Below are 136,368 nucleotides of genomic sequence, written 5' to 3'. Positions count from 1 at the left end.
GACACACAACCACTCTTGCCTGCAAAGAATTTAGTCACAAATTACACAAACAAACATGTCTGTGGATTGTGTGTAAAATGAAAACAACTACATAAAGACATTTTATATAGGTACTGGAAGTCCATGCAGGATCCCAAACAATATGATTTTCATTAAGCTCGTCCTTAGACTTTAATGTGGACAGATACTGTAGATTCTGAGCACTAAAGCACTATTGATACCAAAGTTTGGGCAAATTCCTAAATGATTTATGAAGTCATCGCAATACAGGGGCGAGGCCAACATAGACCAAGAATTTAAGGGGCCAAAACCAAATCAAGACCAAAACCCAGATCATCTTGTGACCAAGAAAACACCAAGACTTTAAACAGCCGAGACTTGAGGCTTGAGAGCTACAACACCACTTGAGGGTATTTGAGGAGAAAAGCTGGGGACCAGTGATTTAAAGTACTTGATTTCATCCACGGGAACCATCAAGCGTATGAACAACAGCACTAAATAGTATAACCAGTTGTAAATGCTTATTGATGAAAAATGCAAATGCAGTTTGTGGTGCCACAGCTTGAATTGTTTTGCGCTGCGACGTGTGGTGCCGCTCTTGGCCAGATCGCGATAAAAGCTCTTCCTGTTGAAGTGAAACAGCAGCATAATCTGATGAGGCAGCTGTTTAAATTCCAGATGAGCCTGACTGCAGCCTCAAGTGTGCCACTGCTTTTTAGGGACCGAGAATGAAAGGCCAAAGCTGGTTCTTCTTCATTTTTTGCACTTTTAAGCCCAAATTTGACCTACTAAACATTCAAATGTTGGATCAAATTACGCACGCTCATCATGACTCGCGAAAAACTTCAGGAAATGTAACCACTGCCAGGACAGGTGGGGAAACAGGTTGTTTCAAAATGCCTTTTATTTTGAAAACTGAAAGATTGACTGTGGGCCAAGACGTTACCAGAAAGTTCACAATACTAGCAACCATAACAATCAACAGAAACGAGAGATGGCTGGCTTGACCGCAGTAATATTTGTTATCACTTTTTTTTTTTTTTACTTTATTGAACAGAAGAATGCGTACCAGGAGTGGCTAGTCAGATGAAAGGTTGATGACATCATGTGATGTCATAACTTTGTACCAGGAGTGGCAAGTCAGATTGAAGGTTGATGACATCATGTGATGTCATAACTTTGTACCAGGAGTGCCAAGTCAGATTATGGGATGACCCAAAAACACACAAGAAAAATGGAAAATCTGATGTCCATCCCACTGGTTCCGGAACTGGACACAGAAGAAGGGAAGATCCTTCATGAAGTCGTGCAGCTTTGTGATGTAAGTGGTTGTTAAATACATATTATAAGTCGTAAGTATTTCCAGAAGAACCATGTAAATTTTGGATTGAAAAGACATGAGAGGGAGACATTGAAGACCACAATGACAAGGTACTCTTAAAAAGTAAATTTAGGTTTAATGATTGTCTTTGGTTGTGTTTTACAGTATATTATGAATGCTCCTACACTAAGCCGGGTAGAACTGGCAACAGAATTAATGGGAATAGCAACCAGGTTCATGGACACTGTAATCCACATGGAACGACAAATCGATTCACTTGGACCAAAGTCCACCGAACTAATAGAACAGCTGGAAAATGCAAAACCAAATGTACAGTCTGAACAGCATCCTGACCAAAGTGAACGGTCTGAACATGATGCTGAACCAAGTGAACAGTCTGAACATCCTGAGGAAATTCTACAGTCTGAACACTGTCCTGAACCAAGTGAACGGTCTGAACATGATGCTGAACCAAGTGAACGGTCTGAACATCCTGAAGAAATTGTACAGCCTGAACATCATCCTGAACCAAGTGTACGTTCTGAAGGTATGTGATTGTTGACATCATGAGTTTCCAGAAAGATTTCTTCTCACACATTGGCAGACACTGACAAGCGACTTTCTCTTCACAGATAACAAGGACCCTTCTCCTATGGAGGTAAATGAAGAAGCCACTGAGATTGTGGTGAGATGAAAATAGAACTTATAGTATCCGTAAATTTGTTCCTTCAGTACTGAACACACGTAGTCATAATTACGGCAGAAGCAGTCATTACTAATATGAAGTCCAACCTTAGTGCAAACTTTTAGTTTTTCATGTAAACCATTTCCTTACTCAGGGCATGTTCATGTTTACATGTGACATCGTTAAACATTGTATTTGGGCTGATGTTTCATAGATGATCAGACCAAACCTGACATTACATTTCTCATTATTTTGTGAAGCTTCAGGTAGATGTAATACTGGAACACATCAAAAACGGCAAAGAGTCAATCTCGTCTCCCACGTCAGAGTATACAGTGGAGTGTATCTTGGGTGCTGGCTCCTTTGGAACTGTGGTCCAGTGTATGAAAAAGCCCTCTTATGATACGGTGGAGTTGAAAATCATCAAAGACAGTTATCACATCGAAGAGGTAAAAGCAGAGGTGACACATCAAAACACTCATTCCCACATTCATGTTTACACAGTAGTTGATTTCATATGATCTTGTGTGATTCGAGGTGGCGGTGCTGAAGTACTTGAAAGCTTTGGACTCAGAACAATTCAACATTGTGAGCTACAACGATTCCTTCATGTATAAAGGATTGTTGTGCATTGAGTTCAAGAAGATGGATATCAGTCTAAGAGAATACATCAAAGCTCAGGGGCCTCTTCAACCCAAAGAGATTAGACCAATTCTCCAACAGGTTTCACCTTTTTATGTTCTTTTGGCTTTTTAATTTTTCTATCTTGTTTTTCATATCTTGATTTCATGTTTTGATTTACTAAAAATTCCCAGCTGCAACTTTCATTATAAAACAGCTGTCATTTTAAAGTTAGTGTTAATCCTTTACTGTGGATTTCATATTTTTTTTCCCTTCGTGTTTAGGGGTTTTAGACTCATGTATTTTCAGTTCTTTGAATTGATAGTAGAAATATAGAACTTTTTGAAATGCATTTCATTTTTCCTATTGTTGTGTCTTCTGTTGCAGATCGTTGTAGCTCTGAGTGTACTGAATGACTACGGGATTATTCACACGGACTTAAAGCCACATAATATAATGCTGGTCGACCGTTTTCAACAGCCACTTAAAGTGCAATTAATCGACTTTGGTGAGGTGATGTACCATCCTGTAAATTGGACGGGAGCAACTTGCCAAACTTTGGCGTACAGGTATGAAAACCAGATCTGTTCTGTATATCTAGAACACATCTGGATCTGCACTGTGAGCTGACTTCTCAGTTTTTTTTTATCAAACCACCTCATAATCACCTTCCTGTTTCTGTGTCTTTTTCAGATCTCCAGAAGTTGTGCTAGGATATATTTTTAGCAATGCTATTGACGTGTGGTCGTTAGGGTGCATTGCGGGAGAATTGCTGACAGGAACTCTAATGATGGACATCTGGTCTGAAGAGGAACTGGTCAGTAATACAATTCAGACAGAACACAAATAGTCATTCCAAATCCTTTGACAGGGAATTGCAATAATTGATTTGTGATACAGGTTGTAGTCAGTGGTTTAAGCATTTAGTTGTTGCATAGATGTGTATTACACTTTTCACTCAAATTAGTACATCTACAAATAATACATATTGCCTGGAGTAGTACTGGTGTGTCTTTTGAAAGCATGCTCTGACACTGTGTTGACTCCACAGATGGAATGGGCCGTGTCCGTCCTTGGACAGCCACCAGACAACGTGTTGAACGCCGGAATGTATACTGAAAAATACTTCAATAAGACAAGCCCAAGCGATTCGACCCAGGGTTGGGTTTTAAAGGTACTATTTACTAGTAGTCTCTTTTTCGACTGTTTATCAGTGGGAGTTGTCTATTTTCTGTTGCCTTCTGCATCGGTAGTAAATTAATTCATTCCTCTCTTCAGTCATCAGATCGCCCTCCACGCCCAAAGATGGGACTGCATGATGTTTTAAAGGTAGCTGAAATTTCTTGGAAAACATTTGTGTTTCTGAACAAGTTCAGTTCTTTTGCTGAATTATGTTTGCTGTGCTTTTCTGTTCCTTCAAGGTCGCTGCTAGAATCCCACAAGAAGATTGTCAAGCTGTTTGGTGTGACTGGCTATTCTTAATTGATTTGGTCGGAAAGATGCTCTGCACGGATGCTTCGAAGAGGATCACACCAGATGACATCCTCTTCCATCCTTTTATAACAATGAGCCATCTCGATAATCAAAGCTAGTAAGTGTGTGTACAAGTATTCAATGTCATTGTGCAAAAAATGTATGAAGTTGTTTTGAGCTGAATGTTTCTCTTCCAGTGTGAAATCTTCTATCGAATGCATGAGGGTGTGCCACTACTGGCGCTTTGATGGAGAGGAAATTGCTGAGGACTGCGAAAGCAGCTTGTTGATGATGGAAGATCCTCTAAACAGTGAGGAGGAGACCTCAGTACAAGAGGTCTTCATCAGAGGAGAGAGCAGTTCACCCATACAAAGATATTTTGAGGCTTTGAACTGTTCAGAGTGTGTCAGCAGGTATTTTCCAAACTTTATCCCTCTGAGGATTTTTTAAACATTTTTAACAACCAGACTGATATACAGTGAAAGTAACAATCTTTTGCCTTCTTTTGAAAGATCACCAAGGCAAAACGAAGATGGGACACGGTTCACGACTCCTGACTGCACCTCTGCCGCCAGGGAAGAAACCCCATTGGACAGTGAGACGAGTAATGCAAAAGCAAATGTACAGTCTGAACAGCATCCTGACCAAAGTGAATGGTCTGAACATCCTGAAGAAATTGTACAGCCTGAACATCATTCTGAACCAAGTGTACGTTCTGAAGGTATGTGATTGTTGACATCATGAGTTTCCAGAAAGATTTCTTTTCCCACATTGACAGACACTGACAAGCGACTTTCTCTTCACAGATAAGAAGGACCCTTCTCCTATGGAGGTAAATGAAGAAGCCACTGAGATTGTGGTGAGATGAAAATAGAACTTATAGTATCCGTAAATTTCTTTCTTCAGTACTGAACACACGTAGCCATAATTACGGCAGAAGCAGTCATTACTAATATGAAGTCCAACCTTAGTGCAAACTTTTAGTTTTTCATGTATACCATTTCCTTACTCAGGGCATGTTCATGTTTACTTCACATAGACATATCGTTAAACATTGTATTTGGGCTGATGTTTCATAGATGATCAGACCAAACCTGACATTACATTTCTCATTATTTTGTGAAGCTTCAGGTAGATGTAATACTGGAACACATCAAAAACGGCAAAGAGTCAATCTCGTCTCCCACGTCAGAGTATACAGTGAAGTGTACCTTGGGCTCTGGTTCCTTTGGAACTGTGGTCCAGTGTATGAAAAAGCTCTCCTATGATACGGTGGAGTTGAAAATCATCAAAGGCAGTTATCACATCGAAGAGGTAAAAGCAGAGGTGACACATCAAAACACTCATTCCCACATTCATGTTTACACAGTAGTTGATTTCATATGATCTTGTGTGATTCGAGGTGGCGGTGCTGAAGTACTTGAAAGCTTTGGACTCAGAACAATTCAACATCGTGAGCTACAACGATTCCTTCATGTATAAAGGATTGTTGTGCATTGAGTTCAAGAAGATGGATATCAGTCTAAGAGAATACATCAAAGCTCAGGGGCCTCTTCAACCCAAAGAGATTAGACCAATTCTCCAACAGGTTTCACCTTTTTATGTTCTTTTGGCTTTTTAATTTTTCTATCTTGTTTTTCATATCTTGATTTCATGTTTTGATTTACTAAAAATTCCCAGCTGCAACTTTCATTATAAAACAGCTGCCATTTTAAAGTTAGTGTTAATCCTTTACTGTGGATTTCATAATTGTTTTCCCTTCGTGTTTAGGGGTTTTAGACTTGTGTATCTTCAGTTCTTTGAATTGATAGTAGAAATATAGAACTTTTTGAAATGCATTTCATTTTTCCTATTGTTGTGTCTTCTGTTGCAGATCGTTGTAGCTCTGAGTGTACTGAAAGACCACGGGATTATTCACACGGACTTAAAGCCACATAATATAATGCTGGTCGACCGTTTTCAACAGCCACTTAAAGTGCAATTAATCGACTTTGGTGAGGTGATGTACCATCCTGTAAATTGGACGGGAGCAACTTGCCAAACTTTGGCATACAGGTATGAAAACCAGATCTGTTCTGTATATCTAGAACACATCTGGATCTGCACTGTGAGCTGACTTCTCAGTTTTTTTTTATCAAACCACCTCATAATCACCTTCCTGTTTCGGTGTCTTTTTCAGATCTCCAGAAATTGTGCTAGGATATATTTTTAGCAATGCTATTGACGTGTGGTCGTTAGGGTGCATTGCGGGAGAATTGCTGACAGGAACTCTAATGATGGACATCTGGTCTGAAGAGGAACTGGTCAGTAATACAATTCAGACAGAACACAAATAGTCATTCCAAATCCTTTGACAGGGAATTGCAATAATTGATTTGTGATACAGGTTGTAGTCAGTGGTTTAAGCATTTAGTTGTTGCATAGATGTGTAATACACTTTTCACTCAAATTAGTACATCTACAAATAATACATATTGCCTGGAGTAATACTGGTGTGTCTTTTGAAAGCATGCTCTGACACTGTGTTGACTCCACAGATGGAATGGGTCGTGTCCGTCCTTGGACAGCCACCAGACAACGTGTTGAACGCCGGAATGTATACTGAAAAATACTTCAATAAGACAAGCCCAAGCGATTCGACCCAGGGTTGGGTTTTAAAGGTACTATTTAGTAGTAGTCTCTTTTTCGACTGTTTATCAGTGGGAGTTGTCTATTTTCTGTTGCCTTCTGCATCGGTAGTAAATTAATTCATTCCTCTCTTCAGTCATCAGATCGCCCTCCACGCCCAAAGATGGGACTGCATGATGTTTTAAAGGTAGCTGAAATTTCTTGGAAAACATTTGTGTTTCTGAACAAGTTCAGTTCTTTTGCTGAATTATGTTTGCTGTGCTTTTCTGTTCCTTCAAGGTCGCTGCTAGAATCCCACAAGAAGATTGTCAAGCTGTTTGGTGTGACTGGCTATTCTTAATTGATTTGGTCGGAAAGATGCTCTGCACGGATGCTTCGAAGAGGATCACACCAGATGACATCCTCTTCCATCCTTTTATAACAATGAGCCATCTCGATAATCAAAGCTAGTAAGTGTGTGTACAAGTATTCAATGTCATTGTGCAAAAAATGTATGAAGTTGTTTTGAGCTGAATGTTTCTCTTCCAGTGTGAAATCTTCTATCGAATGCATGAGGGTGTGCCACTACTGGCGCTTTGATGGAGAGGAAATTGCTGAGGACTGCGAAAGCAGCTTGTTGATGATGGAAGATCCTCTAAACAGTGAGGAGGAGACCTCAGTACAAGAGGTCTTCATCAGAGGAGAGAGCAGTTCACCCATACAAAGATATTTTGAGGCTTTGAACTGTTCAGAGTGTGTCAGCAGGTATTTTCCAAACTTTATCCCTCTGAGGATTTTTTAAACATTTTTAACAACCAGACTGATATACAGTGAAAGTAACAATCTTTTGCCTTCTTTTGAAAGATCACCAAGGCAAAACGAAGATGGGACACGGTTCACGACTCCTGACTGCACCTCTGCCGCCAGGGAAGAAACCCCATTGGACAGTGAGACGAGTAATGCAAAAGCAAATGTACAGTCTGAACAGCATCCTGACCAAAGTGAATGGTCTGAACATCCTGAAGAAATTGTACAGCCTGAACATCATTCTGAACCAAGTGTACGTTCTGAAGGTATGTGATTGTTGACATCATGAGTTTCCAGAAAGATTTCTTTTCCCACATTGACAGACACTGACAAGCGACTTTCTCTTCACAGATAAGAAGGACCCTTCTCCTATGGAGGTAAATGAAGAAGCCACTGAGATTGTGGTGAGATGAAAATAGAACTTATAGTATCCGTAAATTTCTTTCTTCAGTACTGAACACACGTAGCCATAATTACGGCAGAAGCAGTCATTACTAATATGAAGTCCAACCTTAGTGCAAACTTTTAGTTTTTCATGTATACCATTTCCTTACTCAGGGCATGTTCATGTTTACTTCACATAGATATATCGTTAAACATTGTATTTGGGCTGATGTTTCATAGATGATCAGACCAAACCTGACATTACATTTCTCATTATTTTGTGAAGCTTCAGGTAGATGTAATACTGGAACACATCAAAAACGGCAAAGAGTCAATCTTGTCTCCCACGTCAGAGTATACAGTGAAGTGTACCTTGGGCTCTGGTTCCTTTGGAACTGTGGTCCAGTGTATGAAAAAGCTCTCCTATGATATGGTGGAGTTGAAAATCATCAAAGGCAGTTATCACATCGAAGAGGTAAAAGCAGAGGTGACACATCAAAACACTCATTGCCACATTCATGTTTACACAGTAGTTGATTTCATATGATCTTGTGTGATTCGAGGTGGCGGTGCTGAAGTACTTGAAAGCTTTGGACTCAGAACAATTCAACATCGTGAGCTACAACGATTCCTTCATGTATAAAGGATTGTTGTGCATTGAGTTCAAGAAGATGGATATCAGTCTAAGAGAATACATCAAAGCTCAGGGGCCTCTTCAACCCAAAGAGATTAGACCAATTCTCCAACAGGTTTCACCTTTTTATGTTCTTTTGGCTTTTTATTTTTTCTATCTTGTTTTTCATATCTTGATTTCATGTTTTGATTTACTAAATATTCCCAGCTGCAACTTTCATTATAAAACAGCTGCCATTTTAAAGTTAGTGTTAATCCTTTACTGTGGATTTCATAATTGTTTTCCCTTCGTGTTTAGGGGTTTTAGACTTGTGTATCTTCAGTTCTTTGAATTGATAGTAGAAATATAGAAGTTTTTGAAATGCATTTCATTTTTCCTATTGTTGTGTCTTCTGTTGCAGATCGTTGTAGCTCTGAGTGTACTGAAAGACCACGGGATTATTCACACGGACTTAAAGCCACATAATATAATGCTGGTCGACCGTTTTCAACAGCCACTTAAAGTGCAATTAATCGACTTTGGTGAGGTGATGTACCATCCTGTAAATTGGACGGGAGCAACTTGCCAAACTTTGGCGTACAGGTATGAAAACCAGATCTGTTCTGTATATCTAGAACACATCTGGATCTGCACTGTGAGCTGACATCTCAGTTTTTTTTTTATCAAACCACCTCATAATCACCTTCCTGTTTCGGTGTCTTTTTCAGATCTCCAGAAGTTGTGCTAGGATATATTTTTAGCAATGCTATTGACGTGTGGTCGTTAGGGTGCATTGCGGGAGAATTGCTGACAGGAACTCTAATGATGGACATCTGGTCTGAAGAGGAACTGGTCAGTAATACAATTCAGACAGAACACAAATAGTCATTCCAAATCCTTTGACAGGGAATTGCAATAATTGATTTGTGATACAGGTTGTAGTCAGTGGTTTAAGCATTTAGTTGTTGCATAGATGTGTAATACACTTTTCACTCAAATTAGTACATCTACAAATAATACATATTGCCTGGAGTAGTACTGGTGTGTCTTTTGAAAGCATGCTCTGACACTGTGTTGACTCCACAGATGGAATGGGTCGTGTCCGTCCTTGGACAGCCACCAGACAACGTGTTGAACGCCGGAATGTATACTGAAAAATACTTCAATAAGACAAGCCCAAGCGATTCGACCCAGGGTTGGGTTTTAAAGGTACTATTTACTAGTAGTCTCTTTTTCGACTGTTTATCAGTGGGAGTTGTCTATTTTCTGTTGCCTTCTGCATCGGTAGTAAATTAATTCATTCCTCTCTTCAGTCATCAGATCGCCCTCCACGCCCAAAGATGGGACTGCATGATGTTTTAAAGGTAGCTGAAATTTCTTGGAAAACATTTGTGTTTCTGAACAAGTTCAGTTCTTTTGCTGAATTATGTTTGCTGTGCTTTTCTGTTCCTTCAAGGTCGCTGCTAGAATCCCACAAGAAGATTGTCAAGCTGTTTGGTGTGACTGGCTATTCTTAATTGATTTGGTCGGAAAGATGCTCTGCACGGATGCTTCGAAGAGGATCACACCAGATGACATCCTCTTCCATCCTTTTATAACAATGAGCCATCTCGATAATCAAAGCTAGTAAGTGTGTGTACAAGTATTCAATGTCATTGTGCAAAAAATGTATGAAGTTGTTTTGAGCTGAATGTTTCTCTTCCAGTGTGAAATCTTCTATCGAATGCATGAGGGTGTGCCACTACTGGCGCTTTGATGGGACACGGTGCACGACTCCTGACTGCACCTCTGCCGCCAGGGAAGAAACTCCATTGGACAGTGAGACCAGTAAGAACACCAATGATAAAACAACCTTTATTTTACATATCGCTAACTTAGGTCACAGCACTAACCTTGGTTGATGGGATGTTTAACCAGCGTTGTTTAACGAAACAAATGTCATTAAATTTTTCAGATTTCAGCACAAGAAAAAAGGAGAACATCTTGTCACCATCCAAATCCTGTGGCAGAGAGAGGGACGTTGAGGGTGAATACCCAGAGACATCTTCAACGAAACACGTGGAGGTCTACAGCAACTGCAGCATTGATGGAGAGGAAAAGGTTCAGCCTTCTTCCTCCAACGCCACCAGCTCTGACAGTGAGGACTGAGTGAAACAGCTGTTGGCTATGATGGAAGAAAAGGATAAGAAAATTGAGGCGCTGCTAAGAAAAGGAGAAGATTTTCTGATGCGCATAAGGAAGAAGAACCTTATATCCTGAAAGCTGATAACCTAACCTGATATCTGCATGGCCGGTCGGTCTCTACCCTCTACTCTCGTCTCACTGGGATAGTTGTATGGAGGTTTGATTGGTGATAACGGTTTGTGGACTTGTTAAAGTGAATTTGTAGTTGTATACCGTGAGTTGTGTACCTGTAGAATTGTTTTGTGTACCTGTAGAATTCTTTTCTCTCCACAAATACAACACCACACTTACAAAGTCCCAACTTCTTAATTATGGGTGCATAAATACTATTTTACAAGACATTTGTGGAGAGAAAGTGTATGAATCCTGTTGTGGGCAAAGTATTACATTTGTGCCTATTTTCATATGCGCAAGCCTTCATTAGATCTAAACTAATATGTTTAGACTATTATTTTACATTAAAAAGGGAATTTATCTGTCATGTCCTATGTTGGTAAAAGTCATTTTGTCATGCATGGTTTATGAAAACAGTCCCTCAATAGATCTAAACATGCTTTAACCACCCTTGTCTTCCTGTCAAGCACAAATATCAATATGTTTTATGTTCTCTCACTGCTGTGAATCCTGTTACCTCTCTCTGGAATGGTGGCAGGTGAGACGGAGGTCTCTGGCTCTCAAAGTCAATAGCTTCCCGCTCCCACAGCACGCTTGGCCTTTGGTGAACGGGTCATGGTTTCCAGCCTCATTATATCTGGAAGCAGATGAAGCCAGGTGATCGCTGCAACATCCTCTTAAGACACATGGAGATGATCAATCACCCAAAAATAAAATGAAGCCTTCCAACGGACTCCACCAGCCTCCACTGTGATTTTCACACTCTCGCTTTTTGTCCTTTTCCTTGCTGCTGTCAAAATTACTTCAGCCACCCAAGATCTGAGCACAAATAAAGGTTGTTCGGCGAACCCTCTGCTATGCTAGTGCATGAAGATACAGACTCATGCTGGTGTATGTTCCAGGTCAAACTCACAACGTTGCAAGTCGGTTACAATAACTTTGTAATGTCAATCTTCGTGCAAATTACCAAAATGAAAATGAAGAAACACACACCCACTAATAACTGATATTTCCACAACTGTGACACTTTGATTACTCACAACTAAAACCAAACTGAAGTGTTTTTATTTTGTAATTGACATGGGCGTTCAGTGTGCATACGCAGTGATGAGGGTTTGCTGGACTATTTCTGAAATCCATTAAAACCTTTCTGTGAGTACTTCAAATCGTGGCATGGACTGCCTTTGTTTTTTTCCTCCCCTTGCACAAAGCTGTGAGAGTTAATTCTTCTCTGTCCATGAGTTGACCGTCACTTGAAGTGTGCTTGCAGGTCACGTTAGTCATTGTTATGATGAGTCACTCGTGCTGCAGTGCTGCAACCCTGCATCACATTTCTACGAACGCTGCAGTAAGCTCTGGGTCGATGTCACCAGGAACTAGTCCCACGTCTCATTCAGTCAGAAGACCGTCTCTTTTATTAATTTTGTTTTCATTATCGCTGTCTCAACTGAATATCTTTTTCCATGCAGGGTATTATCTCAAATCGGAAACACATCTGTGGGAAAATATGAAACGCACGCCAGACTAATGCAGCCTAAACAAAAAACAAAAACACAATCCACCGAACTTTGATCTCTGTGTTCTCAAGTGTGTGTTCAAGTGTCTTCCTGATGTTAAAACGAGTGTGCTCTTCAAATAGAAAGATCCCCAAGGAAAAAAACCTACTAAGGCAGACATTTCCAAACAAAGTACTTTACAGAGAAAATAAAATCTCCCTAGAGTGCTTAGGAGTGCATTAGGATGGATTAAACTATCTCCATTGTTAACTACTGGGCTCTCTGGTTTTCGTCATGCTTTAGGACAGATGTTTTTCAGTATGGAAGAATGAGTCCCTTCTCATATAGATGAAACCACAACACTCACGCTGTTCAGACTTTGTCTCACAACATGTGGGATTTTATTTTTGGTTGAATGCCACATTTCTTAAATTTTGTCACATTACAAGATGGAAATGTATAATGTTGATGGTATTTGGATTTCATAGACAAAAAAAAAAAGCCCAACTAATGGTGAGAACAAGAAGAAGATCTTTCATGATTTTGGACATGCTGTCAAGGAGCAAGCCACACAGGAAAACCTCAAATCAGCCATATCAGAACACTGCTCAGGGGGAAATCTTAAAATAGGCAGTGGAGATTTGGAAGCAACATATGAGGATGATGAACTGGGATGAAGGAGCCTGCATGGAGTCATGGAGTCCCGACAGGGCAGTCCAACAGCAGTGGGTGTGAAAAAATCTGTCAAAGATGACATATCTGTTGCTCCTCCATAACATAAGCAGATTTAAAAACAATTTCTTGGGGGCAACCCACAGACTCACCTCTGCAGCCCATATGGCACCATTTTGTTCGTGAAATAATCAGTAGTATAAGATTTATTGCCAGGAATCATCATTACAAGATGAATTTATACATACATTTTCAGAATGTGTGCATAATTTAAGAAATAAATGATTAATGTTTACTTCTACTGCAACTTGTGCAACAATGTGTTATACATGCAATAAATACTTTAGTACACAAAGTACCAGGAGGTACATATACCATAGCAATATGTTGTAAGAAATATGTTTTTTAAGGTAAGATTGTCCTTACCTGATCTACTTTTCCTATTTTTATCCATCCGCACCAAAGTCAACAATAATGCAATATCATTTCCTTAATTGCATTGTTACCAGCAAAGAGGAGAATGAGGGAGCGGATATTTGGTAAACAGTCCATCCGTTGTTTACATGACGGCCTTATCTAGTGATGTGCAGGGGATGGAGCACGAGGACTGTTTTGTGTGGTACAAGCAAAGGAAATGACACTACAGCTCACTGAATCAGTGTTTACAGTCCATCATTCAAACATTTTATTGTATAGTTTCAAATGTGTTGGTGTGTTTCTGTATCATATTTACATTCTGGATTGTTATTTGCCATTTCCTGTAACTCCATGATAGTAAGAATTTAGAATGAAAAAGATTGAAAATCATCTGAAAGAGCACGAATAAAAGCAATCTATTCAACGGTCATGTAACAAAATGGTTATTTGAAGTCACTCATTTGCATTAATGTAAACAACATAAAACAATGTTGCTTTAGGAACTCAATGTGAATTGAGTACACTTAAATTTGGGGATCATTTTAAGCATCAGCAATGTAATTTTAGTGAGTTTCATCAGCTCGTTTACTTTGATTAAACTATACGGTGGCTTTAATATGGAATAAGGAAAAAATGGCCAAAGAAGACTTTTTTTTGTAATTTACAGTTTGTAATGATGCTGCACACAATACACATTTGATGTTAGTTACCGGTAATCATTTCAAATAGGTTGAAACAAGGTCATTGATTTACTTTAATTTCCCACAAATGGTTAAAACTGTTGTTTTCATTGAAATAATACCACAGATACGGAATGACAGCAGTCATATACATACCTAAAGCCAGCTTATGTACTGTATTAACAAAACAACATTATTAGCATAAAAGTTCTATTCTAAGTAGGAAAATAAAACACTGCACATCGCAAGACTTAAACCAAGATGACTGTATAAAAAATAATGAGCGGATCAATGACGGCAGGACCACTGTGTTCCAACCAACTTGAGTGCCTCAATTATTCATTTGATTTACGGTAACTGACTGAGAACTATGAGCATACATTAGGTCGAAGCTCCTTCCTCAGCTCCAATTAGCCCGGAGACACAGAGCTGCAGACTGTAGATACCAGGGAAATATATTGTTATTGTATGTGGGGGCCTTTCTTCTATTGTCTCGTGTTCCAGTGTATACATTTACTAGCAGCTGAATCATTATGAAGAGTAATGGCAATAACTGTCAAGGCACTCAAGGCGTTTCTGCAGAGATATCTTAGGTGCACTGCTATATATAGTGGGATTTATGAATAGCAGGAAAGTAAATGAATGAATTCAGTGTCTTCCCTGATAAGGCGCAATTCATTTGTGCTCAGATGTCTGCAAGGGCAGTAGGAAGTTAGAAACTCTGTCTGCACTCGGTGTGATAGAGCTGGTATATGTACCTGACAAGGTGCAAAGTGAAGAATCTGACACAACAGCCAATATAGCAGCACTGCAAGGAAATCTATAATGAACTCCCTTCATCCTCTAAATGAACGTAAAGCATGGGAACTGAAAAAGGAAGGAAGACATCAGCATTACTAAGAAATTTCCAGGAGGAAAGAGTGATGTAGCAGCATACCAACATTCCAGGTATCATTGTCACGGCATCACGGATCAGTTCATCCAGCTGCAGACTGTATTCAGCTTCAGGAACTGAGACCAAGCCGGTCAGTGGAATACACTACAAAGCAGTGTCAGGATAATGAGCTGTGATGGATGAGAGTGCACACTGCTTCTCCCACATGCATACTTCGTAGCTTTGTACTCCCCATGTAAGAATGCCTGGTATCTTTCTCTGAGAAGGACAATATACCTTCATCATGAGTCGTACAGAGAAAATACCACTGGTCATATAAAATTGAGATACATCCTGGAAATACACCATAGAAACATGGTCTGACTCGGTTCCAGTGGGTACTGTTTAACAAGACAATACCCTCACAAATACTCACATTTGAAAATAGCAGTGAAAGCAGGAGGTTTCCTGGCACGTCTATTGCTTCCTGGAAGTTCAACGATTACCAATCAAACCTGATTCACTTGTGGTGGCTTCATTCATCCTATTTCCTGTCTGCTTAATTGAGCGTGTGACTCGTTTGAGTCTTCACTGTCAATTCTTTTTTCCAGCTCACATCACCGACTGAGCACTGGGTAACAATCCTTTCAATCCATGGCATTCAGCTGTTCACAGAACATTTTTCTGTAGATTGCTTCAACCAGAGGTTTTGTTTTTTTTTAAAGGGGATGTATTCTCGTTATATTCTTGTATTACGTGGTGCAGTTCACATGACATCAATACAGATAAAGGCTGCTCACACTTTTACTGAAAAGGTACAGTGTGTTTTTGATGTAACAAATGTAAGTTATAAACTTAAACAAATCTATGTCGGTGTCGTCGTGGGCCCACTCGAGAGGGCACCAGAGATTCCAATAGGAACCCAAGAAAACTTCTTGAAACTCAAGCAGATGTAGACCATTGCTTTCAATTAGAACGTTTCTGATTAGTTTGTATGTTCGTGAGGTTGTCATCCAGTGTTTGGTTTTTAATATAACGTAGCAAAACAGTGAGAAAGAAGAAGGTCTACATGCTTCCTTTGAGGTACTTTTAAAGGGCTGCAAAGCTACACTGGGGTAGCTGAGGGGTCAGAAAAGTGAGTTACCACAGGTCACTCTAGATCCCTGAGCAAGGCCCTTGACCTGCGAATTGAACTGCTTCTATGGTTTGTCCATAAGATTATCAATCAACACGAGGAGTTTAGGGCTGGGCAAGTAATGGATTTTGTCAAAAAAGATTTTTATTTTGCAAAGTCCCCCCCCCCCCCCCCCCCCCACACACACACACTCACACATTTTTTTCCTACATTTTTCACATTCCGTTCTACCAGTCCTTTTGGGTTTCCATAGTTGCTGTTGCAATTTTTTCTTCAGCCTGGGTTAAGGCTTTAATTTGTTGAATGACTGAGCCAGGACAATCACAGCAATAAAGTTTCACTTTTGATGTCTGCAGTCATTTTTAAAGTTAAATTCGAAAATCGAATTGAAACTTAAAAATTCTGCACTTTTTTTTTTAAAGGCCAAATTGCCCAGCCCTAGATGAGTTTAAAAAAAAAAAAAAAAAAAAAAAAAAACCCCAAAAAACCCCAAAACAAACTGTATCAACTATAAGCAGTGCAACTGCTACCATGATGTTAAAGGTTTTGGACTTTCCAATAACTATAAAAAAGCTAGAAATCTATCAAAACATCCATAAACTGTTCACGCTTTTGGGGACAGGGACAGGATACACCATGGACAGATCACTAGTCCAACACAGGACAAACACAGAGAGACAGACATTCACACATAGGGGCAATTTAGAGTCAACAGTTAACCTCATATGCATGTTTTTGGACTGTGAAAGGAAACCGGAATACCCACAGAGAACATGCAAACTCCACACAGAAAGGTCCTGGCCAGTATTTGAACCCAGACATTCTCACTGTGAGTATTTGGATAACAGTAAATTTGTTTGCTTTGTCTTTGTATATACAAATCAGACTGTTCATTATCATAATCGATTACGCTGTAGAACTGCAAATGTTTGATAATAATATTGAAATGTATGTAATTTTCTGGATAAGTGACCAGATTTCATGTTTTGTAATGCCCTGAAGACAGAAATTAAGACGTTCTGACTGTCTGTGTTTGTCTGCCTGCCTATCTGTTCGTAATGCGTCTGTTCATACGACCATAAAGCACCGCCGTGAGACACAATTTGCTGGTAAAAGCAAAACCAGGACAGCATGTGCACTTTAAGGGCCTGCTCAGTTACAATTGCAGGAAGTCTCTGGTCCTCTCAGCAACAAGCAGCCTGGACAGACATTTCCTTGTGTGATAGAAGAGCTCAGCTTTGCAGTTTGTCTTGTTAGCAGACGTCCTGAACAATGAACTCCACAAACAAGCCGATTCCCCACCCCCACACATGGAGCCGACCAGTCTTACTGATTGATCAATCCAGTAAGACTTGCTGATTGACGGACTGAAGTTGACAACGCATTGTATTGTCTTCAGAGAAAGAGCAACACAATGTTAAACAAGACATTATCAGGACACATATTTGTGCTCAGCTTTTGTTGAACACCAGACGTGGGAAACTGGCAGCCTGAGGGGTGTATGTGGTCTCCGTCTGTCATCGTTGTGGTTCACCAGATAATTTCCTTGAATTGTAAATTAAGCAAGAACTGTTGTGCTTATGTGTGAAGAGTTGTGCTTACATTTCCAAACATTCCTAAGTGTAAGTTGACTTTGCCTAATTTGGGTGGGGATGTTCTTATGCACTCATTACGCACAGACCTGTCTGTACACACTGATGAAAAATGAGGCCCGAGGAGAAGTTGCATGCGTGTTATTGGACTGTAAGACCAAACCACAGAACCCAGAGGAAACCCACACACACAAGGGGAGAACATGCAAACTCTACACAGAAAGGCCCCAGATCAGTTTTCTGGAACTGGTGTGAAGAGGGTTAAATTGAATGACACAGTGACAAACCCTTCAAACCTCCAATCCTAATCTGAATTAAGAATTTTAATGGGATCCAGTGCAAAGAGGTCAATATTGGTGTGATATGATCAAGCTTCATCTTTTCAGTTAGCAAATGATCATTTTATACAGTCTACAGTCACAGGAGTGAAGATGACCCGAAATGCCCAACCAACTGTATAATTGAGCCTGGCCCACCTGTATATACAACATATCCTGATTGCTTCAGACAAAGCTGATCTCTCCGACTCTCGTTCTGCTCGAGCAACTGGAATTCTTCCTAATCATGTTGGTGTTTGCTGAAATGTTGATCTCTTCCGGGTTCCAAGTGACAGATTTAGCAAGGCCTTAAATCCCTAAACCTCTGGTGCTAAATCCAAGGGCACAGGAAGTATAACAGTTACACTTCACACTGAGTGTGTGTTTGTTGTCATGGACACAAATGCAGGGGACTATAAAACTGCCCAATGGAGTGCATCCCCCCCTCCAGGACAGAGCATGCGCACTGTTCACATTGTGCACAGTCACTTAAAAGGCAGAACCACACTACAACACACACACAAAGACACATGCAGCTCTAATTTCACACACGTAAAAGCTGGGTCAGCTTATCCCTCTATTCTCGCTTTCTCAGGCGTGTGTGCCGCTGTCACGATACACCTGTCATCACACTCTCCGTCTTCAGCTGCCAAACAGCTTTCAGCCTGATGTGTGTTAGAACTTCCTGGAAGCTCTGCAAGCTGGATATAGATTCGCCGGCAGAGCACGCCTTCACAGATCAGCCAGCAGCGCTGCAAGCTGCTAACTTGTGTCTGACGAACAGTGTTGGTGCGCATATCGCTGAGCACACCCCTGGAAAGATCATCAAGAAAATACTTGAATTTAAACTTCTCATACTCTGGGGATGCCCACATTTCTACAAATTAATCAAAAAAGGCAAATGCTATTGACAGCTGACTCATCGATTTGCATGCAGGCTGTGGGTTTATCATATTGGTATTTCTGTAAATATTTTCAGCAGGGGGTTTCTGGGCTGTCGGCATGTTCCCAGCATTGTATCATGCACTGGATAATGTCACAACACAATACATCTCCTGATTCCATCTTCCATAATCCTCAGGAATATTGACATCCATGCTCCATATTTTGATCACACACAGTCTTTTGACATAAGAATTCAGTTTGGATTACTTCTGAGCAAAATAGACACCTCTCAGTAACATGTCCACTTCTTCCCTTACCACTCACCTCTACCTATCACGGCGACTCCAACCTCTTGCCAGCACAAGGTCTTCGACCTGTTGGACCACAGTTTTCCACTCCTCCCTCACCAGTCTCACTGTGCTACAACCAGCTACTCTAGACAGGACTGTTACTCATTTTTCTGTCACAGGTGAAATACTTTCAGCCATGAATAAAACAAAGAAAATGTAGTTTGGTAGACTTTTTGGTCATAAATCATGTAAAATTAGAAAGCCTGATTATTCCCTTTTCAAATGCTGCGACAATGATTTTATTATCTTTTTCTTTTCTTTTTCTAGTGGGATGCACAAATCTCCTCTCTCAATGCCAAGCGGCCTTAGAGTCTTGTCTTGAGCTCCTGAGGGCTTCAGGTCATAACAGTCAGCTACATGGATAGACTTTCCAATGTATGAGAGTTATCACCAAGAAGCTATTGAGGGAGGTCTGAATAGGCCAGATATCTCTGTTTTGGGTTCCAGGAAGGTCCTTTATTAGAAGCACTGGGGAAAGTGGAGGTGGAGCAAACAGCCAATAAAGCTGCATGGTCCAGATATAAACCCAAATACCTAAAGCCTGGAGCACAAGAAACGAAGAAATCACAGGAATACAACTAAAGCTGAAACATGAACAGACTAGCAAGCAAGACGCACATTCAAAAGAGCCAAATAAACAACAGCCACCAGGTGCACACAATCACACACTCGGGCACAGGTGAAACACATCAGGGGTGGGGAACAGCAATCACATACTAAGAGGGGACAAACAAACAAACAAAGAATTAACTCAGAAGCTAATGAAGCAAATTGTTCTCATGGAAACAGAGGCACAAAAAACTGTAATTTGAACACTGCACAACAATGATAATCGGGCGTGAATTTAACTTTATAATTTATGCTGTATTATATTGCATTCTTGTACCTGAGAAGATCACATTTCCCATTTGACATCTGGCTATTTTTACTTGAACTTGAAATGTTACATCAAATTTAGTCCCATTGGCCTGGGGCTTTTCCGCCCTCACAGGGGTTTAACATTACACCTCCACAACCCAACCAGCTCTCACACCAAGGGAGGGTTAAATGGGAGTGTGGGTAGCTGAACAGCAGATTTCATCATCTTTATCACATTATGAGATCATATATCCATGATACAATATCCATGACTATTCAGGAGGTACTAAATAGCAGGGCTTTTAGCAGTAATTGTTTGGTTTTGTGAAAATACAGAGTTATTCATCACCTATAGTCTGCATCACAACAGAGACATTCCAAAGAAAACTTTAAAGTTTAAATTTATATGTTATTAAGGCACTGTTTTACTGGTCTGGCTCACTCAAGAGGAAATTGGGCTCTATGTGGCCCCTTAACTGAAATTTGTTCGACAGCCCTGATTCATATAATCTATTTTTACCACTTCATTGTTGAGAGATGGAAGATGACAATTAAAACATCAATATTTGTTATCGTTGGTTCAATTCTCTATACTAACTGGACACAACAGGTATGACCGACCTTTTCACTTACTTTTTACTTGTGAATCCATTCATCCATCTTTTATATCCTGTTCAGTACAAATATTCTTGAAAGTGAGAGCCCCGATGCACGTAGACTAAAATATGACTCATCCTATCTGTGGCACTTAAACACTGGAAATAGAGTAAAATTGGATGCAAATAGAATCTGGAAGTGTGAGGCCTGCTTTCATGAAGGGGAACAAGATCACTTATCTTTATATAGTGGAAAAAATTCTATCAGACATGCATCACTGTTCCAGGCAGACTATTTTTATCTGTCTGAATACATATTGGTTGTGTCAATGCGAGGTTTACCGAGGAGACATTTGCCATCTCACAATGTCACATCCATTACACCGAAGCTCTCCTCAAGGTTTCCCTGGGAGTGTGGAGGCTTGGGTGGTGAACCCTTCACCTCCGAGGAACAAGAAGCAGTATTCTCAGACATCCGCACCTGTCTGAGCTGCGACCCCATGGAGACTACACCCCAGCCCGGAGGTGACGGGGTACAGAGACGAGACTGTTGGACTTCAGAACAACATGGAAAGATAAACAAAGAGCACGGCAAGAGATCATGCAGGGGGGTCAGACCCAATTTCCTCAAACGTTTTAGTAATATTGAGATAGCTTTGATTTCCTGGATAAGAATGGATAACTGGTTCAACACAGGAGATTAAAAACTATTTATTCCACACAGCTGAGTAAATAATGTGCCTCAACACTGATGATACATCCTGCAAACTACACTGAAGAAATTAAGATTTTCCCCCAGATTTTTTTAAGGATGTGTAGCTCATATAGCTCAAGTTCAAACCTCCTCAATGTTGAGCATGTATTCCCATAATTGTTGTCAAACCAAGGTCTGTGCATCCACTAATTTTATCATTATTTTTTCTTTTAAATGGTCATTTACACTCTGAATCCACTCGGCCATTCATTGTCAGAAACAAGGAGGATGTCACTGGTGACAACAGGAAGTAACTCTAATGTTAATATTGAGAAAAACAAACAATCAAAGGGAGTGCAGCATTGGTGGTTTGCGAGGTTGTGAAACAATCGGAGATGACGTACAGCCACTCTACAATTGTGACATGTATTGCTTTAGGAATGGTTGACATAACGTTTGAAGTGAAAATGCATTGTTGTTTCTGAACAGTTTTGCATTTTCATGGCAACATTTTTAATATGACATCTGTTTACACGGAATACAGAAAATATGCTAAAAACTATGTAGTTAGTATGCCCGGCCAAAAGTTGGTGCTTTTGGGGTTATAACACTCTGGAGGCCACCATTGTTGTTATTGTCCATCGACTCGCACATGCACAGTAGCAGCATTTCAGAAAAATGGCATTTTCCCTATTCACACAAATTCAGAGCATTTTCTAAAAGTTGTATTTTCCCCCATTTCTGCGGAGAAGGAGCCTTTTCCAAAAATTCCACTTTGGAAGCTGTTTTCAAAAAGCTGCATTTTCATAGCTCCGAATACCACCGTCACGTAAAGGGACAATCAAAACACAACATACAGGGCCTTCAAGTCACTGACTCACTTAAACCTCAGCTTCCATTGTGAAAATGGCTACCAAACAAACAACCCAACAATGGCTTGTTGGCATGTTAATATAATGTTCATCCACAAGCTTGAAGCACAGCTGAGTCTTAAGTTTGGCCTGGAGCTCACATCCACTGTGGATGACTGAGTATAGCAGTGAAGAAGCAAACACAAAACCCTGCCAAGTTGAGTTCATGAATGGTAAAAATGGCCACTGGACACTGCCAATCCTCACATAGGGGGAGGTTCCCATGGGTTCTACTACTTATTCCATCGGACAGCTGAAGATGTCAGTTTGCAGTTGTTGCTAATAATAAAGGATCGTGTCGGCTTTCTAGTTTTGCATTTCTTGCACACATAATTAGATCCAATGTCAGGCATATCAATGGGTTAAGATAAATTTGTCTGTAGGGGATCCCACTGAGGAAGCTGATCTGATAAGGATATCCTAGTTTGCAGCCACCGTGACGGCAACCAGAAGAAATCCAAAGCTCAAATAAAAATATTCCCACAAAAAGCAATGATACAACAGCAATGGTTACATTCCAAAATGTAACCAACAAAAGTTCTTTCTCATGCTTAATCTGTCCTCCATACACAGAATTAGGTGTAAAATAAATAGTTTTCATCCAACCACGATGTCTGCAAGCTGCAACCTAGCTACATGTAGCAAGTTAACCCCCCCTATGTGTGGTTCTCCATAACTTTCACAAAAATGTATGTAAATAAAGATTATTTTATCTTATTTTGTCTTATTTGCACACCAGGCTAATTTCCAAATAGTTAAACTGGCTAAAATTATTGTTGAAAAAGATTAAAAAAACAATGTAAAACTGATACAATGGCTTGAATAAAGACAGAGCAGTAAGTCAAAGCAGATCAAATTGCCATATTAATTAAAATGTTTGACATTACACAAATTTGTAAATGTGAAAATGTAACGAGATAAAACATGGATGCATAGCAGCAGACAGATGTTGGAATCACCCCTGTTTCCCCTACACAGACCTGCCCTGAGCTCCAACATTCCTCAAAATCCTGCCCGTCTGACTTGTGCATGGAGATTCCTCAAAGGTAAACAATCTGGCTCAGAGTGTTTCCAGTGATGTTGGCTCATCTCCAGCATATATACAACAGCAGCTATCAGTACAAGTTTGAGTAAATGTTTTCATATAGACGACGACCCCCGTCCCCCCCGTCCCAGCTTCCTCTGCTGTCATGGAGGGGCGGAGTGGGACGAGGGTGATTAGATAGTGACGAGCATTAAACATTGGCGCCTTCCTATCCTGTGCAGCTTTTTTGGTGCAGTGCAGTAAAGGCCTCCAAATACAGTGCAGTGTTGACATGGATAAAACTTTTTTTTTTCACTCTTGTACCTTTAACAAGATGGCAAGTATTTTTTTCTTCTAAAATGTCAAAAATGCAACATTTCTTGTAGCTGCAGTGCAATTTTCACTAATGAGGTACTGGCTGTGACAAAAGTTGGTGTCTTTCCCTTGTCAAGAATTAAATTGACTCTTGTTTCCCTGCAAAATTAACTTCGATAGTTTAGTTTTGTTGGTTTGCCTTTGTTTTTCAGCAAACTCCACCTCACTTCCCACAACCCAAAGACATGCTTGTTAGCTTAATCACTGGCTCTGTAATAACCAAGGATGTGTGTGGCTTCCTTGGCTTGAGCCCTGCAATGAGCTGGTGGTCTGTATGAGATGCATCTTCCCCTCAACCATTTTTTTTTGTCTTGTACCATGTGTAATATCCCGGTTTATTGAGAGTGGCTTATTAGCCTCCTGTCCAATCCCCAACCTGGAGGGTCACTCATGAAATATATCAGTTCCAACTGGTCATTTTTTGAGACGCAACCTACATGGAGGCAACGTCAGTCAAACTTTAATCTTTTAGTAAAATTTTTCACTTTTTTAAAAACTTGTCCTGGGTTGTACATTATATTCTAGGGTAGGCTTGGGATACTCTGGCCTGTCTCAGCCTGGGACTTTCTGGTCTTGGTCTTCAGTCTCAGGTTAGGCAGTCTTCACTACAACACTACAGATAAAGCAAATGGAATATAGATTTGCACCAGTCTGATTGGATTGATAGTTTGAGGATAAAGTATAGATAGCATTTGGTGGCACTGTTGGTGCTGAGTAAGTAATGTATGCCTGATGTGTACAGTACAGTCTCTGTTTCTGCTGAAGTCAGCTGACAAATTTCTGCTGGAGTAAACCAAAATGGCAACGTGATGGGCTATTTTTATAATAAAATGTCAATTTCAGCAGCTTTGATGAAGCACAAATGCATTACGCAACAAAAAAAACTGTTGGAATTTGTCATTTTGAACTGATGCTTTACAGATCCCTCGGGAGCCTCATGTTGGATTATTAATTTCTGTTGCAGTGGCAAACATGAATTTCATTTGGGTCAAAGTGTGAGTGGGAGAACAATGTACCAGCGCCCCCCCCCCCCCAGTTGCGGTTTGTGTACAACTGTACCACCGATGCTGAGGCTAAGTGCAGGTGACAGCACCCTAAAGCAGTCTCTCCTCGCTATTTACCAGCCACTGGTGTGCAGCCTCGCTTATTCAGGTCACGTAAGCAAGGAGACGAGCCACCAGCAGCAGAGAGCGAGGCATGAAATGTCTGTTGACACAGAGCTACAGGAAATGTGTGGCCCGGCCATTTTCATCAGGAAACCGGGAAATGTTTAAAATTTTAACCAAGGTGACATGCTGTGCTGAGGGCTGGGACAACATGCTGGAGAAACTGGATGAGGGTGAGGAGAAATTCTCCGATGGGATGTTACAGAGGAGCAATGGTGAATGAGGGGTGTGGGCAGTTGTAGTTGGACAGAAAGGGATAAGAGAGGAGATGTGGTGGAGCAATGCTTTCAGCATTTTGTGATGCTGTGTGATTTCAATGAACTTTTGAACTCATCGGAGAGCTTTTGGAATGGGGTTATGAATGCATTCTTGTGGAGGGACAGCTGAGAGGCCGATAGCAGCTGAACTTTCTATGTACAGTTGAACCTTTTGGCTTTAAACTCAACGAAAGCATACAAAAAAGAGACAAAGACAGCACACAAAGGGTCTGATTTATTAAGATCCTGCATACAGCTTGCTAATTGCTGACCCACACAATAGCTTTCTCCAGTATTTAAATAATGGTTTTGAGTGCCCTAGATTATATGTAGACCCGACAATCTGTTAATGCTTCAGTGTTGGTTTGCTTGTGGCTACCGTGGCATCCACAAAAATGTGGAGTTGGACTTGATGCTGGAGAAACTTAGCAAACATGTTGCAGCGTTAGAGCAAATACATTAGAATTTGGAAATCCCTACCCTTACAGAAAATATCCGATTGGATGAGCCAGCAGAGGAAATGCCTCTCACCACAATAACAGCAGCAACCCGGCGAAAGACTGAACAAGTTTGCACCATCTTTTCGAGCATAGTTAAAACAGATGCAAATGTTTTTAGAGGTATTGAATCAGATTGTATGTTGTATGTTAATCTTATTTGCATAAACACCAGTAAGACCTGCTGATAAGGACATATCATGCACCATCACCAGATGATGTTTCTGATTGAGACGGAAGAACACCGTCAAAACATGTCAACATAATTGCCTGGAATAATAGAAAGCAAAACAAATAGCATAAACTCTCAAGGGTGTTTTTTGAAACTCGGGACACTTTTCATATTCAGGAAGGAAAACGTGCTAAATTGGTAGTGTTATTTATATCTGTCAGATCCTCAGTGCCTCCTGTTAGAAGATCAGATTCCACAGTGTGTGCAGGCGCTATGTGCAGACATTTTTTTTTTTTTTTACCTCTTAAACCTTTAGTAGATCAGACCCTCAGTATTTGTACATTCATTTGCACACATGACTTTTAAGCATATTGATCATTTGTAGAATATGATGGGGGGGAAAAATCTCCTTCAGTGACAAAAAAAATGTAAACATAAAATGTATATTATCTGCATACCACAGCAAATAGCTCCAATAGTAAGTTAAATCAGATAATATCACCAATATGCTTCCTGGTAGTGGGGGACTGTACGACACAGTTTCAAATTAAACTGATTACTTGTTGTTGAATGACTGATTGCACAGAATTTATATTATTGTAATCACTATAGTGATTAACTGCCAGGTGACCACTGAAACTTTCCAACACATATATTATAATGACTGTATTCTCCTAAAAAATAACCTTCTAAAACTCTCCTGTTTTATTTTAACCAACCATTTAGAGCCACTTCCCCAATATGTTTTAATGAACATTGTGCATCGACAATCCTCATCATCCACTGCAAACTATAGCAATAGTGATTGCAGACATTCTATGTGCAGGTATTTTACCTTTAATGCTCTTCAGTATTTAGTCTTCACTGGGTTTTGTCAGAAAATGTAATATCTAAGGATTTCCTGAGTTAAATCGACAGGTTTACCAATGACACCCAAATTAGTTTTTCTACTCATCTGGGTTCAAAAGCAAAACACGAACAAATAGAGAATCACTTCAGCTTTTCTTTTGAACTATTTGACCATGACACAGTAAAATCTAAAATGATACAAAGCATTGATTTTAAATACATTTTTCCAAATTTGTAGGTGGTGTTCTGGAGCCAATTTCCTCCACGCATTATACCAGACCTGATTTTTGTGCTAGAGTTTAATCCTACATCAAGGGTTAAGGTTAGGGTTTGGGTTTCAGTGCTTGGGCCCCAATAACATGCTGATAGAAGAAGGACGGCTGCCAGGAGTTGTGAACGCTGTGCTTTTTTTTTTTTTTGCTCTATTTGGTTAAATGTCTATGAACATTTAAATTAATATTCTGATCTTTCAGATTGGCTTCATTTGCATTTATTTGAACAGATATACTAAATGATACCAAAGCCAGCAAAAATAAACACTATATTCCAACACCAGATGAGAAGGATTGAAATGAAGTGCGCTGCTTATGTGTGCAGTGTCAGGATCTCCTAAAGTGCATGATATGGCATGTTTGCTGGGATGTAGCTCATATTCTCATCAATAATACTACACTTCTAAATATTCCATAGAGACTGATCTGAAATATTCATGCGCAATGAGTTATTTCAGAACATCACTGTTCTTGATATAATATGGATGTTAAGCATGTTCTCTCTCAAAGGGGGGTGAAGGGCTCATTGATGTAGATTAAAAGTGAACATCAGTACAGAGTTGTGAGGGATGCGATATGTTTAAATATTCGAAAGTTAAAATGAGATGTGTTCTTCACTCTTATTAGTAGAGTCAACTCCCACAAAATATAAATGACATACTAAAACTTTGCATTATGAACACACAGGTGTGTGATTGGGATTTGTGGAATTTGAATGACCACAATTCATCATGTACGTATTCCAAAACCAATACATAATGTATGACAGTACCTTTGCTCAAACACAGTCTATTTGGTTGTTGTCATTATGGTCATCATTTCCTATGCTTCACAGATTGTGGGTTCATTATTATGTTTTGGAAGCTGGACTCAAGATGTCAGATAATGCCATTGGTGGGACAGAAGCACAAAAACTAAAAATCCCAAAAAGATAAACTCATTGAGAGCAGAGATCACAGAAACTAATGCTGAGGCACTGGAAAGCAACACAGATAAATCAAAAACCAGAACACACTGAAGATGCTCAATATATACCACAAGCCACCAGGTGAAGACAATCACACACTCAGGCACAGGTGAAAGACATCATGGCAGGGAACAGCAATCAGACACAAGGAAAGGAAGACAAAGAGCCCCCTACACTTTTGGCATGCTCATAGCAGCTCTGAACCAAGTGTATATGAGGGTCTGTGTAAATTAAGATTAAGATAAAGATGTAAATAAAGAAATTTTTTTTTTTTACTGATTTTTGTGTATATCTTGTCTGAAGTCTGGCACATTGCATGCACAAGCAAACAGATCTACAGAAAATAACACCATGAGTGATATCACGTGCAAGCTGGAGTATCTAAATGTGAGTTTTGGATGCATTAGTCTTCTTTCTTTATTTGTTCATTGGCTTGATTTTACCACGGAGTGATTAGATCCGAGTGCTAAGCCTCCTACAAGCACGAAATGAAATGAGATACGACTCGGAGTGCCCATCCAAGTAACGCCCTGGCCCTGACTACGAGAAACCTGAAATCTTAGCAGAGCTGGAAGCTGATCATTTGGTTCTCACCAATGGCAGTCCACCCTTTATGTTGTGTCTCAGTACTGTAAGAGGTAGACAGCAGTTAGGTTTGGCACTCTACCTACTATCTTGTCGCAGCTCTCTATGCAGCAAACTGAATTTGATCACTGAGGTATCATTCTTATCCTGCATAAACATTAACATTAAAAAATGAAATAAGATAGACATGTTTTTTTGAATATATTTAGTGAAAGCCTCAGATAGCCACTGTAGAGGGGTTGCCGATCTCTGATCTTTGTGTTGTAACTGGATTAGATCAACAAAAAAACAACACCAAACAAACACAAACAATTCAATAATTTGAGATCACTTGGGTTATGTGACTCATCGCTAGTTTTTATTGCAAACTGCAATAACACTCTAAATAACTCGAAAACTTGTGTATGAGTTTAGGAAAAAGTTGTATCCAAATGTGTAAAGGTTTAATGCATTCTAAGACTTTTAAGGGAAAAAAATGCTGACATATGTAGTTATCACCATTTGGAGTGGACCAACCACTGATTCCAGCACATGAGCTTAGAGAGCTAACACTTCGCTATATTTCATTCATTCATTAGCCTTTATTTAGTCAGGATTGAGATTAACAATCTCTTTTACAAGTGTGTCCTGGTAGCAGTAAATAAAATTTACAATAGATCCCATCCCTTGAGGCATTATAGCAAAACTAATCAAGTTATTCAGGCCTACTGCATTCAAGTGTTAAAACAATTAAATGCTTATTAACCAACTCATTTCTTGAGCCCCAAATAATTTTTTATCCCCAATGAATAATATTTGTGTAAACTGGCTTCATTTGGATATAAAACATTGTCACCAATTATTTACTCAAATGTGTGAACATTTCCTCACTCAGTCATGTGTAACAGTATTGTTCACAAGTGGACTGGATTCAGATCACACTCGCAAAACAAAATAAAGGGTCAGGTGGGAATCAAATTGCAGAAAAGAAAATCTGGCTTGTTTGTTCCTTCTGTGGGTTACACTGTGGGTACTCCCCCCAAGCCTGGCAGATGTTTTTCATTACAGTCGAGCCACAGATGTGTCAAAAGCAACCACACATTTCAGTTGCACCGTGTTCTCCTGGCCGCCTTCTCTGGAGCACTTCAAACATCAGTGCCATAGTGTCTTAGAAACACTGCTAATGGGATGGAACATAATCGCCTGGATAAGTGACATCACTAATTCAAGGAGTTATATTATGCAAAATTCACTTTGTAGTGATTTTCAAAGAATAATATGCATCCCCATACCTCGGGTATGAGGATGACAAATAGGTCTATCTACTATATTTATAACTACATATATATAGATATTTTAACTCAAGAATTTATCCAAAAAGCAGACGTATGTTGCATTGGATATCACATATTTTGGCATCGATCTGCTCATCAACTCCCTGCAGCTGCTGTATGTCACACATGCTTCTGTGTCACACCATATAAAAATTATTCTTTAAAGAAAAGACTTTGAACAACATTTTTAATAAAATAATACTATTAGGCTCAATAGAGAAACAGAACGACCAGCTGAAATGCCATGAAACGACAATTCACTGAGTTTATATAGCTAGCAACATTTACAAATTTACAGCTGAGGGAAAAACACATGCTGGGGAAAATGATGACCCCTCCCCCCAAAAAAACACACATTTGCTGTGTGGTCAGTGGATGTAGTGCCAAGATTTATAGCAGATGAGCGAACTCTTCCTGGAAAATATTAACTGTATCAGTTATTTATTTTATTGTTAATCAGAATTCATTCCTTCTAACCGAGAAATCAGATTGACCCCTTCACATGATTACTGAATAAAATGATGCATATCATCCCATTAGGTCCATGAATCCATCCTATAATGCTTTGCACTATTACATACGCACATGATCCTACATGCAAAAGCCTGCGAGTATTGACACTTTTTGCTCCTTCAGAATCTCAAAGGGAAAAGACGTTTCATTTCAGCGCAACGTTGCCTTTGTTTTTCTCGAAGTGGACATGAACGGAATATAGACCGTCACAAATTAACTCTCATTTGGAATGAAATCGCTTTCCGAAATGGATCATAATCTTTCGATACATGTGTTCAGATACACCATCATCCTTGACATTATTAGTATCCATGCAAAACACAACTCACAAGGAGTGTGTTGTGCAAGAAATCTAGCTTGTGTTGGCAAAAAAATGAGACAAAAAAACAAGTAAAACAAAGGCCAGTGCTGTGCTATACTGTATTACTATGCAGATACACACAAGATAGCAACATTGTCTAATTCAGTGAAATAATAAAAAAAAACAACATTATACGTAAATATATATCTATATATCTATATCTATATCTATGTCTATATGTTCTTCACATCCAGAGGATAAAATAAAACCATTTACATTCAAACAGCAGTGTGGAGTCAAAAGTCAGATACAGTACAGTAGAAACCAAAACTCCAGACATCGTCCTCAATGCTTTTGCCATCCGAGCGTCACTATGGACTTCACAGTCCCCCGTCCCAAGACATTTCACACATAAATACACAAATTAAATGACACACAGATTCACTAAGCTTGCGAAAAGCCTCTTCCACCCCCCCCCCCCCCCCCCCCCCCCCCCATCCCACACACTTCCCATGAATTTCACGCGACTTGCGTTATGTCATGAAACTGCAAATGACTTTTTTTTGTCTTTGTTTGAAAAGGAGAAACTGTCCTGCAGATCCGACATTACAGAAGTACAGCAACAATATGTCGGCTGCGACAGCCGATACATTGAATGAAGCCAAAGCCTCAAACTCTAACGTCTTCATACCATCTAATGCAGGGGTGTCAAATATACGCTCCAATTGCCAAAAACGATAATTTGTACACTGAACTTGTTTGAGTTTTGTTAAAGGATTTGTTTGGATGTAAACTTTTCCATGCAGTCCTCACACGCCTTTGCTCGAACACAAAGACACATTTTATATAATGAAACTTTTCCATTTTCACTTAAAATTGTTGTGTATTTGGAGCCTTGGAATTTTGTCTCCTTTTTTTGGATGCCATTTGAGATCAAATCAAGCTGTATGTGGAATAAAATGAGCTTGACACCACTGCTTTAATTTACCTCTTGAAAAAACATACCGCCCTTTCTCTATTGTGTGATGGAAAGCACTTTAAGTCATTAGATTGAAAATGGAGACATTCAAAAGTTACCATCAAGAAATGGACCACGAAAAGACAATGACAGACTGTTGAAAGATGAACATTGGAGGCTATCCAACTCAAATCTACTCAATCCAAAAACAAACGTTTAAAAAAAAATCTAAACAGTACAGAATGCACTTTGTTATTTTCTATACCATGAGCTGGAAAAACAAAGATAACACAGTCTCTGCAGCGCTGAATATGATGCCGGATGCATACACTGGTGCTGTGGCATGAACACAATATAAAAAATGTGGACATACAATTTTTGTGCTTAAGAATACAAGAAAAGCGGTGATGAAATCTTAAAGATGGAGACATATAACACAGATACAGTAGCTTGATGACAGTTAATAATAACCCCACCCTGCCCTTAGAAAAAACAGAAGTAGTGGTTTAAATGCCTCCGAGTATAATCTAGCCATGAACACTGCGTATATAAACCATGCACGCACACATACACACTCGCATGTTGTACTTGTTCTCTTTGAAATGTTCAATTTACAAAACAATATTTACATGAACTGATAGTAACTCATGTCCCCAGCATTCTTTACAATTGGTTTAAAGTGTGATTCAATAAAGACAATGAAAGCCCAGGAGGATGGACGGACGACAGGACCACATAACTGGAAAAAAAAAAGAAAAAAAGGATGGAAAACATCGACTGAGCTGCCCAATGGGGAAGTCTCTATGGTGAATTTACTCTTTTCACCGGTTGGTAAAAGTTTGTAAAAGCTTTGATACATGTACCTTTAAATAGAGGTTGTGCACAGAAATACTTTCAATTATCACCATTAAAATGGATTGTGCTTGGAGAGGGAGTAGCAAAAAATAGCTTTAATTTTATTAGCTCAGTTAGCAGGCTCGCACAACTAACTTCCTCACACTAAAATTAAGTATTTTTATCTGTAAATTCCTAATATGAAAACTGTGTGAACAGTCTTATTAGATCAATTTTTTTTTTAATTATCGTAAAAGAAAACCTTAAACGAGTAAATATGGCTAAACAGTTACTTCCTCGCACATTGCTAATTGACATTGCTGAAGCTAATAGGATTATGACGTCCTCGATTGTCCAATTGCAAACATTTTAGACACAAATGCTGCTATATTTTAGTTGATCTGTTTTGACCATTTTAATATCGAGTCTAAGTTAAATACTTTGGGAAAAGAAGAAATTTTGCTTCATCCAATTATTAGCAGCGATAAAGCAACTCCCGAGCCATTTTAATGTAAATTAGTTTTCCACTTGAAAATGTTATCCTGTAAATGGAGCTTCAGATATATAAGGAGATACCTCGCAAAATGCTAGGTACCTTCCAATGATAGATATTTGGTTCAGTGAGATAACATTGATGATTTCTTCCATTTTCTGTTTTTTCTTTTACATGGGCATTACACAAGAAGATGAAGTTTTTAAGTTTTGTATAAAAAAAAAATTTACTCGGCAGAATATTCATCACTTTGATTAATAGAATTAATATATTAGCTAATTATTGATCAAGATACTTAGATAGTGGCTTCAGTCCTTCAAAATCAACGATGCACAAATAGAACTACAGATTGTTTGGCTAGTTATATTAGCTTTAACTGAGCTAATGTTTATTGGCACTTATCGAGAGCTGCTAAATCCTATGAACGATTAAGAATCATGCCCAGCGAAAAACAACACTTCATTATATAACCATTTTATACCTTCTCAATGTAAGGATTGCACTCAAATTCACTGAACTTTAAAACTCATCAACGTACATATAAGCGAATCTGAGCTTCCTGACCAGTATTTCACCTTCTCTTCAGTACCTGAAGCGATGCCACTTCTCGAATGCAACACGAGCTAATGCTCACCTCTCTGTGATTTGTCGGTAAATTTGATAAAAAAGGGTGAGAAAAACAGACAGCATTGAGAAGGAGGGTGACAACTTTAGTGGTACATTCATATGTATTAAAATTATATAGCACGCGTATTCTCACAATGACGCTTCTGTGGAAAAAGCTGCATTTTGAATGTGGTTAAAAAGGGATCACCTGTCAATAAGGGTCACTTAAACACCGTCAGACATAATAAAGCATGCCAGCTAATAAGCAAATCCTGCCATTCATCTGCACACAAAGCAACAAACACCGAAACAAACAAGAAACATTTAAAAAGTTTACATGATGCTGGCAACAAGTCATATCAGTACTTCATTGTGTCCTATTAAAGACAACATAGCATGTCACCTTTAATAAATACTGTATGGTATTCAATGTGTTTCTGCAACTAAGTATGTTTTGATAAATTAACATGTGAAAGATATCATATAGCTTTAATATATTATTATGCGCCTGTTCTATGTCTTATATCTTTTCTGATTCCTTATTAAAACATAAATGAGGCAGACAGAGCGTTTTGGTTTGGCACCAACTGTGTCAAAAAGGAATTTACAGTGTAACAGAAGGCTTTTTTGTGCATGTCAAGACCCCGAAAGGTCAACCAGGCAGTCAGTGTGCATCCCTCTAAAAACAGATTCTGTTTGATAGAAAGGCTGCAACAATTTTGTGATTATCAGAATGCATCTGAGTCCAAGTGAAGCAGTCCTGGAGTAGCTGCATGGAGCTCACCTTCACGGCACAGTTAAAAGGTCTGCGGGACCATTTCTTTCAGTTGGGTGATCCCCTTCCACACTCATTCCTTCTAATATTGTATCTACAGGTAGAGGCAAGTTCCAACGGTTGCCACAGAGCTCCAAACATGCTGCAGGTTTTAAGGGTGGTGGTGATGGTGGTGTTGGGAGGGATCGAGTTTGAGGGGGGTGCTGGTGTCAGGCGAAGGGGCTCTCGGATTTTAAGATCGAGACATCCGTGTCGAGGCAGCTCTTCCCGTTCATGTGTTCTGTTTGGCCGTCGATGCTGTAGCAGCCCTGCACCTCGGTGATGGAGGAAGCCGTGTAGGACGCAGAGCGCAAAGCGTCCGAGTGGTTCCCCACGCTGCTGCCAAACTGGATGTTGTACTGGTTCCAGTGTCTCCTCAGAACTGCTTGGACCTGAACAAGGAAACCAAATTTCAGATGTTAAGAGGGCTGTTGAGAGGTCCTTGAATTTCAACACACAACTCACCTCATGTTAGCAACTTATTAAATCTGTGGAAATTTGAGATGCACCATATAGCACAAATGTATTGTTATTGCAATAGAAAGATCTGTAATATATACATATATATTGCAAAAAAACAGATACTTGGCGCTTTACTGCAGATGCCTCTATACTGAGATCGATGCAAGTGTCTGAGATCACAATGTGTCTGTTGAGAGTTTTGTGATGGTGGAACAGATGAAACCGAGCGAGGAAAATCTGAAAGAAGTCATGCTTAACCTCAAAGTCGCATCGGGTGCAGTTATTGGCGAGTCAAGTGAGTCGCAATCATTCTCGACAATGCTTGTATTTCCACCTGGAGACACTCAGCGCTCCACTCCACTCCAATCCTAAGACAATGAGTATTGTCCAGCAAAGCTACATCAAATTGCGCAGGGAAGATCGAACCAGACAGAAAGCTGACAAAGGTAAGTGGTTGTGAATCTGATCATTCTGATCAGTACGACAATGTGGGCAGAAGTGCACACACATGCACACACAACAGGCCAAAAAAAACTCAACACAGGCCACAAACAAGCCTCTTTTTGAAATGCTTTTGGTGTGAAATAAAAAAAAAAAAAAACCCAGATTGTGCAAATCTGGGACAGAAGAAGGAGTGCTGTTCCTTTGGAGAACATTGAATTGATCTTCTTGGAAGTCATTATCATAATACTGGATGATATTGTGCAGCCCTAATGGAAATAATATACAATCCCAGCAAAAATCCAATGTAAGACGTGGCGGTTTCCTGCTGTTGAAACATAACTTGGACTCTTGGTTCGCCATTGTTGCCCAGATTGCATCTATGAAATGTTGGAGACCTCTCCGGCATCTCTGCATCTCGGTAGCGAGGCCAAGAAACGAACAGAATCCCTCGACATACAAAAATAAAGATTCGAGAATGTTTCTTATTAATGTTTCCTTTGAGATGTAAATATTTATTTCGACAAGCTCAGGTCTAGCAAAGCTTTGGGCACTACATATTATCTCGAGCACCCACCCATGGGATTCAAGGGCCCGAGGTGGGTAACTGTTGAGTAAAACAAAAAACGAAAGCAAAGTGAAAATGCATGGTTTGTCACCATGTATGATGTTAGCATATTTTTATTCTTCACTGCACAACTAACAACTAATGATGGTCGATTTCCACACAGAGATGTGGCCTTGCATAGTGCAGCAAAGTGAACAAGCTTTGATCGTAACTCAAAGGTTGTTCGTGTTTCTCAGCATCTTGACGAATGGAGGCAGTGAGCTACAGGCCTTCACTGACACAAAAAATTAATGAGATCATGAGATGATAGGAGAATCCCAAGCACCTTCCCAAACCAGGGTTTAAACACATTCAAGCAATGTCTGTCCGATCCTTTTCCATCCTCTATCCCCTTACCTCCCAACCAGAAAAGCGGAAATTCTGCACCCCCGAGTCTGGTTTTGCTGGTTTCTTCCTCTTAAAAGGGATTTTTTTTTCTTTTCTTTCCACCGTCTCCTCTGCTTGCTCACGTGGAATTGTTGGGTTTTCTCTGTGAAAGTGCTTTGAAATGACTGACTTACATTTGTCGCTATACAAATGTACAGTTGAACTGAATTTGAATGGTTCTGAGCTAAGGATGACCTGAACCTGAGCTCATATTCACAGAAAGATATGTCTTGAACATGTGGACACCCCAAGAAATGCGGTGAACAACACGTCGTGCTCGTGGAGGGAGTTGGAGAATTGCAAGTATTTCTTGATGGTCAACAGTTTATCCATCCACCCAGCACCTCTGTGCAATGTCTCAGCCAGCTGCCTGACAGTTCCACTTTGACAACACCCTGAGACGTCACCCGTGTACAACAGCCAGATCTGTTGAAGTCAAAGTGACTTGTTTACGCACAAACGTGGAGCTTTTTGTATAGATGATTGAATCCTTAACACGTGATTTCTCAGAAATATTGACTAAGCGAGAACCTCTGACTGAACCGAATGGAATGAGCAGAAAAGAGACAGAATTGCAGAGGCAAACGCTACACTTTTGCAAGAGTAAAAATTATTTATTGCTTTGGAAAGATGCAGTAAACATCTGTAGCTTGATTAAGTCATGTTGTCTTGGTTGGGTTTCTAAGTTTCTGAAAACACAAAACTTTTCTTCAACGAAATACAGCAGTGTATGTGTAAATGGGTCGTAACTCTGATCTCGAGGAATCACACAATTTTAGATGAGTGTGTCCCAAACTCTTTTCTTTGGATAGCCTCTCAGGAAGACTGTAGACATTATTCTCCAATCTATGATTTACCAAAATATTACAGTGAAGTGAAAATGCTGCACAATATATTCTTATCAGAAGATCATCACGTGCAAGATAGATATATATTCAAAAAGACTTATGGGGCTGCGATGGATCCAGATACATATATAATAATTTCATCTACATTCTACATCCAATTCAGGAACACATATAAAAGTGGCCTGATGTAATTGGACTTGGGCCATCCCCCCCCCGCCTGCATTGTGACCCAATAACAGTAAAAGGTGACTTTCAACCATCTGGCACCTCAGAAACAAGTTATCCAGTGGATCCTGTGTGATAATTATTTTGTCTGCATCCCAATCATCCTGTGGAGATTCGGAGCAGACAAGGGAAGTGTTGAATGTTGTGTAAGCATGCAAGTCTAAAAAAAACCAAAAAACAACAAAAGTAAAAGGGCATAACCCAAACTTACTTCTCCATTGAAAAAGCAGAAGATAGTGGCCACAAGCAGACCCTGGAATGAAAAATAAGAACAAAACAAAAGAGAAAATAAGAACAGAACAAAAGAGATGACACAGCTTATTAACTCGTATTAGGAAAGCTGTCTGGCGACAACATGTAAGGGTTTCAAAGTGTTGTTATGAAGCAGACAAGCTTAAAAGGTCAAAACTGAAGACTTTTGGAGCCTGTTGCTCGAGACCCCGCGCTACCCATGCTGGGACAGCTCAGGACGATCAGATAACACCTCATCAACATCCAACTAAATTCTGCCCCTTTCAGCTCACATAATTCATGCCTTCCTTCCTGCTGTTTCAGCCTGTGACTGCGGCATCAACAAAGCCTGATGGGAATGTGTGGCTTTTAGTAAACGCTATGGATGCAAGAAAAGAACTCCATTCATTTTGAGTTAAGCTGAAGCAGGTTTTCCTGTAAATTATATATATGTTACGAGGACAGCACGTCTTCCCACAGGCATTGTAGTGAACGTAACAGGCATAGGACCTTTGAATGCCATTCTAAAAATATACACTGGACACACATTTGCAGAGCATGTCAGTGTGATGCTTTGAACGCAACCGTGGTGTGAAAACCTCGACCCAACAGAAGCTCCGTGACCATGGCCTCACCTGGTAATGCATCAGTATGTGCATGATGTAGTCGTATATTTCCGAGGAGACCCGGCCCTCGGGCTTGTAGGGTAGAAGGACGTACTGGATTCCCAGAAGAGGCACCAGAATGAGCGTGGCTCTCACCGCCTTCATGTAGAGGCTCGACTCGGCCTGATGGGTCACCTTCAGCTTGGTGATGAGAACTCGCACGATGTTTAGCAGAAAGAACAAATTCACCTAATGAGGGAAACCAGATCATTATTATTACAGGTGGATAAAAGTCCACGTTCATGTCTGTGTCTGAAAAATAAGACGCAACTGCATCTGTAATTCTCTTTTTACCAAGGTTTGTCTTACCCTTAATGTAAAATTCATCTACCAGCACATGTGTGAAATCTCGCATATAAAGCACTGTCCTGTTTACAATAGATGGGACAAAGATCCACTGAGGATTAAAAAGGTTGGACTATAAATTAATGAGAATTTGTGTGGAATAACTAAATAGACTATTCTTATTGAAATGCAAGGAGAAACACAATCTCAATTTGTTTGCACTGCAGTTGTATGTTAAAGGACAGTAGGTTCTACACAACGTTTTGAATTGAAAACAGAAAACCTTCGTTGCATTTGGGAGATCGTTTATACAACAACAGTGCCACTGAAAACAAACCTCCCAGATTGGAACTTGCTCTGGAAATGCGACTTTTCTGAAACGCTGCTACTTTTAAGTTTATTTGTTTTTTGTGTTCCACTGCAATTCTACACAGTGTTGCAGCTAATAATCTGACGGTCAAAATCTCTCAGAACGTTGAGGAGGCACTAATTATTGTCACTCAATAAGAAACCTGTGATTCTGACATGATGAATTTGAAGATGACATTGGTTTATTCCTACTTTCCCACATGACTAATGTGTTTGTACTTATAAAGTACATATTTTGTATAAAGTGAATTCTGGAGGTATTTTTTGTTTGTTTTTTCCCACACCATGCTTTGGTCAGGCTTAAATATTGTTTCCTTCAGACTTCAGATGTTTTCCGATAAATATGTCATAAATCAAATCGAAAAGCAGGTTAAACTAATGACCAAAACAATTATGTCCCTAGAAACATGCCCAACCCTGTGTTGTTGAATGCCAACGACGTCTTTTGGGACCAGTTTTCTCAGAAACACATGCCCGAGGTCCAGTCGTCAGATCCTCAGAGAGGACATGCCTTGATTTCACTAGATAAACACAATTATGCAAGTTATGAAACCATGTCCTGTTGTCAGGGCCCCCCACGGTGTCCACTCGGAACAGGACAAAAGCAGCTTATTGTGTCGGTTGTGCAATAAGAGCAGGTCAATGAGAAAAACATGGAACGAAATGTGTCCGTTCTACAACATTGTTGTAAAGACAAGGATAGCTTTCTCACCAATAAAGCTGCACAGATTGGACCGTGGATGATGTAGAGTAGCGATGTTTTGGCGCTAATCCAACAGCTAGAGTGGAGAAGAGTTCAATTAACAAAGGTTTAACCAACGCCAAAGCAGGATCCACCACAGCAAGCAACAACATCTTCAAGAAATCAATATCTAATTTGTGTCAATTCAGCAGTGATTCTCATCAGCGATGCACAGATACACAAGTGTGCTGCAGCTCACTTGTCGTTGTAGTAGTAACTTCGAGCAACGGCATGTATCGAAGCTGGTATGAGAGGAAAGCCTAGGAAAAAAGAAGATTAAGTTAAAGGCTGTTGAGCTGTACAACGTTTACCTGACCGTGAGCGCCTACATACCCCAGCCGAGGAGATAGTACCACATCAGGTGCTGTTTCTCAGCAAACACGGCCACCACGATGAGTGTGTGCAGATAAATCCCCTCACACAGCATCCAGAAGTAGTTACAGCCAAACAGGTAGAGATGAATGAATTGGGAAACTTTGCAGCTTGTCTGGAGGAGAACAGCAGGGATATGAGGAATATTTGGAAAGTGATAAATAAGAAAGACAGCTGCTTGAGAAATCGGTGACACCGTCATAAAATGCGGTTGATATACTCACTGGATTCCTCTGCACTAGCTCCTGGTTGTTTGCAACCGCTGTCAGCCAAATGATGGTGATTACAGAGTTCAGAACAAAGGAGAAGAAGAGGTTTTTGTGAAGGGTGATCCGTTGGCAGCTCAAACTCCTGCAACAACAGGAAGGGAGTTAGAGCACAGTGCTTTTGGATTGTGCAGAGGCAAAGATAAGAAACGTCGACTCACTTGAAATGGAAGAATATTCCAAGGGAGATGAAGAGGGAAGTCAGTGACAGCCCATGTCCTATGAGGGCTAAGTAGAAAAGATTCATTGCAGTCTGAAAAGGAAAGAGGAGGCAGGAATTAGATTATCTGGATTGGTCTGATCTATTTCCCTGATGACTCCTCGTGTAGTGAGACAATACACCACTGCAGCATCGACATGCAGCTTATTGTCTCCAGAAACCAGGTAATTTCATTCCCAGACAATCAATTCTAATGTTAAAATTGTACCTTTTTCAGATTAACTCAGTCAAATTGAGTAGAACTTTTGCCCAATGTAACATACACATACTCGCGACATTTTACCTTTTGATTTCTATTGTAAAGTATACAGGCAAAGCCCAGAGAACTGTGAAAAAGAGGAGAGCTATTGAACAATATATATAGATTAGATTCCCTATGCTGAGCTGACATACCACTCTGCCTTCATTGGTGTGCTCATTGCAGCGGGTGTAGTTGGTCCATGTACGGTTGCTCTGAGGATGAAGGAACCAATGGCCGCTGTCACTGCAAATCTTTGTGACCATCTCTGCAGGGAAACATTACATATTTCAAACACAAGGAGGAATTTTGCTTTTGAAGAAATAAGATACATTTTCTTATAATTGTAAACCGTGATGCAGGTGAAGGGCAGAAAAATGATGATTTGGAAAGGATGTGATACAATTTCATTTGGCATTTGTGTCTACCCAGAATCAGATAGTGTTATATCAAGGCTCATTCGAGATACTGCATTCTGGAAAATGGGTTTTATTAATGAAAAGTCATCTTGGAGAACAATTCATCGACTCAAGCAACATTTCAAGGATTTCTTTTCTTACTGCATCTACAAAATTTTAAATATTATTCCGTTCACACGACTACAGGTTTTCTCAAACTTTGCAGAGTCGATTCTGCCTAAACAGAACCAGGACGATCTCACCTGAAGGGTCGAAGTCCTGGAAATAATCCGGGCAATGCTGGTCAGCTACAATCCCTGCAATGGTGTCGTCCCAACACAGCCAACCATCCCATGTGCGATTACACATGAGCTCTGAAACAACAGAAACGAGTACAGCAAATTCATTATTGGGACACTTTTACACCAACTTGTCACTCCCATACAATTCAGGAATCCTAAAAGTTGGGAAACATGAACCACCATAGTTACCTTGTCTGCCGTTGGTGTTGTCCTTCATTATCTTTTGGTAACACTCAAACTGCGCCGTTACGATCTTGTTCCTCGTCAGACTCATGTCGTGGTAGACGTTGGTTGGATGCAGCTGCTGGGATTCGTTGACTTCCATGCTGGCCTTCACCAAAAACTGGGCGTGAATAGAAAGGAAATAGCTTCTTAAAAAAAAAAAAATCTAATAAAAACACATTGGTGACACTTTGAACCAAGAAGGAAGGCAACAATAACTTTATCTTATTATAGATGTTACACATCTGATGGCTACGGTGTTCAACTATGAATTTATATGCAAGTAAAAGTAACTGCTCCACAGATGACTGGCAAAGCTGAACATAATCGGTCCATCAAAAAAAGTCAGCCGACAACAATCCATTCATCTCGGACAGGGAGATCATCAATTGCAGAGCCAATAAAGAGATACACACAGTCAAACACAATCAAATTTAGAGAAACCTAAGAAAAGCGTTTGTAATTTGGGAAGAAACTGGAGTATTAGAGAAAACACACACACACACACACACACACACACACACACACACACACACACACACACACACACACACACACACACACACACACACACACACACACACACACACACACACACACACACACACACACACACACACACACACACACACACAAACTTGACTGAGAAATGCCCCCCCAAGCCCAGCAATGGAATATTCTTCCTATGCGGTGACAGACTTAACCACGTGTGACACAGCTGTAAACCAATCCATAAGCATATCAATGCTCCTTTGACAGGTGAGTGAAATGAAAGGAAAGATCATGGTCAGATGAGCTATGCTTTACAAATAGGAGGGTGTGCATGCAGTGTCCACCAACAGAATAGGCCTGAGTGCCTGACACCAATAGCAAGGGGACCTGCTGGGTTCGTTTCACTGCTGGGGGGCTTTTTGTTTGGGCGAGTTTGGTCCATTTGTCCCGAACAACACTTCCATATGAAAAACACATTTTTGTGTGTCTGTCTATACGGCAATGATGCTCAGGGCCACTGAAAACAGTTTAGAAATGGTTCCCAAGGTGGAACTTTTTCAAAGCGGTCTGACTCCGTGGAAATGTGTGAAAATGCTTGCTACAACATGCACACGATATCCACAATAAAAAGTTATTCTGCACATGCTCAGTTGATGGACTCCCTGTCATGACTCCCAGTCCATCTTCTCCTGGAACTTGGTGGTTTTATAGTTAAGTCACTGTAACAATCCAACTTGTCATAGACATGTAAGTGCAAAAAAAGAAATGTTTTTCCCTTCAAACATTGTGTAAATGAAGCCTATATTTGTCACCCATCTATATGTTTGCACTTGATCCACCCATTCTCTATAGCTACTTTATCCAAAGATAATACTCTGGACATAAAGCAAGGCAGTAACCTGAAAGGTGTCATTGCAACATGGGAATAGCACCAGCAGTGAGATGATTACCCATGCAGGTCAGTAATAACCACCTCTCAAAACACTTGTGTCTTTGGATTATTGAAGGACCTCTGCTCACATGGAGAAACCCAACATGATCTCAATAACAACAGGTTAAAGGCGCAAAAAAATGTACCAGAAGCAAAGCTGTGGCTTCTTGTTTGGCAGTCACTACTCAACTGCCAAACCTTTGGTCATATTTCATTAAAAAAAAACACACAAAAAAACAGATCCCATGTTAAAGCTTCCTATGTAAGATCTTTTCATCCTGTTTATGTTATCTCCCAGGAGAATGTATGCATAAATCTTTTTTTTTTCTCATACTGTCCTTTTTCTTTTTTTTTTAAATCACTCAAAGCAAATTAACATCTCGTTCAGAAGTCCACAACTTTTAGGCCAAGTGTAATTTTTGGGATAATACAAACATTAAAATCATACGAAAAAAGAATGATTACTTAAGACCCCTAGTCTAAATTACGCTCTTTAAAAATCACTCTGTGTGCCTGCCTCTTTAAGAGGGAACATGTATACAAAAAGCACGACAAAACGTGCAGCAAATCGGGAATTGTGTGTTATGACTTGAAACCATTTCTAAAAAAAATTAAAAAAAAAACAACTTAGAAAGACACCAAATGGAGGGGATACTCAGTCAGTCAATTTTCATCTGAAACTTTCCAGTTGTGACTTTGTAATACTGGTCTGGTTTGTATGTCATGCCCCTTTTTCTCCATTACCACGTCATCCATGCATCCAGTCATAGATTTTCTCCAACATTCCCATGACACGCCATGACTAGCGTGACTGTATTATGTACTCTGGGTGGTCTGGGCCATCTCGTAAAAGATTCTCATTCCCACAGTCAACTTTAGAAAGCTGTAACAACTCCAAAAGACCACTTAATCACCTGATATCACATAAAATGTTCTTTTCCCCAAACAAAGAGATAATATAAAAATTTTTGAAAAGAAAAAAAATTACTAACATGAATGTCTGACTCCCATTTGTGGCTTCATCCTTACAGGATGTACGGACGTAAGAATCTCAACTCGGAGCCGTACTCAACGTTTCATTAAATCCTGATGGAAATCGGGATTTAATGAAACGATCTATGCAGATGCACTGCCAACCAGATGTGTCCAGCAGCAGACACCAGCTTGCGGCAGCTTTTTCATAATTTCAACTTGCAAAGGAGCAACTAAGTTTGAGTAGAAGTATATTGTGGAGCAGAGGCCACCTTACCTTCGTCAGGTCACACAGCAGTACGAGCGCCACCATCCAACCCCACATAAAGCCTTCCAGCTTCCTTACAGCCATGTCAGAGCTGGTTGGTGATTTACCAACTGGAGCCCTGGAATGAAAAGCAAACAATTAAGAATGGTCATTAAATTCAGATGAAACCTGCTCGCAAAGGTTATCCACAGCGCCGCCCATGACCCCATCTGCTGATAAATGTTTTGCCAAACGGCCATAAAACTTAAATGTCACCATTGTACCCGCCGTCACAGTCAATTTATCCAGGAACAGATGGTGGGATTAATGAAACCAGGGGTTAACGGAATATGCATAATGATGTTTGTACAACACCCACACGTTTTCGTATTAATCCAACCAACAGGTATGAAGTACCGAGTTTAAAGAGGGAGCAGAACGGAGGAGCAACTCCCACAGACAACCCCAGAGCGAACCCAGAGGCAGTATGTCTAATTTGTCCCACATTAATGATGAATGACAATTTACAATTCAAATGCAAACTGTAATACCAGCAGTTCATACTCGATCTATTAAAGTTGAATATCTTCAAAACAAACAGGTGCATCAGAATGTCAGTAATTATCATCATTAGAGACAACAAAGTGATTTATTCACTCACAGAAGCACTTCATTTGATCTGTTGTAATACGACGTCTTTGCTAATGGTGATTACGATCATAACTATAATCAGTCCTCATGTACTGAGCATCGACCAACTGATGAACACTGCAGCTGGAGAGATAAGCCACAGGGACTCACCCAATCAAAAGCCTTCTGATCTTATGGATAAACGGCAATACATTGTTGCAGGGGGTAGTGTAATGAGTTATTAAAGTGTAGTTTTTGATTGCAAAATGAATAAAATAGCTAAAGCCACTTCAAACAATAGGCACAACAGTTAAAACAGCTAAATCAATTAACAGTAGATTAATAAAAGGGAAAATATCTATAAACAGCTAAAAAAAAATGGAATGCAAAATACAGCTTTAGTATTTATAACACACATTCATGAGCTTTTGTATTCTTATTTTAAAAGTTAAACCTGTTATGGGCTCCAGAGACATTTTATTTGGTCAAAAGTAAGAAAAACTCTTCATTGTTCATAAAAGTTACAGAGCAATGATCTACTCTTGGGTCAGAATGCAATCGACAACGCTGGTAGACTGAAGAGAAAACACAACAACCGCTGCATTGTTGTTACACGTGTAGAAATATTTACAACAACTACAGTTCGCATGTAGCAGCATTTCAGAAAAGCGTTTTCTTCTGTTTCCACAGAGACGGAGTCTGAGTGTTTTGAAAAAGTCCCATTTTGTCCCATCTTCATGGACGTGGAGTCCAAATTTCTAAAAGTTTCACGCTGGATGCCATTTTCAAAAAGTTGCATTATTACAAACAACCAACAAAGCAAAGTTTTCTTTGTTCACAACGTTGTTGTGTTAACAGGGCCTTATTTAAAGCTCGTAGCGGCCAGGCGTCGTTTGTTTCCACTGCTCCATCTCGTCATATTCGCGCCTGCTTTTCTAATTTCTACTCCTCTCAGTCTTCTGAGAAGTTATTCTATATTGTACTTTTATGCTCCTGGCAAATAATCAACAATGCAATACCACCCAAAAAAAAAAAAAACTGCATTAAATATAATCTTATACATATACAGTACCTTAAACCCAAAGCCTCATAGTTCCATTACTCCAGTGAATTGTATGACTCGTCTTGTGTGTTTGTTAAAACATTTCGCTTTGAAAAAGGTGATGTTTGCGTCTCCTGAAAGCCGAGTCACAGACGGCCGTCTGGAGCTGAGCCGGAGGCCGCTGGGATTTACATGTCAAGGCTGCAGAGTAGCAGATGAGACAACACTCAAGTGAAAATTTCTCCCTCAGGTTATAGAAATTTGTCTTGCAAAACGCTGGGTTTTACCAAGCCTCCAGTGGCTTACGTTTAAGCAGCTAATGTCGAGCGATCAGAGTTACAGGCTCCAGTTTCTTCAGACTTTGATCTTTAGACTTTGAAGACCATGAAGCTGCACGACTTACTGAACATACTTATTTAGTCATTCCATGTTTTGTTTGTAATTTCTGCTAAACATACATCATAGCCTGAGCTAAGAATCCCAAGCAAGTACCTGTGGGTACTGAGAGACTGTGTTGCGTTCAATGCAAGTAAGAAGCAAAAAAAAAAAAACTAGTGTAAAGGATTCTCAGCATGGGATTAAAATTTGTGGATATATCTCAAACAGGACTTCAAACACACAATAATTCGTATTTGCGGTTGTCTTTGTTGTGGTTTAAAGTGTCAGTATTAGGAAGTATTGCTTTTCCAAATGGTAACTTTCTGAGTTGAATACTATTCAAGTTACTATAATGATTCAATGAGTGGGTTAGGAAACCTTTCTCCTTCGACCGGATTGTGTCTACTGATGTGAAACCTGCTGAATTTGGAAAAAAAAAAAAAGACTGATGGTTAAGGAACCACAGTAATTACATGTTGCTGCAACATAAATCAATATGAGCTTGAGGTAGTGAGATCCAGCATGAAGTGAGCTGAATTGCATGCATATGGAAATAGATTGACCTTTGGGTTTGCTTGCATTTTGTTCAATGATCAATGAAGCATAACACCATGAATTAAGTGGTCTGCTATAAACTGTGTTGTTTCTGGGTTCATTTGGTTCAGTTTTTCATGGAGCCCCACAAGTACAAAATGAAATGTGATGCTACCCTGTTGGACATGGTCATGTTGGAATTTATCAAACATATCTGAATGTTGGAGCAAATAAAACTGAATTTGCCGGAAAAAAAAACTCACAGCGAGATGATTAGTCAAAATGCTGTGGGTAGAAGCCTCGGGAAGAAAAAAAAAGAAGAAAAAAAACTGTGATGGGCTACAACAGATAATATCTTACAGTTAAGTCCACAAATAAAAGTTGTGGGGACCTTTTATCGGTTGTATTTTGAATTATAAACAACAACAACTTTGTCCAGTTTAAGCTCCCCTCTCACCGACAGCCTTGCCTTGATAGACAATAAAGAGATTTTCTTCTCAAATTAAATGGTCAGATGAAGCTAGAGAGATCATCTGTCAGTGACCCATAAAAAAAAAAAAGATATCTGACCCATTTACTTCTCAAGGGAACCTGAACGATAGGGACGGACCCGGTGCCTGGGCTCTGAGTTAGAACAGCTTTATTCTGGAAAGGCGAGGCGTGAAGGAGGTGGGGGTGGAGGAAGGGGAGGGGCTTACTGAAAGTGGGATTGTAAAACATTATGGAGATGTGCAAATTAGAAACAGCCAAGGAAAGGTCAGCTGCTCTGTCTCACACACACACACGCACACACACACACACACACACACACACACATACACTTAGGCAGACACACAGCACTCGCAGTGCTCGACTCTGCCAAGTCCCCCAGCTGTTTCTTGGCAGGCCTTGTTTTTCATACATTAGCAGTGATGGAGGGGACGCATCTTGTCCGATGGCAGCGGGGAACAGGCGTCACAGTGCCGAGCGCTTTCACAAATCCTCACGCCTCATGTGGCGACAGTAGTGGGGATTTTGCCCCACTTCCAATTTTCTGGGGACACAGTTTTGTTTTTGCTGGTCACTCAGGACCATTTAGTCCCGACCTCCCGTGTCCAAATAGGATCCATTTGTCACGATGGAAATTTCCAGCTCGACAGTCTATTTATTTGAACTATAAACACCTTCCTGCTGTGTCAAGGTGATCGGCGTTAGATACTCAGCAGTGTATAACCAACTCAAGACGAGCTCGGTTTACACCTCACAGACTCGGGCTGTGAATGCGGTGGAAGGGCGTCTTGAGCTCGTCGGTTTCAATTTTCATCTGAAAGAAAACTTCAAACGCCCGGACCTTGTTCAAACCAAATTATTCCGACAGGGTAAGGTTTTAATTCACTGCTGAGCAAAACAGCCCTTTTATATAGCATGAAACTAATCTATCACAGGAGTTTGTTCGATGGCAATATTTAGGTGTCCCAGTAACTCAGTCCATATGGTTTTCCCATTTCTTAAACCCTTTTATTGTTTCCTTATTGACTCATTTACTATCTTTTTAGAAAACTAAACGGAAAATGTAATTGCGTTTCTGGGTCAAGTAACATAACAGCTCTGTCTCAGTGTAGGGGCGGGGGGGGGGGGGGGGTTGGTGTGCAACTTTTCTGAAATGTCTATAGTCAATAGTTCTTTTACACGTGTCAGTATTTGGACAATAACAATGGCAGCCTCCAGAGTGTCATGACTCCCAGTCCATATATTCCTGGGACCTGGTAGTTGAGAGTAATCCGTAATAGCAATCCAACTTCCTCGTATGACCATACAAAACCTTTCTGAAACAAAAATGCAGAAATTACACAAACTCACCTGAACCATTGAGATGTAAAATGTCACCCAGTTCACATTTATGCCTTTGAGTGAACGTCATAACAGTTGATTTCCACATGTTTAGCATTTGCATGAGGAACTTATGACCAGTTCTATTTTTATGTAGAAATGTAGGATTTTTGATATCCAATAGTTTGCCACAGACTTTGACTCGTCAGCTAAGTTTCTATATGGTTTCGGATTATCTGACTGTTGACTTCCAAATATAACATTGGTAGTTTAATAAGCAACCTTCACCAGTACATGTGAAGAATTGTCTTTGGACAAGTCATCAACACCCCAAGTTGATTTTAGTAAAAGGACTTGCGTGGTTGTCCATGTGCGCTTGTAGATGGAATGTATGGATTGTGTTAGAAGGCGATCACAAAATAAGTCAGTATATCAATTTCCAAAGAATGATCATGCATTGGTAATCACAACCATTTTAACTGAAAGCATCAAAGGAGGGTCCAGTTACTGTGAAGATTTCGAAATAAACTTTATATGCAGTAATAAGAGAATCTGATGCAGATCATGCAGATCACCCAGAGAGTCTCAACATTTCTGAGAAACAGGAACAATACTAATTCAGGTAATTCAATTAAGTTCATTATGCCTTCAGTTTGATCAAGCATTTTTTTCTGCATTCTTTTGAGGCAAGTTGGTTTTTTTTAAAACATTACCTTTGACATGTTTCAAGAGTGTCATCTCGTTTCTGATGAAAAAAGAAGAATGCCATTGAAGCATGTCAAAGGTATGTTTCGAAAGCCACCTCTCCTGAATAGAAGAAAGAAAAAGAACTAATAAACAATTCTAGTTAGCAGTAACTGAAGAGGTAAATCTTTGTAGTTAGTACTCAAGTTGCTCTTCATGTCTCATGTCATCATGTCTGAACTCACTCAATGTTGTTGTGGTGAAAACAAGTGATGTAATACAGGTGTGCTGTGTCATAACAAACAAAATAGGTGAACGGATGACTCACAAGACCCCTAAATTACAACCTTTATCAACTTTTTTTTTTTTTTTTGATAATTGCAGCATAGTGCTAAAACTCCAACCACCACACACACGCACAAAAAAAAAGAAAACATGCACTCGGTTGTTGCTCTCTTGAGGTTAACCTAATCCCAATGCGAGCAGTGGGTGGTCCACTATTATCTGTAGGAGCACAGAGTGTTGTGCTGGAGTGGTTAGTCATGTCCACTTCGCACAAGAGCTGACGTCACCGGCCACATCAGCCAGCATGCACAGAGTCGCCGGGACAAACAGCCCGAGCAGAGCATCTGCTATCTTCTCACCCTGTACCCGAGCTCTGCCTGTCCTTATCAACTCCCTCTGCCCCTGTAGAGATGTCATGCTGCACTGTAAACATCCTTTTGCGCTCACAGGATGTTTGGCGCCCCATACTCCGAGTTCCACCAAGGTTCCGCCCAGTGGCATTCGGACGTGCATTCGTCCTTTAACCTCAGTACTGCCTCGCTCTTTCGCAGGATGTGGGGCTTAACCGGAGAGGAGTAGCAGCCTGAAGAAATTGATCATCTGCTTGTAGGGTCGATATGAGAAATTCTTTTTAGATTGTCCTTTTTAATGACCATTTATGTGTGAGTGAGTTTGTGCATATGCATGTATGGAGTTTCATAGCAATGCCAAATATTCTCACACGCTTCACTGGGTATTGCAATAAAAGGGATATATACAGAGAACTGTTTGCAACATACATAGACCACAATCCGCCATAATAAAATTTTTCTGCACAAAGACATTCACAACAATTTCTAACAGGAGCATCTCCCAAGAGATGAATTACACTACACCATTCGGGAAGGGAAGAATCCCTTCTGTGCCATCATGCTGTAATGTTTGCACCACACCGTTATCGGCCTTCGAAAGCCAAACAAACATGAAACTGAGACAAACTGATCTTGAGCGTCATGCGCTTGACGGGAAAAAGAAAATCAAAGAGGCCAACAAGGGAAGAGTCACAGTTGTGGCTTCTGGACCTAATGTTCAAATGACCGGCAGACTTCGTCAGCAATCTCCTCAATGAATGGTGGGAGTTAGTGAATAGCCAATTGCAGTCACTCAAATGAAAGTTACTTTCATTTCATTAGCATCACTTCCATAGTGGCAAAGCTGGAAATCTTCTGACCTCATTAGTCTGAGAACAATTATTCTGGCATGAAGGAGTTCAGTATTTAAGTTGTTGGTATTTATTGTTTTTCATACTGTGATTTTACTGCTCCAGTCCAAGTGAGATCAAACACATCTGCATGGACCCTTGTACTCAAATGAATTTGACTATTCTGACTTGAGACACGGTGTATCATCCAGCACAGTAAAAGCTCCACGGAGATGGTTCAAAGATATTAAGATATGTGTTGTGGATCGGCCAAGTCAAAGTCCAGAGTTTCTGGCCGGACTTGAAAAGGTCTGTTCACGCCCAACGCTGACAGAGTTTGTGCAAATTTGTAAAAATAAATGAAATTCAAAGCTGTCGAAAGAGTCCAGATGTGCAAACCAATCCACATAGACTCAACCCAAGGTGCTTCTCCTCAACAACAATCACATAGTTACTACATTTTTATTGAAGGTGTTTTCATTACATTGGCAGAAGTTTGAGGACATCTGTTCCCATTTTGACATCCAATTTTTGAGTCATATTGTGAAACATTTATTGCGTTTTGGGTGTCTATACGACGACGGTTGACAGTCACCGTAATGACAACCCAACTTTGCCGTCTGTCCACACGAATGTCTGCATGCTCATCCTTGCTTATACCATATTGTTGTGAATGTGCATGAGTGCGGTTTCATTATAAAAACAAATGACAGCACCAACCCTTGGCCTGACATGCTCACTCCATTATTTTCAAAATGTTGCTGTGTAAATGCAAAATATTTCTGAAATGAAAATGCAAAAAAATTGTTTTTTTACTTGAAAAATTGTTACGTAATTGGGGCCTTTGATTCTTATAAAAAAAAAAAAAAAAAAGTAAATTAAAATGACCACGATTTTATTCAGTTATTAAATGGTGAAACATGCTAATTGAATGTCAGCAGTCATTTTTAAAATGTTTTTCTCAATCTAATATTGAAAAGTCAAAAGGGAATAGATACATAATCCTTTTTTCTCAAAGGCATTTTTGTCTATTTTTACCGAACCAAAGTTTGGATGTGCAAGACGTCCATCCATGCATTTCTTTGTTCATTTTTCAGTCAATCTTTCCTTTGTTTGGACAGTGAAATTAAAATCCATCCTTTGTGATCAAGCAATCAGCAGTCTGCTCTCTCAGCACACTATCATTTACATGCAGCATAATAAATAGTGTTTCTGTGCCTCTATATCATGGGCTTAGGTTAATGTAACCATTTAGTTGTTAATAAGACTAATATAATCCATGTTCGTACTGAACATAGACAAAATGTATCTGCTAAATATTCTTGACCGTACTTTACATGTTAAGTACAATCAGTCAAATGTGACATCAAGATGTCCGGACCTCATACAGAAAGTACAGAGACATTTATACTATTTTCAAATATTTTTAAGCTATAATCGATGAACAATTTGTGATTTTGCAACTTCCTTTCATCCTTCAACAAGTACATGGTTAACGGCTAGCGTGGTTATTGGTAACCAATGCATGCAGAGTGAGAGAGTCATAAATCACCGTCTTAAATAAATGGGCACCACCGAACTGCCTGTGCACCTACTAAACCACGACAGATTTCGACAGCTTCTACTGAAGAATTTGGAACTGAAAAAAAAAAGATACTCAAGTAAACAGAATGAACGTGATTTCATGTGAATGTGAAAAACTTGCTTTGTTTATTGCGACATCTTTCATGAATTCGTGAGAAGTGAGAGTTCAGTGAATAGAAGAGGGTCTGAAATGATAGAGAAAATGCTGTCCGTCTTCAGGATATGTCACTTACAAGCATTTCTTCAAAATGAGAAAATATCTTCTCTCAATCAACTCGGTACATGAGGAGAGGACATTTCACACAGGATGAACTGTTTGCGCTCACACTTTTTCCCCTTCCTTTAAAATTTGACGTTCAAATAGGAAGTCAGAGATGTTATCAAGCTGAAGACATGAGAACAGACCTCAGATAAGCCGAGGGGCATGAGCAGATGTCGGAGGGGGGAGCAAAACATTAAAAACAACCAAACAATGGCTATCTCACACAGATGTATAGGAGGTGCCGTCTTGGCTGCCTAAGAGACTCAGTGCACGCAGTATTCTTTGCATTAAATGGACAGGAGGGAGGTTATGTTCCTGTGTTTTCACAGCAGACGACTCCAGGGATACCTAAGTGTTCATGTCACTGTGTTCACGCCCATGCCGGCGTGCCAACGTCCTCCAGGCAAGCACATGGATCTATTTACAGCCGTGGCGCGCAGAGGAGGAAAACACTGCATTGTAACGTAAATGTACACAGCTTGCTTGAAAAATGAGAGAGACAAGATGCTCACGTTGCTTCCTAAATAATCCCGCTAGGTGATGTCAGACGCTATAGAACCGGTCTTTGCTGCACTCTTTAAAGCCCCCGAGGCTGTGTGGTCAAAGGACAGATGACGCAGCCGAGTATCCCAAGGAATTATGAATATTGAAAGATTATGTCGCACGCAATCTTCATCCAGTGCCAGTTTTCAGTGGCTGAACAGAGCACGTGTCCTTTTTACAGCCGGGCAGAGTGTGTGTGTGTGTGTGTGTGTGTGTGTGTGTGTGTGTGTGTGTGTGTTGCTGTTTGGAGGACGTACAGTTCTACTGTGATCGGGACTGAGGCGAGCACAGACTTGTTCCTGCTAGATTTTAACTCCCTTATGCAGGAAGAGTATAGAAATTTTGAACAAATAGTCCAAAACTTAATTCGGTGGAGGTCCCCTCGACTGAGTTCAGGAAAGGCCGTGGACCATTTATTTAATGTCTGATTCAATTACAGTGAACTGAAACACTTTTTGACACACTTGTGGTAATAGAAGAGCATCATTCAAAATAAAGGTTTCCTCAAACTTAGATCAGGGATATCAACCATGGGCTCATGGGCCAAAACTAACCGACCCAAATGAGGCTCCAAACCACCCAGCAAACTATAAAAAAAATAATAAAAAAATGGAAAGACATGGATTTAAAAAAAATACTACATTTTCAAGAGTCATCAACACAACACAGACATCATCTACGGTACCTTGTTGCTATCAAACTAACTTGGAGTTTGTGAAAACATGCATAATGCATTATAATTGGCTTTTTGTTGGAATTGGACTCATATTCAGTCGTAGTTGTGTGTTTTGTTTAATAAAAGATACTTTTAGCGCATACATTCTGCACCACAACAAGGAAAAACTTTAACGTTTAGATTTAAAAGGTTATTCATGACACTATTTTACTGGTCTGGGCTACTTACGATGGACATTTTTTAACAAAGTCACTTTTTTTCTTTGACATATGCAAATCTAATTCTGTCAAACTCAGAGCCGACAAATTCTTACTCAAATTCCTCCTGTGACCCCAGGCAGCTCCCTCAGGAGGTCCTGGGAGCCGATGATTTAGAGTTCATGGATGCGTTTCATATTATCTACAGCTTTACTGAATTTTGCATCATGTGTGGTCTGTTTAGACGAAGCACATCAATGCTCAACAGCAAGTCAATTAAAGTATATGAACTAGTATATAAGTACATTGACGTTAGCACTTCTTGAAGAGAAAAAAGAAACCAAACAAATAAAATAAAATATGCAGGAATGGAAGCTAAAGCTCCAAACACATGACAGCTACTGTGGACACAGGCTGATGTTGATTACCGTGGGTCATTTTTCACAACGCTGTCGGATTGAGTTAGTTCTGGATTAATGAGGCGTGCCTCATACAGTAAATAGGAGATTTGTGGGATAGTACCATGATTTTCGTGAACAAAAGTTTTGGTAACGGGTCTGTTAAAGTTTAGTCTTGTGACACTAATTTCATTTTTGCAATCAGTTACTAATGTTTAGACAAGTGGACATGGTTGATGTAGTTTCCTGATGTAGAGATACTAATATTACTGAAGTACTTGTCACCCTTCCTGATCTAAAGATGCAAGATTATTGCTTTTTTAATTGATTACTGCTTATCAAATTATACCAATAAGCTCAGACAATCTTTTATGAAAGCTTCTCGAAAATGAGTACCATTAGGAAGATATTGTAAACTGCCAATTAAAGACCCCAAAGTAGCTGCATCAGCAAAATAGTCGCTAAAATCTTGCTTCAATGGCCATAATACTAGCATTTTAAAAGGTGGACGCATCAGAGGATCGTTCAGTACAACCAATCCAACACCCCATCTAATGCAGATTAAAATGCAGGAAAAGACTCCTCCAGTCTGATGAGCAATACAGATCACCTTATAAATGCACAGCGACCCACAACACACAATAAGAATGATGTTTACTGTATATGCTCCATGTGACAATCTGCATAGAAGCAGAAAAATCCCCCGCCTGTAACCATGTGACCATCAAAGCTTGCAGTATATACTGCTGTCTCCACATTATATTCCAGACTCAAAACAACACTTAAAACAAGAGATGACCGATAGTTTTTCTTCGATATCTGGAACTCTGATTTTTGCCACATGACACTGCTGAGCCTCACTGCTCACTGGATCGACTCCGACACTTTTCAGTTCAAACAATCAAACAGTGTTGCATTCACACCCGTTTCTTATATCTCATAAATCAGATCTTGCGGAAGAGCACTGCCAGGAGCAGATGAAGCAGTAAAAATAAACAGGATGATGCCTAACCATACTGTCCAACAAAACAGTCACCCAAATATTTTGGGAAGCTATTTGTCCAGCAACAAAGATCTTTTCTTCAGCCTCCTTTAGTCTTGTTCTTAAATCAGTTTTGGTACACATGATCAATCTGGAGAAAATAATGTCCCTACCCCACATGTATGATAACATACATATTTTGAATTCATCTGGGGATTAGTTTCGGTCTAGTTTACCCAACAGAGCAAAATTAGCTAACACAATTTGATGAGATAAACAAATTTGTATACTTTAGCAAATTCATGAGCCCTCATGCAAGCTGCTGGGAATTAAGGGACCTCCCAACTGGGACACATCACACTACCGGTTTGTGAGAGTTCACATGAGAACAACCTAGAGGCAAACATGACCCCCGCCTTGAAAATCTGAAAAACATCCATCCATCTTCTATATCTACATTAAATGGACTCTCCGAGGGGCTGGAGAAGATCCTGAGTGATAGCCTTGAAAGGTCTTCATTCAATCACAGGACCACCAGAGAGAGGCGTGCAATCGTCTGGGGACAATCGTTCAAACCTACAGGCAATACAGAGTCACTAATTAAAAGTATGTGCCTATGCATATCCTCATTAATGCACGCAAGAGGCATCACAAAGCTAATTAATCAGGACTAGTAGATTTGTTATATGTCTTTGAATAGTGATCCCAACCAGTGGGGGCTCCGACCACCACAGGGGGTTGGTTACCCAAAACTTCCCTACAAAGCCTTCTTAATATAGGGGTATAACATTTTCTTTCCGTTTTGAAAATAGGTGAGTTAGCATTTAACTCGCTCGAGTTAGCATCACGTGCATGACAGCCATTAGCTCATATCAATGCTAACGAGGTAGGTCAGGTAGCTACATCACTGTGTGAAAGATTGAGCAGGCAGTGTCTCCATGGCAACAGATGCTGATCTCCTTTGATCTCCTCCATGAGATGCCTCTCTCATCTGCTTTGTATGGGAAACCTTTTGCTAGAAACTTTTGGGGATTTATTCAGAAAGGTCAGCCGTTAACATCCCAAACTCTAACCAATTGGTTCTTGGATGATGACAAAATTCCATGCAATTCAGGTGAGTAGGTTTTTATGAAAAGGTTTCGTCCTTCATCTGAGTAGTTTCATCAGTTCATGAGGTTCCCTCATCTCGGCTGGCCAGTAAAGAGCGGGGATAAGGGGCGAAACATCTCCCAAGTAAAAACACAAGTCTTTGCATTGCAGTAGAAAGCTAAAGTACCCACAGAACTCTCATGCAGACAGAAATTCCGCAGAGAAACAACAAGCCTCTGTGATCGGGTGTCCTCCCAGTCACTTAGGAGACACTTCAGACAGGACCACAAAACTGGAGCACAGAAAATTGGCAAAACATTAAAGATCTCATCAAACTTTGTTTACACAACAACATTTTGATATAAAAAAAAGCGTGGAGGAGATTCTCTTGGGGTTACACCAGTAGTCTCATCCTTTCATGACCACAGAGAACCAGGTTTTAATTGATCATTCTAACAGGGTGAAACACCAGGGAGCAGGGGAGGAGGCGGGACTTCTCACACATATTTTACCACCGTGGTAAATTTTTAATATTGGGAACCTTCACATTTTCATACATAAATTAATAACAGTCTGGAATACATACAATTAAACTAAAATAGCATAGTTTCCCATTCAAAGTCCACATCGGTCACACAGGACAACAGAACATAACAAACACCTTCGCTGTCTTGGGTTTCTTTTTTAAAAGGAGGCTTCGAGTACTCGAGGTCCAACCATAGTAAAAGGATCGGGTTCTCGAGGCCCCCGGTCTACGCAAAGGAAAAAATAGTACAAATACTTTGACGAGAATACACAGGGTAAAAATAAACCCGGCCCCATCGCGCACTGCACCTGCATAGCTGCCGCCGATCCTCCTTGGCGTTGACGTAAATGTTTTGATGGAGCTATAGTGCGAGCGGGCAGCGTTTGGAACGGTCTCACCTGCAGATCCGTGTGCTCACTGCTTGACCTGGGGCGCACGGTTCAGTCTGCTGGGAATGTGTGGCTAATTCCACCAATTTTTTCCACTACACGGAACCGCATTTTCACAGGTCACTACGTTTTCTTTGTCAAGTGCACTGAGCAGCACGGGCAGGCCGACGGCTTTACACAATAGCTTAAGCTTCCTTAGTCTGTCTTTTTCTTTTCCATGTGATATTTCTGTCTCCCTAACAAGCCACCGCTTTTCACTGAATTCAGATTCATGGCCGTGTTTGTTGGGAGGGATTAGCCGCACAGAAGACTGCCCTCGGACTTTGCAGATATGGTCATAGTGTCGCCAGGAAGTAGAAGAAAACTCAAAACTTTAAAGTAGTGTTGAGGTCACAATTAACTAAATCCCCCTCAAGCGTCTAAAGCCCCATTTGCAGAACGCTCTCAAGTGAAAACATGAAGAACCACTGTAAACTACTTTTTGAGAATGCTCAGAGTCCGTCTCTGCAGAACTGGGAGGAAAATGAATGTTTTTTTCTGAAATGCTGACACTGCATATGTGCTCTACGCCTGAAGCAAATAGTTCTTCTGCACATGTGCAGGTAAATGGACGACAATGCTTGATGTAATGTTTATGTTGCAATGTTCTCTAAAACTAAATCATTTTCAGAATTTCTTCTGTTTGTAAATAAGACTTTGTTTTGCAAACATTAGTGTTGAAATGCCAAACTTTTCTGAAACGCAAATGCATATTGATGTGTGAATGAGGCCAAGGGGGACTTCGGGAGGTCGTAAAACTAGTAAAGTCAGTGTTTGAGTCCTTTGTAGTCTACAATAAAAAAAAAAAATGAAAAGGTCCTTTTAACTTTATAAAAAACATTTTTATATTTCTAGCTTGTTTTGCTATTTTGACTTGAGAAATTGATGGTTTTATTTATTTTAGCCACTATAACTATTTTAACTTTTTTCCCCCAAGCCTGTTCAGTAACTTCATAATTTTTTTTGATTGTTATTTCAACTCTTTAAGACTTATAATATTTTCTTAATTTCAGCCATTTTAGCAAACTACTATTTTGACATTTTAGCAGTTGTAGCCATTTAAATTTTCTTATAGTATGAACTAATCTTTTCCATTTTTTAGCTTTTCAAGTGGTTCTACTAAGTCATAATAAGATCAAATATATAATCCTAAAGGGCTCTTGGTAACCTGGTGAATATATTATGAAACTACATTATCTTATGTACAGTGTCATATCATCATGATTTCAGCACAGATATTACGACACAAGGAAAAGTGGCCTTTGGGATCGTTTATCGAGTTCGTCAAGAACAATTCACTCATCCTCCCTGCGTTTGAGCTCTGTATCACACACATCCAGCAGTTAAAGACAAACTCAAACTCCCAAGGTAGAACATGACACACTTTGCTCTGATCACAGCCAACATGAAAGAGCAGCGAACATGTTCCACAGCTGGAGAGATGTAGCCCATGCATTATTCACCTTTTTGCCACAACCTTTACGGCTCTTTCAGTGTGCTCAAGTCGCCCGGGAACGCAGGGTCTGCAGGGACCGGTGAGAGTGGTTCCCTCTGGGTAATGCCACGGTAAAAATAGCATCCCAGCCCCCCCGACCCCCCCCGGGGAAGCCGAGGAATATCCTCCACGCACCTGCCTGCAGGGCCCTCGACTTGACCTCAAAGAGTGCGATTCACGTCATTACGGAAAGGTTCAAGTTGCTGTATGTGCCTCCGGTTTGTGAAACATATACAGTTTACCAGTAACATGTGAGCTACTGGGAAAAGGCGTGTAGAAATATTAGACTTAAAGCTCAATGAGAGAAATCCAATCCCTCCACTTTAGATACCGACCACTAAACATTAGCATTTTACCAGATTAACTGCTCATATTAGTCGGATTATTTGGTCAAAATGGACAAAAAATAATAGCTGAAAGCAGAAAATGTTCAACTTCACTTCAATAAACAGTTGATGAATTGACTGGATAATTCAATTTGCAAGATGATTTAAACTGGATTTCAGACATTATTCCTAAACTGGAAACATGAGTCGATACCATTAGTTTGATTGGAGGAAGCCATTTTTTATCTGGAATTATATATATACACATACATATAAAGTAGGGTTATATAAGTTAACGTGCTGTAATAAAAAGGATTCTAAAACAGTTAAGTAAACATTCAAAAGCTCACCTTCAAAATAGGTTCAGATCAAAGAGTTGCCTAATTCATTCTTATATTGGGAAAAAAATATATCTTAAATGATTCATTATGACATTTGATCATTGTAATATAATCAGACAACAATATAAACATACTTAAATTTAGAGAAATTTGACATGTTCCTAATAGTGAACAACTAATGGCCTAAAATCACTTCTCCTTAGTTTCAAAAGCAAACCTCTCATAGAACACGTCAATCTTGCTTTGATTTATTTAATGAATTAATCATTTTTAATTAGTATCTCTTCCATCACCATAGAGAGGGAGGTCTCCGTCCTTTGTGTCTGAGCCCAGTGGGAATCCCACTGAGGGAAACACTAATGACCATGCGCCCACTGCTGAAGCCACAAGACCTTTATGGCTTCAACCTCAGGCCAGTGATTCTCATACCGTGTGTCATTTTCAAGTCCAGTAGCCAGGTCTCCTTCTTTCACCACACAATCAAAAATTGAGGGTCAACCTCCATCCGTGGGAAATGTGCGCAACACTTCCATCTAACTTGTCTTTGAGCCAAATCTCAGAGGAAATAAGAGTTTATTCAATCTGGACAGACTCAGTATTTACTGCCAGCAATATTAGTTTACCTGGATGTTATTTATGTGAGATTAAACAACGAAAGAAAAGTTTTGAAGGATCCAAAACAGGCCAAACAGCGAAAAGGCCTCAAATTGGTAAAATGGATAAAATTGCAAAAAAGTAAATAAAAAAAAAATATATACTAAAAAGGTCAGCAACACATCGAAATAAAAAATAGAATGTCCAATAGAATCAAAATGGATGAAACAACCAAAGACAAATAATAATGCCAAAATAAAGATAATGTAGAATGTAAAATTGTAAAATCGCAATAAACTAAAGGTTTGGTGGTTGTTTTGCTGCTCATAATTAAATGTATTCGGTGGAAGGAGGCAAAAATGGATGATTTACTCATGACGGCTGTAGAACTCAGGCCCAGGTCAATGAAAATAGTTGTTTTTTTCTTGTATTTAAAAAAAAGAACCATTTGAGTCTTCACCATCCTCTGAGAACAATTAATTGAAAAAATATGCCAAAAAATCTTCCTTATACTGCTCCACCTAAGGCATCCCAAGCTAACAGTAATGGTCATATTACCACAGTAGGATAAGTTGGTTAATGGGAGATCCAACAGAAACGGCTGCTGCACTAATTTGCTCACAATAGCAGAAAATTCAACGGCTGATAAAACCTTTAAAAGCAAGAGATCTCTGCACTTAATTCATTAATGGACTTTTTTTTTTTTTTTTTAATCCCAAAGAGGTACAAATGCAATATGGGAATTCTCTGGAACGTGAAGTGGTTCGAAAGTCCTTTGTGGGTTCTAGCCAGCATTGGAGGCTCACCTTTGGAATACAGACAAACATGCAGAGCTTCCCAGGGACCATTTCCGCTCTGCCGTGTGCCAGAAAGCCCACTCCCACACAGTAAATCAGGAAGCCTGATTTACTGTAGCAGTTTGTTTAGCTCAGTAGCAGTTTGTTTAGCTCGCACAAACATGGAACACCCTTAGAAACCGCTCAGCCCTCTTTCCACTGTCCTCCACAAAAAGCTCTGACAGCCCCCTGACATGCAGCAGGAACCTTCTGCACTGAAATCAAAGTACAGCGAGAGATGGAGGGGAGGAAAGAAAAAAAAAAAAAAAAAAGACCCTTCATAATGTACGAGTGGAAAAATTACCTCAAAAGGTTTCGAAACTGAATCCAGAACCCGGGGCTGGGGAGGGGAGCGCCGCATATGTACATCATTGTGCTTCAGTGTAAGATGATAACTACAGCTGGGGGTAAGGAGACGGACAAAATATATGGCGAAAACAGGAGTTGGTGATTTTATCAGGAGCTGGAACACAATCCTACTTGAATACGTTTGAAGGACAGCATGAGAGATGCTGTAAGACTTTAAAATCAGAGTTTGTATCCTTTATTAATGGGCCGCCTCGTCCACACCAGGACAAACAGGATGGGGGATCAATAGAGGGCTGGCTGCTGAGGCCACTGTGCCTCCATGATTTATGAGGGGTTGCGTTTCATGGGAACCATCATCACTCACACAACTGTGAATCGGGCGGCCTTTGCACCCGTCAGGCGTGGCGAGCCACCGCTGTCTGTGAGGCGAGTCCCTCGCCAACGCCCCACTCAGACACGTGTGGACAAAACCACTGCAAGAATGTCAAGAAACATCTTCTTGCTGCCTTATCACCATGAAGTCGAGCTGCACAGTCTGAAGTAAAATAGCAACATGTGATCATGTCAGTGAGCATTGCGGCAATGATTTTGCTTGCAATAAATTCAAATATTTAGAAACAATTCATGTATTTTTGCTTGAAGGGGTCATATTGTGCAAAATTCTCTTTCTAATGGTTTTCCAACAGCAATAGTCATCCCCATATCTGGAATGACGCCCCAGAGGTGAACAAAGTCTGTCATCTCTCTTCCTGATTTGTTTCTATTTCTAAAAAGTGTGTTGCAGCAAAAAGCGAATCAGAAATCAAACCCTATATAGTATCACCGGGGGTTTAGCCAATCCCAATCAAGGTAGGCCCTCCCTTTGACTCCTCCCACAATCAGGCAGCTCTGCTCTGGCACATGGCAGAGGAAGTACTGGCGGAGCCAGTCCAGCGCACGCAGACACAGCAGATTCTTATGATCCAATATTCAAATGGAGGAAAATCAAGGAAAAGCTGGATTTAAATCAATAAACTTTGAATGCAATGTTTTTGGACCAACAAGACTCATGGGAAAGTGTTGAAAAGCTGGACAATAGAACTCCTTTAAGGTTTGTTCCTGCAAAAAAAAAAAAAAAAACTGCTCTTTTCGTTGCCCCTAATTTACACCTGCTTGCAACTTCTGCCCCAGGGCCACCAGGTACAAAATAAATAAGGCTATTAATTACGGCTGGGCGATAACAAAGCATCCTATAATGTCTAAAAATGGCGACGGTGTCAGTTTCATTACCTTCGTTTAAAAAAAATTCTGAATGCCACGGCTCTGGGAACAGGTCGACTGTGTCGTGGAGCTCGTTGAGGCGACTTTGCGAACACATTCGTTGTTGTTTTCGGGACTGGGGGAAGTAAACAATCTGCATGACAGTTCGAAAAGGGTGGAGTCTGACGCCGTGCACAATATTTTCCCCACCACTCAATCAGCTCATGTATTTAGCCACTGAAAGATGTCAGGGCGAAAAATGGCCTCAAAGACTCATCCGACAGTCCTGCCAACTGGCAGCTGCGACACATTTGCCGTCCAGAGATTGCTGACAGCCGACATGCATGGACAGTGAGGAGTAAAAAAAAAAAGAAAAAAAAGAAGAGATTTACCCAGCTCACTTTGTGCGGTTTCACAACAGTTTGTGTCCTTAGGTAACCCCGTCTGTAACAAAGAAACCTCATGCACAGTTGAAGGCGAAGTGACGTCCGCGAAGAGCAACGGACAGTAAAGCTGAAGACCTTTGGGTTCGGATCCTCATGATGAACATCATATTCAACCAAAGTTGACCACACGCCAACTGCCCTGGAAACCTAGTTTTGCCATCTAGATCAGGGGTATCAAACATAAAAGTCTGTGTGGCCAAATCCACCCCACAAGAGGCTGCCATCCAGACAAACCACCAAGCAAAGTGTACAAATTACAAGGGTTTATAAATTATTTCTTAAGCATTGATGCTGCCATGAAAGATAACTACTTGTTTGCTATGAAACGTGCCTCAAAGCCATGCGGTCAGGGCGATTTTATAGAAACATGCATCATGCAACAGCTATAAGAGTTTTGTTGGACAGTTACACTGAAGGTTTTCATTAAATTTGACTTTACGTGGGGAGTAATTGTTTGGTTTTGTGAAATGCTAAATTATTTTCATCATCTGTGCCACAACAAAGAAAAACTGAAACGTTTTTGACACCCCTGGGCTACAAAAACACATCAGTAAGTTAACATTTCTGTGTTTTGTTTTGTTTTTATTCTTTGTTGCATTTTGTTTGAATGAGAACAATTTGCTGCAAACTAGAGCTGCACAATATGCATATCACATGTGTATTTATGTCCACATCAGAAGGAGGATTACTGTACTGTGTAATACTGACATGGGATTTTCTTTTCTTTTCTTTTTTTTACCTTCTTCTCTTTCAACATTACTTCAAGGCTGGTGGCCAGAATGACAAATGTCAAGAAATAAACAACTACTTATGATCAAAGTGAAAAAGAAGCACAGAACAGCTGGGTTTTAAAGGAAAAAGTGAGCTGAAATTTGGACGTATAAATCCTAAAGGAAAGACATGAACATCATACTGACATATATGTACACACTACATATCATATACTAATGTTATTATTATTATTACCAAGTTATATCAACAATCCCTACCCTCCTTTCAATCTGTCTATCCTCCTTTTCTCTCTAGCCTTTAACTTCTAGTGTGGTTCTGTGGGTTTCATCTTGTTAAAAGGGAGTTTTTTTCTCTTTTCCATCACCACTTACCCTTGCTCATGTGCAATTGTTCTTTTCTCTATAAAATCACCTTGAAATGAGTGTGTTGCATTTGGCACGATTTAAATGAAATTGAATTGAATATTACTACTAATAATTATTACTACTAATAATATACTAATTAAAGTTAATGTATATTTAACTAATACTGTGCAACCCTGCTACTGCACCATGCATCAACTAAACAACAGGCGCAGATTGATCCAAATACCTCAAGCTTATTTCACTTTGGGTTTGAAACGTTTGATTGAAAGCCAAAGCAGAAGATTAAAATAATAATAATGAACTGCACAACAATGCGGTTGTCTTGAATTTTCACAATTTTCTTCCACCTCTTTGTTGCATGAGCCTTGAACAGAAAACAGACAAAACAAAAACCTGCAGCACTGCATCAACCAAGTGTCCTCATGTATAATCAGAGATGGACAGGGAGTCAAGCCAAACTATCTGCTCTGTCACCCCCTCATAATGACTCCAGCACATCTTTCTTCAGCTCTCCTTACGCACACACGCACACAGTCTCCAACAAGGGCTACCGTCATCACATCCACCTACACATCATCATCACCACAACAACCACCATCATCCTTTTTTTTTTCCTTCTCACTGTCCAGCCCACAAACTTCCAGTATGTCCAAATCTGCTGCTTATGCAATCAATGCAGCAACCAGTGTCCATCCAGCCACATCAGAAACGCTGCTTGAATGGAGCAGAATGATCCCCACTGTAAATCAATGTGAAATGACTTTTATTCAGTGATTACTCAATCTATGGATACGATGCATAATCCGTGTGCCAGCGACAAACGCACTGCTCTCGGCTGATGCATAATGCAAACAGAAATGAATATGATCGCTTTCGCACTTTTACGCATTTCCACGGGGCACACTGTAGTCGAATCCTGTGCACACCTCTCGCATTTACCGAAACGACGCATTGAATCGGCTAAAAGGTGAGCGCGAGCTCCGTTTTAAACTATAGGTTAAAGATGAATGATGTGAAGGGTCTCGCACGGTGTGATCTGGGTGGCGATGTTATCCAAAACATATACTGGTAGATATTAGCGGGTCGACGCATAGTAACTGGACCCGCTTGCAGATCGTCAACCACAGACACTGAATCGAGGAGGGAACAGCGGTGTACTCATGCATATGTCCTCCGCAATGCCTCCACATACACACACAGACACGCGCACACACACATACACACATACACAGTTGAAGTGACCTCGATAAACACACATCCACGAAACAGAATCGCCTCGTCAACTGCGCGTTAATTGCGCAGCTGAAAGCAACAACAGATCGCGCACAGTTGGTCCGTTTGAAGGAGCTCCTACCGGAGGGTTCGAATCCAAACCGGGCTGGGTAAACTCTGCAGGCAAAATCCGACAGAAAGCTCCCTTTTTTTTTTTTTCCCCGAAAGTGAGTCCTCCTCGTCCCGGGGTTAATGCGCACGCAGAGAGTGCAGGCGTCCGCAGTGGATCTCCGGCGCACACTGAGCTCAACTGAAGCGGCTGTCAGGTTGACGTTGGAAGGCGACCCACTACTTCCTGTTACATCACAGATGGAGCTCCAGCTGAGGGGCTGCAGCCTGCAGCCTGCACCATGTGCACAACACTCTGCTCCTTTCTGCACGTCACACCGTGAAACCGCGGCCCGGACCGACCACAGCGAAACAATACCGACGCCGGAGCTCGTGAGCTCGATTTCTTCCATATTCATATTAGAAATATACACAGGCAAGCGCTGCTATTTTTTTTTTAAATCAAATACATATGGCAGACAAAACCATACAGATCAACATTTAAATGTAGTGAAATAGCTCCTACAAATGAATGAATGAATGAATGAATGAATGAATGAAGTAGTGAGAGTGTAAAAACACAACAGCTAAGAGATAATAGATACAAAACTATAATCATCATCATCATCATCGTCATCATCATCAATCATCATCATCACTTAAAAAAACTTAGTCTTCAGGAGAATTTTCGACAGATAGATAGATAGATAGATAGATAATTATTATTATCATCATTGCTATTATTACTATTATTACTGTTGATAATCATAATAATAATAATACTGTACATTTAAATTACATGAATCATTGCACTGTTATACAGCTGTGTATTAACCAAAAATGACCCAGAAATAGTATCTTTTTAACAAGAGAGGCGATCGTGGCTCAGTGGTAGAGTCGGTTGTCCAATAACTGGAGGGTTGACGGTTTAAATCCCACTCTATTCTAGTCATTGCCATTGTGTCCTTTGGCAAGGCACTTTATCCACATTGCCTCCTATGAATGGTGCCTGAATGTTGGTGGTCGAAGGGACTGTTGGCGAGAAATGGCAGCCACGCCTCTGTCAGCGTGCCCCAGGGCAGCTGTGGCTACAGCGTAGCTTACCACCACCAGTGGGACTGGTGTGGATGAATAATGGTCTCTGTATGCCCTTTGAGTCAGCTTGAAAAAAGTGCTACCGGTATATAAATCCAAAGCCATTTTTATTTATTATTTTCTACACACACACATCAGTTGTTTTTCCACTGTGTCCAATGTTTTAGCTCCCACAATCTGCGACCCATGCTGGGAACTGCTGTTACAGTGTTTACGGCAGAATATTCTCTTCCTCTCTTCGTCCTCACCGCCTGCATGACTGTTAGCAGCTGCTAATGTGACTATGTGTTGTCATATCAAATAAGACATTTGTCATTTTCTGGCAACTCTATCTCCCCCGCTGTATTGTTCTCATCTCCGTGAACAACACACACACGCAGTGCTGGTACAAACACAAAGCCAGATCACGGGTGTGGAAAGCACACTCTGAAGCTGCATGTGGTTCCCTGAAGCTTTCACAATAGAATGTGTAAATACACATTTATTGAATGTCTTATCTTGCACTTTTAGGTGTTAAATGTGACTAAAACAAGGGTTCAGAGGTTTTTCCAACTAAAATGTATACAGAATATGTCACCAAACAACAAAGGGTTATGATCACCGCCACAACAGCTCAATGGAATGAAGAAAAAATGGTCAGCAGTTCTTAACTGTGGTTTTACATTTCATAAATGCAATATTTAAACTGCAGCTTTGGTAAAAACAACTGCACTTTTTTTTGTTTTGTTTTTATTAATAACCCATTCCATATGTCCAAACAAATTACACAAACATGCCAAAAAAGACAAGTATAATACGTCTGAAAATGGTGATGTACGTTGTGCCATCTTTATTATGAAAGTTAAATATGTTTTTGCCATTTATTTAGTGAAAAGCCAGAAAGAAATGTCTCTTTGGGTCTCAGAGGTTGCCGAAACCCACCTCCATTGTGTTTGACAATGTAAAAAAATGTAACTGTACGGACTGTATTGGCAGCCATGCAAATATATAAATATAAATCAGTGTGATTTATGAGCAATCATATTGTTTTTATAAAAGTTAAGTGTATGTGTGATCAGGTTTCATACATAAATACAAGCTACAAACTCAAACCTGCAGGTGGAGATACAGGAATCCTGAATGATGAATGCGCATCCAGTGTTTGTTTTTTTCTTTTCGCTGTATTTTAGGCCAATTTCCAAACCACCCCCTTGTTCATCCATTCACTGCTTCTTACATAATGCAGTCTCAAGTGTTCAACCAGTGGGAAGCAGTGTATTCTTATCTCAGATACTTATCATTACTGCTGACAGTCTCGGAGTCCCTCCATCTAAATTTCTCCTCATGATAAAATCCACTGTGTTGCATAATAACTAAAAACAGGCCTTTAAAAAAAAAAAAAAAAAGTTCTCTGTGTATATTTTTGAGTGTGCTTCTGTTTATGCTCACCCTTTCATAACGCTGGCACTCCAATGAAATGATTCACAGCATGATCATACGGCACTTCTGCAGAGTAGCGAGAGTACAGTGGATCTCGTCAACACTTCTGCACTGCAGAGGTTAAAAAACTTGAGGTTATCAGAGACCGAATTAAACAGCAGAGAAAAAGTTCTGAATCATAAAACTTGGTGGACGAGTGGGCGGACAGTGTAATACCCAACAGCTGTGGGGAGATCCAGAATCAGGTGGAAATTCTCTGTGGGTTTGTCATGATGAGAAAATCCACTTTCACAATCCACCCAGTTATACGGCAATAAAGAAAATCAGGAAAAAGTATTGACTTGTCTCGTTTTAAAATAGCTGGTCCAGCTGCATCTGAATGTCTATACACTGCCAAAGGTTAAATGTGATAAATGCTCTTTACTCATAATATTTCACTACTTTAGAGTAGATGACATGATATTCAGAGTTTCCGAACTTGGGGTTCATGACCCCGTTGGGTGACTGCCAGCAATTTCAAGGAAGAAACGAGACTTTATCTGCTCTGAGTCTTATGCGACGTATCAAGTGAAAACACATTGTTTTTGCATTGTCGTTTAAAAAATGTTTTCCAGTTACGCAGCAACATTTTGAAAAGGATGTCAGTTTGCAGTTTACGCAATGGTGAATACACAGACATTCGTATGGACAGATGAAGTTCGATTTTTATTTTGGCGACTCAACTTTAAAAGGACCAAGTCCCACGTGACTATGGACTGGGAGTCATAGCACTTCGGAAGAAACATTGTTCTTATTGTACATCTGTGGAACTATTTACCACGATTGTGGTGTGCATGTGCAGTAGCAGCAGCTGTGTTTCAGAAAAGTTGCAATTTCCTCCGTTCCCATGCAAAAACATCAACCTTGGGAGCGGTTTTCAAAAAGTTGTGTTGTCAGTGGCTCCAAGTTTTGTTGTCTTGTAAACAGACATAAACGAGGCCTAATACCCACTCCACACAGATATGGCCGCAATTCTTTCACTACATTTGTGGTACATTTAATCATGGGTCCTAGTCGCAAGTGTGTTTGTGCTTCTGCTTATTGATCACACCACGAGTGCAACCAGCTGAGCCTCATAACTCCTCAAACCCAGCACATCATATATATATATATGTATATATATATATATGATAGGATTACTATTGCAACAACACATCATCAGCAGGGTAAAACTAACACACACACACACCGATTTAAATACATATGCAGTATATTCTATCCTCAGTCAACAGTTGGTCTCGCATGTCTGCATTGAAGTTTAACTTGTTCCGTTGTTCTTTTAACCTTTCGCTCTTAGCCACGTCTCAGATTATCCCTCTGCTTCCCCTGGCTGAGAATAAACTGATATGTCTAAGTCTGTTTCCATGCCTCTGCATTTAGATTCTCAACCTCTGTCCCTCAAAACACTGGGCACAACACGAGCCAGTGGAAAACATATATAGTGCAAAAAAAAAAGAAGAAGAAAATAAAGGAAAGAAAAGAGAATACATTTGTTGAATTTTATTACATAACCTCTTACAGTTCTGTTACAAAAAATGATTATGAAACAACAGTGAAGTGGGCACAGTGCTGGTCAGCGCCTCCATTCTTTAGACAACACTGCCCCCCTCTGTTTCCTGCTACTTTACACACACAGGAGCATCACATTGAAGTAAAAGTACACACAGTGACGATTGAACTGAAGTAAATATGCTTCGAACCATATCAAACTTCAGTTTTAACATGAATATAAAGAAATAGATCATCCATGGTGCACAAAATAACTGACAAGTGAGATTAGCTGCTATAAAAAAACACACCAGCAAAACAAACCATGTTTCTTGTCAGTGACGGAAACTGAACCGTGATAAAAAAAACAACAACACACACACACACACACACACACACACACACACACACACACACACACACAAAAAACACCTGCAGTTGATTTTCCTTTGCAAAAGTTCTGTTATCTTGAGCTAAATCTGCCACATCTTGTGTGTTTTTTACAGCACATCTACTCCAGATGACACTGAAGTTGGCAGAAAGCATGTATACTAATAGAAAACAGGTATACATAATGGAAAAAGTAGAGCGTAAAGCCACAGAGGAACATTGGATAGGGTTTACTCTTTATGAGTACTGCCAGTCTTATCTTTTATAATCAGTAGACTTGAAGAAACTGCCTCAGGATGTATTTATTATTGCAGCATCTGCAGGATGACGCTGCTGCCAGGAAACATTCGATGCACTTGTGAATGTCGTTGCATTGGAGTTGATCTCTGTGGGCCTGATTAACCAGGTCAGACCTGGAACATCACACACGATGTAACGACCTGTGTCCTTTGGAAATGGGTTGAAATTTACAGAAAAATAAATTGAATGAAATTGAGGTGACATTAAACACACTCAGAAGTGATAAGCATCCACATAATTGTAAAGAGGGAATAAAAAACAAATGTTACCTCAAGGAGGGGATTTCATCAAACAGATTATGAATGTGATTCAATGGTGAACTTCCTGGTTTGTTTTTTTTCAACATTATGAAATCATTTTGTTAACAACATACACATTTCTGAAACAAACACAAAAAACAATGTGTTTTTACTTGAAACGTCATGTAGATGGAGTCTCATACTGAAGTCGTCGGGGCAGCAGTCAAAACAAAGACACACAACAAACATATTTAACTCGACATATTTCCTAGTGAATAATAACATCATACTTCAAACAATGTGTGGAAGATTTCTGTGTGTCAGTGTGTTTGGCGCTTTATTGCCGAAGCTCAACGAGCCAGGAGGACAATCAGATTTTGGTTTGAGTACCGTGCGATTAAAACACAAGAGCTATAGGTAAAGCTACACATAAAATATGGACATAAATACAGAGTGCATGCTGAGGCAGGGTTTCCTGGCATCTTCACGCCGAGCGGCTGACGATGCTCTCTATGTTTTTCTTCCTTATCCGGATCATCTTCCTCCCGTGGCCATGACCTGCAACCAGACCAGCAAGCTCAGCCTCTCGGTGTCACACACATGTGATTATCGTGGGAATCTCTTCCTACCCTTCTTGGTCTTGATGCACTTGTGAATGCAGTGTTTCCGGAACAGGAAGTTGTTCTTGTTGCCGCCACAGCCGCTGTAGGAGAACATGTGGCACCTCTTGGTCTGCGGATTGTAGGCGAACCTCCTCTCGGCTCCGACGCAGCTCCCCCTGTCCACGGGGCTGAAGCACAGCTCGGAGGGGCTGAAGTCTGCGGATCACAGCAAGGAAGGGCAGTCACTTCCAACATCCAGAGCCACATTTCCCTTCCCTCAGATGTGTGTAATTATTCCAGCTGAATTAGTTCCAACACTGTCTGGCTGTGGGGACACGATCGGCGAAGGTCTTGGGGGGTGAACGAGGGTTTGCTTTTCATAAGCGCCGTCTTAAGCTTTGAACTCCACGTGGGTTTGTACTCTAAATGCCTTAAGCTGCAATCGGACTGGAATAGATTTTGCCTGCAGGCTCACACACTGAAATTGACAGATTAAAAGGAAGCTGTTATCGTGGCTCTCTCGGCGGGGTCGGGCGAGCCACCCTGCTTTGATTCTGCCGCTCACTGGGTCAGACGCGGCCGAGAGCTCGTTAAAACCCGCAAACAGGCTTTTCCACCTGTGATGTCCAGAGATCTAACATTTCTCTCATTTTAGATCAATTTGTTGAACAATGAGACATGAGGTTAATCCAAAGTGGCATTAGTGATGTTTAGCGACTCATTTATTTCTTCTTTCAACTAATTTTCCCATTTGTACCTTCGCCAACAAACATTGGACAAGAAGGTTATGTTTTCATTTGCATGTATTATTTATTGGTTGATATGTATGCAATTTAACAACGTTTTGCTGAAACTACTGACCCAACTTGCATGAAATTCATCAGGGATGATTTGTCATCATCCAAGGATCAATTGATTATTTATTAAAAATAAAGTCAAATTGCAAAGATATTGGGTTCTGATCACAGAAAGCTGCACTCACAGCATGAGTTCAGTTCACCTGAACTTGTGCTGTCTTGTATGGGAGATTTACGATGAAGGAAAACAGTGCAGCTCCCTGAATAATGTCTGGAGGTTTTGGTTGTTGTTGAACAAAACAAAAAGTTGATCTTGAAAAAAATTAAAGAAGTGACAGAATCCATGGATGGAAGGCTTGTTATGTTAATTGAAAATAAGGGGTGGGGGTACATTTGGGACAATGTTTTGGGGGGTAAAAGTTAGAAATGTTAATTTGTTCATTTTCAATAGTTTGTTAAATATTTTCATAATTATGTGAGATGAGAAAATATTAGTTTTTTTATTAGTTGCCTGTTAATTCTTCTCACTAACGTTTGATAAATAATTGTGTCCACTGAGATATCCCCAGACGAAAGACAAAACCTGACTTTTAATTTCTTAAATAATCCGGTGTGTGCTTTATTAACATTTTAGATTGAGCAAGAGTGCTAAAGTAATTAAGAAATATAATTAATCATCAAAAATACAACTTGCCGAGAAAATCTGTTTCATGTTTCTTACTTTTTTTAATTTTATGTATACAACAAGCTAGAGAAAATGTGGTGTGTGGTATGAACTTGTATCAATGGCAGTTTCTTAACTGTATGAATTTATATGAGTTTATATATGTTTTCTGCAGACATTAAAAGTGTGTACCAGTGTTCAGCCACAAGGTGTCAGTCTCGTTTCAAACTTGTAAAAGAGGAAGTCAGAACAGACTTGTTCAGTAGAATCAAAACCATTTAACTGGAAACTGTAAAATCTTTGATGAAATAATTTATGAATTTCCTCCAAAAAGTTTATGAAAATTCAGTTCTGAGATATTCATTAGTTCTACATTAATGATGTGTTGATGGAGATCTTATCAAAAGAATTATATTTAAGGGGTTTGATAATGAGATAACTATTAAAGTTATTTCAGTCAGCTTCCCTTTCTGAATGTTTTCTCACACTGGGATTAAATTTGATTCTTTAATTCTTAGTTTTCTGTATTTCAAACTGGTTTGGGCTGGTTTTCTACAGGTTAAACAGGGTTCAGACTATTTAAAATAAGTTCTCAGTGATCAGTCAGTGGAGACAATAGGTCAAAACGATAATGAAATGTTAGAGCGTCCTGTATTTAATCACAAGGCAAACTACATCCAACTCACTCTTCTATTGATATTTAACTACAGTTTCTACAAGCTACTGGACATCTTAGTGGCTAAACCTCTGGCCACCAGGTGATTAGAGGTGGCGCTACAGAAGTACAAAATAACTTCCAGAAAATTCACATACAGATATGTGAATATCAACACACACTGTAATATAAGTAGCATAAGTAAGTAGTTTAGCCCAAAGAATCACAATGGGTGGATTCCAGGAACAATGTGACCAAAGTAAAGAATATTAGATTTGATTCAAACAGACATCATCTTTTATCGAAACATTGACTGTTAAACAGACTTCTGCACCACCATACTGTCATATTTTCTCACCTGTAGTCAGAATATTTGTGTTGTTGGCCTCCAACAGAGGTTCACTCACCGCAAGTTCTTCTACAAGACAAAGACAGGTATGAAAAGATTCATCATTCAGTTAGATTTTTTTCCTTTAAAACAAACCCATACATACATTTTCACTGACAAGTCCTTTTAATAAATGTCATCATCATGCAGGTGATGCATGTGACCTTCCATAAGAAAGGTGGGCAAATTCTAGCAGTACCACTGATAACCAGAGAGGCAGTGTTGAGCTTAAAGCCCTGTTTCAAGTGAAAATGCATAATTTTTGCGACAGAAATATTTTGTGTTTAGACTGCGAGGTTTTGAAAATGATGCAGCTAACATTGGTTAGCAGTTTTCTTTTTTCAATTGTGGTTTAAGTGGCTTCGGGCAACATTGTCGTGTTAACAGACCCCCAAAAACATGATAAAAGTTTCCCGTTTTCATTTGAAAACATTAAATGAAAAAAATACAAAAATACAGACCACTGTGACTGCCATATCAAGATTTTTAGCAGCGGTGGCCTCGAGGTTAGAGAAGCAGTCTTGGAATCTAAGTGCCGTGACGGCTGCTTGTAATCTCTCGGATGGGTTAAATACGAACCAAAAATAATTTGTCTATGGTATGAATACTGTATTTCTATTCTCTTCTATTTTTGCTATTTCCTCCCATTACCAAGGTAGTTATCGTTAACTTTCTTTTTCTGCTCTCTCAACACAAACCCTGCTTCCTGGTATTTTGCCAATGTGTCAATTTAAAGCAGTGTCCTCTAATATATCGATTACTAAGCACTCTTTCCAAAATTCCAAAGCAATGGACACATGCAAGTATAAGGTGAGTTAGATTTACACCATTTGAAAGTCGCATATCTGCATTGTGCGCAAATGTCTGGCATACCTGAGGCTTAAAGTTCCCATAATATGCTAAATGTACTTTATAATGGTTTTCTAACAGCAATATGTGTCCCCATAGCCAGTGTGTAAGGCCCTAGAAGTGAAAAAAAATCTGTCACCTTTCTCACTTGCTTGTTCCACTTTTTAGCTAATGTTTGCTTATACAGACGATTCAGACATTTTACTTCCATGACATAAATTGGGGAAATAACTACTCCTTACGGTTGTGGATACCCACTTTGACCCTCCCATAGATAGATGAGCTCTGACCTCTAAAATGACAAGAGGGCACCATTCTTTCCTCCTCGCAAACGGAAAAACTGACATGGAGTAAACACGGCTCACAGCATTTTCAAGGACTTTTATACTGGCTGAAAGCCAAGAGCAAAGTTGGATTTGGGGAAACACACATTGAAGAAAATGTTGTTGGACCTCTGACAACTATGTGTAATTGTTGAAAAATTGCATAATATGGAACCTTTAAGACCAGACAACCAAATGTAGATCAAGCCATCTAACTCCAAACCAGTTAAATAGCCCTCATTGGACCCTCATTCCAAACCCCAGTTTAGCCCACCACAAACATGTCACGATGAACTAGAACCAGAGCAAACGGAGAAAACCTATCACAACCTTCAAATAACACACATTGCATTAATATGCTTCATGTGCACATTCAGAGTGATTCATGTACGTTCAGTTTTACCCATCACTAGTGTTGGCTGAACATCAGCGGCTCTGCTTGGCGGCTGCGTGTGGACCTCGGGAGCATTGTTAGGTTCCGCTATATCGACAGACAGAAAATGAACAATTTAACAAAGTGTTTCTCACACGAGGACATCAATCCAGTCTACTATATTTAGAGCAAACTTCATTACCTCCCACTGATCAATCACCATTAAAGAAAGTTTAACTTCATTAGCATTCGATTGAGGACGGTGTTGTGCTGCAAACACATTGTCTACAAATGGAGCTGGAGACTCAATTTATCTGAAATTACTAACCTTAAAAAACATTTTTCAATTGATTTCCTGTACGACATGCACTGTGGGCGTAATTGGTCACAGTCGGGTGGCTTGCTCATTATTTTTCTGTACAATTTCGAGAGGTAAATGACTTGTAAGTCGTGCCTAAGTCCGGGATAATTGGCTGTGCTTTGGTCACTTTGAAACGATTTAAATGCTAAATCAAGGCAGGGTGTGATTTCATGGTCAGCTGAAGTTCATCACAAAGTTAATTTTACGAGGTGGCACTTAGTTTGACGGCGTCACCTCTCTGAAATGACTTTTCAGTCGGGATCGCCTGAGCTCGGACCCCGGAGTACGTGTGAGAATGAGGCCGTGCGTTTCAGCCTTGAACTAATGGCGATAACGTAATTATTTTTGGTTTGGCTAATTAAAGAGCCCGCAATGATAAAGTGGAAAACAGCAAAGGCAACAGTTGAGATTGAAATTGCTGCTTGTCTTGCGCGTTCACTCTCCGTTTAATTAGACTCACACAATCTGTCATCTGTTCATTCAATTTGCAGACACACAAACTTCTGATTGCTAAATATATAACTGGAAACATTAAGTCACTAACAGGTAGAATATACATCACGCATGATGTACATTTAGTTTCATGTGTAACCATTGTATATCAGACCTAAATATATGCACTCACACACACATTAGGTCGCAAGCGAATCATATACTCAAGTCAAGAGGTCATTGTACTTCATTTTACTTCAGTGGCCACATACAGCCCTAATGTCATCTTGTGGGCTGAATCAGTTTGCTGTGGCGCAGAGTATATAGGATAAAAAATGTCTGTTTATGCAAAATCAGACCAAAATTACTATAATCTCCACATAAAGCTAATGTTAATGATACTTTCCAATGTAATATACAGTGAAATGTACAAAAACACCTCTCCTCTCGCTGTTGCATTATTACAAACTCACCCTGACATCATGGCTTTGAGGCTAATGCTAGTTTACTATGGCAGCAACACTGATATCTCAGCTCAGGTATCAGTGTTGTGTCCAGTGCTCTAATTTTTTTTATTTTTTTTAATAAATCAATATTTTCTTTGAAATTTTCACATTTTCCTATGTTTGGTGGCTGGATTGGAGCCTCTTGGCCAGTTTTGGCCCTCGGGCCTTATGGATAACACTCATACACACAATTGTTGCAATCTTTGGCAGTAATTGTTTGGTCTTTATGAAAATACGAATAGTATTTCATCACGCATTCGCTGTGCTACAACTGACAAAAAGTTTCAAGTTTAAATTTCAAGGTTTATATGACACTATTTTACTGGTCTGGCCCACTCAAGATGAAATTGGACTGTTTGTGGCCCCTGAACTAAAATATTTTTGACAACCCTGGTATAATGTTTCTTCACAATGAAAAGTCTAATGCGACATCAGTACAAGCCAAGTATTATTGTAATGAAATACACAATAATATGAATTAAAAACATTGCTTATGTTGGCAAATGTTGAACAAAATAATAGAAGAGCAAATGCAGGAGATAAAGAGTTAATTTGACAGATGAAAATAAGTAGTGTCAGAGCTTGATGGAGTTTTCCAATGCTGACGGTGGACACGGGATCGTTTAAATTGTCCCGATTCTGCACTTTTCAAAGGATGATCTGCTGGCTAAATGTCACTCATTAGCCACAGTTCATGGTGCAAGGGGGTCGAAACATCAGTCAATATAACTGCAATAAATGGAACGACACAGCTGCTGACAGCTTGTCGTTGCCACGGTGAGGAGTGAAAAGAGCGGCTGGACCTACCCGGGTTCTGACACTTGGCCTGACACTCGGCCATGCTCCTGAAGTTGTTGGCATTGCCGAAGCAGCCGCCATAAAAGAAATGCTTGCACTCCTGACTCCTGCTGTCAAAGAAGTAGCGTGTCACCAGCCCACGGCAGGGGCCGGGAGCCTCGGCTAAGTGGCAGGGGTCCTTGTCATCTACAGTGGAGAGAGAGAGAGAGAGAGACACTTATAAGACAAGCTTTCATAACAGCATGTAACAAGAAGGTGAGCCTCAACCTCCACCAAGGTCAATTGGCATCTTTTACGAGATCCACTACTGTGTATGTCAGGGTATATTTCTACAACTACAGGAAAGATTTTATAACAACTGTATATAATTTCTGGATGATCTCTTCATTTGGTCACAAGTTACACAAACAAATAAGCCTTAGTTTGCTATGAAAATGTAATTAATTTTGATTTTATGTAGTGATGCACAAATGCCACTTTTTTTAAAGGAGTACCACTGTTGCTAACTTCTAGCTACTTGCTGATACAGAGTACTAATACTGAATATTGAATACCATTGAGATTAATTTGTACTTCATACACAAACGATACGCAAAGGCTATGCCTTTCCAGATACCACCACCGCGCAGTCTTCGCGTTGACACACATCTCCAACACACTCATAACCGACTAAAAATTACAATAAGGTTCAGAACTTATTATGAAAAAATCTCTATATTGGAAGAAATTCTCTAAACGTATTTAAAACTATGGCAGTCTCATCTTGCAAACTATGTATTATTACCCTGCAAGAACCTGTTATTACTTGTGATTATTTTCATAATCATGATGTGTTATGCAGCTCTTTACATTTTACGGGTAATTTTAGAGATAGCAGACTGGTCACCCATTCAATAAAGGGTTAAATGTGAACACTTTTAGAATATATTTGTACTTCTTCACACTAAAACAAAAGGTGTTCATCTGGTTGTATTGCTTCCCTTTCACATTCAGGCACCTATCAACTAGATGTTATGTGACCAACGCACTGCGATACACGAAAATAAAGACATGAGGATTGAAGTCATGCACCACCACAGTGTGTAGGATAGATGGACTGCAGGCTGTGACCCACTTTCCAATCAGCGGGAACTTGACCCCTAACCAGAACCGCCATTTGTGTCCCAGAAGGCAGCATGACATTTCCACTCCTGTCAGGTTCTGGATAAAATCTACCGCAGGCGGAAAAGTCAACACCTCTAACTGGAACTTCCTTCTGCTCCCTTGGTGAGCCTCATCTTTCCACTGCAGAGTCTCTTCTGTCATATTTTCCCACTGTTTCACCTCGGCTGTCATAACTCTTCTCAACAGTGGCTGCATATCTTGCCACCCCAAGGCGTTTAGGGTCTTGGGCCTTCTGACTTTAACATACAGTTTGAGACGATTCTGAATGAGCTTCATACTGAAAGCTGTTTAACAGATATTAGTCATTGAAAAAAACAACAAGAGGGAATAAAACTCAGAACATGGCTAGAACAGCTAAAATAGCTGAAAAAAGTGACAAAAACTGCAGTTGCAGATTTTTTTTCTCAGTAGGGCATTGTAGTACTTTCGCTGAACTACTTGCACTGTCAGTCTAATGAATGACTTATCAAGGCCCTTCACTTGAAAACATCGTGTAAACGGGACCTTAGCTCACCTTAAGTTAATTGTAGGAGGAAGACGCTATCAATGTGGCCGTCAGCATTTCTTAAAAGAAAAAGATTAGAAACTAATGTCGATGAGAAGAAGCAGTAACAAAACAGCCGATAAACTATGACCTCACGAAGAGTGGACGGACAAGCCGGGACTGTGCTGATCACCACTTCTTACACGGAGCCCATGAGACGATCCTCAGGCAGGCCATGGTTTATTTATCACACAATATGCCAGGTTCTTCTCATATTATTTAAATGTTTGGAGTGGGCAAAGTAGAAAAGATTACCCCCTTTTGCCTCCTAAAGGACACCAACGGTCCACTTTATTGCGCGGATAAATTCAGAAGCTCGCGGGAGCAGTAGAAATAAGTAAACATCTTAAACCTCTCCAACCCGCAAGTAAGCCACAAACACATGCTGTGATCGATCTCACACAAGGTTATTTCATATTCTAGTGGAGAGCTCGAGGATTCCAAAAATAATAAACATGCCACGCTGAATTTGAGAGAAATGCCAAAAGGATGTACAAAGTGGATGAATGTTCGGTATGAACACAGTCGATAGAGGCCTGCACTTTTTCATAACTGTTTCATAAGGCTGTGCAAGTGCCAAGTAGTGCGGTAGGGATGAGCAAAATGAATTGAAAACTATCTTGAATTCTGCGATAAATACATACAAAGATTATGTCAGTGTCTTTGTGCTCTGACATCAGTTCTTTGAATTCACAGTACTCTTTCTTCGGTTCTTTAATTGCCATCAAATGTGAGTAATCCATTTGCATGTTAGCGTACTTTTGAGACGATAAGTCTGAATTGTATTATTTGCATTTGGCAGAAAATGTGTTCCTGAGACCAAAAAATGTTATATACAAGAAGATGTTGTATGTAAGACATAAGAAATAAACTGTGAAGCTAATGTTCAAGTGTTGAACATTAGCTTAAAGAAGTGTGTTTTTCCATTTACATAGTGAAAAAATAGCCTCAAAAACATTGTCAACATTTTTATTCCTGCAATTGTTTCAAAAGTGTCTCATCTTTTTTCACTTTAAGTTTGAATTCTGAATTGTACCTTTTTGTTTATTGGAGCAGTTCATGTACATTTTCAGTACAACACAGTAATAATGGAGGTTTTCACCATTCTGTTGTCATACATTGACATCTAGTAGTCTCAGGTGGTATGTATAGGTATATTTTGATGTATAAGTTACTTTCTAATATAAGTCACATGACCAGCAAAAATATGGTTGTTTGAGGTCACAGGCTTCATTCCCTTTGGCCAAATGTGTTGACATGCAGAGCCGGACTGCACAGCGCCTTGAGACATAATTCATCACAATCCAGTCAGTCTTTCATTTGAAGTATATTATGCACTAAAGATGAACTTGTTATGTATTGAATCAAAGTGCACTGGATTTACCATCCATGGATTACCCTCAAAGTTGTGCTGAGATTAGACAGTTCGATATTTACGCTAGAATCGTGGATGCTGCTGGGTTTGCTTGAAGAAGAAAGTTTGTTTGTTTTGGAAAAGATTGTCAGTTAGATGGTTGTTGGATGTACAACCTGAAACCAAACTAATTCTATATGCAAACCCAACTAATTCAGTTAACATCAACTTGTGGCCACATCCAGTACTTTACATACCGCTTAGAGATATGGTACATTTCTCACACAATTGTCCTTGCTTGGTCTTTTTCCTCTACAATAACAGCCGTAAACACAGAGAGCATGTTGAGTGGAAGTCTGGGACATCAGATGCAAATAAAAGAGACAGGTGATAAATTAGTATTGCATATGCAACATAATTTATTGTTTGCTTTCCCCGACCTGTGACTTTCAGCCAGTCGTGCACACACTCACCAATGGTGACATCTGCAATGCGAAGTGGGCCCATTCGTCTTCAGTGTCTTGCCCAAGGACACTTGAAACATAGAGAGGGCAGATATGGGGACTCAAACTTTCAACCTCGTCATTGGAAAAAAACGAGGTTGATTACATTTATGGTAAATGAATCACCCGAGGTACATGATCGCCCCCTTGTGATGAAATCTATTTACAACTATCTCGCAACCAATATGTTTGATATTAATTCTATTTTACTTTTTGACTGTATCAGACCCTCAAAGTTCTACATTTATGGTAAATGAATCACCCGAGGTACATGATCGCCCCCTTGTGATGAAATCCATCTACAACTATCTCGCAACCAATATGTTTGATGCTTGATGTTTCACCAATTTCTTTTTTTTTTTTGTGTACATTTTACCATCTGTTTTGACAATTACCTGTTTGACGTACAAGTAATCCTCCAAATACAAATTGCGTTTGTTGCCCTCTCCTCAGTTGCCTCCTCAAGCTCTCCCCTGCAACTCGGCTCTGCCACACCTCCCTACCCCATGGGATTTCAAAGCATTCCTCTGACGTTTCATGATTTGTGTTTTGATTACATTCTTTAACGACAGCTTTACTGCAACTTTTTGCTCAAGGCGCTTTGGAAGGGCCATTTTTCATGCTTTAAATATAATCAGAGCGTCGTCCGACTGACAGAGTTTGCACAAACTACACTACATGTGACAGTGATGAACAACCTCTCAAGCAAGAAACCAAATTTATTGCTATAACTTCTCGAATGTCTTTCTGTCAGTCTTTTCACACTGGTCAACTCGGGGTGTAATATTAATTCTATTTTAGTTTTTGACTGTATCAGACCCTCAAAGTTCTACATTTATGGTAAATGAATCACCCTAGGTACATGATCGCCCCCTTTTGATGAAATCTATCTACAACTATCTCGCAACCAATAATCTAATACTTTAGGCCATTTGTAATAAATGTAATAAAAGCCAATATCATACTTACATTAAAAGTATTATTGAGCGAGAGTCCTGCGTACTCTGTATCCTCAATGGTTCAATATGAAGACTATGTCACACACAATGCCAATTTTGATGGGAAAACGGAACATTTAAAACAATCTTTTGTTTCCAACAACGGCCCTTTTTTTTTTAATACCGCATTGACTACTGTTATTATGTTTTCAAAGAATGTTGAAGCGCTACTTCAATAGAGTAATAACTTCTTCAATTCTAGGCAAAATATAAATATAATATTCACTCAAATATTTCACGACACTATTGGAAAGTTATTACATTATTGGCTTTACTACATTTAAAAAAGGCCAAAATGATTAGATTATTGGTTATTACATGAAGAATACATAAAGCATGGAATCCATATTTGAAATCATATTTATTTATAAGAATATTAACAAGTGTACTTCGAGAACATGTTATCTGGTGGTAGACATTTTAAAAAGTTTGAGATTCACTGCCCTATGTGGTTACCTGTAGTCAAAAAAAAAAAAAGACAACTTGAGCAGTATATTCTCTTCCACAGACCACATCACGTTGCACACTCATGAATCAAAAGTCCGATGCACACCAGTTTGACGACTTCTGCCAGTTCTGTTGCACTCTTGATATATCAGCAACCTCACTGCTCTAAATATGTCCAAGCAGTTTCAAGTTCAGAAAAGCTCCAAAACTTCTTGAATATACAGCCCAGCAAACACAAGCAGTCTGCCCTCATACCTGACTTCCAGGACATTCCAGTAACCTGGAAACCAACAAATTTAGACAATTTTGTTTTTCATTTTTTAACATTGAACGGCAACTTCTTGTTTGGCAATCTTTATTCTCAACTGGAGCAGTAAAATATTAAGACACTAAAATGTTAAGACACATCCAGGATGGATGGATGGATGGTCCACTCCTTTTTTCTAACTTGCAACATGTACTTCAAGCCGGATCACCACTGAAAGTACCAGCAAACTGTCTGCGACCCTGAGAATAGAATGAAACATAATCGGATTTCACAAATCTGTTCAGAGTCTTCATTGTTTGACTAACGCTGTTTAAACTTTGTTGCAGAGTCGAGTTAAGCGGACGTTCGACGTTAAAGTATCAGGTAAACTTTCTGGAGAACACACTCCTGTGCTTGCCCGCAAAAAGACAAATGAGACAGGCATCATGGGTTTCCATAAACACTGCGACGGGGTGACTTGAAGGTGTGATTCACTGGGTACCAGGACAAAAACACACAGAAATCGATCACGCTTGTAAATTAGGATTCAGCTGAGCTCTCCGGCTTTTTAAACAAAACGCCTCTCCCTGTCGAAACCCATTGCGGCCCGACATCCACGGACCTGGCTTGCAGTGTATATCTATATAAGAGACACCCTCCCCCTTATTTGCTCTATCTGTTCAGCCTTTGAATAACCACACGCCACTGAAGGGTGACAACGATTAAAATGCTATCATTGTAACATCTAAATACATTTTAAGAGGTGACTTTGACTTAGAGGTATAAGCAAGGAGACGTGTCAAAAGGGGAGGCCCGCGTTCTCTCTACAGCCATGATTCATGAATAATTCACAAACACAATTCCCTATTAATGCTGCGAAGGTGGACGAGGTGATCTGTGTTTTCGGGAGAATTATCGCCTTTGTTTTCTATTATAGAGTCCGTCGTCTGAGTTATTTCTGGCCGTTTTCCAAAGAGAACCTCAATATTTCAGCGAAGCAGACCTCAATGTTCAAGGCAGCCATAAAAGATTTAAAGGGCTCACACGCGTCGAGCATGAAAAACCCAGCGTCTGTGTTCTGTTTCCAGACGTCGGGTGTGCGTTTGTCATCCGCGACGCAATGAAAAAAGGGAGTAGATCTACTGAAAGCCTGCATCGACAACACTTTGGATCTACCCATCACTCCTTTATCTCCCCAACTTCTACTTCCTCAGCTTGTTTTCTCTCTGTAGACTTAAAAAAAAAAGAAATTTTTATTTTTCTGCCTGTAAAACTGCTGACACCATTTTGGTAAAAAAAAAAAAAAAAACAACCTCCCATGTGAGGGAAGATAATACACAACCGAAGAATTGAAGCTTAATAAATTATGCGAGGGGGGAGGGGGTAAAAATGCCACAGGACCACTGGATGGCGACAGTTGCACGGAAATCCACACGGACAGACACTGACCTCAATATTCTTTTTTTTTCTTATTTTCTGATTTCCCAGTCATGATGTTATTTTTAGATGATACATAAATGTAGTCTGCGGGCTAAAGTCAGCAGTGTTAAAGGTCGGCGTTTGCCAGCTGAGCTCCGAGGGGAGGAGGGAAAAAAAAGAAGTTAGCAGGAAAAAGTCTGACTCTGTCATGAACTGGAAAGAGCTGAAGTACTTCCAGAGATAACAGACGACTGAGTCAGACAAAAGGAGCAGAGCTGCGACTAATTATCATCATTAAGAATCATCTTCAGACGCGATCTGCCAATTAAGCCCCGAGATCAGCTGATTAAAGATGAATTACATAAAATTTAAACAAATACTGATAAAGCCAAAAACAATTTCTCTCTGAAAGGCTGAAAAGAAATAAAGCCGGCCTCACTTAATTAACAATCTTTCCCCGAACCGTACCACACACAAACTTTCAATTTTCTCTCACAAAAAGAACAACCTGAAAATCCGCCTGAGTGACAGTTTAAAACCAGTTTAATTAGAAAATATCAATGGAGTTAATGGATCTCTTGTTTCTCGAGTTTTATCTTGCATTGTAGCTCCTGATGGACGGACGCCTACAAGCCCCAATTTATTAATCACAGCAATCCAGGTCACAGGGTGGAAGCGTAGGAAAACGTCACATTTCTGAAAGGTTGCAGTAGACAATAACAACGTTTGCTTCCAGAGTGTCACGACTCCCAGTCCATATTCTCCTGGGACTTAGTCATTTTAAGAGTTGAGAGTCACCGTAATAGCAATCTAGACTTGCCTGTCCGTACGATCGTCCGTGTACTTGCCATGAATGGCTCAGTCAATGTCACAATGTCTCTCAATCTGATTCATGGCTGCAATAAAAAGTCTACTTACAACATTTTTCATCACCAGTTGTCAGAACTAAGTCTTTGATTGATGACCTGCTGATATAAACTACGCTGTCATCATGACTAAGATGGATCGACGGACAGTATTGCTGATTCTGGACAAAATATTACTGAACTACTGAGCTGTGTGATAGTTGAGGAACGTAGTTTCTTCAGGACATTTAATTTGACAAGCTTGATAGAGAGGTTGATGGGGCTATTTCAGGAAGACAAAAAGTCACACATTTATAGGCATCTCAAACTCATAGATAAACCTCAGATGCATGTTTTTAGATGGTGGGAGGAAACCATAGCACCCAGAGTAAATCTGCACAAGGAGTACATGCAAACAGAAAAGCCTGACCAAGATTCAAACTCACAAGCTTTTCACTATGACAAAAGATATTCATCTGGAAATGTGTTCATGTATTTACAGAAGTTGTGTGGTAATAAGGCTTTAGCTACGTTAACACGGACACAATCAGAAAGGAAGCTGGAACTGAGATAAAGTCATAAACAGCCAATGCAAAGCATTGTGGGATTGGTCCACAGACTGGATAGGATGATATTCATGTCGCATATAAACCTGAACACAAATTTGATTAGTGTTCATGTAAACACACACACACACACACACACACACACACACACATGAGGTCAAACTACAAAACACAGCTCTCTATATTATCCATCCAGCAATTCTAGTAATTACGTTTTGCAATTTAAAACCACATTGAAACACGTCCCATTCATACCAAAACAAGGACAAAGTTAGTTAAATTAAAATCACTTTGTCATGTGAACATTACTCAAAGTATTTGAGGTATACACAGGTGTAAAATTAAACAAGTAAAAATTGATTGCAGTCATTTGTTTCAGTTGTCTAAACCTAATCACAGACCTCGATATGAGGGGACCAGGGTTCACAGACAAAGCTCATCTCGACCTTCTTCATGTGACTCAACCACAGTGGGGAAAAAACAAACTCCTCTGAACATAATTCAGTTGCTGCACAACACAATTGGAAAAGCAATTTAGTAATATATACCCTTGTTATTTAGGAGACAGAAAACCATTTTTCTTGGAGGAAATGTTCTCTGCACCCTTTCATCCATATAATGTTGTTTGTGCTGTTTGGTTTGGTTTTGGGGGGGGGGTGCAATTTCTTACTTTTCTGTGTTCATAAAAACCCAGAGGAAAGGACAAAAAAGTGCCCTTTGGCACAAAGGAACCCTTTATATGTCTCCGACCTCTTCTATAGAAGGGACGAAGGGATGTTGCACGTCTTTTTGGACACAGCCATTGCGACTTATTGGGGCTTTGGTAAAAAGTCTGAAAATATGTTGTGAAAAAAGCTGGACTGTAAGCCACAATATTTTCAGCCACGGTTTGCGACCTTTACAGGAACTTTTTCTTTCTTTCTGAAGCTGTCCATGACTGTCCCAATCACATGTAAGAAACATCAAGAGGTGGAATGAATCCAACCAAGTGTGCAGGAGTTAAAATGTGACTGATTTAATGATTACAGTCCTGCTGCGGGAAAAGAAAAGGGCAGCCGTTGCAATGGACTTTATTTTAGCTGGAAATGCAATGACATTTTCAAATGTCGGACAAGTCCAGCTTCAGCTTCTTGTCTTCCTATTCCGGTTATTATCACCAGCCCTAAAACAGAGGATTCAATGTGTATCAAACTTTGTGATTTTCCACCAAATCAAATTTACCCGAAGCTACAAAACACATTGAACCTTGAAACTGAGGCTAATGCACCTTCTAAGGTTTTACAAGCATGTACTAAAACTGTGTCTTATGTTGCACGTGCCAAGTTTCAATTACTATTAAGGATGGTAAATATTTCATTACATTTTCAAGATATTTTTGTACCTCGATTTAGAGGTTTCATTCTTTTCCAGCATTTTTCATGCAATTGTGACATTATAGCATGATGTAGAATGGAGTAAAATAGCATTGCTCCACACAGAATACATATTTCATATTCAACTTTCTTTATATGACAGGATAAAATTCAAACATGCAATTTTGAATATTAACATGCACAAGGCTTAGTGGACGACGTTGAGCACAGAAAGGATGCAATTAGCCAAATCCCAGCAAACACTTATTTACAGGGAGGAGTTACAGTCTGATGGCCACAGGCACTGAGGACATGAGTTATTTTAACCATTTTATCTCGTTTCTGAGCAGTTTTGCTCATTTTATTTTATTTTTTTTTTTAGTTTATTTTATTTAAAGTGCCTTCTTTAAAAGCCCTTGTTAAAGATAACATTTCATTTGGAAACGACAACCAGAAAGTTGCATTTTCAGTGCCTCTGAGCACCGTTGTCGCATAAAAGGCCACCCAAAGCACAGCAAAAGTTTTCTTTTCATTTTTAAACGTAAATGCTAAGATAGTAATGCTAAGATAGTAACTCATGCAGTGTTTTTAAACACATCTCTCAAATAGGAGTTGTTAACAGTGTGCACAATTTTTATTAACTATTTTTCTTTCTCATGCTCATGAAAAAAGAAAACACATTGGAAAACATTTTATATCACTCTTATTTCTTCTTCTCTCCTTGAGGGTGAATGCAAGCCATGTCAGCGACAAACTCAAATCTGAACTTGTGGTTAAAAATATTTTAAAAATAGCAGTGTTGATTGAACTTCATTTTACAACACTCATAGGCCAGACGGCAATACTCATGCAAGCTGTTGATGACTTAAAATGAAAGCTGCTGTTGATACGGCTCAGTTTCAAATTAATTTATAGATGTATTGAGATTTAATTTGCGGGACTGGATCAATGTGACATTAATTGCACTGCTGTGGAGCTCAAGGCTTTTTCATTTCCTCATTAATGGCTTCAGTCGTTTCAGGCAGTCAGTCTTACATTTGTTTGTGTCACTTTCACGTGGAATACTAATGGTACACAACCACACATCGTTGCAGTGTGCTGCTTTGTGCTGTTTGCATAAGAAGCAATGAATCTCTCCAAAAATGACTTTTTAGTGCGCTTTAAACTCCCCTGCAGGAATCCTCTTTCTTTTTCTGTGTAAACAACTTAAAAAAAAAATGTTTATAGTCAATGTTTCAAACCAAAATGCTGTGTAGATCCTCAAGGCCCATTTCTCAGAGACGGAAAATCCATCATTGTTTACTTATATGTGGTCCGCTGTCAGCGGTACTATGGTGGCAATCTTTTTGCTTGTTATAATGACTGAATTAATATAGGGGTGCTAATCATCCACATGCAAACACGAGGCTAACCTAATAATAAGAATAAGTACCTGATGGTGAACACTCTCCTCAATAGTGCCAACGTCAAAGACCAAGAAGGAAATTCCAAGGGACCAAGAGAGAATAAGGATGAAGAGATGGGTGGCCTTAGATTCAGCTGGTTTGAGTATATATAGATATATATATATATCTATATATATCTATATATCTATATATCGATAGATAGATAGATAGATAGATAGATAGATAGATAGATAGATAGATAGATAGATAGATAGATAGATAGATAGATAGATAGATAGATAGATAGATAGATAGATAGATAGATAGATAGATAGATAGATAGATAGATAGATAGATAGATAGAGGCTCAGAGTTGCTTCACTTAGTTTTAGTTTGATAAAAGTTGTAACTTCTTTTCTACTGTTGTTTCTTTGAAGGTCCAATACGTCATGTTTCCATGAGTGATGCCCTACTTCAAGATGGAGGCATTGTCATCATTTTGCATGTTGGCTAGAATCATTTTAAAGCTGATCTATACCATAAATCTAAAAGAGAGTTAAAAGAAAGTAATAATAAGTTGTGTGTCGCCACAAACGAAATTATTCCATAGTTAATTAGAAAAATAATCTTTGTTGATGCAGACTCTCTTGCATTTCTTCACTTTTCAACTCACATAAACATGCTGTATGTAGGATTAAAATGAATCTCGGCTCACATAGTTTCCTATTTTTTATTATAGTTTTGACACTCAGTCGCCACCCGAACTGAAAGTGTGATTCAATTTAGATAAGAGCAATAACTATTCTCTGCTATACTATGCTGTATCATGTTTTTGTTTTTTTTTATCATTATTAAATAAAAGTAGTCCTGAATAGAGAGTTTTGAAAGCCACAATACAAATATATTTGTTTTACAACTATGTTTTATGTAGTGTCATGTTCTATATGATTACAATAAAGTAAGTTTGGAACTAAAGAGAGAGGACACAGAGAGGCAGTTTTATCCTCTTCTCATCTTCCCATTTTTGTCCAAACAGTTTTATTTAACATTCCCTTTTTCATCAAAACAAGACAGCAAAGGTGTGTTGGGCTCGATATAAACTGAAGTATTTAATGTACGCTGCCAAGCCTGCAGGATACACACCAATGTCCTCATTTCTCTGCTGCGTGATCATCCCCATGGCTTCAAATAACATAAAGAAAACACTGGGAAATGGGTTGATACCAAACACATGCTTGCTCTATTCCAGAATGCCAGCTACTTGTGTTGTTTCGGGGTATATTTAATGCAAATTGGACGCGTTTTTGTCATTTAAAGTACATTGTTATCCTGCGTGAATGGCAGACACGGTTACACAGAACGAGTTGTTCCTTTTCTGTTCTCAGGTTACCTTCAATTGTTTTCACATACCGTAACTTAGCACTAAAAGTAAATTCCTCTGCCTTTCAGCTATGGGATAAAAGTTGTACAGATATACCAGTTATCTTTTAAAAATAAATGACAGTTTTTGTTTTTTGAAACCTTTAAAAAATTGTACTTTTAAATAAGTATGTTTCTTCCATATCATATTATTTGGTGTTTGGTTCATTCAATACCAACTGGACAATTAGTGTCAAGTTGTCCACAATGCATTAGAATGCACCATTTAAGGTCTATTTTTTCAAAAGAATTCTGGGTGTTTGTGGTGGGGGCTAAACCTATTTGTTTTGCTTCATTTATTTATTTTGATTTTATATTTACTTGGTATTATGTTATGATTGTATAGTGATATGACCAGCATTGGTTGCTGCCCAAATGTGTCAAGTACTAAGGTACTTGAAATTTGACCTCACATGTACGTAATTTTATTTACAAATTGATGATACATCTAAATTGTAAAAGAGGACCCTATTCAGAGGAGGGTGGTGTTTATTTAAGTTCAGAAAATGTTATAAGGGAAGAAAAAAAATGTGTCTGCATTTTATGTCTGTATCTTGATAAATAAAAACCGTGAAAAAGAAAAAAATGGATAAATAGGTTTTTGGTCTCTGTAACAATTTGGACAAAGTCATTTGAATGCCTGATTCGAATGTCAAAGGGGATTGATTTATTTGTGACACTCCACCTCTACAAAAGCTAAGTGTTCTCAGCAGGTATCGTCATGTTTTTAAAAGCAATCGATGAAAGAAGATTCAGTAGATATCAGTGAAGCCGTTACGTCACACCTTTTCAATCAGCCCATGTTTCTGTTTCTCACACCCACACATTCAAGTTGACCTTTAACATCCAATCATCTTCAGGTGTTGTAATATTCCAATTTCAATATTGCGTGTAATCCAGGATTTAGACTTGTGAGCTTTTTTTATTTTTTTTGCATTTGTGTGCGTATCCATTACGCTCAGTCACGCCATGCGGCTGTAGAAACAGCTGCCAGATGACATGCTTCGACTTGTTAAAATGTACAAGAAAATGATGAGTGCTACAGCAAAGAGAACAGATGAGTGAAATTTTCCACTCCAGGAAAGAGAACATGTTGAAATATCTTATTGTTTTTTTTAAACTGAAAAACTGACTGCCCAGGTGTATAACAGCAACTCCTAACTGTTCATTGCAACTTAAAGACACACTGTGAGTCCCAATTGCAATGTAATATGTGTACTTTGTGCTTTAGGGGTGTCAGAAATGAACTGCAGCTCTGTAAAAGTTTCCATGCACTTTATGAAGTTAGAGCTTCCCTGCAGACACAGACCTGGAGAACATTTTGTCCTTAAAGGTGAAGCAGAAAAGTGGTCATGCATGAGGAAATGAACAAATCTGACAAAGGCCAGAGTGTGATTGCTGGATAACAAAGTCTGAGCGTCTACTAAACTATAGCTCCTATGGGAAGCGCCCAATGTCTACCAAAAGAAGTATTTAAGCAGCCAAAGAAATTAGCGAGAGGCGCCATTTACACAATGGTTTCAAGTGAAAAATGCAAACTTTTGCAAAATTTTGACTGGTCATTTACACCAGTAATTCCCAACAAGTGGGGCCTGAGCCCTAAAGATTCATGTTGCATCACACAGCCCACTTGATTCAAAGTGGTATCACATATTTTTTAATATCTTAAAAATAGATTAATAAATATTTAATCATGTATGTCCCAAAACTGCAAATGGCACACTTTTAATGTAAGCACAAAAGTGTGCCATTTATTTAAAAAATATTACAAAAACAAAACAAAACTTAAAAGCATCTGCAGTGTACACACAGGTAAGGCGTTGAAGAGAAAATGGCGCCGCATCAGGCTAAACAGAAAGATGAATCAGTCAAACGGAGCAATTGGAGCAATGGTCAACTGAATTCATATTTTGTGGTGAAAAACTGGCAAATGAAAGTTTGAAACTGCAAGTGGTGCCTATAATATGAGCATTGTGATTTGATGGGATTTTTCTAAGAACAAATTTAAATTATTTAAATTGTGCTTGTTTTCCACGATAATAAATCCTCTGAAAAAATTATTAAAAGTTAAATACAGCTGAATATGTAGGGTTAGTTGAACCTGTACAGATGAGGCGTTACATTTTCTCCCTCTACAGACAGGCAAAGTATGCAAAATCAGTAATAACATGCAAAATAGCAGCTTGAAATAAATCCGTTCTCATCAAGTTCAAGATCTTACTCATGATTGATTCGTTCAACTTAACTTCATCATCACTTCAGAACTCATAAATAATACAATACCATATTTCTGCAAAGTTCCCCTTTCTCTCATTGACCAAATGCCTTCAGCAAAACTGTGCAGAATTAATGTGCTGGCAATGTTCCACGTTCGCTGCACACTGACAAAATGAGTTTGTAATAGGATTTTATGCCCAAGGTAGCAATAAAGTCTAATAAGGAACAACAGTCCTTGAAAACAAGCCTAATCACTTTGCTAACAACAACATAACAATGCTAGGCTATCACAAATCAGTGTCTTGTGTATTATGACTAAGAAACATCAGCTTTTTCATATTCATTTTGAGGAGTATGCTGTCAAATCAAAGTCAATTTCAAGGAAGCTATAGGCAGCTATAGTGTCCCACTCACCTGAGACAACACACATTTCCTCACACTCTTCCAGGGTCTCGAAATTGTTTTCGTTGCCCCCGCAGCCTCCGTATTCAAACAGCTGACAGTGTCCGGTGTTGACGTTGAAGAAGAACCTGTCCTTGATGGCCTTGCAGGGGCCTGGCTCATCCTTCAGGGCACAGAGCTCATTGAAGATGAGAAGTTCCGGCTGGGCTCCATGTGCTGAGTAAAGATAGGAAAAAACATGTTTCAATACTCTACCTTGAGAAGAAGGGACGACTCAGGTGCAGCTGTGTGTGTGCTCGGCTGTGTGGAAGAAGGAATAAGGTCATATCATCCAAACTTAACCTTGGGCTGTGTGATCAGTTGATGTTTTGTGTGGAATAATTTCCTGAATGGGGATATACTTTCACAAATTGCAGTCTTTGTAAGCTGGTTTGCAGAGGAGTGTTTTCTGAAAAGAAAACATTTGAGCATTGGAACATGGCCAACGATGAAACTATTATATATAATAAGATTATATATAATGATGGAAGCTATTCATATTTTTCTTGAAAATCTATATACCAGAGCAAATTGAAAGCATAAAATATGCTGTAATGAAATAAAAATGCAAAAATGATTGATTTTCACTCGATAGGTTGTCGTGTAAATGGGGATCAAGTCTGCAAAAATATTTGTACAATAGATACATTTAAAATATCTGTAAAACTCAATCACTGAATTTCTTCAGGATGTCAGGTAGTCCAGGTCTTGGAGACTCCAACTCCACCTTCAGCCATATATCAAATTCATCTTCCTGAAGGTTTTATCCAGACGAGGTTGGGAGGCCTGGAGCCAACCACAGATACTGAGCTAGTATGGAGCTCAAGAGAGGCCATGGTCTGGAAAGATCACCTGTTTTTCACAGGGCTAACACAGAAATGCCTCAACACATAGAGAACAGTCACCTTTGCCCATCAGATTCAAACCAGCACATCCCCTTTATGTTGGCAGCTTTAACCACTACACCACAAGATAACCAAAATGTTTTCACATCCAGATCCTAGTTTGGATACGGGCCCTCTACACCATTAATAAAGAACCATCAGGGAGCAGCTTAATCCCCCCACAGTACATAAAAGCAGATCTAAGCAGGTGGCAGCTGGAAGGGAAAAGGGCTCAGCGAAATCAGCAGAGGCTTCACAGCAGAAGCTCAAACTGAAGCAAATCAACCAACTGAGAGACTGCATCACCAGATTTTAAAATAACTATCGTTATAGTGGGAGAATAAAATCGCAAAATTCACAATTACAAATATGATAAATTGTTCTGGACAGTACAGAACTCTATGCAGGCAAAGTAATTCAGGAAAGCTAGTGTTTGTGAATTTCTGAGGAGAAGTTAGGGTTCACTCCTGCAAATGTTAAATTGCTCTCTCAGCATGTTGCTGGGAAATGCCTGCATCTGCCCCTCATCCCTTGCTGTTTTTAGGTCAAGTCTCCACAGCGGTGTGCTTACTTCACGGCCCCAATCCCAGTTCACTGCTCAATCTGGGATCTCTGTGCAAAAGGAAGGTCTGAGGATGAGTACAACGTCTACGTCAGACGTTCAAAGCACTTTCCTTTCCAACAATACACATGTGAATGGTCGACAACCCTGGGCGGTTCATGATCATTGGTTTTCTGCTCGTGCGGACAAAAGAGAAATAATTCGGCCTGGCAGGCCTATGCAATCAATACCCAGCAGCACCACCACACACAAAGAACTCACCTGAAATGCTTACATGTGAAAAGTAAAGCCGTTGCTCTGGATTTCAAACAAGGGGTGACACGTGCCTTGTCGGGCAGTATGCGTAATTATTAGTGTGGGAAAATCTTTACCCACCCGCTCTTTCCCTACAGGGAGTTGGACTTGAATAAAGCAATGATTTGACGTCCAGTTTATTGTCACTCACTGTCAGTCTCAATGTTTGTCCATTGTTCAGTTTATGGCAGCATTTTGAACCATGCCAGGAAGTACGGTACACTGTCAAGGAGTTTCACAGCTACATCTTTTGTTGTTGATCTCTAAGCATCTCTTGATTGGCTTGTTCAAGTTTTCAGGTTCATTGTTCTGATTACATAGCCAGGTTCTTAACAGCTGTGTGTTTCGATGCCTTTCACAGTAAATGATGCATTTACCAGGTTCTGGTAAATTGACTGTGTGAATCCCCACAACCCTGAATTGAGGTGTTGAGCAGAAACACTGATCCACAAGTTGCTCCCAGTGGATGAATACAGCCCCTTACATGTGACCTCCATTAACTAGGGAGTGGCTGCACCTCTGCATCCTAGAAATAGTCTGATTGGTCAATGTGGAAAATAAGGAATTTCCCCAAGGAGATCAATAAAGTAGGATGAGTTTAACAGCTCTTCTCTAGTAAAGTTCACATTCACTAAGACATCATCTCAATCACACATGGAATTTTTTTTTTACATGTAACATGATGTAGTGAAGCAGACGAATCGCAGCCTTTGTGGTCTGTGTATGTCTTGTGTTCGCTGACACTTTAAGGCACATTCTGAAATTGTTGGAGGTGCATGTCAGGTGCTGCCGAGGCTCTGCGGAGGTGGTTCACATCAACACGTAGCCATCAATGCGTATCCTTTCCGTATGGACTATAAATGATGCTTCAAGGTGAGATTTGTGACTGTGTGAGAGTTTGTGTAGCATATAATGCAGTTTTGAATGCTTTTACTCATAATTTCACTCCTCACTGCAATCCTGCTCATGATCATTCTATAAAGTGTCTCCGTGTTCAGTGTTTGCACACTGTATCATTGATGCACACCTGTAATTTCATTATATTACACATATAATGCCAAAGAGAGATTCTTCTTATCTTATCTAACATTGCTTACTTGAAGTTTCCCGTTTGTTCAAACTCGAGAGGCGAGTTTTCCTCCCTGCGGGGTACAAAGTTCCAGAAAAACTTTTCCTCTCATGGGATCCACCCTGTTTTGTCCTCGTATCCATGCTGCAGCCAACAAACAGTCACAGGGTAATGACGACAGCAGCTTACCACTTCGGCCCACCTTCCCTCTCCACCTGGCCAATTATTCACTGTCCCTCATAGCAGGGAATGGTGACACCAATCAAAAACCCCCAAATCATCCTGCCTTCTCCTACACCGGTGGCATTTATTGCTTTCCCATGTGGTGATGTCTGGGGTGCTTCCCTGCAGAGTCTGAGGCTTTTTCTTCATTGTATTTGCGTGGTTCTTTCCTGGGCTGATAAGCAGCAGCAGACTTGATCATTCAGCAGCAGGGAAATTGCACATCAACAGAGGTGATGTGGGTCTGTGTCTGACACCCAGCACATTTTGGCTACGTAAACACACCCCACCAAAACCTCACTAGACAAACTTCAAGGAGAAATAATTGCGAGGCAAGATTGTTTACTCTCCTCTCCGTCATCAGGAGCCTCCAGCTACCATGGCTGCAACAGAGTCATTTCTTATAGCGGGGGCAAAGGAAGCAGACATGGAGCAGACTGGCCTCTGAGCGACAGTCTCTAGTAAATACGAAAGTTAAATAAGCCACAATCTGTCTGTCCAAGGAGAGCAAAGACAGGTTCTTCCTATTGATTCCTGTTCCTCTTTGTTTGAGAGACAAAGTACAAAAAGCCTGGTGTTCTTCAGCCACTATCCAGACAGAAACATTCTCAGACAGTCCTAGGGAAACATCATCGATCAAATCAAAACATCTTCTAGACTAAAAATGGTGCTTGAATATATTGAACTGTGCACTTGTAAATTTACAAAGTCTTTAAAATGTATAGTCTAACATTTAAGTGGGAACCACACGCAACATGATATGTTCACAGTCACAATAAAATGATAAAATGTTGAATTGTCCAAATTAGAAAACTTTAGACATTGTTAAAATATTTCTTCAAATTGGACATGCAATTAAAAGCCATGAGAAAAATATGTTATTTGTAAGTCTGCAAAAAGCAGCAATAACTGCTTTGTGAGGTATTTCAGTTTATTATCCAACAAAATGTGGTTTTAACTGCATACTCAGAATGGCCTGGAGAGATGAAAAAAATGTTGGCAAACCTATCAAATTAGGCTTTAAACTAATGAGTTTCAATGGGAGAAAATCAGCTCGGTATCAGTTTTGGATTCCAAAACAAGAAGTGAAAATGTAGTATCCTTCATATTGATAATGGCCAACAGAAAATGGATTGATGATCAAACAAATATAAATACAAGCAATGTTACTTGACAGATGGGAATGATTCACGAACCGTTCGGGTTTGATTTTCTTTGGGTAATAGAGTTTTTTCCTCCTCAATAGAAACAAACAAACCCGAAACCCGAGCTGAGATATCTGCATGAAAGCGAGCTACTGCACTGCTTTAAATAACCTATGTGATACATGAAGAAGTTAATCTTTTAATCAAGTCATAATACAGTCCAAAACTATAAAAAGCACACACCCCCTTGAAAATGCAAACAATCCCTTGGGACAATGGACATATCAATCCAAAGCTCCAGATCTGTCAGCAAGAATCCTCCATGTTGTTGGACAGAGGGAAAACAAATACAATCCCCTTTGCACAATGCATCAGCAAAATCCTTGGAGGCAGTCCAACAAATCAGCCCAATCCTGCAAATATGGGCTGCGCTAAACAGTGCTGCAGATTTCACATACATCAAATTTCCATTGGCAGCTGATCTCCAGAGTATCGCTGACAGGTTGAGCTCAGCCAACAATTGCACGAACTTGGATAAAGATCTGAGTTTCTCAACGTGTGTGCGCCTTGCCAAGCACCTCTGTAATTCTCAATATGGGCAGACCGAGTCTGCATGAGGCCCAGTCCCAGCATGTTTTGTGTACCAGGAGATTATCCCGAATGCTCATCTTAGGAGAAAAAAAAAGGTGGGGGGGGGGGGGGGGGGGGGGGGGGTGAAATAACAACTGTACAGAAGCCATGAAGCAGATGAAGAACAAGAAACAGGTCAATACCAAGAAAAAAAAAGAAAGAAGGAAAAAAGAGCAGCAAAGAGTGAATGCCATTTTATCTTCTACTGTATGTCATGCACTGTCCACTCAGAGAAAAAAAACAAAACTCTCTTTTAAGGATAACTTTAGGACAGGTTTCTTATGTTGCGCAACAAAGACATAAACAGTAAGAAAGTTGAGAATATCCTGATGCTGACCAAGGTGAATAAGTGATTGCAGCATCAGAACAGGACAAAAAGGTGTCAGACGTCAATCAGATTCAAAACATGGTGTGGACACTCTAGAATTGGACATATAAGAATTGTCAAACTACTGTCCAGGTGCGTCGATTTCCTCCGCCAGTCTGAAAAGACGCCTGTGTGGCTAATTGATGGTAACAAATTGCCTGTCAGTGTGAATATTACAAGTGTGTGTTTGTCTGTCTCTCTGTTTAAGCTGTCATGGACTGTTGACATGTGCAGGGTGGACTCTGCTTTTACCCATAATTTGGATTTGCTCCATTTCCCCAACACCCTGAACAGAATGAAGCAGTTTAGAAGGTGGATGGATCAACTTTTAAAATATAAAATACAGAAAACATAGATTTAGCAGAAACGTTGTGTTTTCTATGGTTACAAGCCCAGTTGTGGATTTTAATATAAGATATTTTCTGTGTTCACCTTTTTTGCTTCAGCTGTATCTGTTGAATCTCATCCGCTGCTCTTCTTTAACCCACTGATTTCACTTTTGTAATCATTTTCCAGTAAATAAGGCTAAAAGTTAGACAAAGACTATGGGAATAATGGTATTGGAAGACGACCCATTCTACCGAACCACCCACAGTAACTCCTACATGTGACCTGGTGCAGAATTCAGACTTTTGGGTGTAAAATTGTAGAGTAGATGGGAGTTTAGACAGCTGGATTTTCGCAGCTGTGCAACAAATAATGACTGCAAAAGTAAACAAATAAATCTGCAGTAAAATCTTGACTGATGCTGTTGGTTTATCAGCTATAGGGAGATAATGATGTCAAGACTGCCACATGTGTTGATGCTCACTGCGCGACTCTGGAGACGAACAGAGACTCAATTGCAGGTATTTCAATAGCTGAGATGAAACAGTCCTACGAACTGCTGGAAGCCACAAACACAACTGCAGCTCTTCATGTGTCGGAAAAAATTTCTGTGCGAAAAGTTCTGAGCTACTAATCTGCATAAATGTGCTGTTAAAATAACACTGCCGCCGATTGAGGTTTTTGCTGGTCAATAAAGTAATCACTTTTTGTTGCCTCAAGGTAGCAACATGCTGTCGATGTCTGACCTCACCTCGTTTTAAAACCACATCGCCCGCAGGCGAACAGCTGCGCCAGACAGGAAAATGGGAACTGTTACTGTCTGAAAGAGCAACTCAATTGGCACAACACTTTGCATTGAGTGCATGATGCGTGCGAGATTGCTAAGATGCAGAAAAACATCAACATCATCAGTGAAAGCATCTTAATGACTTTTTTTTGGAGATCAAAATAAAGATTGGTTACATTTGTCTATTTCAGTTGCGTTCTTCATTCTTTTTATACATACAATATCTCCAGGACTAGAAGCAACAAAGCAGACCCCAGAACATGATAATCCCTCCACGATGTTTTACAGTCGACTAGCAGCACTTTTCTTTCAAGGCTTCATCGGGTGGTTTATAAATGGAGTGATGCACTGTATTCTCTTTGAGCTCTACTTGTGTTTCATTGACTCCAAATCCATCACAATTCATAAAACAGCACGGCCTTTCAGTTTTATGAATTGTTTCAATTTCCACAGTTGTGTTCTCCTGCTTTTGGTTAGTGGATTGTTATTCAGTTATCCAATTTACACAATAGCGTTTGAAGCGACAATGCATGGTTTTTGCACTTTTGTTTCATAAAAGGTTCACGCTTACATGGCAACATTGTGAGGTCTGTTTACATGGAAACAACAGTAAAGGCCAATATGATGGTAGTCTTCATTTGGGGCCACTAGTGGGTGCTGTTGGTTGTTTTTGTTATACAACAATTACCTTTAAATATTAACAATCGCAAGTACAGGGACATTCAAGTGGACAGATGACCCAGTTGGATTGCTATTCCGGGTGACTCAACTATGAAACTACAAAGTCCCAGGAAGATTCCAAAATATGGACCGGGAGTCATGACACTTTGGAAGCTGCCGTTGTTGTGATTGTCCATCTACGTGTACATGTTCAGAAGAACTAATTACTACTGCTGTGGTGCGCATGACCAATCGCAGCGATTCCCCCGTCTACACAGAGATGGAGCGTTTTCACATTTTCGAAAGCTTCTATCTTGGGAGCCATTTTCAAAAAGTTGTATTTTCAGTGGTTCCAAGCACCGTTGCTGTGTATACGGTTAACCAAAACACAGCAAAAGTTTCACCTGAAAACGTTGTCATGTTAACGGGGCCTTCTATTCATAATTTAATAGTCTAAATCTATCAATGAGGCTCATTTGCTCTCATTGCCCAGAATGTTAAAAGCTTTCGAAGGTGCACTTGGTTCCGACTGTGATTGTGTAAAACGCATTGTATGTACTCAGGTTAGTCATCCGTGTCAGAACACTCATTTCTCCACTGAGTCATTTCACTTAATAGTTCTTGGGTGCAAATTCCATTAAATGAAGGTAAGACTGGATTGCAACACAGAAGTAAAACCAAGAGGGTGGATCGACTGGGCCAGTACATTCAGCCCCAAACACATTGTGATTGTATATCAGAGCCATGCCCTAAGGCCACTGGACAAAGGTGCTCAAGGTGAGTCATGCAGTCTGTTGCAAAGTTTTACAGCTGATCTCGGAGTAAATAAGGTCACTTTCAATGTGTGTTTATGTGTACACCTACATTTTTCTGACATATTTTATTTGCTTTGCAAGCAGGGTGTTCCTCGCTGTTTTTAGAGATTCCTACCTACCTCAAAAGAACATGAAAAACCTCACCCTTTGATTAAAATTTCACCAATATCTTGAGTTGTGCAATCACTGTTTTTTGCATGAAAGTGAAACATTTTTCACTCCACATATACAGCAAATGTAACATGAAACTAATCTAGAGAATAATAATGACAAGCTTGTATAAAGCCACAGAAGTACAAGATGGCATGAGTCAAGGCAATTGAGAAATGTTAACTGCCTGATTATTTTTTTCTTTTCTGTGAGATGACCTTTTCCCAGGAGCCTGATGACAAAATGTGTTGAGTGGAGGGCGAGGGGGGCGGGGGAAGAGGACTGTCTAACAATATTAACAACTTTGTTAAGATTAAAAAAAAAAGTAAATTCATTGAGGGTCACAAATAACTCCAGATGTTACGAGGTATACCGATTTTCAATGTCTTAAAAGTAGGTGTCAGCATTTGATTCATTCATGTCACAGAGGGGGCGATGGTGCATCAGGCTAAAGAGAAAAAGGCATCAGTCAAAGAGAATAACGCATGTAGCAAGAGTTAAACAGAAAAACGTTTCATAGAAGCAACGTACAAGATTTGAGCAGAATGCATCTTTTGCTGCAAATAACTGGCAAATGAAAGTATCAAACCATGGAACCTGAAGTGGCACCACTCCATCAAACACCCGAAGATGGTGGGTAAACCCAAAGAGTTACTCAGACTAAAGGAAGTCATTATTACAGAAAGAAACCAAATTTCACATATATTGCATGATGAGGGTCCCTCTACTTTTTCTTTTCTTGTGATTGCCAATGGCAAACACGTGGGTGCCTCGAGAAAAAAGTTGAAAACAACTGGTTCAGGAAGTCATCAACTGGACGCAGTCGTGCTTGCAGCTGATTGATTTAAGACGATTACTATTTTCAAGATCATTAATTCTGGTGCATCAACTGGTACTTCTCACACTTTTGAGCTCATGTCAAGCATATTGGTTTCCCTTCGAGTTTTTCTGAGAAGCTCTGCCAAACTGAAGAAAATACAAGAAGAATTTAATTAAGTGCTCAGATACATACTTAATGTGTATGAGGCTACGAGGAGCAAAGCAGCGATGGCTCAGTAATTGCAAACCTGCCAGCGAGAGGGTAGGGGCAAAACGGAGAGAGACAATGACAATGATCCTGCAGATCATTTCGCATTCAGCTCATTAATGCAGTCGACTGTGGCCTTTGAGCAGCACGACAGATATGACCTCATTTCGGCACTGATCTTGCAAACAGGAGCAACTTGCTTCCAACCAGTCTTCGTGTTTGGGAAGATCAAAGTTTGGAGCAACTTCCAGTGCGCTTTCTCCAGCGGATCAAAGGAATTAAAGTGAGACACGGACATGTTCGTGCCTCCGGGAGAAACGTGTCGGCATTAGTACGAACAATAAAAGCTTTGAAAGCTTGTGTATTGTGCGGTTGGGGGGGGGTGGAAAACAGACTGGGGGGCTACCCCGAGGAGGCAACTAGCAATGAAACTTGTCATGCCCAGGCAGTGGTAAATTTCATCGTGTGTGGTTTGATCCAGAAGGCACAGAGCAAAATCTGCCAGGACTCATGGTTTTTACGCGAGAACTCATATTTACCAAAGGTAGCTTTCAGATCTCTGTACGTCTGTGCGTTTTGTTTGTGGTTTAGCGAGACTGCAACTGTGCTTTGAAGTAAGACTGCAGGGAAACCTTCTTAATGATCTGTAATGCTTACGGGACCCATGCATTTTAAATCAGAGCCGGTGTGGCAGGTGGTGAGGGAAGAGAGAACGCAATGAGAGTTAATTGTTGCTTCAGTGCTGGGTAGTTTTTGTAGGCTCATTTGTCTATGCCAAGACAGATTCAGCATTTATCTCAGCCTGTCTTTCCGACCCTCTAACTCCGAGGGTTTATTTTGTCATGCTCATTCATACAGAAGACTGCGGTCAGACAAACGAGTAGGAAAAACCTTCCCCCGCATTTTAAAGCTTAGCTCACCTCCACATTTCTGTCAATCCCGAATAGCTGGTTTTATCAATTTTTCCACCATGAGCTCAGTACAGGTAATCGCTCTCCTCTTCAATGGCAATATGTTTTTCCCCAGTAATATCTAAGTTGAGCCCCAGCCTGTTTCCCCACAGAACAAAACAATAGTGGGAACCACAAATCCATTTCACTTCGGCGATTCTGCCAAATCCTCACTCCGACATCTGCAAAAGTTCAGGCACTGCCGAACCAAACAATCCCACTCAATGCCAATTAGAGGCCGTCTCTGCTGGTTCTCAGACAATCAATTGCACAAAGTCTTGAGTTTACTCAATGGCACTCAGACAGGGGATGTGAGGAAGATTAGTTTGCGAGCTTGCGCGGCAGGTTTTAAACATCTTGTCCAAAAAAACCTGATAATGCCTGGCACGCATCTCCGAAGTTAAACTTGACCGAGGGTGGTGAGTTTTCAGTCCATAAGGGGCATTTGACGAACAATGTCAAACCCTTCGCCATAAGTTACATGTGCCTTGAGGGGAGATTGTACCAGCGAGCCATCTGCCAAGCTGAGGAAGACCCAGTTACAAAAGGCTGGCTGAATTATTCATATTGTCACTTGTAATAACAACCAAATGACTCAAGAATGAAGGCGTTGAGTCCAGATATAGAAAATGCAAAGGTGAAGAAACACACATGATGTTCATTCAAAAAAAGAATGTACCCATAATGCTGAAATTAGATTAAAATGTCTTGCGGAAGAAGCTTTGAAAAGCTTGAAATACATTACTCCAAGATCAACACGGAATGCTAGACTTGGTTCTCAGGTAGACCCCTTATACACAAAGTTTTCAAGTGAAAATAGAAAACTTTTAATGTGTTTCTTTTATCTGTTTACACAACAACAGTGAGTCAGAGTCACTGACACAAGCTTTTGAAAACGTCTCCCAAGGTGTAACTTTTTGAAAATGCTTATGCTGTCACATAAACAGTGTCTGAGAGCTTAAGTTCTTAAGGCAATTTCAGACGACCCAATATGTTTGTGTGAGTATTTGTGCAAATATGTTCATGTGTGAACATGGTATTTTTTGTTGCCATTTTTTGTTGTTTATGTATGTGTACTCAGAAAAAAAAGTAATTGTAAATTATCTACTGGTGACCTGTTTCTGTTTTGGTTTTGGAAGGTTCACACTTATTTCAGCTATGACACAACATCAGTGATGTCCAACTTATTGAACTTGAATTATATGGACAGGCTTTATAGCCTGTGAGCCAAAATCTGCCCCACAAGAGGCTCCAATACAGATCGCCAAACCACCAAGCAAATTGTAGAACACTGTAGAGGAAATCAACAAAGTGGACAAAACAACACTGAGACCAGAGCTGAGATCGACATGAATGCTAACTACCTCGTTGCTCAAAGCCATGTTGCTCCTATGCCTGCTGTATTATGCATGTTTGTAAAAACATATTATGCATGTTTGTAAAAACATGCATAATACAGCAGGTATAGGAGAAAATGTTTTGGACATTTCACTGTATTTGGCACCAGAAGGTTGCAGTAAAATTGGCCTGATGTTGTGGTTATAGTGATGTTTCCGTCATAATTGTTCGGTTTCATGAAAATATCGACGATTTCATCGCGTACATTCTCCAGAGTTTGGGGGATGAGATCTGGTGATGGAGTTCATTCAATCATTTATTTGAGAAATATGTGTAATCTAAATGCAGATGAGCTCAAAAGTGAAATTAGCTATACAGGTAAATATGAAACAATCAAGAAAGATGCAGTTGATAAAAACACCCGAAATGCTCAGTCTCAATTACTCATTTCAAACACAAAATGGTATCAAAGACTTTTTTTGCAAACCCCTGAAGCACAAAGCGTATTATTTATACAACATTGTTGACAGCGCTTACAGTTAAACTGAGGATTGTTTAATGTTGTGAGGAAGCAGCAGAGAGTGGCTAATCACATTCCTTTCCAATGCAGCAACACAAAATCTATTTGTTGTAACGCAATGCTACGAGAATATTGTGCAATTCTTCAGCTGGTTGATAAAATACTATCACAATAACATTGAAAACACTCAAGTGAAATGTTCCTTCTCAACCCTTCACGCTCTCAAGATCCACCTTCGAACAGATTTCTATTGTCTACAGCAGACCCGAACCACAGACACACAAAGAAGGAAGGATATTGTTGTTATTGGATTGGGGACATCTGCTCTGCCGTGGATTATTCTAACATGACATTTCTCCAGAGAACATTCACACTGCAGTGTCTGCAATGCTGTGCAATGAATTCAATACAAGCCTGTTAACCAAACCTGTAATCACACCTCTGCAATGTTGATTCCCACAATGCATTGCTTTTGGGGAGAACTTTTTTTTTTTTCCATATATCAAGAAATGTCATAATTCAACAGACACTCACATGGCCAATCGTCTCGCCTGAGTATCTGATCTAAAACGCCCTTTTACCTAAATGAATCAATAATCTGCTGCCAATGGAGCTGTCATTTGTTCACAGTGAAAGGGTCTTCCAGGACTATACAGTCTGCAGCCATCGGTGTTTGTGTCTTAGCCTCGCCTCATTTGATGCGGATCTGATTACATGGCTGAATCAATGGACTGGACAGAAAGTGAGTGCAAGTGGCTCATTCCCCATCTGTGCAAATGTCATCCCCACCCGACTGTACTGTAGATGCACTCTTCATTAGACCCAGGGATCGATACGGTGGTCTTTTTCTGCTATAAAGGTTATCGTTCAAACAGAATAGATGCAGGAGGAAGAGGGAGTTTCCTCCATTTTTGGCGACTGGAGACAGAATGTGGCATTTGAAAGCTTCCCAATGAGGGATTAACCCTTCTGATGCTCGGGGGTCACACAGTTTCCATTCTGCTTATCTAAAATAAGAATCTATGTATGCCTTTATTGATGAGATCGATTCCTCTACATTATAAATTTCACTCAACAAGGGAAACTTCACCGAACCCGGACACGAAAAGGATTGACAGAGCGATAGATGGCGCTTCCAGTTATGTTGATTAAATAAAAATCCAGTAGCGCTATTCAGTTTATCCTTGACAATGAACACTATCTGATGCAATCTTCTCATATTTCAGTTGAATAACAGCATTCATTGGCGGCATTCACTACAATAAGGCACAAAAAATACACATAAGGCCTCTACAGACTGTGTGACTTCCGCAGTCTTGTGAGTGCACTGCTTCAAACTGCCTGATGTGAATTTCATCAACTGACATTGCAACATCTCAAAGTGGTGGTCACAGTTGGAGGTTGCTAGTACAAATCTAAGGCTCCAATTTACACAACATTTAAAGCAAAAACACCGTGTTTCTGCATTTCCGTTTATAACGATGTCCGTGAACACGGAAACGGCTGGAATGCTGAAGATTATGTAGTTCGCATGTCGGGCCGTGAATTTGCACAATCTGTTGTTTTTGTAATGAAACCATACACAGATGCGCACAAAGAACAATAAGCTATAAGCATTAACAAAGGCAAACGTTCAAATGAACATACAACTGTCAACTATAAAACTTCCAAGTCCGTGCAAAATATGGACTGGGAGTCATGACACCCTGGAGGATGCCATTGTTGTTATTGTCCATCCACATACTGAGGTTTGTATTTTCACTTGAAAACATTGTGTAAACCTAAGTTCAGTATTGATGCTCCATAATCTCAATGTTAGCACTTCTTGGAAGAAGCTCATTCATAAACTAATTCCAAGGAAAATCTAATTAGGAAAGATGCTAATATTCATGCAACTCAGCCATTTGTGAGATCTGAGTGGCTTCGTAAGCATTGAAGTGTTTGATCTGCAGTAAACAGGAGTCCAGTGAAATGGTGACAGAGCTGCACTTCACTGCATGTGAATGCAAAAGCTACCACCAGAAGCTGCCAGCTTTGCAACTGTTTTCATGTATTCCAAAATAACTACGTAAGTATCATAACTATGTAACAGTAATGGGATAATAAGCCTGATGGTGCTGGCGTGTCAATGTGGGGGTAAGTAGCTAAAAAGCCCATCTGTTGATAAATATGAGAATGTGTTAACAAACCCTTCTCACATTTAATCAGTAGTGAGTGAATTGTGGTTCTCACACTGGTGGGTTGAGATATTCCAGCAAACTTAGTAGTTCAATAAAAGTCAAATGTAATAACGACTGTTTGCATCCGGCTCTTCAGTGAGTGAGGGGAGAACAAAGACGTTGTGATGGATGAACCAGAGACGCTTCAGTCATAGAGGAAAAATAGAGAGAATTTGGGTAGAAGTTGTGTAAAACAGGAAAAAAAATACTTGAAAACAACTTGAGAGATGAAACTACAGAAGAAAGTTTTACAGAGAGTGTTTTCAGATGAAAATGTACATTCAATTATTTTGGATGTTTCAACATTCATCCTTCAAAGCTTGAGGATGCAAACATCCTGCTGTTACTGTGATTTCTTTCTCTGGATTTTCAATTAAATGTTATTTCTTTTATTCACAGTTGGAGTTAAAACTTCATATTTGAGTCACACGAGTTTGTATATTAAACCGTTCTGGAAGCATCAGGCAGCTGCACAGTTTTTTGGTTTTTTTTTTTTTAAATCGAAACATCTTGTCAAAGAGAGAGTTTGTTGACATTTTTCCTTTCAGAATTGTGCCTTATTGTCTCTTCTGCCGTGTTTATCATTTGCAGATCTTGTAGCAGATCTAAAAGGCAGGAAAGCTGAATGCATTTGAAACCCGGTGTACCACTGCGAGGTTGTGCAATTTGTTTTTGTAATTTTTCTTCCCATGCACTGGCATTGAACCCAACAGCGCTCAGCGACTCGATACGCACGCCCTGCAAAGTTAAAGCACTTCTCTCTCTCTCCACTTTAATATGCCATACAAATTCAGCCTCAACTTGTTCGTTTATGTTTCATTTTCCCTCAATGAGGCATTTCCAGCAGATAAACAGACGCCACACAGCAAAGGAGAGTTCGTTCACTTTATTTTATTTCAAAAATGATAAATTAATATAAAAACAATAAAGACACTGAAAATGAAAACTGAACTGAAAGGAGTAGTAGTTTATTAAAACTTACACCCTCCCCAGTTAGTCTCTTTGTGTCTTGTAATTTTTTTTATCCTTTTTTTTTTTTTTTTTAAACCAATCACATACGCATAACTTTTATAAATTTGGAATAACCACAAAATAAACCAAACAAAGCAACCAGTAAGTAAATGAACAGATAAATAAACAGAATGTGTATATAAAAAAACATATTCCTGTTGTATGACTGCACTCTGCGTATTGAAATACTAAATGTTTTTAAAGTTCTGTGTGCACATGGATGTATAAAACAAAAAGCTGCCTCGGCTCAGTTCAGCTGCAATCGGCTTGGGCGGTCAAAAGAAGCCCATCATCCCTTCCACCCTGTCTCAACTAGTACAGACTGCAGACAAAGCAGCTGCCCTCTCGTCCTCCTTTCTGTGCGACTTCGACAAGTTCAGACTTCGTTCACCTCTTTCCTTCACTCCCTGAAACCTTTTGTCCAATCTGCTCGCTGCCGTGTGCAATTAGTCTGCCCACCTTTTTATGATGAGAATCTTTTTTTTTTTTTTTTTTTTATGAAAGGAAGTGTCCAGAGAATATATATTTAAGAAATGACTGCAATAAGTCATTTATATATCCTCTTGCTACATTTCCATTCCAGACATCTGACCATCATTGCTCATTTCCATATGAGAGAATAATAATAACTCTTATCTCACTCAAGTTCAGTATCCTGCAAGACTCATAACTTCCTGACTCTGTCCCCCCTAAAGAAAGCTTACATTCATGGTCAGTACGACTCATGCAGGAAGCCCTCCCATCCCCTTATCCATCTGCAGGCGGCCGGCCGAACTCAAAACTTTCCAGACTCACAAAAGATAGCGCTATCTTGTTTAAACAAGCTAAAGTGAGTGACTCAAAAAGGCAAGCTCTGTCCTAATTAGCACCACAGTTGGTGTCATTCACTCCGAGTGCAAATAGAGGCCACTTTAGTCTCGCACCAACCAAATGAGATATTCCTCATAGAACTTCAGCTGCAAAATACTTCACAAGATATAATGATGAAAGAAAACAAAGACAGGTGAGGAGAAATTTCAGCAATAATCCTCCTGTTTTTTTTTATTACGAGCAGATTGCCGAAAGGTGATCAAAAGTAGTTTTATTTTGAATGAATGGAGAAAAAAATATGTTGACCAGCCTGGAAATTCCCATACTATATGAATAGAATATTACTATAATGAAAAGCAAGAAGAATGATGTGGTAATGTAAAATTCAAAACTTTATCAACAGACATTGACCACGTCAAATGGCAAGAAACAACAGTAAATGCTGAAATAATTTAAATATACAACACTGCATGATCAAAAATATAAAATGTTTCTATTTTAGAAAAATATTCTCTATTTTCTATATCAATGGGAAGGATACAATACTGATTGAATCAAATAATGCTATCACCATAAATAAATCTGAGTGACGGATTAAAAAAAAGGCTTTAAGCTGAATGCAAGAGAAAATTCAATATCTGACAGACAGAAAGACACTAAGCTGAATTAATGGTTCAAAACAAGTTGTATGATGAATAACCAGAAAAAATGTCTTGGATACAAAACTCGATAATCTATGATGTGGTACAAAAGCCTTGAATACTTGAGTTTCTATCTCCCTCATTGAACACGTTTTGAATGAGTGATATTCAATATTTTTATATTAAATAAAAGAACAAAAGCTACACAAATGTGAAAATGTTGCATCTTTCGGTCTCACACGTTCCCTTCAGGTGATGAAAAGTTTTTCTTTGGTGCACTGCATAATCCAAAAAGTAACAACACACTACAACACTCAGTGTTTGGCATTTCGGTCCCATGTGTCCCTCGGGGATATGAGCCTGTGAGCCGCACCAGCCACCCCTCCTGCTCGCGAGGAAATAAGATGGCACAAAGATTTCTCGACTGTCAGTTTTAGGAGAGCGTCTGCTGCCAAACCTCAGTCACCCCGAGGCAACACAGCTGTAAGTGGAAAAGAATAGCCCAACTAAATATTGTCAAGTTAGTGGAGGAATGACCGAGTAGACAGTGTCTCCTCTCTGACGACAGAGCCAAGGGAGCTTCCTTTGCCAATTTCTGCAGGCGACAGTGCACAGGACCCACAGATTAACCTGTGGCTGATGCTCCTCCGAGCACATTTGTCATCTCCCCAGCTGTGTCAGATTGGAGGAGACAGGTATTTTCTCCCGCAGGTCACATGTGTTCCCCCATGCAGCAGCCTTATGTGAAAATGAGCTAACGCTGATTCAGAGATTCCCTCAGGCAAAGCCTTTTGCCGGAGCGTCTGCTTTCTACATATAAATCACGTGAGGAAATGTGTGCTGTGTCACACTCTATCATGTCTGACTGGATAGTGTGCCTTACAACCACCTGGAGTTCAAGGTTTAACCCAGTAGATACTCCCGTTTCTGTAAGCTCTTCTGGAAGTCATTTTTGCTTTGAGTCGTCCGTGATTGCCCCTCGGAAAGGTTGTGGAAGAACCTGCGAAATACAAGCAGCGGATAGTTCCCCAAGTCTAGTGTGGATACTAGAAAGTGTTTTTGTGGCAGATACATAATATGCTCTGGGCTGGGAATGAATGTTCTGAAGCAAGGGAGGCAAACATAACATGCATGTGTTAAATCCAGCCCACAACTATGTTCAATCCAGCTCAAAATGACATTTGACTGAAATGGCCCAAAAACATTAAATACAGTGTTTCAATAAAAGTGCAGTAGTTCCTAATTTGTCCACTAGAAGTAACACTGTTTCACAGGAGAAGAGCAGTAGATTTAGGGTATCATAATGTAACGATTTCAAAGGTTTTGTAAAAGATTGACAAAACTGGAATATATTCTGGAAGTTCTCTGTTTGTTTTGGTGGGACCAACTATTTGCAGCGGCACAGTCAGGACATGAACTTGATACTGGTATCAGTGTCATATTGCACGGGGTCCGCGTACTCGCAAAAGATCCCTGATAAAACTCGGAGTATTATATGACATCATCCATGAGTAACGTGAGCGGCAGGTCAACAAGAGAGAACAAGTGATGTCCGTGGTTCAGGAATTCTTTAATGATAAAAATAAGAGTGACTGTATGGAGTATAAATTAGACTTAATGGCATCTATAAATTACTCATATCTGTACTCTGCATCACCAAGTAGCAGAAGGTTACTAATCCTACTTGTTCTCGTCCTTGAAAAGAGTAGTATTGGTGCATCCCCAGTAAGAATGACAATATTCATCATCATGGTTTAACCAATCAGTTGAAATAAGGAATATGACACAAAGATCAACATAATGCCACCGTAACAAGTTGACTGATTGTAAGATTGTGACAGGAAGTATCACCTTGAGGATCTATGGAAGCAGATTTCATATTGTTGTCAAGTAATAAATATTGTCATAACAAGGTTTATGAAATCAACATTGCACCACTGAAAACAGTCCATGGAAGGCGCAGAACAAAAACATTGGAGTTGTCATAATTTATACATTTTCATGCTGTAACCTAAGTGGTGGAGCCTAAATGAGATCACATTTGGCTCTATAGTTTTTTCCCTAAATTAACACTCCTGTTGATAACATCAAATGAATCAGTGCAGACTTTTGAACTCTTTGCTGTTCATGAGTCAGTCAAGTCAAATAAAGAAAGTGGGCCTCGAGTCCATTAAATTGCATAAGCGAGTGTCGCGAGGAATTTATGGTTTACTCTTCCGCCGATGCAGGTGAACACGCTGCATCTGAAACTGCATTGGAGCATATGTATGGTGAATTTTATTTGTAGTTGGTGAAAGGGAAGAGGAAGGCAGACATGACAACCAGCAGAGCCGCTGCAGGCAGCCCCTCCAGCAAACATCATCTCTTTGCCTCTGAGCAGGGAGTAAATCTACAGCGAAGCTGCTCAAAGAACAATACAAGGATGTCAATACTCAGCTGCACGCAACAGGACCTAATCAATCCTATGTCTCTATTTGGGAACGTAGTCAGATGTATTGATATGTTTGTATAGGGAGCAAGACAACAGGCTTGATAGTGAGTGGAGAGTCACTTTAAAAGCTCCACAAAATGTGCTGAAAATAGCTTCATTAAACTAAAAAAAATACTTTTTTGTTTTGTTTTTATGACTCACATAAGACATTTCCAGTAATGGTAATCATTATTGTCATTATTTTTATGTTTTCTTTAAAGAAAAACAGATGTTACAGGGCCGTTAAAGGATGAAAAAGAGGTTATCAACAAGCTACACCCAATGTTCATGAAGTGAAAAGCTGATTTAAATCTTTTGGATTGTTTTTCGGGTTCTGTCAGCACAAATTCAACTCACATTTGGCTGACTTTAGGAAAGGGAAAAGAAAATCCATGTCAGGTCTCTCAGCAAGTCAAAATATAAATCTGAACTCTTCGGATGACCAGTCCAACAGCAACGTCATGTCTTGTGGATGGAGTCCATGCTGCGGTTCAGGCCATCAGAGGGCAAACTGACATCCTGTCGTAGATCCCTCACAAACAAATCCAAGCCTTTGTGCAGCGAATCAAAGTCATGACTTAAGACGGGAAACCAGCAACGTCAACAACAAAACCCAAACAAAACCTGGAGTCATTTGAAGGTCAACTAATGTCTTAAAACGCTGTAACGTGCCTCACTTCTTTTAAATATAATTGTTGATAAAACAAGGGATCAAAGATGGAGGATCTCTACCAAGACCTCCCACTGCACACAAAGCTCAACCAGCTGTTACTCATACAACCAAATATCCGTTTGCCAAACATTTGATCAACCAAGCCCACTGACAAAGCGTCTCATAAGGGTCAATGAAAAATAAAACCTCATGCATAAACGCAAGAGCAAATGTTTTAGTCATGAGTGAACCGGATAATTGGATGATGTGTCACCATGTCCTACAAATTGGGTTGGGTGAAAAAGTAAGTCAAGACTACTTCTTCGTTTTATGAGGAAATTATAATGAGAAATGGACAAGTAGCAGGTCAAATAAAAATGCCATATATATATATAAAAAAAAACTAAGATTTAAAACTGATTGAGTTTTAAAAAGGAATATCAGTAAAAAAAAAAAAACTAATTTTAACTGGTAGGTAAAGTGAAGTAAAGTGAAGCGAAATCCCTAATAAGTACAAATCAACGTGTGTGATTTCCTGCCTGTCGATCCATCATTGATAATAATATGTTTGAATGTTAAAAAAAAGCTTTACTACTACACACGTGCAGTAGCAGCATTTCCGATGGAGTCACAGCATCTTCAGAAAATTCTACTGTATTGTAAGGCTTCAGAACAAACTGAGCAGACCCTATATGGATATTTTTATATTAAAGCAATGTTGTCATTTTCACACTGTTACCAATTACTTGCAATGTTTTTCCACCTGTGCAAATGTTAAAATATTTATCTGACTGTATAATGGAGGGCATGTCTTGAGGTTTTTCTATTTTAATCTGGTACAACAGCATGTTTTGAACATCTTTTGTATATAATTTATTATTCATGAGTGTCAGAACTTCAAAACAATCCAAACAAAACTATCCACAATGTAAGATTTTTCAGTATTCAGAGGGCAATAAGTTAAGTCCCTTCAGGTTTTTGGTCTCATGCACACAAATCACGAAGTGAAAAATAAATCCTCACAGCAGATGAGTCCAGGTTACAGAAATCTCACCAGCTTCATTGATTTGAGTCAAAGGGCGACAGTTGTTTTCCTATTTACAAGATAAACACGGGAGACATTTGAGGACAATGAAGCAGCAGATAATCAAGTGACTGCATGGTGGACTCAGAAGAAAACATTACAGCAAGACAATAAAATTAAGTATTATGTGTGGAAGATGATGAGACTGAATACAAAACCATGAGTGGGACGAGAGGCATGAATAGTCTGAGAACAATGGAAGTAAACGTGAGACAAAGTTTCTTCACAATATTTTTGCTTTATCATCTCTATTATATTGTTCTATTAACAGAAACTGAAACAAAGTCTGCAGTTGTGTCTTGCACATTTTTCAGAAGGTTTACCTGATAAAGGGTATATGCAGGGTATGATTCATGGACAACTCTGAAGGGGGATAACGAGTGTTTCTGACAGGTACTGTACAGCAGTTGCAAGCCTATATAAAGGCCAAATTGAAAGTTTCAAACAAATGGTATCTCTGATGTTCCTTTATAATGCCCTATGGTTCCCAACAGCCATCAGTGACAAAATCTTTCAATTTACAGTTAAATGGAAAGTACATCATTGACCATCATTGATTATTAGTTAGGGTTAGATCAGTAATGCATCACCTGGGAGGAGAGCACGGCACTGTTGTGACTTGATGTGGAAGACAAGAGGAAAGTGGCAGGTGTCCGCTCAACACAAAGGACCCAGGTGCATAAAAATCAGTGTATTTAATTGAGAGCTTGTCTGGTAATCACAAGATAGCAAAATGTGTGAACAATTCTGATTAATTAAAGGGTGATGTGCAGTGAATATATATATAGAAAAAAATCAATTCACACCCTTACTTTTAATGCATTTTTTATGTGGATCTGCAAATTAAATACTATTAATCACAATGAGAAGACTGATTTTGTCCCACAGGGCAAGTAAAATAACTTAGCAGAAGGAATAGATAGGTTAGGGGGGGGGGGGGGGGGGGGGGTCTGTTGTGGCAGTAAAGCAGCTATAAAGTGAGATCCACGTGGAGATCGAGCAAACATTTTCTTATTAGAGAAGATGAAGCTCCGCCTATGGCGGGTGATGGCAGGAGACGTAAAGCAATGTCTGATCACAGTCAAAGAAATTTCTTAGGAAAATGTTTGCAGTGACATTCAACGGCGGCTACCTTCCTCAAGTCCTCCAGCGCTAATGAAGATGGCACATGCTCCACATTTCCTCTGTGTCGATGGCCCCAGGCCCACTAATAAAAAGGACCACTTCAAACAGCAAGCGAGCATCTAATTAAATTTCTCTCCAAATTAATGAGACACAATGTTTACAGCTCCACCAGGCGATTAGTGAAGCGACCGGGATGGGGCTGCCAGTGATACTCACGTTTACTTCCAAACCCGTTCTGTGTGTCCCTCATTGTTTTACCTCTCAAGAGCACGGAAATGAAATACAAATAGTGAAAGCTAATGTTCCGTGGTGAATAAAACGCTGACGAAAGCCAGTCTAATGTGTGCCTCGCTCTATTTACTTATCGCCTGAATTCTCATACCTCTGACGGACAAATAATATAAAAAGCCCCCCCGGTAGTGTTTGTTGGAATACTGTCTGGGTACCGTTTAGGCTCATAGAATGTTTGTCCTCGTGTGATTTAGGGTTCAAAAAATAACTGTGTATTGTCATTGGGAAATGTGGGAAAGATGAGCCTCTTAAATCCTAAAAGTGAGTTATGTAGCACAATAGCAAAAGTATATCTCACTCCAAAAGCAATTTTGCTCTTGCAAACCAATAAAGTAATTTTGCACTACAATTATATGCTCATCATTATTAGAGAGTGCTCTAACAGTAGATATATTTTTCAGTTCATCCTTGAGAAAACACCCTTGTTCTTCATTTGTATTTAAGGCCTTTGTTTTTTTTGTCCCATAGTGATTGACTGGAAATGACATCTTTTTTGCAGAATTTTTTTACCTACTTCTTTTTTGTTGTATTTTTCTTCTTTCTTCCTCTTATTTTTTTGTTTCCCTAAAAGAAAATCTGTACCAGCAATTTTAATTTTACTGTCGTTCCTGTATTTATTTATTTATTTATTGTAACTTTAGCCATTTCAGCAGTTTTTAGCAATTCTGGCTGTTTTAGCCATTTTACCGTGCCTCGCTGTTTTTAACCTGGAGATTAGATCATATTTAAAAACATATGCAACTAAAATCAATAAACAAAAAGGTTTATTTCCCCAAATTCTTCTGAAATCTTCATGGAGCTACTATAGAGAGGTTGAAGAGACACATGTGGCTCTAGACCTGCAGGTTGCAGACGTCGAGACAAGAAGCTACATTGACTCACTCACTCTTTTGTCAAAAAATGCAGCTCAAAACTAACCACACACTGGGGTTAGTAGGTTCGCTTGTCATCAAATGTACTGCAAATAGAGATATCCTTAAGAAGGTGCAATGACTATTTCCTCACTTACTGATGTTTTCAGCAAAAATGGTTCCTTTCGTGTCGTGACGTGGGTGCCCATAGTTTGGTTGGCCATGAGAGACCATTTCTGCAGCTCAGGCCTTTGACAGGTAGTGGTGGCGTCGACACCCATTATCCTTTCGATTAAAAATAGATTAAAGTCACATCCTTGATGCTGAAGCCTGGCATTGGGGGAACAAAGTCTTGGCAGTCTGCCGAGCTTTTGATATACGAGAGGATGTTCACAACTTTGTGAGTCTTTTTTATCAGTTGCACACCAAGGAAACATTTTGGTACATCCACACATTTCACTGATGTAAAATGGGTGGATGTATCACAGTAACTTTAAGAAGACATGCGCAGTTGCTGCCTGATATTTTAACACGACGCACAAAGAGTTTGAGGAACTACGGATATCAAAGGGAAAAGCTCAAATTTGCCTCAGGGTCATGTGAAGGGTTTCTAGCCACAACCAGTCAGCACAATGCAGTCAAGCATGAAGAAGAGTGGGAGGTTTGATGATTCTTTGTTGGGTTTTTTTCCAAACGACTCGTCGACAAAACAAGGTTCACTGACTTTGGAATTGAAGGGACTCGAGTGAAGCAAGTTTTCTTTGGTGAAGCAATAAAATTCAAAAAAAATAAGAGGCATTATTTTTAAGGACAACCACCCCATATGAAGTCAAATGTAAAATGTGGGAAAAAAAACTATATTACTCCCATTCCTATTATACAACTATTACTACTAGTACTACTCTTACTACTCTTCTTCCTACTACTACTACTCCTGCTACCTTTACTCCCACTACTGATTCTACTCCCACTGCTCTTCTCACAACTACTTTTACTCTCACTACTAGTTCTACTTCTCTTACTCTTCCTCCTCATAAATAATAATGGAGAGATAACTTTACACAGGGTAAAATGCAATAAATAGTTCTAATTGAATTGAAATTGATGCAAACATCTAATGTTTTGAGTAAATATTTGTCAAGCTGGAGGAATTGGAGGGATACGGGTCAACTTGTTTCGTACTCGACACTTGCCTAATTCAAATGACTTGAGACTCCCTGTTGGGAAGAGAACACTCTACCTTGTGTTGCACATGTGGAAAATTCAAGAGAGCGTAACAAAAACCACACAATCAGGCCCATAAAAGACCAAAAAAAGCACATTTGAGTCATACTGGAATATAGGGTGGCAGAAAACAAGAGTCAGTTGGTTCGTGGATGATACAGGGGAAGTCATTGAGACAATATTGGTCACTAAACTTCAACTTATTTTCACGCTGAATAAAATTGTTAACCAGGAAATAGTCTGCGGAACTCATTTCTAAAGAACTCTCCATCTCCCACATAACAATATTCCATCAGACTTGTAAGATATAAAAGACAAAAACAATGAGGAGAAAAATTCAACGGTTTATATTTACAGTCCTGTCATCCTGGGTCTGAAATTCATGTTACTTCTGACAGGAAATAATAATCAAGTGTGAAATTGAAAGGAAATTTACTAACACACTTCCTGGACATTAGTGTCGTCCACTCTGATGCACTTCCATTCAGAGGCTCTTTGGAGATCTGAGCCTCCATCCATCTGCAGTGAGTTGATGTATTTCTGTTGAAGTGACTAGAGAATCTCTACCGCCTACCTGAACCTGAATCCCTACAATCTGTCCGTCTGTTCCATTCTTTTTTCTCTTTCCATCCGATAACCCCCCTAAAAGTAGAACATATCAACCTCTGAGTCTGGTTCTGAAGGTTTTCCACTGTTAAAAGCCAGCATTTTCTTTCCACTGCCTGCCACTCATGTGGAACTGTTGGGTATTTTCATATGTAAAATTGCATTGAAGTGACAATTGTTACTTTTGTTGCCATAGGAATAGAACTCAATTGAACTGAATATTATGAAATCTATGAAGATATCACTTTTTGTTTAGTTTTATTACATTGAGTATTTTGAGAATTCTGCAAAGGAGTGTCAAGAAACCTCCCCAAAATCTAATCCAATCCACTGTAATGCATTTCAGCCAAACTAAATGGAGAACATCTGGAAGTTGTGGCCATTAAAAAGTTTCTAAGCATACAATTTTTCGGCGTAGCCAGAAAATGCGTTTTTTTTTCCATGCTGGGAAATGATGCATCAAACTGCCTGTATGTCAGTGCAAGATAAGAAACCGCGTGCGCCGACATGAAAGGCGCACAGTTAACGTTGCAGTCCATCTTTGGCAGCCTTCAGCGGCGAGATCTGGCCTTCCGCATTTGAAGTGACCTTTGCAGATCCCCCCTATTAGCTGCAAGCTTTTCATTAACCGAGCCTGTATTCGCTGGCAGGGGTGGAGAACGTGGAACATCACAGTCGCGCACCGCTGCGGATCAAACCTGCCTGGGATCGGACCTTTCACAGCTTCGCTTGGCCGTCTGACATTCAATACTCAGCGGCCTCATTACCGCAGGCCGCTGGGATGCTGTTGTTGCAACATGACAGGCGGGGAGGAGGTGCAAGCAGGACGGGCATACATGTACACAGATGTGTATTCTATGTGCAACTCAGAGCCAATGTGTCGCCTGCAGGGGCAGTTTAACGTGCTCGTAATGCAGCTTGCTTATCGTAAAAACATTTTGGCTTAATATGCCTGCTGTTCTAGTTTGGCCCCGTTTACACAGTGCTGAGATTGAACAGTCAAGTAGGAAAAAAATTTGCATTTTTGCTTCAGAAAAGTTTCACGTTTGCATGGTAACATTTTAAAAACAATTTCAGTTTTTCCACAGCTGCATATTGAAAACAATGTCCATTTCCACGGAAACTGCAGAAAGGCTTAAAATTATGTAGTTAGCATGCCTGTCCACGAGTTGGTGCTCTTGTTTGGATTGCTGTTACAGTGATTGTCAACTATAAAACTACTAAGTCCGAGGAGAATATGAATTATGATTAGTAGCGGCACCCCTGTTTCCACAGAGAGAAAGGGTTTTTTCCACAAGAAATATTAGCTTAAATATATATATACACACACCACACGTGTCATGAAATTTGCTCATTTTTATCAGATTGATTCATAATTATGAATCGGGATCTCAGGTAAATGTGTGCAATGGCAGGAACGACTTTTGAGATTGCCAGTATTTATTCATCAATTAAAAAGACGAATTAAAAAGAAGCTGGGGAAATGCCAGACAAGTTCAGCTGCCACACACTTTGAAAATAAATGATGAGCATGAAAATATAAATGTTTTGATTATTATTTTTTAACATTATCTGTATTTAATTGCACAAACATTTTCTATGTACTGAGAAAACGACAGCGGTGGTGGTGTGTGTGCGTGTGTGGGCTGAGAGAGTGAGTGAGAGTGTGTGTGTGGGCGGGGGGGGGGGGGGGTTGCAACCATGGTGGGTGCACTACGGGGCTCAGGTGGGAGTCTTGGCCGGTAAAGAGCGTCGATCTGGACTTTGACCTCCACTCTCACACATCTCCTCCCTCACTGATCGGAACTTAAAGTCGCCAGCAAAACAAAACAAACCCGAGTTATCTGACCTTCTAAACTGATACCAGTAGATTTCAGTGTTTACCAAGAAAGAAAATCGCGTGTGATCAGTTTGCGCAGCGTTACGCATAATTATCGATCACTTCTTAAACATACATGCAAAATAAACTCAATAATTTGTCACTTTACAAGATTTTACACTTTTTAACATACTCCAAAGTGACATTCAGCAAACTACACACGACAGCCGAGCAGAAGTAAACTAAACACAAACTCGCGCATGTCCATTTTTACGCACGAGTTTAACAAGAAAATATTTTTCCTTCCTTCACTTTAAAGCCCGTAAAACACCACAGAAGAGCTGGTGACGCGTTAAGCCGTCTTATAAGTAACAATCCGCGCACGAGTATGTTTTTTTTTTTTTTTTAATGTTCTTACCTCTTTCTCTTCTGGAAGCGTCAATGAGAGCGAAACATGAGAGCGACAAAGCGCACAGAATCCACCACTTGTTGGACATGCTGCTGACTGATCCGCGCAGAGGGAACTTCACAGGGACACGGGTAGTTGGAGGACTGGAGTTGTATGTATGTGTGAGTGAGTAAGTGAATGAGTATGTGTGTGAGAGAGAAGGCGCGTACTTCCGTTTGATAACAATGTGATATCCTGCAGGCACGGTGAAATTGAAATTCCCAGTAATTTCCTGGAACAATTATTCCAATATAAGGAAATACGAATAGATTAAATGTTTTTCATAGGATGACTCATAAAATGAAGATGGATGCGCATTTGTTTTGTTAATTATAGCATTGCGTTATTTTGTATTTTTCAGCCAAAAGTGGAGGTTGAAATTCTAATATGAATAGTAATGAGAAAGGACACGACCTGATTTTGTGTAGCTCACTCCAGCTCTCTGCTTGCATCACTTCAAGACCCTCAACAGCTCTTTAATCTGAAGCACTTCATCTCAAATGAGAAATTTGCACCCAGAGCCCATTACCTCAGACCCTGCTGTCTGTTCCATTCAGGAAACACACACTTGAGTTATAGTCTATGGAGAGGTGTCTGAAAACCCCTGCTCAGCTCCGCGGGCCACTGCAGGTGACACACGGTGTAATCGCGCTTCAAGCAGCTCCAATGTAAAGCGGAAATTATAGTCTGCTAGGCACTTTGCATCCTACCATAACTTGAAAGGATTCATTATGTTGGGTTAAATACTTAAATTGATTTATGTGCAATAGTACACTGTAGTATATACATGGCTCCACTGTGATCTGACTTACATTCAAAATATTGTAAAGGTACAATTTGTGGTTTGTAAGCTGAATGCATTCAGTAATCCAAAATATTCAACAAACTTTAAAGTGTAATAGTAGAAATTTGTTTCAATGTAGTGCGCCGTAAAAAAACTCTCAGAATTCACAGCAATTTGATTACAAAAGTATGCATTTCGGTAGAGTTTGCAAATTAATTTCATGGCAATGAAGTGTTGTACACTGAACAGAACAATCAGCAATGTATTTCCGAAGTCAGCTGTTATTGTTCAACTGTTCCATTAGTGAATTTAATGTTTTTGTTGCAGTAAGAGTTGTCAGACTTTTTTTTTTTTTAAATCACCCACAATATGGCAAAATTTCTCAATTCAAAAACATGTTTGACACCCCTACTCTGAACCAAGTTCAACATGAACTGCCATACCACTTTGAATCACAGGGTGGTGGATATGAGTCACATTACTGTTGAGTCTGCGCAAGAGAGAAAGAGGGAGGGTGTGAAAGTAACTTCTTGTCAACAAACTGTCAATGACAAAGTTAAGAAACTTCAATCATTGCATTTTTGGGGGATTTAACCAAAATCCCAAACTATACAGGATATTTATTACCAAATAAATGATGTCCTAACTTTCTGAAGGACCAAACTTTCTTTACTTTAGAAGATAAACTCTCTTTCAGGACGAGTGTGTGATGGGGTGGTGGGGGCACGGGTTCAAGTAACCACAACAGCTGGGAGAGTCTGTGCAAAGAAAGTTAATATTTGTTTCCCGTCCCCAAAGGCACGCTGAGGTGCCATCAACCCAGCCTTCGAAACCCGGCCTGCTCCCACACAGCACTCGTAAACAGCCAGCAGCAGGATGGCGGTCACACTCAGCCAGCTCCCCGGAGATGCCACTTCGAACTCAAGCAAAGCGGGGCAGGAAGGAGCAACGGGGCTCGTTGGAAATTAAATGTCAGGCAATGAAATGATAGAAATGAAAAGAAGTGTCACATCTTTCTAAATGTTGTTAAGATAACAGAGGCTGCTACTCCCAAGGAGGTGTTATTAAATGTATGAGTCACTTAAATCACATCCAGCACGCCCAGAGCGTCCTAAACAAGGCCTATTTCTTCTTTCATGGGCGAATATCGACTTATTTGTATTCCAATGTACAGAAGTCCCCCTTGTGTTATTTCAAGGTGTGTTAAAGCCACAGTAATCAGTACTTTTATGTCAATGTAGTCAGTAGCAATAGGTCACTTGTAACACAACTCACCAACTAATGATCACCGAACCCTGCAGAGGCCTCGGAGCACCCAGGGGGTCTTTCAGCCTCTTTTGCCTTATTATGATGTTTTTACGCCACTACCTATATCTTTAGTCCTTTCTCCCAGTCCTACCACTTATAGTGTGAGCTAGTAGTTGTTTCAAGTGGGAAAAGCCCCATAAAGGGTAAGAATAAAGGGCGTGTTCACTCTCCAAATAATTCAAAAGCATGTTTCACTGTATTTCCAAACAAACTCTTGGTTTAGTTCAGATAAAGTCTGAAGTAGGATCATGTACAAAGCTGTAAATGAACCCCAAACAGGACATCCTGTATTATTAGGAATAAAGTTCTCACAGCAGGTGGTTTCAGCCAATGAGCACAATGGAGGATTTATTGCTGTTCGGATGCCTTTATACCTTTTATGAGCTGTTGTAACACTTAAAAATTACCTGCTCTACCAGCTGAGCCATAGCCGCCCCAACAACTAAAACTGTTGTGTTGCACTAAACGCAACACATAGCGTTGCTGCGTAAGTCATGGAATAGTTAATACATCACAGCAACTTTCCGGAATTAATTTTATTGACGGTTTCCAATACAAGTATTTGCGCAAGTTGACAGGGATGAAAGTATACTGTCTTGAGAAAATTGAGTCAGAATATCTTCAAAACTACATTCCTGGTGGGGTAGTCCTTCTTTGCAGTGGTCAAAATCTATCAAAAATCATTCTGAAAACTGCAGATTAAGAGAAAACTGCAATAGGGTCATGGAAGGCCAAAGCTTATTGATCCATGTGGCCCACAAGAAGACCTCCTGAAAACCTTCAGGACTTGAAGGATCCGCCTCAACCAGTGAGGGATGTTTTTGGCAGCATGAAAGGGACTGACAGTTTGGGCTCATCTGTGTAAGATCATCTGCTTCTTTTAAAGAATCCGTTGGATATAATACAAAACGACTGTCATTCTACAGTTTGCTGACAGGGACACAAATCGAAGGTCAACAACTGTGTAACTTCCAAAACAATATCCACTCAAGGTTTAAACACAGTGGATACTAACCGAAACGTCAATGCTGGCAGTAACTTTGTTTCAGACTGATGTCATTTTCCTGTCCAAGGCCCATCCATCCATATATCTTCTGCACCCGCTTATCCAATTTAGTCATGAAAGGTGAAACATATCCCAGCAGACATGTAGTAGAAGAAAAGGCACACCCTCAACAGGTCAGCAGTTCATTGCAGGGAAAACACAAACAGACACAGACTCACTCCTGGAAACGTGTGTTTGGTTTGCAAACGTCGGTGGGGGCCAGATTACTTTGAGAAGACCCACGCACGTCCAATTTCAGAGCTTTGTTATGTAATAGCAAATGTACCAAAAGGCATGGTTAGACACAACGATGGTGGTCACAAGCCGCAAATACAAATGCAGAAAATTGGTGCCGGATATTTAGCTAACGGCAAAATGGACATAGCCTTATAATGCTAATATGAGCCGACATTAATTATTCTAAAGTGACCATTATTTTGAAAATGACTAGGAAATTGAGAAATATGTGCATTACAAACACAAAACATTGCTACAGACTAATATGATTATTTAAATTCACCTAGCTCTCTCACTTTAGTCCAAAACAGTATATTATGCCTTCTGAGATTGGATTAGTGCATTATCTTTATATTCCAGCTGATGGCATGTTTGTGGTTTTCTTTACTGTCTGTATTATAATGGGTGAAGTTCAAAGGTTTTTAAAGCGTCAAACAGCCATATACAGATTACATACAGTGACGATACATGAGAGGGTCTTGCGTTCATTCACGTTTTAAGATTATAACACTCCTTTTGTAAAGCCAGCGAAACAAAACAAACCACACAGGGATGTTAAGTAGAATTATCTTAAGCCGTTGGTAGATTTATTCTTTCTTGTAAAACAAAGGAAAAGAAAGAAAGACGCCTTGAAGGCAGAAAATTTGAGTGAATCACTTGAAACCACAACAGTACCCCAGTCTTATTTCAAGGCGTGTATGTTTCTGATGGTGCAGTTGTTCACATGTGCCGGGTTGTCAGTGGACAAGAATGCAGCCGTCGGTGAGACTAATCACACACACAGCCGTTACTCACACAGTTCAGGGAAACTGGGCCTCGGCAGGCTCACCACCTTCTGCGAGGAAAGTTGTACTGTGAGAGAAAGGAGACGTCACATGGCTAAAAAGAAAGAAAAGAAAAAAAAAGTCTGCAGAAAATGTGTGATGGAATTTCCTGTGTGTGAATTTTCCCACGATATCGTGACCTCAATATTTTTCACTGGAAACAGAGCGATGGAGGAAATGTCTGACACTTTGGTTTGTAAGATGAAAAGGTCACAATGTCTCTGTTCTATTTTGAAAGACTTTCCCCAGCAGAGAATAGCATGCTGGCCAGGTTTTCAATATATAACTTACTATAACTTTCACACAACAGCACCAACTTCAGCATCAACATTAGGGATAGTCTATTGTTATTTAGGGAGGCAGAGTGACAGTGTTCCCACCATGTCTTCTTTCTCATAATGTTGGACTTTAGAGAAGTCATGATGAAAGAGCAATACTTCAAGAATAAAATGTCTTCATAGCTGTTTTCAACCATTATTTTGGTAAAAGAATGCCACAGGTGCAGCAGTTGTAAGCCATTGATACTGTATATGCAGAGTCACATTAACCCTTGCAAGCCAGATAATACTTTTATGCACAACAACCAATAATAATAATATTTTTTTATATGATATATTAAATATGTTAGAAAGTTCAGCACCCATGTGAGTTACTTTGATAACTGTATCCAATGAATGAAACAAATCAAGATGCACTTTGCTGTAGGAAATTCATTATACTTCCCCTTCTGCAATGTTATATTGGTAGTCACCAAACTTTGCACAACAGCACAAGCACATGGGCTTCTCTTTGAAGCATGGTGGTGGCAGCATCATGATGTGGGGCTGCTTCTAAAAACAGGTTCAAGAAGTTTTAAAAGAGTTATGGAAATTCAGACTGCATAATAAGCATTAGACACAAAGACAGAGCTGCAAATAAATGCTTTAAAGATAATTTAATGAATGGTAAGAAGAAGCTAAGTCAGGCCTTGAACCAATTTTATAATTTGTGTTATTTGGGTTTTATTGTTTCAAGCCATTCTTGAAGCTCATTGTAACTAACCTCATTGTCATCATTGTTTAAAATAACATTTTTGGGGGGAGGGGGTTGCATCTAAGCATCATATCATCATATCATATCATCCTTTTTGAATTGGGAAACATTAATGACCATCAAATATCTGTTGGAATGTGAGTCATTTCCACCCATTAACTCGTTCCTCGTTCCTGTACAAGTACACCCTGAAAAGTTCAGTTATGCATTCATACTATTAGGCTTCTCTTATATACACAATTCATACCCATATGTAGCCTGAGGTGATAGGCAAGACATTTGTCAAAGTTTTAATGCCAAACCCTTCAGGTAACATCAGTTGCGTAAACTCATTGACTTTGCCTGTTATCGCTGCACTCTGATGTGTTACCTTTGTTTGATACTGCAGTTTTTTCCCCCAAAGCTACGTCTAAGCCCAGAGGAAACTTTGATTTTTTTCTTTATTTCATTAGAAATAAATCAGCATTTTATTTGGGGATAACACAATTCTGTTGTGTTTCTGCCGAATAAACCCTCCTCCACCCTTCCTCCCTCAGGAGAAATAAGATAGCTAAAGAAGACATCAGTCGAAGACTAATTGAGACTTAGAAAGGAAACATGAGGAAAGCCAGAGAGAGCAGCCGCAGGGTGTTTCTGCTTTGACCAGGACTTTTAAGAAAAACTCAATACTGATGGTGTTTGCAACTGATTCCTCTCAACTTTTTGGCATTTTTTTTTCAGGGAATTCTGCTTCTGCTTATGCAATGTATGTCATCGTGAATGGATGGTGTTGACCTGTCGAAGCAGCCATTTGGCATGTGGCCACTTGGTTATTGATGTCAAAATAGAATTATTTGGTTCACCTTTTTGGATTTCATGTCAACTCCGATACCTGAAGCATGGAAAGCCTTTGTTCCAATCAAGGATGGGTTAGAAAAATAGCCACTTTTGTGGAGCATGGAATTATATGGATTCCAATTATCTACCACTTTTCCACTACTTAAGCAGTCGCCAAATTACTAATTAACCACATTCACTCATTCACACACCAATGGAGGCTGCTGCTGCTCTGGAAGGCGCTCAGTCCATCTATTGGGAGCAATATGAGGTTCAGTGTCTTGCTCAAGAACACTTGTGGATATGGGGACATAGGGAATCTAACCTGCAACTTTCTGATTGACAACCACTCTCCTAACCAAGCTACAGCCTCCCCCACCCCGATCATAGATCTACCTAATGTCTTCTCATTGTGAATATATCTTCACTTAGAAAGCAGTATGCGATGCATCTTGACAATATTTAGTCTTTTTTTCTATTAGTCTTCTATGATCATTTGACAGTTTAAAAACTCAATACAGTGAAATGGGTACCCCTACCCAAAAGCACAGACTGCGTGCAAAACATATGGTGCCACCTTCCAAAAAAACAACAACGATTGTTTGGGGCACCCCATCCTAATATAATGACGCCTTGCAAGGTCTTCAAATCTCCACTTATGCAGTGAAAATGGAAAATGTTCATCGCATTTTGGGGGTCTTTTTACATGACAACCAGGTCGGAGCCACTGATGACGCAACTTTATAAAAAAAAAAGTTTCTGAGGTGGTATTTTTTTGAAAAAACTCAAATTCAGTCTTGTGGAAAATAGAAAATCACTACTTTTCTGAAATGCTGCGACTGGGCACCACAACTGTAGTAAATAGTTCCTCTGCATATGTGTGAGTAGATAGACAATACCAACAATGGCATTGTGACTCCTAGCCCATATTCTCCTGGGACTTTATAGTTTTAAAGTTGAGGGTGACTGGCAATAGCAATCCAACCTGGATGTCTGTCCTAATGTCCATGTACTCACCATTGTTAGTGTTTATAGCATATTGCTCTTTGCTTGCATGTGTCTGTGGTTTCATTACAAAAACAACCAACAGCACCAACTCATGGCCCCAAGCTCACTACATCACTTTCAGCTTTAACGCCATTTCCATTTCAAAAAGAAAATTGGAAATCGCATTAAGGATGAGACGAAAAAAGGATAAAAAAGGATAGACAAAATAGAGCAAGACAGAGTTTGAAATGTCAGTTTTGGATGTTCTCATTTAGAGGCCAAGAAAAGTGTTCTCAAGTTCATATAATTTTTTTTTACTGCACCAATTTTATTTTATATTATTTTAACATCCCACATCAGGCTTGAGCTGAGGTGATTTCCAGAAGCTAATTCCAAAAGGTGTAAAAAGAAAATAGCCCAAATGTCAAATTGATGTTAAATTGAGCTCATCTGTGTCAGGCAGACATTGGCAACAGAAAAAGAAGAGTATGATATTCGTGTTCCTATCTCCCCTGTTGAGAAGCTATATTTAATTTTTCCAATTATATTTCTTCATTCTGTGCGTCACCAGCAGTTCCACATTGATGATTTTTAAATCTGCACAAAACACACAAAATGGTTGGGTGACGTTTGTTGCTTCCGAAACCATCCCCATTTCTAAACATGCAGAGCTGCTGCTACCACTTTCTTTTCCAAAGTCCAGCGTTTATTACCGTGAAAACTGCATCGACTGTGAAGTATAAAATGAGCCCACCTGGTTTCGCATGCATGTAAAACTTATATGGTGTTGCGTTTAGTTTTGTGGTTTGAAACAGCTCTGAAGTGTCTGTTCTCAAAGCTATCACTTCCGATCCTGCTGTCTCTGCACCCAGAAAGACTGCGATTAAACCTGGCTTCACTCTATCGTACCCCCTCTGGTTTCGCTCCGATAACACTTGCAATATCTCCTCTTCATTAGAAGTACTTGGTCGCAGCAAAACACACCACCAAGTTCTCACGGAAAGAGATTCAAAAAACAGTCAGACGACACTGACGGGGTGATTCAATGTGAGTGATTCAGCCAGTAATGAGGCTCTGAGCCAGGGGCTTTACGTGTACCTGATCGTATTATTATAATCGATTACACATAAGCTCCAGTTAAATATGGCACCGCTTTGTAAACGAGGCAGCTAATGAATCCACACGGCAACCATGATGAGTTAACCCTCAGATCAATAATTAATTAAGCAACTCAGTAGAAGTTGCTGTTTCCCAAAAGGACGGTCTCGTTGAGCGGGCAGGTACCTTCACGCCGGGGACTTCCCGCTGCGTGTTGGAGTACGTGTCCACTTGTAAAACGAGTCACAGGAAGAACACCTGCTGACTTTAATGTAAAACTATTCCCCCCGCCGAACACTGCAACCACCTGGTTCACTTCATTATCCCACTCAATGTGGCCTCTGTGACTTCTGGAGGTTTTTTGGGGAACGACGGATGAGCGGCTCGCTTTGATGTCGAACAACTTGCATGATTGCAGCCCAAGAAATTGCCATCGCCCCCACTGTGTCACAGAATGTCCCAGCATTTCGTTCCCTCTGTGCACACCCACCGATTTCTACGGAAATTTGAGTCGTCAGAAGATTCCAGCCAAAGTGGCTGAAATACAGGCTGCTGTCGGTCGGACGAGTGGAAACTACAGCACCAGCATATTTTCTCCTCTTTTGAGCCCATGCTTTTCAAAGTTACACAAACACCAGTTAAATGTGTTTGATTTTGCATGAAATTATTAAAAAGAAATATATTTAAACAAAAAACTATTCAAATGTAGCATAATGATATATTCTAGGTTAATTTAGAAGTATAACTAATCACAACACATTTTTATTTAACTTTTAATCCGAACAAGATTCTAACAGATTATCTAACCACTGATTATTTGTTTCACAACTAACAAGGACTCTCGATGGCATAGTGGATCAAGTCTAGATTATATTTCTAGTATAGAGTTATCACAAATAACCAAAACTATAGTTTTTTCTAACCCAGAGTATCGTTTTCATAGCTAACCAAGACTACAGGTTTTTTTTAATAACTAACAAAGACCAGACAGCCTAATTTATTCAATCTTTATTTGTAACAACTAACTTACACTCTAGTTGGTACAGCTAACCTAGTTTCTTGTTGTTGCTCCTGCAAGACTGGAGTTGGTATAATGAACACAAACTATCATTATCTTAAGTAGAGCACAGTCCCAAATGGTGCACTGAACCCAGACTCTTTATTTGTACAACTAACCAATACTGGAGTTATTCTAAAGATCCCAGATCCTTGTTGGTGTGACTGAATCCCTACTCCAGTAATTGGAACTAAATCAGGCTCCAGGTGGTAAAACCAACTCAGACTCTTGTTTGTAGAACTAACCCAAACTAGCTGTTGCAAGGAATCCAACTCAAAATCTATAGGTTAGAGTGACCTTGGGCCCTGAGTGAATAAATATGTGAGACGTCTTAATTATATTTCAAAAGGATGAAGTCATTTTGCATCAGGAGTTTCATCTACAATAACAACAACAACATCTACAACAGGTATGTCTGAATAGAAAGCTCGGTAAAAGCTGCTGACGCTTGTTGACGTAAATGGCACAAGTTATGAGAGAATTAGATTAAAATACAATGTTTTTTGAGTGCTTTTTAATTGGATTTTGTTCCCGCTCTATAAACATCATTCAATCTGAGTGAGAAACACGAGGACAGCTGATAATTGTTGAAGTGGACCATCGTAATTGCCATCAAATATCAAGGTTTGTGCAATTGTGCATTTTGTGAAAGGTTTCTTTATTGGAAAATGTGTTGCTCAAGGTTTATTACCAAAGACAACTGACGATCTGTTACTTCTTTTCAGAATCTGTCCTTGAAAACGAAAAACCTGCCTCAGTTCTCAGGCTTTTGAGTTTGATGTATGCTCATGTCCAGATCAGATATCCTCGGGTGCTCTGGCATTGCCTTGGTGTTTCTCACACACACACTCATTTCAGCAGGATAAAAGTGTGTGCAATTATATGCTATTGTCAGACTGAATACAACTGTCCGTTGTCGATGTTTAAGTCGGTTTGATCAACTTTGCATGTACTTCTAATAGAGCCAGAAGAGGCAGTAGCCAGACACTTTAAACAAGCTCTCGAGGAAGCAATTGGGGACGCAGTGTTCATGCACTCTCTGTCAGAACACTGTGTTTTTCAATCCTTGTCCTCAAGGACCTCGGCATGTCTGCTGTGTCTTCCTGGGTGGTCATGAAACTCTGCAGGAGCCTGATGATGAAGTGCTGGAGCACTGAGGCATCTGTAACTTGCAAACCCAGGTCCCTAAAGCACAGGGTTGAGAAATACATTGGCAAGAGGACACATCAAGCTGTGGTGGCTGTAGATAGATGGACCTAAAAAAAAAAACATAACTGTATTTCAAAAGGACTTTATAACATTACAAATCACATTTTTCACATAATTCCATCTGCTATGTTCATTATCCAGATGAATAATGCACCTGGATCACCAATTTACCAATTCATAACCGCTCAACCTGCGCCTGGCTCATGAGTTCAAAGTTTGTTTGTTTTTTCATTCATGACAACCGTGCACAAATGGCTCATTAGCTGAACCTTTTAGAATAATGTCTTTGTCTAAAGAGAGGAAAATGCAACTTTTCTGAAAATTATGCTGCTGATCATGCGCACCACGGCCATAGTTAGTAGTTGTTCTGCACATGCATGCAGTAGATGGACAATAACAACATTGGTGGCCTCCAGAGTGTCATGGCTCCCAGTCCAAATCCTCTTGGGACTTGTAGACTTTCACAGCATTTCTGCAATTTCCACATAAATGAACATCTTATTTAAAAAGATGACGTGTAAATGCCAAACTCTTCTGAAAGGAAAGCACAGAAATTATTTGTCATCAACTGACACGTCGTGTGAACAGAACTTGAATATTTTTTTTAATTTTTCAGAAATTGGAATACGTATTCAGGATCATAGACAAAATAGAGCAAGACCAAGCTTGGAATTTCAGTTTTGGATGTCATCACTACTATCTCATAGGGCTTGAGCTGAGATGAGGGACACATTGGGAGCTAAATGTAAGAGGTGTGAAAAAATGGCCAATGTGAAATTGATGTTAAATTGAGCTCATCTGTGTCAGGCAGACATTGGCAAAAGATGAAAAAACAGTATCTTTCTTATTCCTACCTCCCCTCCTGATCAGCTATTTTTACATTTTCCAGTGTTTTTTTTTTTTTTTTTCATTCTGTGCGTCACCAGCGGTTCCACAGTCATGGCTTTTAAAGCCGCACAAAACACACAAAAAGGTCAATGACGTTTATCGTTTTCAAAATGTTGCTGTGGAAACGCAACGCTTTTCTTTCCCAGTGAACACTGAGCCGAAACTAATGAAGACCCCCTCAATAAGTCAATCTTCTCAAATGTTTACACATAAACCTATGAGCTATGAAAACAATACAACCACCGAAATGGTTTGGGAGTACAAAGTAGTACTGAGAATGGAGGACAAAGGAGGAGGAGAATCCACTCCAACTCAATCTGCGCCTGGCTCACGCTTATACAGTTCAAAGTCCTTTAGAAAAATCATTCCACTAAGGCTTGTTTGACTCACATTTTGCCTTCGACTTCCAATAGCTGTGACAAATGTCATACTTCATCCTGTCACGCACATGTTTTATCCCTGAACATCATCATTACAAGACTTGGCAGATGTACTTTCCAGAAAGGTAAATGTAGAGGTGCCTAATATCTTGAGATTATTCTGGATAATAATCTAAATTTCAGTGGTCACTAAGAGAGTCTACCAAAAAAAAAAGGAACAACTCTTCTGTCTGAAGAAACGTTTGAGGTTCCAGATGGCTCAGTGTCTGACTGTTTTTGGTGCATGTTAATGAACCAGTATGATGACAATAGAAACTGTTTGAAGGCCAGTCCAAGTCAATCAAACAGTGATATTTACATAATAGTGCTAATTAGATGAGTCTCACGCCACAGTGTGGAGATAAGCTGATCTTATTGCTATTATAACAGGCGTGATGATTAGAATTTCTTGGTCCGGTTCTCGGTGTGCAAATTGTTTGTTTATCTAAAATGTATTCAAAGCGCACAATTATCGTAAACACTCATTCGGATATAGCTATTGGTTCGGATTGTTATACACATTACTGTGGAGGCTTTTTATTGAGAAATGAGCAGGAAAGCAAATATACTTGTTGGGAGGTGAAGGACCCGAACAGTACAATGAGTAGAAATTAATTGCAGCATTCAAAACTGTATGTATCTACCCGAGTGACACAGTTTTGCACCTCCAAGCAAAAAAAAAAAAATATACAAGGTTGATTTTTTTCTGTAGACACTCCAGCTTCCTTGCACAATGCCTGTTGGGAGACCTGACTCTGAACAGTTGTGAATACGTGTTTGTGACTGTGGTGATTGTGTGTCTCCAAGTCAGCCTTGTGATGGACTGCTTTCCTGATTGGGGTGTACTCTACACTTCTCTTCCCTATCGTTTAATAGCAAGAAGACCCATGATCAGAGCTGTGCCAGGACTTTCTTTCTTGTGGAGGTGCTCTGCCTCCTTCTAGGTACTCCAGCTTCCACAATCCAAACACTATATTGTTGAGTTGAATTAAAATTAGAAGTGTGAATCTGTCCATCAGCTGTTCATCACAGGGGAGACTTTGAAAGCACACAATCACACACTCTCTCATTCAAAGTCACTTTTCCCAAGATTGTGTCTGGACTGTAGGAGGAAATAGTGGCCTTGGGGTTCGAGAAGCAACCTTGTGATCACAGTTTTGAATCCCAACAGCTTGTGGATCCCTGAGCAAGGCCTTTGCCCCCAAAATGTTTCCATATGTGCTACACAATACCTGCCCATTAGCTCTTCAATGAAGAAAGACTCCAGACCATCCACATATGTAGCTCAGCCTACAAACTGCGTATGTGAATCAGGGGTGTCAGACAGATTTCCGTTCAGTGGTGGAGAGTATATGTGATGAAAATGTCTATATTTTCACAAAAACCAAACAAGGCCCAAGGGGCTTATGTTTGACACTCATGATAAAAACCAACATTAATAAGAACCTCAATGCATCTCTTTAAAATTGTTAATCTATTCATGCCGTTATTCACTGCATAAAAAAAAATTAAGTTTACTGTTAAAATTATACCACATAATTTGGTCTAGAGCATGCTCAGAAGCATGCTCAGCATATTTTAAGGAGCTTCAGTTTGTCTATATTGCTTATTCTTTAATTGACATGGAAGATTCTGAGTTGCTCAACTGATCAAACAATTATTTGAAAACCAAAGTAACAGCTGCGTTACAGAGACTATACCCATCTTGCAGAACTTGCGTTGTACCCCCAGTTTTGGAACCATCAGTTTGTAAAATGTATTCCAATAATTTTTTTCAATCAGTTAGCACAATAACATTTATCTCTATCGCTACTTTTTGACTAGTTCACAAAAAAAGGTATACATTCAATTGCTCTAAATATGTCAGTATAAACTCTGCAAAAACATCCGAACAAAGTTCAGCAAGGGTTACTTTCACTTTTTGGTTGAAATGGTTATCTGAGGTGGAATAGGTCAGACTGCATGCACGCATTAAAGCCAAAGTCCACTGAAACTTGATTAAAAGGGATTTACCAGACTAATGTCAAACAAGTGAGCCTCTGGGGGATTTCCGGCTCTCACAATTACTTCATACAGATTGATGTCTACAAAGGGGCGTTTCGGTGCAGTTCAGGTTTTTGTGCTGTCCCAAGTTATGAGTTTGTGGTTGCAGGGCGAAACTAAAAGTAGGATTCAGAAAATCAGACATGACAGAAAAACATTTGTGAAGTCAGTAGATTTTATGCTTGTTCTGGGTTTTGGGATGACACAGCGGTCTCACTTTGAGGGAAGTCTTAATTCAAAAGATTTCAAGTTGGATTTCTGTCAAGTGCACACACACACACACACACACACAATCTGTGTTTCTTCTGTGCTCGAAGGCATGTACTGTGGAAATGATTTCTCTTCTGTATTGTTTTTGTCCTGAGAGACCGTGAAACTTCATCTCCTTGAGATCAAACACTCTGCAAGCATACTAATAAAATATCAGGGACACAAAAACTAATTCCAATTGCATTACAGTTTCTTCACTCTGCTCACAACAAAAAAAAAGATAATTAACTATTGGTGCATTTCCCAAATGATGTTAAACTTGCTTTGGACTCCAGATCTGTGACATGGTCAAGATATCACTCTTAGTCTGCATGTAATCCCTGAATGGATCTTGAGAAAGTGATGCCCAAGAGTTCTGGTACGAATGTTATTTTCATGGGTTAAAAACACTGAGTTCTGCGTGGGTGGTTATATTGACTGCATGCACTCGCAAAGCTTTGGGTTTCAGACAAAGCTATGAGTTAATCACTTGTGGTTTTTGTCTGAGAGGGTCAGGGTGTGTTCACTCTTGTCAGGTTTTGCCTGCCCCCCACCAGGAGTGGATCTGAAACCTCACGTCTGAGTGGACTGAGGCTCCTCCAATGGATTCAACAGGAAACAACTGGCTTCGGAGCTCCCATCACCTTGCAGCGATCCTGCATGTTTCTGCAGGCAAAAAGAACCTCAAGATTTAACAGCGGTGTTGCCCTGCAGTAAATCTTAACCTCAGAACATTTGTGGAGTCTGAAGACCGGCCTTAATCTCCACCCTCAGCATGCGGCAGGCTTTTGAAGAATATATTCTTGAGGCCAGGTGTAAATCTTCACCTTCCTTTTGACACGTTAAGCCAGTTATTCCTTTAGTGTGCTTACCCCAACATACAGGTGGTTCAATGATTTTCTTGTTATCTTGCACACAAATTTTTATTCTGGTTGGTGAAGGACTGTGCAGACATGTTTTTGTTTGGAGTAATCGCATAATGTTTTTGTGTTTGCAAATGATTGGCAATACTGCGTCTCTAAAATGCTGCAGGCAACAGCTGTGAAGTGCGCGCTGCCAATCTCCGGACGTTAACAGCCAGCTCAATGAACACGTCAAATTAAATAGAGAAAAATGCATTTGTTTTTTTGAAAAAAACAAACAAAAATATTATAGCAGGTAATCAGTGCGCCTCTTGGGGCTTGTCCAAAGCAAGACATAAAATACTGATGAGACAGGTGTAAATTACATAACTATGAGGATTCTCTCACAGGAGTCACTCTTTGGAGACGTGCAAATAAAACTACTTGGCCTTGGCCTTGACAAGGAACATGAGAAACCCCTTGTGGTGGTTTGTTATATTGTGTTTGGCTCGAAGGACGAGTCAACATGCCCAACACCGTTGAGCTCACCTTTATTTCAACTCAAAAATCTAAATCTCCAAAATAACATCCTTGAGATGATAGGAAATAATTATTGGGCCACTGGAAAGCAGGACTGATACACAGAGAACTATCCACCAAGAAACACAGCATGAACTGACAACCGGAACACACAGGAGACACCCAACATCTACCACAGCCTTCAGGTGAAGACAATTACACAATCAGGCGCAGGTGAAACACATCAGGGTGGGAAGCAGCAATCAAATATGAGAAGTGGAAGTCAAGCAGCCGACTTGCGAAAGAATCAGGCCACATTTACACCAACCGAGTATCTGAACAAAACTGGTATTCCTCTTCGTTTGGGCCTCGCATTTACACATAAACGTCGCTATGACTCACCACAAACGATGATTCTTGAAAACTCCAGCCACAGTGGAGATCTAAATGAAATCTGTGTCTCTGATTGCATCTAAAGGAGGGGAGGTGGATATTTAAATCACAATTCGTGACATCCTGGTTTTTTTCTCTCTCCAGGATTTAGATTGGCTATCACGGCTTCATGGTTCTTGCTACATTGCCCCCTACACGTTTGGCATGCTCATAGCAGCTCTGGACAAGTTGTATATGTGGGTCAGTGTAAATTAAGATTTTTTTTTTAATGTAGAGAGGAAATATCAATTTAAAAAAAAAAAAAAAAACCGGTGTGTGTGTAAATGTGGCCTCAAAGTCTTAAAGAGTGCAAGAAACAAAACTTGAATGAAAGTATAATCTATCCATCCATTTTCTATACCATTAATTGCAGGGGTCTGGAGTCAATCTCAGCTCACCATGAGTGAAGGCAGAACCCATCCTGGACAGGTCACAAGTCCATCACAAGCCAACCGGAGACAGTAGACATTCATCAGCAGTAACATCAACTTCTGCAGCAGTTTGAGTTATAGCCAATCCTGACTCCCCACATGCATCAGTGAGCCTCGACCACCCATGATCCTTTCACTGCTTCACTGCTCTTCCTTTTTGGGACATTTTTGAAGATATACTGACAGCTTCAAGGTGGGGACACCCCATAAGACTTTTTTTTCCCCAAATTCACTCAAATTGACACTGGTTCTGAAACATCAACTGTCAACAGAAGCCAAGGCAAAGAAATAATCAGTGGTGAAAACTGACACTACTAATACATTGGCTGAATTATATAAAATTATGTACAGAGGGCTGTGTCTTAAAGACTGTTAATTTGCAATCGTACTGAGTTACAGCTGTCAATTATTTGACTTGCGTAAAAGTTCAAAGCACTTCCATCAGACCATAAAGCAAGGGTGTTAAACATAAGGCGTGCTCTCTGTAAAAATTGTAATTTTAGCTAATTCTAATAGTATGAAAAATATTGATTTATGCATAGAATTACCAACTTGCATATAAATATGCTAAAATGCCTCTTAAATACAGTAATGCATTTTTCATTTCTGACTTTACCTCATGGTAACTGTATGTAAATAAGATAAGACAACATCAGATGAGATAATTAGTAATGATGATAACAAGAAAATTGTTACAGATCCCAATCACTTATATTCTCATGTACCACAATCCAGTCAAACTATGTTACTATATTTGAATGAATGATTTAGAATAACCCACCCCCCACCCCGCATTTAATTAATTAAACACAACTATAAATGAGTGGCTTGGTGCCTGCAATTCCCGAAGGGATACCTGCAAGGGAACATTAACCACTCTGCTTTCCATTCAGGGAGGACTCACTGATAAGCTTCTGCTGAAATAATTACATTACAGGCTGAAATTAAAGGCCATCCCCTGGACATATTTTGCCAAGTGGCAGCGATTTCCTCTTAGAAGCCCTTCTGCTCGGCTGCGCAAATAATAGGCTTCCTTTGAGGTGATCCAATCACATCAGGCAATGCAAAGCCAACTCTGTAAGCCCGTTTTAATAATC

The 136,368-nt window shown here is 39.8% G+C and overlaps 2 protein-coding genes across 3 annotated transcripts; both read right to left on the bottom strand.

Moving 5' to 3' along the window:
- Positions 1 to 31,106: 31,106 nt before the first annotated feature.
- Positions 31,107 to 65,568, bottom strand: LOC308131116 (calcitonin gene-related peptide type 1 receptor). The gene is made up of 13 exons (XM_080497720.1): positions 65,469 to 65,568; positions 44,235 to 44,343; positions 41,530 to 41,683; positions 41,302 to 41,412; positions 40,796 to 40,908; positions 40,344 to 40,435; positions 40,141 to 40,267; positions 39,878 to 40,031; positions 39,744 to 39,804; positions 39,515 to 39,581; positions 38,119 to 38,337; positions 37,464 to 37,505; positions 31,107 to 34,674 (listed from the first exon to the last, which is right to left on the bottom strand). The coding sequence occupies exons 2-13, from the start codon at positions 44,307 to 44,309 to the stop codon at positions 34,453 to 34,455; spliced, it is 1,437 nt and encodes a 478-aa protein (XP_080353846.1). The 5' UTR covers positions 44,310 to 44,343; positions 65,469 to 65,568; the 3' UTR covers positions 31,107 to 34,452.
- Positions 65,569 to 69,490: 3,922 nt separating this feature from the next.
- Positions 69,491 to 119,144, bottom strand: tfpia (tissue factor pathway inhibitor a). Of its 2 annotated transcripts, XR_013936654.1 has the most exons (8): positions 119,022 to 119,144; positions 92,027 to 92,230; positions 77,162 to 77,338; positions 75,086 to 75,163; positions 73,481 to 73,540; positions 71,034 to 71,222; positions 70,435 to 70,962; positions 69,491 to 70,312 (listed from the first exon to the last, which is right to left on the bottom strand). XR_013936654.1 is itself a non-coding variant. In XM_080497928.1 (7 exons), the coding sequence occupies exons 1-7, from the start codon at positions 119,098 to 119,100 to the stop codon at positions 70,889 to 70,891; spliced, it is 861 nt and encodes a 286-aa protein (XP_080354054.1). In that variant the 5' UTR covers positions 119,101 to 119,144; the 3' UTR covers positions 69,491 to 70,888. The 2 variants fall into 2 exon arrangements, 1 of the variants encoding a protein (XP_080354054.1); XM_080497928.1 differs by having other exon boundaries at positions 69,491 to 70,962.
- Between the last annotated feature and the right edge of the window lie 17,224 nt (positions 119,145 to 136,368).

Source organism: Blennius ocellaris (genome assembly GCF_963422515.1).
Source record: "Blennius ocellaris genome assembly, chromosome: 6".
NCBI classification, from domain to species: domain Eukaryota; kingdom Metazoa; phylum Chordata; class Actinopteri; order Blenniiformes; family Blenniidae; genus Blennius; species Blennius ocellaris.
Note: the sequence above shows the minus strand (reverse complement) of the source record. Positions and strands in the feature narration are given on the sequence as shown.

Bases quoted from the DNA above. Each gene is read 5' to 3' on its own strand.
- tfpia (XM_080497928.1), bottom strand. From the start codon at position 119,100: ATGTCCAACAAGTGGTGGATTCTGTGCGCTTTGTCGCTCTCATGTTTC. The intron at 75,164-77,161 runs GTAGGTCCAGCC...CTGTCGATATAG, and splicing joins GGCCAAGTGTCAGAACCCGG to CGGAACCTAACAATGCTCCC. The intron at 73,541-75,085 runs GTAAAACTGAAC...TTTGTCTTGTAG, and splicing joins TCAGCCAACACTAGTGATGG to AAGAACTTGCGGTGAGTGAA.
- LOC308131116 (XM_080497720.1), bottom strand. From the start codon at position 44,309: ATGGCTGTAAGGAAGCTGGAAGGCTTTATGTGGGGTTGGATGGTGGCG. The intron at 39,582-39,743 runs GTGAGCTGCAGC...TCTCCACTCTAG, and splicing joins AGTTACTACTACAACGACAA to CTGTTGGATTAGCGCCAAAA. The intron at 34,675-37,463 runs GTAAGTTTGGGT...TTCCTTGTTCAG, and splicing joins TCTGCTTTTTCAATGGAGAA to GTCCAAGCAGTTCTGAGGAG.